Source organism: Ictalurus punctatus, chromosome 19, assembly GCF_001660625.3.
Source record: "Ictalurus punctatus breed USDA103 chromosome 19, Coco_2.0, whole genome shotgun sequence".
NCBI lineage: Eukaryota > Metazoa > Chordata > Actinopteri > Siluriformes > Ictaluridae > Ictalurus > Ictalurus punctatus.
In genome coordinates, this window is record NC_030434.2 from 1,762,461 (window position 1) to 1,906,639 (window position 144,179).

At 40.8% G+C, this 144,179-nt stretch overlaps 5 protein-coding genes across 6 annotated transcripts; 1 reads left to right on the plus strand and 4 right to left on the minus strand.

Moving 5' to 3' along the window:
• Window positions 1–297: 297 nt before the first annotated feature.
• Window positions 298–31,861, minus strand: irf5 (interferon regulatory factor 5). Of its 2 annotated transcripts, XM_017493868.3 has the most exons (11): window positions 31,552–31,861; window positions 22,150–22,219; window positions 20,377–20,558; window positions 19,455–19,577; window positions 13,108–13,294; window positions 12,937–12,962; window positions 12,794–12,821; window positions 11,987–12,310; window positions 7,038–7,427; window positions 4,787–4,905; window positions 298–1,089 (listed from the first exon to the last, which is right to left on the minus strand). In XM_017493868.3, exons 3-11 carry the CDS (start codon window positions 20,425–20,427, stop codon window positions 901–903), a joined length of 1,437 nt encoding a protein of 478 aa, XP_017349357.1. In that variant the 5' UTR covers window positions 20,428–20,558; window positions 22,150–22,219; window positions 31,552–31,861; the 3' UTR covers window positions 298–900. The 2 variants fall into 2 exon arrangements, with proteins under 2 accessions (XP_017349357.1, XP_017349356.1); XM_017493867.3 differs by lacking the exon at window positions 22,150–22,219.
• A 5,532-nt stretch (window positions 31,862–37,393) lies between these two features.
• Window positions 37,394–97,085, minus strand: snd1 (staphylococcal nuclease and tudor domain containing 1). Its single transcript, XM_017493842.3, has 24 exons — window positions 96,830–97,085; window positions 94,545–94,694; window positions 94,221–94,341; window positions 88,489–88,570; window positions 87,498–87,658; window positions 85,005–85,096; window positions 84,058–84,216; window positions 81,579–81,685; window positions 80,310–80,400; window positions 76,601–76,705; window positions 75,198–75,299; window positions 67,405–67,511; window positions 66,945–67,055; window positions 66,633–66,705; window positions 64,739–64,880; window positions 62,421–62,524; window positions 47,539–47,727; window positions 46,099–46,240; window positions 43,311–43,434; window positions 42,602–42,671; window positions 42,177–42,290; window positions 41,675–41,878; window positions 38,522–38,566; window positions 37,394–38,169 (listed from the first exon to the last, which is right to left on the minus strand). Exons 1-24 carry the CDS (start codon window positions 96,905–96,907, stop codon window positions 38,104–38,106), a joined length of 2,739 nt encoding a protein of 912 aa, XP_017349331.1. The 5' UTR covers window positions 96,908–97,085; the 3' UTR covers window positions 37,394–38,103.
• On the plus strand, window positions 52,496–55,399 carry lrrc4.1 (leucine rich repeat containing 4.1). Its single transcript, XM_017493843.3, has one exon. The coding sequence runs from the start codon at window positions 52,508–52,510 to the stop codon at window positions 55,103–55,105; it is 2,598 nt and encodes an 865-aa protein (XP_017349332.1). The 5' UTR covers window positions 52,496–52,507; the 3' UTR covers window positions 55,106–55,399.
• Window positions 97,086–99,852: 2,767 nt separating the features above from the next.
• lamtor4 (late endosomal/lysosomal adaptor, MAPK and MTOR activator 4) lies at window positions 99,853–103,261 on the minus strand. Its single transcript, XM_017493888.3, has 4 exons — window positions 103,152–103,261; window positions 102,855–102,935; window positions 100,706–100,823; window positions 99,853–100,596 (listed from the first exon to the last, which is right to left on the minus strand). The coding sequence occupies exons 1-4, from the start codon at window positions 103,152–103,154 to the stop codon at window positions 100,499–100,501; spliced, it is 300 nt and encodes a 99-aa protein (XP_017349377.1). The 5' UTR covers window positions 103,155–103,261; the 3' UTR covers window positions 99,853–100,498.
• Window positions 103,262–113,637: 10,376 nt separating this feature from the next.
• On the minus strand, window positions 113,638–116,004 carry atp6v1f (ATPase H+ transporting V1 subunit F). The gene is made up of 2 exons (XM_017493887.3): window positions 115,748–116,004; window positions 113,638–114,117 (listed from the first exon to the last, which is right to left on the minus strand). Exons 1-2 carry the CDS (start codon window positions 115,903–115,905, stop codon window positions 113,916–113,918), a joined length of 360 nt encoding a protein of 119 aa, XP_017349376.1. The 5' UTR covers window positions 115,906–116,004; the 3' UTR covers window positions 113,638–113,915.
• Between the last annotated feature and the right edge of the window lie 28,175 nt (window positions 116,005–144,179).

Sequence of the window (144,179 nt, forward strand, 5' to 3'; positions counted from 1 at the left end):
TGAACATTAACTGAAGCTCTTGACCTGCATGATTTTATGCATTGTGCTGCTGCCACCTGATTGGCTGATTGGAGAGCTACATGAATGTAAAGTAAAAAGTTATCCTGCAAAGGCTACCTACAGCAAAAAAACATGGAAGAATGAAAAGAAAGTATTGTTTTCACTGAAGAGAAAGTGATGTAAGAGAAATGCAGTTGAGGTTTTACTCTTCAGTGGGGCACATTGTTCTGATGTCACAAATGAAAAGCATTAGTGTATGTATATTGCATTTCAAGTTTGGATAAAGATCATAAGAACTCCAGAACTAGTCTGTTATTTATTGAAACCCATGCACAGTTAAAATAAAACATTTTAGCACAAAACAGACAATTTTATGCAAGATTCAAACACTTAAATCAGCCCTGATGGTTCCAATGTAGTTATTTTTGGTAATACAGCACTACAAGTAGATACGGAAATGGAAAGTCCTTAGTTTGAAACAAAGACCATGAGTGGAAACTTGTTTCAACGACCAATTCATTGGACATTATTATTATTATTATTATTATTATTATTATTCCTATTCCTATAACAGTGTTTATTATTAGAAAACAGTAATAATGATGGTGATCATCATCACAACGTCGGTCACTTGGCACATCAGGCAAGCTGCAATGCACTGTAGGTTGTAAACATTTCAGTATTATTCCCTGAATAGTACCTATAGCTCAAATAGGCAAATCGGAGTATGGGACATTCATTCTAAGAACCAGGACAAAATGTTTAATCAAATAATCCCCCACAACAATACTGTGTCATATACAAATGGAGATTATCCCAGAAGCACTCTTTTAAACCAATACAGGGCAGCTGCATTCCTCCTCAGCTGGATCATGTGGTGATGTAACAGAGTATACATTGTTAGTGGATGTTCTGGTGCCATGAGGCCTGGGCCTGTTGATTTTGCAACAGTCTGTGGAGCTCCTTGAACTGCTCAACGGTCTGGTCTTTCAGATCAGGGTTGGAGATCTGGAGGCGGATGCTGTCTGTGGACCACGAGAGCTCACCGGAGAACATCTCTGTCAGGATCCTCGCCACTACAGGCACGACCTGAATGAAAGGAAGGGGGATGGAATAGGAGGATGCAGAATTGCTTTGAATACAGGAGAGGTCAACTTAAAATTGGACTTATTCAACAATCATTCGTTACATTCCATCAATTATCATCTAAGAAACATAATATCCCAAATCAAATATCCCAGTCACTGTAACTTAAGGACTACTAGGCATTTTGAAATGACCTGGCTGACTGAAAAAGTCATAACACAAATATTCAACATAAAGATGTTGCACCATTGGAACAGATTAAAGCTCACTTTACCTCACAAGCTAATGCTGAAATAGTACAGCAATCATACACTACTTTGTATAGTTAAGTGTTGATTGCTTCCTAAAGGGATCTATTTAGAACCTTCTCCTATTCAGGAACTATCTATTGAAAGATTTACATAGTTCTCCTAGAGGATCTACAGCCCTGGAATCAGGTGATCTACCTGATCCCTGTTAGTCAACACTTTTAGGAGAACCTGAATATTAGAGCCTAGTGTGTTGGATGTAAACTTTCCAAAGTGGGCATCCCTGCCATAAGGGTTATATAATTGACTTTTTATTTTATTATTATTTTTATATAAAGAGTGCCTAATGCAGTGTCTAATTACCAAATGTGCACAAATTAAAATAATTTCACTTTTCATTGTTTAAAATTATTTAGCAGTAAACCAAAAGTTCCTGTTCTTTGTCTAGCAAGATTTCTAATAGAGACTGCATGTGTGTGGAGGTTACATTCATGGCTGGACACAAATGTAGTTGAAATAACTGGATTATAGGGTTCCTTCTGTTGCATGTAACCAAACTAGTCAGTGCTGCAGTGGATTAAAAGTTTATCCCAAGAGCTACGAGAAGAAGGCCTGGTTTATACTTGCTTCTAACCATGCATATGAAAGAGGGCTACATATCTTGTGTTCATTTGGGGCATGTCCAAAAATTTTTTACGTGATGCAAGCTAGCAGGTTTAACCCATTTCAATCACAGGAAAGGATAACCATTACCCAGTCTGTGCAGCTTTGTCAGCTCTGCCTGATGTGTACCATTTCATATTCATTTGTTTGGTTATTTCCGAATGGAAACACCCTAGCAACCTCCAGGAAAATCATTGCAAACACCTAGCAAGTGCATCCACCTAACACCACACTAGCAATTACCTGGAATCCCACAGCAACCACCTAGCAACTTTCTAGAATACCAGAGCACCTACCTACTGTAGCAACACCGTAACAGCAACCGCTTGGAATACCACCGCAACCATCTAACAACACTCTAGCAACCAGATGAAATAGCATGGCACCACTTTGCAACTACCTGGAATACCACAGCAACCACCTGGGATAACATAGCACCCACCTAGTACCACGCTAGCAACCAGCCAGCTGGAATAGCACAACTAGCAACCCCTCAGCAATCACATGGAATAACAGAGCAACCACATAGCAACACCTTCATTATCAACGGTACCTAGAAAAACAAGTACAGTCACATTTTAAGAATGTTGGTACCGACGTGGTACCAAAGTATCGGTACTCGTGACGTCCCTACCCTCCACACAGGAAATTTTTTATTTTTAACCATTCTGTGTAAACTCTAGAGATTGTCGTGTGTGAAAATCCCAGTAGATCAGCAGTTTCTGAAATACTCCATCCATCCATCTTCTATACCGCTTATCCTTTTCAGGATCACGGGGAACCTGGAGCCTATCCCAGGGAGCATGGTGCACAAGGCGGGGTACACCCTGGACAGGGTGCCAGTCCATCGCAGGGCACAATCACATACACACTCTCACACCCATTCATACACTACGGACACGTTAGACATGCCAATTAACCTACCATGCATGTCTTTGGACTGGGGGAGGAAACCCCCACAGCACGGGGAGAACATGCAAACTCCGCACACACAGAGCCACGGGAATCGAACCCCCGACCCTGGCAGTGTGAGGCGAACGTGCTTCTGAAATACTCAAACCAGTCAATCTGGTAAGAACATCCATGCCACGGTTTACGTCACAGAGATCACAGTTTCCTCATTCTGATGTTTGATGTGAACATTAACTGCAGCTCTTGACCTGTATCTGTACGATTTTATGCATCGTGCTGCTGCCACATGATTCTCTGATTGGATAACTGCATGAATGATCGGGTGTAAAGGTGTTCCTAATAAAGTGCCAGGTTAGTGTACAGTAGTTAGCCTTACACATACACACATGGTAAGGTGGCTGGAACCCAACTTTTTGCAGGGCAAAAAGCAGGCACTACGCCATGGCCATTCAATTCCTACAATAAAGCAGCGTGGTGACATGTGTGGGGATGTTTCACAGCACTGGGAGATGTGTCAGGATTGAGAGAAACATGAATGGATCAAAGAAGATCTTCAAATTATAGGGACGCCAACCTTGCAGCATTTTATTCAAGACGACTTAAAGGAAGCATCCACCCTGAATAACCTGCATATCGATATTTATAATCAAATAGTGATTTTCAAGTTTGCAAAATATTTAGTTGATGATTCAATTGAGAGTTTACTTTTATGGTTTAAACTTTGTCAGAGTTAGTCCGTTCTCTCTTTGATTAACAGTATCCTATATTACCCACAATGCTGGTTGACTGCCACCTGATTGTGATTCCAGGACGAATTCATCTCTACCTAAAGGGACTGGTGCAGCCCTGGTTCTGGAGTATTCCCTGTTCTCTACATTTGAGAGTTTTCTCTGCTCTTTAACTAATCAGCATATTAACAGCCGTTCCAGAGTTGAAGTGTGTGAAGCAGGGAAAGCGTTAAAATGTGCAGAACAGGGGGTACTCCAGGACCAGGGCTGGGAACCTGTGCTGTAAAACAAAACAAATGAAAGTGCAAATGTGCAAAAAAAAATAAAATAATAATATCAAGGCCCTCCAAAAACAAAACACTGCTTTTCTAAACTTGACCACAGATCTTTTTCCATTACAATCAGCAACAACAAAACAGCACCACACAATCAATAGTTGTCCGTTGAGTTCATGTATTCTGTACATGCTTGTCAAGTTGTAACATGCAGCACTGAACTACCTACGAAGGATTTATTCTTTTGTTTGCTAGTGCCACACAAAACGTATGCCTCTAATCTATTCTCAAAACAACAACAAAAAAAAAGTTGGTACTTTACTTGGTTTATATTAAATTGTTTAATTTTTTTTTTATGATGACTCTACCAGTCACAGGTCAAAAACTCAATTACCCAAAGATCTTACAAAATAATCAAACATTAACAAAAGGCTCTGGGATCTCTGTGACCCAGATTTTCTAAAATACTACAACCACTGTTCTAATATAACAGATAGACCAGGTAATAAATGAATACCAATATTACCAGGAACTGGCAAAATACCACTCATCATGAAATTTCATTTATACTGTATATGAATGTCAAGTATTATCTACAAGACTGACATCACTGATTATGATCACAGAGACATGAACCAGCACATATTACATAGTTTGTGCTATGAAAAGAGCCTCAGCTGCTGCTTGTTTTCAGTTTGAAATTATTTTTAGCCTTGGAAACTTGGATACAGATAATTAGAAACAATATATGCCATCAACACAAGCATGAAATTAGTTAATAATGTCTAGAAATAGGTTTCACAATCATAGAAATTGGCTATATGTATAATATACTGCATATTGGGAATTCCTGAGCTCAAGTGAATTTACACACCTGGACAATTATGAGCTTCTTCTCTTTGGGTTTTCTGTCAGGCCAATCCTCCCCAAAGCAGAAGTAAATTTCAAAGGGTGGTGGAGTCGGCACCTCACCCTTCTGGTACATGATGAGTCCTGTCAGAGGAGGAAAAGACACATCAGCTTATTCATAAGGAACTAGAATTAATTATGCAAACCAAGGTGCAGATCTCGGGGTTCATGGCCATAGGGAGTTATGGTTAACTGGGATATTGCTGACAGTGGAGTGGAGGAAAGTTGCTGTCCCCTCCACTTCCATGGTACCTTTATGCCTGTGCTACCTTCTACTCTCTCTTTCAGTATGGCTGTTATTGCTTGCTCTGTGATACAAAAATAAAGATTACATGAATACATGATTCATGAAATTGAAACCCCTAATAGACATTTTTTGTGTACACAAAGATGGTGTTGAAATGAAAAAATGAAAATGCTATTTGCATTTTAATTGTCCACGTAATTATGCATTATCACAAATAAATAAATAAATAAATAAAAGCATAATTTTATCATTTAATTTTCTTCAGCATATCAGAACACCAAACATAGTGTAACATGGTGTAGGTGATAGCTGAGTATAATTAAGCATTATAATATGTGACCCAGCAGACCAAAAATATGGCTACAAGTACGTGTGTGCACATTATTAAACTTTACCACACAACTGTCAAAATAATATTAAACTTCAGACAATATCAGACACCAGTTGTATTAAATTAAAGAATGTACTCTGTTAATGTAAAATAATATTTCACATATAATGCATCCAGTATGCATTAATGCAACCTAGAACTATAAATGATGCTATAATTAGTAGAGATACATTAATAAAGTCATCAGTTAGGATGCATATACAAATCTCTCATTTCCATGAGACCCTTTTGAATTCGCATTTCAGCCTGCCATACAATGCCATCCACCTCAGGGTCAGCGATTGATTGGATCTCTCCAAGCCCATCAACGACCACATTTTAATAAAACTAAAGCCCTAATCTTCAATTTGCTAAATCAGACATGGGCAAACTAGAGCCTGGACACATTTTAAACCTGCCCACAGGCTCATCAAGAAAATTATGATGATGATGATGATTTTTTTTACAATATATTGAGTTAATTCTACTGTTATACATATTTCTGACAGATGGCACTGCGATGCGAGGTCTACTCTGTTCACTGTTCTATCTATTGATGGAAATTAACACTAACTGAGCTGTTGCTATTCAGACACTGTCATGTCTTATGAAGAATGGATTCCAAAATACCTTTTCACTAGTATTAGATGATATGGAGTATGTTTAACATGCCAGGAGTGTTTCTTCTTTAAAAGAACATAATATTAGTCATCATTTTGCAACTAATCACGACAAAAGATTTTGCCTAATTTGAGAGCTAGCTGGAGCTGGTTTCATCCCCACTGTCTTTCCACAGTGAGAAAGAAAGCACCACCTGAAATGACACTCATGATCATTTTCTCTGATTTACTACACTAAATCCTGTTTATGGATCATCTTTTAAAAGTCTATTTCAGTGTATGTAATTGTGTTTCTGTGTATATAATTTATCCATATTACGTTTTCATTCGCTTTTTATTTTCATTTTGACGCAAAGTCAAAATTTTATTTTTGGCACAACATACCTCCTGCAGTCACCCAACTGGCTTTCACGTTCCAAAAATAGCTCTCATGACCATTAGCACTTGCAATCCACCCGAACTTGTTTAGGGCTCATTTCTGAACTCATTTTTACAATTAACAAACATCCTATCTATCTTCCACCACATTCACTATTTTTTTTTTAAAACCTTAAAACAGTTAATACTATAATGATCAAAATTCCACTATCCAGTGTAGTCGAAGAGAAAGTGCTCCTTTTTGAGCCTGGTTCCGCTTTTTTTTTTTTGGTCTCAGGAAGTTTTTTTTTCCTTGCCACTACACTAAAGTCTCTAACTACAAATAAGGAATCTGTAATTTTGTGATAGCATCTGGTGTTAAAAGTACCACACAAATACAACCGATTTAAACTGAACAGCCTCTAAAGTTAAGTTATTTTAGACATGTTACAGAGTGCATTGCTACCATTTCATTTTGTACACTGCACCATATTTCAGGCTACTGCATTTTCTTAACAGTTTATTATTAATGCTGGTATAGCATAATGTTCATGGTAGAACTTTATTTCCTTATTCCAATATACAGTCACACTAATCTGCACAAATTAAAAGCTCTGCTTACCCTGCAGAAAGTTATTGAGACTGAACACATTGATCTTGCGCTCCCTTTCCATCGGGTTGGGCTGACCCTCCTCGGGCACTCCCGGCCCAGACCAGAACACTTTGCACTGGCACAAACGCACAGCATAGATGTCCTGGCCTTGGATCTCCAGGATGAGGCCACGGTCCATCACATCTAGCAGATGCTCAGTGTAGAAGCGCTGCTTCTCATTTTGGATCTCGGCAGTTCCAGGGAACAGCACCTGGTGCAGGGTGATGGGCCCAAATAGCTCCACTTGCTCCGGTGTTGGTGCCAAATTACCAGAATAAAGCCGACAGCCCTGAGGATTACTCACAGTCATAGAGCCCACGGTCAGTCCGCGATACTGGAACTTAATGTCGAGGTCTGTTACTGAGAACAAGAGGGAAGACAAATAAAAATGTAGAGTTTGTGTATAATGAAAAGCATTAATAAGTAGTAATCAATAAGTCTAATCAAATATACATCAGCAAAGTTCCATTGTCAAGGTAAGTAATACTTAAAGTAGTTATGAAAAACATGAATAACTAGCGAATATTTAATTTCTAGGTACTGTTTGTGAATACAACCCCATTCAGGGGTTAATACTGGTGGTAGTAAGATGTAGTAAGCTAATTAACATAATAAAACTAACATCAAACTACTGTATCTGTGTGGGGCTTTCTCTGAAATGCCAACGCTGTTTCTAAGGGACAACCAATGGCATCAATTGTTATGTTCTAGGTAATACATACCATCAGCTGGTTATGCACATGCATTTAGGCTAATGGGGTTACAGGTGTTAGTTGTTTATGTTTTATCTATATCTATATATCTGTGTCTGTTTAGTGTTAAGAACATTCATTTTCACATTCAGCAGGTTAAAGGCTCTGGGTTAGTGACCAGATGGTTATAGGTTCAAGCCCCATAATCTGTAAGAATCCTATAACCCTCTCTTTAGTAACATGGCTGACCTGGTGTTCTGACCCCAACCTCCTATTAAGCTGGGATATGCGAAGAAAATAATTTCACCAGTACTGTAAAGTGTATGTGACAAATAAAGGCTGTCTTCCTTTTCTAACATAACTGTTCAACCAGACACCATGTGGAGCTTCTATCTAATGTGACGGAGCATGTAAGCATATGGTTTCAAACCCCTGATTTCTTTCCCAAACAGAGATTACCAACTAATAATATTTTAGCTGATTTGTTAAGACATTTGCCATTTATTGAGACGATACCGAAACGCGGTTTTCTGATTTTTACCAACCCTGTTAAGCATCCTACCTAGAAACTGTTTTGCTGTCACAGCACTCTCAATTCCAATATAACAAAACTTGATACATTCTCCCAAAGTTCCCTCAGTTTTCTCTCGCTATTTGAAGACAGGCAGTGTGCAAGACCGTAACAAGGGTCAAAATGTTAGTCCAAATTAGGAGGTCCACACTGCAGAAATATGTCACAGATCACATACACCGATCAGCCATAACATTATAACCATCTGCTGAATATTAGTAGGTCTCCCTTGTGCCTTGAAAACAGCTCTGACCCATTGAGGCATGGACTCCACAAGACCTCTGAAGGTGTGCTCGGTTTATCTGGCACCAAGACGTAGCAGATCCTTCAAGTCCTCTAAGTTGTGAGGTGGGGCCTCCATGTATCGGACTTGTTTGTCCAGCATATTCCACAGACGCTCGATCAGAGGCCGAGTCAACACCATGAAATCGGTCATGTTCCTCAAATCATTCCTGAACAATTTTTTGCAGTGTGGCAGGTTGCATTATCCTACTGAAAGAGGGCACCGCCATTAGGTAAAACTGTTACCATGAAGGGGTGTACTCCAAGATTTGTGTCACATACACAATTATATGCAGTAAATAACTTACAGTGAAATGAAAACCTGGCCTACTCCTCTTTCAACTGTGCATTAAATACTACATTTTTATTTTATTATCAGAAATCAATAAGAAATAAAACAAGAAATATGAAAAATTGACGTACAAAATATGTTGCATGTTATGTGTAGTAAGTGCAAAGTGTAGTGTTCAGAGTGTCAGTGGAGTGCAGAGTGAACTGTAGAGTCTTTATGGAGTCCTAAGGGAAGAAGCTCCCCTGAGCTTCTCAGTTTTAGTAATCAGACTACAGAAGCGCTTGCCTGATTGCAGCAGGCTGAACAGACAGTTACCAGCGTGGGTGGAGTCTCTGATGATTTTAGCAGCTTTTGTACTGCATCGCTGGGTGTAGATGTCATGTAGAAAGGGGAGAGCAGACCCGGAGATGCGCTCAGCTAAGCATCACTCTGTGCAGAGCGATTGAGCATTTTCCGTACCACGCTGAGATGCACCGAGTCAGTAAAATATCTATAGCCCCAGTACAGTACGTTTTCAGAATCGCTGGGGAGACCCTGAATTTCCTCAGCAGTCTCAGATATGACCACCGTTGTCTGGCTTTTTTCACATGAGATTGGATATGAGTCCAGGTCAGGTCTTCAGAAATGTGTACTCCAAGGTATCTGAAGCTGCTCACTCTCTCCACAGGGGTCCCGCTGATCTTGAGTGGGGTGTAGTTCTGCTGCTGCCACCAATTCCCAAAATCCACAACCAGCTCCTTGGTTTTACTGACATTCAGAGAGAGACTGTAACCACTGACGGTCATCAGCAAACTTGATGATAGAGGTGGAGCTGTGAGAGGATACACAGCCATGTATGTAGAGAGAGTAGAGCAGGGGCTCTACCTTGTGGGACTCTGGTGTTCAGGGTGATGGTGTTGGAAATAAACTGGCATACTCCTGTGAGGAAGTCCAGCACCCGGTCACAGATGGGAACATAAAGGCCGAGGTCCCAGAACTTGGAGGCCAGACTGTGTGGAACTATGGTATTGAATGTTGAGCTATAGTCTATTAACAGCAGCCTCACATAGTTCCCTTTGTTGTGGTCATTGTGGGTGATGGTGTGTAGGACACGAGAGATCACGTCTTCGGTAGAACTACTGAGGGGGTGGGTGAACAGAAGTGAGTTGATTATGGTCAGGGATGAAGGAGCAGATAGAATTTTAGATAAGCCTCTTAAAAACCTTCATGACAAGCGATTTTACAGGATGATGGTAATTTTGGCAAGAGGGCTTATTGTTCTTTGGCAAAGGAGTGACAACAGTATTTTTAAAGCTGGTGAGAACCACACACACTCAGCTAGGGACTCATTGTAGCTGGAAGTAAACAACTCAGCTAACTGATCAGCGCAGGATCTCAGTACATGGTCATAGCCGGCCGCTTTCCTGATGTTGATTCAGAGCCCTCTCAAACATCGCTAACAGAGCTGCTTCCTGCTAGGCTAAAGCTAGCGAGGTTATCCTCGAAGCATGCACAGAAAGTATTCTGCTCATTGGCCAGAGAAGAGTTAGCGCTCACTGTGGAGGTGGATCTGCCTCCGAAGGCATTGATTGTCCTCAGTTCCTGCCAAATGCATAAGGAGTCATTGAGCTGGAAATGAGACTCCACCTGCTCCCTGTACTGGAGTTCAGCGGCTTTCACTGCACGTCGGACAGCGTAGCACGCCGCTTTGTACACGCTCAGACTGGGGTCTGCAACAATATTTAGGTAGGCAGTATGTTTCAAAGTACACATGAATACTAGGACCCACTACCTCTGCCGGCTTGCTTTCTTCCCACAGTGCAACCTGGTGACATCTCTTCCCCAGGTAAGCGACGCACATGCACCCGGCCATCCACATGATGTAAAAGAAATTGGATTAATCAGACCAGGCCACCTTCTTCCACTGCTCTATGGTCCAGTTCTGATGCTCACATGCCCATTGAGGTGCTGTGGACAGGGGGTCAGCATGGGCACTGTGAGTGGTCTGCAGCTACGAAGCCCCATACACAGCAAGCTGTGATTCACTGTGTGTTCTGACTCCTATCCTTTTCAGCAGTTTGTGCTACAGTAGCTCTTCTGTGTGATCGGATCAGACGGGCTAGCCTTCACTCCCCAGGCACAATCAACGAGCCTTGACAGCCTACAACTCTGTCGCTAGGTCACCGGTTGTCATTCCTTGGACAACTTTTGGTAGGTACTAACCACCGCATACCGGGAACACCCCACAAGACCTGTCGTTTTGGAGATGCTCTGACCCAGTCGTCTAGCCATCACAATTTGGCCATTTTCAAAGTCACTCAGATCTTTACGCTTGTCCATTTTCCTGTTTCCAACACATCAACTGTTCACTTGCTGCCTAATATATCCCACCCCTTGACAGGTGTCACTGTAATGACATAATCAACATTATTCTCTTCACCTGTCAGTGGTTTTAATGTTATGGCTGATCGGTGTATATTACAACACAGAATATGAACATCAATTGCTTATTAATCTTGGTTATGTTATGGGAGTGATGGCCAGAGGTCCACAAACTATTGGACATACTGTATACTGTATGCTCTCACGTTTACTCACATATTTATATAATAGATATGTCAGACCTTAGCCTTTAATATGTGCGTTGCATACCTAAGTCCGGTAGCAGAGCTTCTTGTGAAAGCTAAACGTAATGGCCAATTAAGTCTATGGGCAAAGCTAAACTGTTGATAGGGTCTTTGGATGCAAGTTTTTCCACCCAGTAGGTACTAAATTCTGCCACCACAATGGGACATTGCCGTTTCCATATCGAATTTATTACCCAGGTACAGGCCTTGATGTCCTCATAGCAAGGTCAGTGTGTGTATAGGTAAAACAAGTTATTTAAAAAAAAAAAAAACAACCAACAACCTTCAAGAGCTTTAAACTAAAGAGGTGAAAAATAATAATCTGGCTGAATTTGTCTAATAAATAATTAGACATACCTACAGCCTCAAATTAGAGTTAGAAATTACAGCATAGTAATCTGAGTATATCACTGCTTGCCTTCAAGTCTTTTTGCAATAAGTAAAAGTAAGAATATAAAGAAAAATTCCATGCTTACGGGGCAGCATATGAGGACTGCTCAGCAGGTCAGAGAGGCATGTGTGCACTTGGCTCTCTACTTCAGGCCTCACCTCTGGCATAGGACTGTCCGCCATGGTGTCTGGCATGACAATAGTTTGGGGAACAGCAGATGGTGCTATGACCCTGGTTCCCAGACCACATCCATTTGGAACAGCTTCCCTGAGTAGGTGCTCCTCCTGTTTCACAGTAGGAGCTATATGGCTGTGATCAGGAAAAGCAGGTGGCATGAATGGCAGAGGGAATGTATCAACTGGGTTGGCTGGGAATGCTGGGTAGCTTGGAGGCTCAACCGTACAAGGGTCTGTCACAGAACATATTAATTGATAAGTAAATCACTCACAATGAACAAATCTCAAACAAAAAAAATATAATTTTGATTCCATTTGTCAGTTTGTGCTTGTCTTTATATATTTCAGTACATTTCTGTATATAATATATTTTATTTACCATTTTCTGTATTTTATATGTTCCTTTATCTATGCTTTTTATGTTTTACCACTTATATTGTAGGCTGTTTTTCCTTTTTCTTTTTGTATTAAATATATTATGTCGTCAACAATTTAGTTGTCCTACAAGAGGATCAACCTCTACATCAAATGCAGCAAACTGATGCCACCACATCAAATAAACAAGTTTAGCTAGCAATTTTTTCCACCCATTTCAGCTGAACTTCATATTTCTTGCTCTCTGCAGCCAGTGCAGGTGTCAGGCACTTACAGTTTTTGTCAATATAAAACCAAATAATAAATAAATCTGAATGTTAAATTTAGAAAAAGGGACTTACTGATGGAGAGGTGTGCAACATTTGGTAGCTGAAACAAACAAACAAACAAACAAACAAACAAACAAAAAAAAAGACACTTTGAAACGGTAAGAGCAAAACAATTTCAATATGTGCATTCTTTACAATCTATCTGCAAGGCTCACCTCTTCCTCATCATCCTCACACTCATCTAAAAGAGCATAAAACACAGAATTATTCAAGCAAACAAACAAACAAAAACATAAAATGATAAAAACACAACATTGAGGGTAACGCAACAATTTTATTTAAAATAAAAAAAGTACACCGGTGAGCTTTTCACAACCTGTTCTTACCTCCATTTACTGACAGTTCGCACACCTCATAAATCTTGTATGGTTGCATTGGTGTCTCCTTAGTACCATCATACTTCAGCATAAACTCACGGCTCTTGTTGAGGGCGCATCGCAGGTTGGCCTTCCACTTGGCCGGATCAGGCTCATCTACACCCTCCTGGTACTTCCCTGTCTCCAGTGCCCAGGCCTTTTATATTTTTATATATATAAAAAATAAAATAAAAAAAATAAATAAAAAAATAATTCTTGTCAGGGGGCCTTGGGTGGATTGTTAACTAAATAATAAACCTGCAAAACCCATAATGGTGTTTCATAAAATCAATTCATTCAGGCCACATTCAGGATTCGAGCACAAAAACAGCTAAACAATGAACACTCAAAACAGAAGATTTGTTAAACAACTTAGAACATGGCACCTTTTGTGGCAGACCACCCAATTTTTAGGTGAGCAAAAGTAAAAGAAAAGACTTAAAGTAAAATAATAAGTCTTAAAGTAAAGAACACTTAATATTTGCTTGCAATAACTGCATCAAGCCTGTGACTCACTGACATTACCAAACTGTTGCATTTTTCTTTCGTGATGCTTTTCCAGGTTTTTACTGCAGCTTCTTTCAGTTGTTTATTTTTGGGGGTTTCTCCCTTCAGTCTCCTCTTCAGGAGGTGAAATGCTGCTCAGTTGGGTTAAGGTCTGGTGATTGACTTGGCCAGTCTAAATCCTTCCACTTTCCCCACCGATTAAGTCCTTTGCTGAGACTTCAGTGTGTTTTGAATAATTGTCTTGCTGCATAATGAAGTTCCTAATGATTAATTTGGATGCATTTTCTCTGTACATTGGCAGACAGAATGTTCCTGTAAACTTCTGAATTTATTCTGCTGCGACCATCACGAGTTCCACCATCAATAAAGATCAGTGAGCCTGTTCCAGAAGCAGCCATGCAAGTCCAAGCCATGACACTACCTCCACCATGTTTCACAGATGAGCTCGGATGTTCTGGATCATGAGCAGATCCTTTCTTTCCCCACACCTCAGCCTTTCCATCAATTTGGTAGAGGTTCATCTTGATTCCAGAACATTTGTGGCACATTTCTGTATTTCTTTGTAAAGCCAATCTGGCCACTCACACCGTCACCCCTGCCCTGTGGAGGTTGTGGGTGATGTCACTGATTAAAGTTTTTGGATTTTTCTTCATAGCTCCCACAATGTTTCCATCATCAACTGCTGCTGTTTTTTCTATGATCTTAATTAGATCTTGCTTAAAAATGCACCAGAGACTGGATTTGTGCAGAGACTTGCTGTTGTTCTCCTTGGCTGACCTGTACCATGTCTAGTTGTTAGTACACCAGTGGTTTCTTTTTTGTTCCCCAGGACATTCCAAATTGTGGTACTGGCTATGCCCAATGCTTGTGCAATGGCTTGATTTTCCCACTTTTCTCAGTTTCAAAATGGCTTGCTTTTCTCCCATACACAGCTCTCTGGTCTTTGTTGGCTTATCCTTTTTAACAAGAAATGCAGTCTTCACAGGTGAAACTGAAAGTTAAAACCAAGAGTAGGTATACAGAGTTATTAATTCTTTAAACGATCAATTTAACAGGACACACCTGGGTAACAAGAAACACCTGCCAATCACATGTTCCAATATTTTTGAATGTGTGGGTTCAAATAAAAGAATGCGTGGGTTCAAATAAAAAGGTGTCATGTTCCAAGTTGTTTAACACATCTAGATGTAAATGAGGAAATGAAAGCTAAAATTCTCATCTATCATTTCATATTCATCTTTTGATCTCAAACACAAATGTGTTCAGTGTATAGTAATAGAATTGGCCTATCCAATACTTTCAGGGGGGACTGTAGTATGCAAAGGTTTTAAAGAGTTTGTGGTTTTGGGGTGGTCTTCTTGACCAATTTCTTCATGCATCACTGAGGGAACTGAAACTTGAACCACTTTCACTTCTGCAAAGCTGTTCATGAGAATTTGGAAAACCCCCTGTAAGTAAACTAGAATGTATAGGTACTAGGGGTGTAACTGAAAATAAAAATATTATTCAGATTGAGCAGATGAGTCCTAAATGAATATGAATACAGATACAAACTGTAGACTGCCAGCTTCAGACTAGGTGGGCACATTGGGATCCTGCATTATGAAACAAACAAAAAAAAAAAAACAGTTGCATGAGGTTTTTTTTTTTTTTTAAACTCAGTTTTAACCTTCACTTTTAATGTAGATGTCGTGGAGCTTGTGGTGATTGTTGCCAGGTCATAGCACAATTCCCACGTTTATTACATCACAAAAACCACAGAAAAAGGTTGTTTTTTCACCCTTTTCACGACAGTGATAGGAATCACATAAAAAAATAAAATAAATAAAAACTAGTAAAGGCTATACTCACTTCAGGTTGAAATAAATGAACACGTAAACAAAAGTTTTGAGCATGAACCTGATATAAAATACAATTCAATACAAACACAGATGATGGCATAGTGCTATACTCCTAAAAAGGTACACACATTCAGTGCATTCTTTTATCTGATGCACAGTCACGTTTCTGAACTTTTAATCAACATTTATAAAACCACAGCATGAGAATTCAAACTGATGTCAGGGACACCACTGAACACTTCTGCTCACCTCTGCCCCTCCCTCAGTGACCAACAACCCTGCCACAGTCAAAGTCACTGAGCTCACATTTGTTTCTCACTTCTGATGTGACCAGAGCATTAGTGAGATCAGGCAGTGAGGAGGAGGAGGAAGGCCCACACATGGGTGTGATGGTTAGGTGTCCACAAACTTCTGGTCATATAGTTTATACAGTCCCCTCGGGAAGTATTGGCACAGCAAGGCAAGATTTTGTTTTTGCTATACACCAAAGACATTTGACTTTGAGATTAAAAGACTGATATGAGACGATATATCAGAATTTCAGCGTTCATTTCCTCATACAGTGAGGGAAAGAAGTATTTGATCCCCTGCTGATTTTGTACGTTTGCCCACTGACAAAGAAATGATCAGTCTATAATTTTAATGGTAGGTTTATTTGAACAGTGAGAAACAGAATAACAAAAAAAAAAAATCCAGAAAAACGCATGTCAAAAATGTTATAAATTGATTTGCATTTTAATGAGAAATAAGTAAGAATATAAGTATTTGACCCCCTCTCAATCAGAAAGATTTCTGGCTCCCAGGTGTCTTTTATACAGGTAACGAGCTGAGATTAGGAGCACACTCTTAAAGGGACTGCTCCTAATCTCAGCTTGTTACCTGTATAAAAAACACCTGTCCACAGAAGCAATCAATCAATCAGATTCCAAACTCTCCACTATGGCCAAGACCAAAGAGCTCTCCAAGGATGTCAGGGACAAGATTGTAGACCTACACAAGTCTGGAATGGGCTACAAGACCATTGCCAAGCAGCTTGGTGAGAAGGTGACAACAGTTGGTGCGATTATTCGCAAATGGAAGAAACACAAAAGAACTGTCAATCTCCCTCGGCCTGGGGCTCCATGCAAGATCTCACCTCGTGGAGTTGCAATGATCATGAGAACAGTGAGGAATCAGCCCAGAACTACAGGGAGGATCTTGTCAATGATCTCAAGGCAGCTGGGACCATAGTCACCAAGAAAACAATTGGTAACACACTACGCCGTGAAGGACTGAAATCCTGCAGCGCCTGCAAGGTCCGCTGCTCAAGAAAGCACATATACATGCCCGTCTGAAGTTTGCCAATGAACATCTGAATGATTCAGAGGACAACTGGGTGAAAGTGTTGTGGTCAGATGAGACCAAAATGGAGCTCTTTGGCATCAACTCAACTCGCCGTGTTTGGAGGAGGAGGAATGCTGCCTATGACCCCTGGAACACCATCCCCACCATCAAACATGGAGGTGGAAACGTTATGCTTTGGGGGTTTTTTCTGCTAAGGGGACAGGACAACTTCACCGCATCAAAGGGACGATGGACGGGGCCATGTACCGTCAAATCTTGGGTCAGAACCTCCTTCCTTCAGCCAGGGCATTGAAAATGGGTCGTGGATGGGTATTCCCGCATGAAAATGACCCAAAACACACGGCCAAGGCAACAAAGGAGTGGCTCACGTAGAAGCACATTAAGGTACTGAAGTGGCCTAGCCAGTCTCCAGACCTTAATCCCATAGAAGATCTGTGGAGGGAGCTGAAGGTTCGAGTTACCAAACGTCAGCCCCGAAACCTTAATGACATGGAGAAGATCTCCAAAGAGGAGTGGGACAAAATCCCTCCTGAGATGTGTGCAAACCTGGTGGCCAACTACAAGAAACATCTGACCTCTGTGATTGCCAACAAGGGTTTTGCCACCAAGTACTAAGTCATGTTTTGCAGAGGGGTCAAATACATTTTTCCCTCATTAAAATGCAAATCAATTTAGAACATTTTTGACATGCGTTTTTCTGGATTTTCTTGTTGTTATTCTGTCTCTCACTGTTCAAATAAATCTACCATTAAAATTATAGAATGATCATTTCTTTGTCAGTGGGCAAACGTACAAAATCAGCAGGGGATCAAATACTTTTTTCCCCTCTCACTGTATTTACATCTAGAGGTGTTGAACAAATGATGATAAATACTGGAAGATGTGAATGACAGGTGTTTCTTGTTACCCAGGTGTGCCCTTTTAAACTGATTGTTTGCCAGAGCCATATCATCCTGCAGCTCTCGCCTGGCTTCCCCACTGTATAACCCCGGTGTACTGGTGAAATTCCCTCATTGGCCCTTATCTATCAGGGCCCCCTAATAATCTCAATCCCTGAATTGGCTACATCATTCTCCCCTCCTCTCCACCAATAGCTGGTGTGTGGTTGGCGTTCTGGCACACTGTGGCTGGTGGTGGTTGACGAGATTTCCCCAACATACAATGTAAAGTGTTTTGAGCTATATAAATCTAAGGAATTATTATTATTATTATCATCATCATCATCATTATTACTCTTGAGCTCTGGGTTTCACCTGTGAAGACTGCATTTGTTGTTAAAAAGGATAAACCAACATGAAGAACAGACAGCTGTCTATAGGAGAAGAGCAAGTCATTCTGAATCTGAGAAAAGAGGGAAAATCAATCAGAGGCATTGCACAAACAATTTGGAATGTCCTGAAAAAGCAAGAACCCACTGGTGTACTAACAACCAGACATAGAACAGGCCGGCCACGGAAAACAGCAGCAGCTGATGACAGAAACATTATGAGCCATGTGAAGAAAACCCCCCAAAACAAAAGTCTATGACCCTTCACCCCTGAGGTCTGTGGAGGTCAGTTTGGTGATGGCAGCGAGTCGCAGGCTTGATGCAGTTATTGCAAGCAGGGGATATGCAACCAAATATTAAGTGTTATTTACTTCAAGACTTATGTGTTCCTATATTTTTGCTCACCTACAAATTGTTTAACACATCTAGAAGTAAATATGAGGAAATGAAAGCTGAAGCTCTGATCCATCATCTCATTCATTCATATTCATTTTGATCTCAAACCCCAAAACAACCGTATATCATATCATTTCTTACAGACATTTATAATTGTAAATTTTTGGAATTGTATATGTATTGTTTTATTAAGGTGCTTGACATGAGCCAAGCAGAAGTGGCAGAGCAGTTCAGCAGTGAATTTAATGTGCTTGATCATGCCGCCATCTAAGAAAGACAACCATCAGCATGTGCAATATAGAAAAAGCTCATCATTGTTTCCATTTCGTGTTTAGAAAAAGAACCACAGACTACGATTGCATGAACTGCAACACTGGAACAGGCCAGAAACAGGACTCAGTTTGTAGCTAGAACAGAACATATGGCTATGACCAGCTATGAAACACCATCAGCAAAGATGACTGCTGGAATAAAGAAACGCTGCTTATAAAATGGCACTGTCTTGTCAGACACTGATGTGTGTCTGGTTAAAAAAAACTAAAGAAAAAAAAAAAGTGCAGACTGCTGTGTCTGGTTCGCTCAGTGGAATCTGCAATAGTGGAGTTACACAATCTGATTTTACATCAGATTGCAGTCAATTTCTAGTTGCGAATTATTCATGATGAGCAGTCAGGAAACAAACAAAAAAAATCTAGGAAATGAAAATGGTTGGGAGGCCCATAAGATTTTATATTATTACTTTGATTTAGAGTAATCTAGATGAATCATATGTAGAACTTAATGAATATTAATGACACTGAAATTAAAATAACAAAATAAACAATAACAAAATAATCCCATCAAGGATATTTCAGATCGTGGGGGGGGGGGGTACACAGATATTTAATTATCTGTAAATAATAATTTGTGTCAATTAACTCAAAAGTATGTGTCTAAATATGTCTAAATTAGGCAGGACTTGCCTTGAATATAGTGTTTTCCTCCTCTGGGGTTGGCAGATGGCGTGTGGCATGTCTCCAGGGTATCTGAAATAAGCGACACTCCTTATTCAGCCAATTGAGGCCAGGGTATTTCCCACTGTTCACCTGGGGGAAGGAAACAGGTCTATGTTTATAGACTCCCGTTTACAGGGCTAGAACACACAGTTTACAGTTTAGCCTGCTTCAATACACACATCATGCATGAGAGTTATACATGCAGGATGAATTCGGAGTTGAAGCGCGTCTCAACTTTACATGATTCTGACCTTGAACATGTTTTGTCTTGCATTCCATCAGATTGAGAGAAGAGCAGTGTTAAGTCCAGCAGAGACAGCCTTTTAGTTAACATTGCTCATCTCGAGGACCAAATTTTCTTAATACATAAATGAACTACACTTAAAATGCATCAAATGCAGGTGAGTGCATCAGATTAACAAAAACATTAGTTTTTTTTTTATATGACAACCCGAAACAGCGAATTTAAATAAAACAGAATATATCCACACACATTACAATTTCATGAACATGATTTAGTGTTCTCATGGCTTTACTAACTGGTCACATGATTAACTATAAGTAAACAAACAAATCAATAAATAAATAAAATGCAATCTAATAGGATGTGCTGGATGTTGCCAAACAATAAGGGTGGAAGCCATACTATAAAATTAATCCAAATTTGTAGTGATAATGTGATCATTACTATTAGGAATATTCATGCAGCAATATATTGCCAATATACTAAACTCCTTTGCAAGCATTTAAATAAATCTAGCCAAAAACAATCATCTCCTTGTCTTCTGTCTCCTTGAAAAATAGTCAAAACTATACCCATTTTGCTTACAATCCTCTAAACCAGTTTATATGAAAATAACATTCAGTAGAGAATAATATTAATGCTCACCTGAGCCAGCAGCCACGGCTTCAGACGGATTCTCCTTGGCTGGGCACTCATAGCATTTAAGGTTTTAACAGTGCAAATGTTCTTTCTCTGAATGTCTTCTAAAAGGATTGGAGAAGTGCCAGTAAAATGGGCTCACAAATGTTTCTGAAAGTACACCGTGATTTGTGGAAAATCTGAGACAGCTGTGAAACAAAAAGCAAAGTCAGCACGATTTGAGAAACCATAGACAAACTGGATCTTGAAGTGTTATTTTTCATGCATCAAGAAATGCACCAATAAGAATAATAAGCACTATTTGTCCCCACCCTTTAGCATTAGAGAAAGACCAAAAGCCACTAGGACCAGCAACATTTGTTCCCAATGAGATGTACTAAATCTTAAGATAAAAATGTTAAGCCATTGCTGAGAAATTGCCCCACTTCCTGTTTTCAGCAGCCCTCAAAATCTGCAAATGAACTCCAAGCTTGTCCAAGTTTGCTCTGTTAGTTGTGCTAGAGTGCTTGAGAGGTGTATACCAAAGGTGAGGTAACAAGCACCAAAGGTGAGCAAGTAGCTGAGACTGGCACAAAGTTCAGAAAGTGTATGAAGCCCATATCAAGTATAACAATAAGAACAAGAAGAGGGACTTCCAGTCTGCCACTACAATCGTAAGACTGAAGTCCTGAGCTCCGCCGGCAAGTTTAACATTTTTGCCATAAAAAGTTACTGCATAATAAGTTGCTTCCTGGTACCTATACCTCTATCTCAACCTGGAGATCAGTCTAGGCCAAATCTGATCCCAATTGCTACTCATGAGATTAAATGAGAAATGTAAGTCGTTCTGGAAAAGGGCATCTGCCAAATGCCATAAATGTAAATGCAAGATGGAACATTTACTTTCATGGAAAACTTCCCTGACTTTGCACCAGATGTGACAAAAAAAAAGGATGCTGCCTTCTCCGAAGTGAAAAGACCACCAGTATTAAATATGGTGTAGAACACTCTACAGCCTTGAAGCAGCCATGACCTTCATCCAAAACAGCATTCGGACACAGTCCAACAATGACAAAACAGGGCCAGGTGCCCTAAAATGGATTGTCAGCTGTTTTACTTTAAACAGTGAAGGTCTTTTCATCATGAGATGGGCATTTGTCTAGATTATAAGCAAGACTGAATCAGCTTAACTGAAACAGCTGCCCTAGCTGCTCTGGTTTAGATCAAGTGTGATGTGAGCCTGTGTTTACTGCTCTGTTTAAAAGGAGAAAGGCTAATGGGGTTATGATTAGGTTTGGTCTACTTTTTGTGACTTTTCTTGTGTCTGGAATAGTGGATGTTTGTTTACTTGTGTCAAGGGAACAGTGACAGTGGAACTTTCCTATCATATCACCTATGGAGACAAGGTTGTGCATTTTACGAGATATAATAATCAGAGCGTCTCAGGAACACAAGATTGCTTTGTACACAGATGACATTCCAATATATTTCTAGCATCCTTCAATCTATCCCCACAATAAATGTTGAAAACTCTCAGGCTATACACTTAATTTTGACAAAAGTAAACTCGTTTTTTAAAAAATATATATTTTTAAAAAGTTGGACAGTATAATTCTCTCATTAATTTGGAACAATAAAACCTTGTAATCAAAGATTTTCAAAAGATTTTGTGGATTATAATTAACTTTTAAATGTATTATTGGGCAGCTAAAAAATTTAAAGGTTGCTATACTGGTGTTGCAACACCTGTTAACAGGACATGCCTTCTTGGCATTATAGTCATCTTGCCTTGTTGTGTACCTCTTAACCAGAGAGGAATCCTCTTGCATTGGAAAAATTATTTACCCCTCCAAAGTTTTGGTCAGCAGATCTGCGATAAAGTAAAATTGGAGAAAATTCAATAACACAAGTTACATATAAAACCACTGAAAACAAGCTGCTAGACTGTATGCTTGTGACTCCCAACTGTTATTAGAGGTTTAAGGCTCGTTCACACTGGGACGTTTTTCTCAGCACGAAAAATGGTCTGTTTAACGCCCCAATGGCAGTCAATGGGAGTGTTCACACGCGTGGCATCAAAGCATCAAACTTTAACATCAAGTGACGTGCCGGGTCAAAAACTGGCCAACCAATGAGATTCATGCTTTTGTTCTCGTGCCCGGAGCCACTGAAGTTACATAAAAGTAAATGGTAAATGGCACACTTATATAGCGCTTTTATCCAAAGCGCTTTACACTGTGTCTCATTCACCCATTCACACACACACACACACTCACACACCAATGGTAGCAGGAGCTGCCATGCAAGGCGCTAGCTTACCATCGGGAGCAACTTGGAGTACAGTGTCTTGGCCAAGGACACTTTGACATGTGGAGTCACCTGGGCTGGGAATCGAACCGCCAACCCTACGATTAGTGGACAACCCGCTCTACCAACTGAGCCACAGCCACCCAAAAGTACCACTTGATAGCGAAGTACAAAACGCTCTTGCCAATGAAGAACAAAAAGAAACAGAAGAAGAAGAAGAAACAGCTAAAGAAGAAGATGCAAGCAAGCTGAAGGAGCTGCTGGTGTCTTAACATCGAGAGCGTTATGAAAAACACCATAGCAACTACAAAAATATACTGATAAGAGGGAGATGTTGTGGATCAAATAGGATTCCATGGGGAGTTTCATTTTACTTATTTTTTGCATGTACATTGGCTTGTACCTTTTTTTTTTTGAAAACTCTTAACCATCCCCATCGTTTGGGTGCTGTGTAGTGGAAAAGCTTACGCGATACATACACGAGGAAAAAGCATGAGGCTGACTGCTGGAGTGGACAGCGCCACCTTGTGTTCCGGGGTATTTCTGCTTTTCAATAAGCACCATCTGCGGTCAGGGAGTGAATATGCACTTTCCCGCAGAGCATCACTCACGTTTACCGCATGGGCTTGAACACAAAAAAACGTGGCTAAAAACGTCCCGGTGTGAACAGGCCTTTACTTGAAAAATTCACTAGATAGTAGCCTGTAGCATAAGATAATTGTGATATACTATCAAATTAATTTCATTGAGGCCCTTGCTGCTTATTTCTTATTTATTTCATAAACGTGTCACACAATTCTTCTTTTACTCTACTTTGTGCAGCAGTAGCTCTACTCTATTGACTTGCTCCATGTTCTCCGTGACAAGCAGTACCGCAAACAGGCTACCCCTTTGGTTGACACATTTTTTGTTATAGATTTAATTTAAAGTGGATAAAATTGACTCATATGGACATTAATCTACACACAATAACCCATAATGACAAAGCGAAAACAAGGTTTTATACATTTTTGCTAATTTTATTCAGATTTTTTGTCTCCTCAGAAATCATTTAAGTGCCTGCCATATGCCTTTTACTCAGGATGAGCTTCCCTCTAGCTTCTGTACTATAAAAACCTGGTTGATGGAGTATTTCTGAGATGGCTGTCTTTCCAGAAGACTTCTGAAGCTCTGTTAGACACCTCCATGACCAAAGATTTTCTAGTCTGGTTATGGAGTCCAGGTGGTTTCTACCATTTCACAATGATAGAGCCCAGTGGGCTTGAGAACGTTCTTTAGAAAGCTTTAGAAATTGTTTCATACTCATGCCTGGATGAATGTCTTTACACAATTCTACACACCCCTCTTCATCTCCCTCCACTGGCTTCCTGTAGCCACCCACATCAAATTCAAGGTCTTGATGCTCACCTACAAGGCCTTGTCAGGAACAGCACCCTCCTACCTCAACTCTCTCCTGAAGGCTTACGTTCCCTCACGCAATCTGCGATCAATTAGCGACCGACGTTTAGTAGTTCCCACTCAGCGTGGACGCAAGGTCCCTTTCCAGAACCTTCACACTAACTGTTCCTCAGTGGTGGAATGAACTTCCAACCTCAATCCGTAGCGCAGAATCTCTCACAATCTTCAAAAAACAGCTAAAGACCCAGTTCTTCCATGAACACCTAACCAACTCATAAAACAAAACAACAACAACAAAAAATATTGCACTTACACCTCTACTCTGTGCACTTTGCTTCTTCTGGAACTCAATTAATGGATCGTGTATGGTAGCACTACTTGTAGTGTTCTCTGCTTGATACATCACTTTGCAATGTAAATTTGATCAAGATCCTTAAAAAGAGTTCCTTGAACTTCATGGATTGGTTTTTGGTTTGGCATGCACTGTGAATTGTGAAATCTTACACACACACACACACACACACACACACACACACACACACACACACACACACACGTGTGCCTGATTAATAATGCCCAAATATGGTGAACCGGCCACTGGTGGACTCCAATCAATTCAAGAGACATCAAGATAATCAAGGAAAACAGGATGCACCAGAGTTCAATTCAGAGTGCATTCGCCTAGTCTGAATACTATACTAGATTTTTTAATATACTTTAATATTATGGATTATCATTTGTAGATAAATATGCAGAAAAAAAAGAAAAACGTATATTTAATACACTGTAAATAAAATCTATAACACAAAGTCTTCGAAAGCTGAAGAGGGATGAATATGTTCCAAACCCACTGTATAGGCTTTATATTTTTGGTGTTTCACCTGTGAAGAGGTGCTTAACTTGAATTTCTAAAGTGGCCCATTAGTAGTAGTTCTCATGTTTGCCAAATTTTTATTGTCATAAAAACAATTGAACATTTGGGACAGAAATTTTTTAGTTGCGTCTAGACTTCATAAACAAGTTCCTTTGCTTTGCTTACTTACAAATATATTAAGACTAATTGTCATGATCAGGACACTGAGAGGATCCTAATTATTAATCATATTAATTTTTTCTGTTCAGGCAAATCATGCACAAACTTCTAACTGGATCAGATTTGGTTTTCAGGCCACAGGGCGGCACTCGATACAGAACTTTCTATTTTCCTCATAATAAAATAGAAATATTCTAAATATTTTGTGTTGACATCATCAGAAAGCGAAAATAGCTTAGGTAGGTGTGAAAAAGGACAATAATAACTGGCACAGTCAATTATTTCATTTTGATTTTTTTGTGTGTCTGCTGACAGTAAGTAAATTGGACACACAAATTAAATTGACAAGTGAGGTCAGGAAATCATAGTGTGTGTGAACGTGTGTGTCCGTGTGCGTACTTTTTTCTTGATTTAATTACGCAATATGAATTAATTGTTTCATAGAATTATTTCATTTAAAATGGCATATTTATACACTATATTTTGTGTATTTACAGTCTGCACGCATCACTGGACTTGCTCTAGCTGATATTACGCAATACACATGGGCTTAAGTTCATCTCACAAAACCACTGTCTGAGTAGCATGCAAGCCTGCAGTCTAAGCTTGGAATTCTGGTGTGTACAAATTTCAGCATTCGGTATTAAATCCTCACCATGTTTGCGTAGCTTAGCCGTTTTTCTTGGACAAAAATACAGGAGGGAAAGAATAAGCAAGAACAATCTATTCTGATTCTGTATCTGAAGAGCTTGTGAACCTGGATAATTAAGCAACGTCCGAAAAGCAAGAGCACAGCAGTGATTCGGCCGCAGGTCATCACAGCTAATTGCAGCCATGCTGATATTCAGCACGATTGAGAGTGTGATAATGTAATAATGGCTTTTCGTCAGATCAAACACAACGGTGCTCACACATCTGTACTTATAAGCAATGTCACCTACACTATTCGGTAAAATAATAATAATAATAATAATAATAATAATAATAATAATAATAATAACAACAACAACAGGTGGAGATACAGGTTACTCTCAATGATGGTACATGATTAAAATGTTACAGACCCTTCGACATTATTAAGGCTTAATGTTAAATAATATGTTTAATCTCACAGTAATTTATTAAATCTAAAAATAGTGCGAAATCCAAAATTCATACTCTTGTAGGGCTGCAACAAATAGTCAACATAGATTCATACAGATTATATTTAAAGCTGTCCATCCATCCGTCCAGCTCAAAGTACTGGCACCCTATCTATCCAACTCAAGATGTATTGGCTGCACATCAGCCTCAGATTTCAAACCGAACTATTTTAAAGTTTCAGACCGGCTTTGTCAAGCCAACATCAAAGTTTGTTGTGCCAAACTTTACCCATCTAATTCATATAAAAGATTACATAACCAGATTTTATACTGTCTGTATTGCCATGGAAACTTAGCAGGAGCAGGGCCTACGATTAAGCTTTGTTTGTGGAACCAGAAATGGGTGGAAATGAGGCAGGCTTATTTCAGCAACCTGGCTGGCTTTTAAAAAAAAAAAAAAAAAAAAAAAAAAAAAAGGGGTTAGCTTGCTCATGGAATACTCCCTAGGTGTGGGCATCAGGATCCCAGGACAAATAATTAAAAAAAAAAAAAAAAAAAGGCAGTTATTCACATTACAAAGAAACTAACAACACTTTAGGTATAGACCACACCCACTTCCAGTTTAAATACAAATAGGAAAAAACAGAAATGAATAGCTACTCACTAAAAAGATATAGAATACAGATAATGGTATTGTATGTCATCTAGGGGTATAAATGAACAAAGTTATAAAATGTTTAAATTACATAAAGGTATTAATAATAAGAAATTTAGTCAACAGAACAGGAAGGAGTGAATGAATCAGCCGAGGTCAGTCAAGTGAAAAGACGATGACGTGTTTTAATGCTGCCTTTCCTCTGATGATGAGGATGATGCCGATAAGGAAAGTGAGAACTCATTGTAAACTAACCATTCTTTATAATTTAGCAGCAATTATGTTTTTCATAAGTAGATTAGGTTATAAATTTAGATTTAGGTTGGGTGTCTCTCAGTAGAATTGTGATTTCCTCCCTTTAATTTTTTGGTGTAAGCCTTTAAAATGCTAGAACTGTATGCAAAATAGAAACATTCACATATATAATTCAAACTGTAATTCACATAACCTCCATTTCTTACCATGGTGAGCAGAAAAGCATCACTAAAAGCACCGTGTGCCAAACCTTGTGACAGTTGGGCTACAACAGCAGAATACCACATTTGAAGAAGAAGAAGAAGAAGAAGAAGAAGAAGAAGAAGACTTTGTCACATATACATTAAAAAGCACAGTGAAATTCATTCCGGGAAAATTCTATGGAAAAAGTATTAAGGTTTTGGTTATGAAAAAATATCCTGTACTTTGAACACAGACGACAGATGATAAACAGGATTAAACCCCATGCCTAATGTTTCTCACGTTGCCATGAACAAATGATTACAAATCAAAATATTACTCAATTGTGCAACTTGTGAAAGCACAAGTTATGTCATGAGGGCAACAGCTTAGTGTAAAGATTTCCCATATTAACAGCAGGTCTCCTACAGCCATACCACAACAGCAAAGCCGTACCACACAGCTCTAGACTCAGCACAATATGCATATACAATACACAGAACTACGTTAAACACACAGACGTGCACTTCACTGAATGGGCAAAAGTGTGTGGACACCTGACCATCACACCCATATGTGCTTGTTGAACGTCCAATTCTAGATTTAGATCCGAAATCCAAGTATCCAGATATAAAGGGCTATCCAAACACGAGTCCTCAAAACACACTCCTTTGAGTGCAATGAGTACCAAAACAATTCCCATATAATAATTTTAAATATTACAACTGACTGTTGGTACTCTTCCTACATTTAGACATCAAGTGCAGTTTGACGCAAAAGATGTATCCACAATTTGCTAGTTGCATCCACAGGCATGTTAGCATGTAAAGAGGCAATGTAGTTCACCTGCAGCTGTGCTTGACCATGCTTTAGTTTAATTGTAGCAGGAATGACGTGATGCCAAATGAGTCAGCTTCTGCCTTCAAAAATAGATTTTCGGGATCAGCATCATTACAGAGAGTGAGGTGGCGTATTGAACGAATTGGTCAAGGCATTGTTGTGAACTGGTTTCCAGAGGATTCACCTCCAATATATGAAATGCCCCCCCCAATCTTGATGACAGTTCTTAACAGAGATGGAATTCATGTTGAGAGCCTGAAGAAAAAGCATTTTTACTATCATTACAAGTAGGTTTTGTTTTTTTTAAAGTTCTGGCCAATTCTACCCCTATATTCCTGTACAAAAAACTCCTGTCTTCTGTACTCCAGTACTCAGAGAACAGAGAACTTTTGTACTGTTTGTACAGCTAGCTGGCATGGTTTGTGGTTGGTACTCAATTTGGGCGGCAGTGGAAGCATCTCAAATCCACGCAGAACGGAGCTTTGAGGGAAACATAGTGCCTCCACTGAAATACTATTAAAGCTTTGTGACAGTAGTTCAGTGTTAACTATGGCATAGGCCTGCTGTTTGTTTTTAAACCAAAAATGACATGAGTATGTTAAACGCATATTATAACATCTATATGGTGTAGCATAAGCCTGATGAATAACCTTATAATGAATTAAAGGATGTGCCAAGTTTTTTTTTTTTTGGATGTTTGTGAGCGATTAATCCACACATTCTTTCACTAGGGTTGAAAACCAGAAGCCTCCAGGTCACACTCCCAAGTTTGCATTATTGATAATGCATGAGTGTTTTTCTGAAATAATCTTTGAGAGACAAATTTGTGTGAGCTTAAACACAGAACACTGAAATATTGAGAGGATGGTCATGGGAAATAAAAAGAACAAGATGATTCAGGAACATTGCATTTAATAATGACTTCCGCAGGCAACTTATAGCAATTGTATGTTTTCTTCTGCATCATCATCATCATGATTGATGATGATTATTACTATTATTATTATAATTCCAAATAGAAGTCTATGCTTTGTACACTTTTTATGAAATTTAGCACAATGATGGAGTGAGCTTCTGGCACAGCAATTTTGGTGTAAGCCCCTCAATCACTTTGCCACCAACAGGAAACATGTTTGTAGTAAAAACTTTTTAAGTTTTTACTACAAAAAAAAATAAAATAAATAAAATAATAATAATTTAAAAAAAAAAGTAAAAATGCAATTCCTCTTTCCTCCATTTTTTTTTTTGGATCATGTTGGGTTTAGTAGTTACCATGATGTTAATTTCTGCCATATTAAATGTTTCGCCTTTTATGTTCTCAAAACGTTTCCCTATAAATTTTGTCCAATTAACACCAAATTTGGAACACAGCATTGTGAGACCTGAACAAACTTTTTTCTTGGATTTTATTAGATTTTTTTATTTTTATTTTTTATGTGGGATAGTTCATCCATAACATACATGAGTGAAGGACCAGGAAAAAAAAAAAAAAGGACAAATTTTGTCCAATCATCACAAAATCTGAATCACAGCATCACAAGACCAACTGAAAAAAAAACCTTGTGTCTTGGACTTTTGATAAGTCGAACAGTTTGTCCAGAACATGCAAATAAATTTGACTGCAAAGTCACCAAACAGGGAGGTAGGGCACATCTCCAATACGCTTTTAATTATTCACACCAAACTTGGCATACATGTTTAGCAACATGACCTGATGTTAAACAAGCTTTGATTTCATTTGAAACTTTGGAGGGCTTCTGAAAACAGGAAGTGAGGTAACATCTCAACTATAGTTTGACATATTGCCAGCAAATTTGGTATGTATATTCTTGGGAACACGTGCTGATTGGACAGTTGTCTTCTGCTCTACCTCTGTCGTTAAGGGGTGGGGCCAGAAAATGCTTGACCCCTTAATCTCTGCTTGCAGCTGTCGTGGCTTAGCGGTTAAGGCTCTGGGTTACTGATCGGAAGTTCAAGCCCCTGCCCTGCCACTGTTGGGCAAGGCCCTTAACCCTCTCTGCTCCAGGGGCGCCGTATCATGGCTGACCCTGCGCTCTGACCCCAGCTTCCTGACAGGCTGGGGTATGCGAAGAAAACAATTTCACTGTGCTCTACTGTATATGTGACCAATAAAGTCTCATTATCATTATACATACATGTCTTGTGTTCGGTCTGTATATGACTAGTATATCCTTTTATCAGTATAATAAATTGGAGCCGCCACTAATTTGGGCTTGTCTGCAACAGTGTCCATTTCCTCTCATCACATTGGCAAAGTGATGGGAATCAGGAATGTTCTGGTAAACATTCAAAGGGGCGAGCGTCAAAATGATCGATGCCAACATATTTCATGGTTAAAATATTCTATTATAAGTGATCCATTTACACAAGAGTCCCTGTCACTCTTGATCATTGTTTGTCCTCTTCCTTTGGAAATGGCCATAAGGGGTCAGCAAAAACGTGTCAAACAAAACAAGGACACAATTTCCCCCCATCTTCCAACACACACTTCCAAGTTCACCTTTTTAGCAGACGCAGAGCTAGCACATTAACATCTCTTCTGATCTCCTGTGACATTATTTTCCCCCTGTAAGTAATAAAGTCTCGAAAAGAGGCCAACACTGAGTTATCAACTGAAATTTACAAGTGTAAAAACACTGATGAATGAACACTAAAGCAGAAACAGCACACGTCCACACATAGGAAAGAAATACCTATAAAACACAGGAAAATAAGACGTGATTACGTTTTTAAAAATAAATAAATAAATAAAATCAAAGCAGGGTTAGTTTTCACAAAGCGTGGGGTGGAATGACATGTTTATAACTCAATGTATTACTGATATAACAAAACAAAAAATGTTAGCATGTCCTTATATCACCCCATGAGCAAAGAAAGTGGTATTAAATGCTCAGAGTATGGGCATGAGATTATTTGTATTACGGACTGCTGGGGCTGCTGTTAGAAATCTAGCTGATATCCTGGGATGCACTGCGCCTCGACTGAGTGCTCCCTTGTAATATTATCTACACTTTCTCTGTCATGTTGTACTGGATCATCACTTTATAGTCTTTAAAAAGGTAAAGAAATAACAAACCTTCGACACAAACCCTCTTCCTCGCGCACACTTCATGTGTAACAACAAGCTACTTCTCGTTTTTGCTTTTTTTTTTGAGCCACTATTTACAAAAAACCCACACAACAGCCGTGGAAGTATATATACACTGTATGGTACTGGAAGTTAAAAAAATAAATAAACATTTTAATTGTTCTAAAAAGGTAAAAACAAATAAATGATAATAATAACGAAAGTACATTTTCGCTTCGGTGTTGCACTAAATCTTCCGACAGAAACCCCAAAACAAACAAAACTATCTTCAACCACCTGCCCGACTCTGCAGTCCACAACTCATTTCAACTCAAATTAAATCGTCAAAATGATCAAAAATCACCTTCAGTGAGAGGGAAATAATCCGGATTTCAGTGGTCTCGGAGGAGCATTGTGCAGTCCTAATCCAAGCAGGAGAAAAGCAGCAGGCGCCTGAGCTCCTAATCCAGGTGAGCGGTGTTACACCACAACACAACACCAATCAACACAACACACGCCATGTTCTTCTCCTTAACACCGTTTATTCCCCAGGACCACGCAGGGAACCCTGTTTAACGCGTTCAAAGAGAAAATCACGCCAAATGACACAAACTGATGTGATTTGCAGAACTTTAAGACAGGTCCCACCCTTCCGGATGTTTGACACGGCAAACGGAAGCGGTTCGTTTACCAAAAAAAAAAAAAAAAATCAAATCAGTCAATAACAAAACGAATAGTGCTACTAAACATTTTCTCTTCATAATAATGTGACACGTACAGTACAGTCGTGTAACAGGGGGTGGGGCTGGGGAGGGTTGCCTGTTCAAAAATGAACAAAAGTTGTTTTAATTGTCGTTAAATCTAACCTTATATGTAATATTATCAATGAGGGTGAAGACTTGTAAAAATAAATAAATAAATAGTTTCAAAAAAGTTTACTTCGAAATGCCTGAATATGTGACTACTATTTTCACTTGATTAAAACACTCAACATTACAAGAGTGCAATAACTGACAAAACAAACAAAAAACAATAGAAACCCTCACAGAATTTGTAATGGTTTTAATGGTTATAAAGGGAATTGTGTTGGTTTCAGCGGAAACTGGAATTGTTGCTTTCTGTTGGTGGCATGTTATGTTACCAATAATGATAATGGTTTTAATGGTGAACAGCTGATGGTTTGTAATAGTATTTGTAGTTGAAACCATTAGAATTTCTGTAATGGTTTCTATTGTTTATTTATTTGTTTTTTTTTCCAGCAAGGGTGTTTGTGTGATCCATTCAGACTTTTAGCAGTGTATAACCCAGCACACATGCCCACATTGGCCCGTTATGGGCAAGTTGCAGGCAGTACAGTCACATTAACCCATACAAATCCCAAAATGGCGTAACCTGTTTTTCTGTTTGCAGCCCACACTCTGGCATGTCCATGCGAATCCCATGTGGGGGCGGCTGTGGCTCGGGTGGTAGAGTGGGTTGTCCACTTTCAGCTTCTGCTCGGCCACCTGACGCTTCCTGATAGGGAAATGGTGTCCCAGCCAAATCAGGGATGCAGTGCCAGTGTTGATGTGATGCTGTACTAACTCATTTTGCATGCAGTCTTCCTCACTCGCTGCAAACACACCGACATAGGACATCAGCAACATCCACAGTCACTGTTTCTCACCCTCGCTGAGATCTTCTCTGCTCCGCTGCCACAGCTTCCGCACTGCCTCCATCGTCGTGTCCGTTGCATACTGTTGCTGCCACCATCTCTGCCGCTGCTGCTTGGGTACGTGGACTCTGCCCACACTCTGCCCAGGGTACATGGACTCTGGATTTTCCCCCTTTCCCACTGCTTGTTTAGCTCCTCCAAAAGGGGGAAGGCCCCTTGAGGAGATCCATAGTGGGCATCTTCCGGCATAGCCCCTCTCCCCAAAGTTCCCTCAACCAACTCTGGCATTGCGTGTTCACCTCCTCCAGGGCCACTGGGTTCTCATACAGGAGATGGAGGTAGCTCAGCCAGACTGCCGTTTGCCACCGCAGCCCATTCCCCAACATTCTGAGCTGTAACGGGGATTGTTTCTTTGTCCCAGTGCAGTGTGTTGCCCCAGATGTCAAAAACATTCCCTACATATCCACAGGGTGTCTAATTACCGCTGTTCCTAAAATGCTGCTGATGTCTCTAAACATTGGTCAAAGTTTTTGTAAATATATGCCCAATTACCTGCTAAGAATTTCTTTAGAAATCCTGCTTTTTACTTGGGTGGTTTGTGAGTACATTCAGAATTTATAAATGAGGTCCCTGGATGTCAATACATCATGTTCTATTTTAAGTGTCTTTTTTGCTTTTATGAACCTTTCAGAGTTTTGCCTGCATCACATTTATTCTGGACAGTCAAATTCAAAAACCTGCCTGAGTGCTCTACTGCACCAGCAGACTGTAACTTACCCCAGACTGAATTTTACCCCAGGCTTAGTGATTAGCACGTTCGCCTCACACCTCCAGGGTCGAGGGTTCGATTGTCGCCGCTGTCCTGTGTGTGCAAAGTTTGCATGTTCTCCCCGTGATTTGGGGTTTCCTCCGGGTTCTCCGGTTTCCACCCCCTGTCCAAAGACATGCATGGTAGGCTGATTGGCATGTCCAACGTGTCCGTAGTGTATGAATGGGTGTGAGAATGTGTGTGTGATTGTATCCTGCAATGGATGTGTACTGTACCCCACCTTGTGCCCCATGCCCTCTGGGATAGGCACAAATCCAAGTCAAAAAAGGAACGGCTTCAGAAGAAGATCAGTGTTTTTGGAATATCCCAGCCCAGATCTAAATCCTATTGAAAAGAGATCTGCTCACAATCTAATAGATCTGGAGCATTTTTCCCAAAGAAGAGTGAAATAAAATTACCAAAAAAAGATGGGCTAAGTTGGTAGTCAACATTACTGTCAACTTAAAATTTTTTTTTTTTTTTTTTTTTTTTTTAAATGTTTAAAACCTTTCTGCCCTCAGTTTTGTCTTCAGTAAGTGAAAAACAGCTCAGTTGGGTTGAAGTCAGGTGACCGACTGACAGTTAAGAACATTCCATTCCAAACTATCAGTTTTGCGGCATTTGACTGAATCTGAGTAGAACGTATAGCTCTATACACTTCAGTATTCATCCTGCTACTTCTGTCAGCAGTCACAATCAGCGAGCACCAGTGACCCAGTTCCATTGGCAGCCATACCTGCCCATGCCATAACAATTCCTCCACCATGTTTGACAGATGATGTGGTATGCTTTGGATCATGAGCCCTTCCTTTCCTTCTCCATACTTTTTTCTTCCCATCGTTTTGGTACAAGTTCATCTTGAATCAGAACTGGTCAGGCTTTTTTAGCATTTTTTTTTTTTTTTTTTTTTTTTAGCTAATCTGGCCTTTCTGTTCTTGAGTGTTAACAGTGGTTTGCATCTTGAGATAAACCGTCTATATTTACATTCACTAAGGCGTCTTTTGATTGTAGACTTTGACAATGATACGCCTACCTCCTCCAGAGTGTTCTTGACTTGGGTAGATGCTGTGACGGGGTTTTTCTTCACCAAGGAAAGAATTCTGCAACCATCCACTTTAGTTGTTTTCAGTGGCCTTCCTGTTGGTCTTTTGGTGTTGCTGAGCTCACCAGTGCATTCCTTCTTTTTAAGAATGAACCAAATGTTTGATTTGTTTCTGCTATCTCTCGGATAGGTAGGTTTTGTTTTTTTAGCCTAATGATGGCCTCCTTCACTTACATCGACACCTCTTTGGACCGCATATAGAGAGTTCCCATGAACAGCAACCGAATGCAAATTCAACACTTGGAATCAACTCCAGACCTTTCATCTCCTTAATTTGTCTTGAAATAACGAGGAAACAGGCCACATCTGGCCATGAAACTGTTTATCAGTCAATTGTCCAATTACTTTTGAGCCTGTGAAAATGGAGGGACTCTGGAAAAAAAATGGCTGCAATGGTAGTGATGCTATGGCCAAGTGATGCTGTGCTCAGAAATGCTGGTTTCACCATGCTAACTCAATCAAAATACAATCCTTATAAATATACCATTCAGCAATAATGTTAAACGTATAAAGAACTAGACAATGTATCCCAATACATATTGTTTCTAATATACTGTACAATCATTAAAAAAAAAGTTTTTTTTTTTTAAATGTTAATTTTATGCATCCCCTGCTTGTTTAATCTCTAATGCCAACAAAGTTCACCCAGCATTCCCATAGCAAAAACAGAGAAAGATCCAAATACACACAATTTATAGAGCCTAGCTGGAGACATCCCTACTTAATTGTTTTAAATAAATAATTTTTTTTTTTATTATTACAATTACAAGCATACAGCTCAGCACAGAATTAACCTCACCTACAAGTAAGCACTTTATACTGGTGAGGCTGGCAGTGGAGCTGGAGAATATCCTGGAAACCATACACACACACACACACACACACACACACTGCATGACCACAACTTAAAGCCGTATTATATTAAATAACAGCATAATAACTGATACCAAATTGAGTATGCATCCTCAGGACAACCTTATGTACAAATGCTCCAAATCTGATTAATTGTATTTCTTATTCTTCACTACACTCACAGTGGTGGTATATTACAGTCTGTGTCTACAAGAGCTCATATTCAGATATGTAAGAATACTAAACCCCTTCTACCAAGGTGGAGAAATGCTTCAATCTGTGTGCTTCATGAATACACAACTACATAGACAAGGAAAATACCATGTTTATCTATAATTCATATAAATATAGGAATAATAGTTCAGCCAGAAATGCCATAGTACAAAATGCAAGAAATCCAGAGAGCCTGCAACTGGCTGACTTCTGTGAAATTGTATAGGGTACTAGACAATTCATAACTCATATCATTCATATCATTAAATTTTTGTGATGACTGGAACATGCCTGGGACTGTCAAATGCCTGTTGAATTTGGACTCGGCTGATATTATAGCCATATTGTTTTCAGTGAACAAGTCATTGTTAGAAACCCATTTACAGCCTCTCTCAAAGAAGCAGCATGCAAAAACGTCAACTTCACAGGACAAGCAGTTGCATGTTATAGCTCCCCCTATTGAAATATTGAGGCCAAAATTGGCAGCTCACTTGAGGACAGAGTACAAGAGCTTCAACATCAGTAACTGAGAAACATGCTGATCTTATATTTATTTATATATATATATATATATATATATATATATATATATATATATATATATATATATATATATATATATATATATATATATATATATATATATATATATATATATATATATATATATATTTATTTATATATATATATATATATATATATATATATATATATATATATATATATATATATATATATATATATATATATATATATATATATATATATATATATATATATATAGGGCTAAAAAAAAAAAAATCATTGCTCAGTCTGATCCTCATGAAACCTGTGCCATAAGGTTTCATGAGGATCAGACTGAGCAATGATTTATTTTTTTTTTTAGCCCTATATATATATATATATATATATATATATATATATATATATATATATATATATATATATATATATATATATATATATATATATAAATAAATATAAGATCAGCATGTTTCTCAGTTACTGATGTTGAAGCTCTTGTAAATATTTTGACACAAAGTTTGTGATGAAGTTTGAACAGACCCATGACCATGCTCTAGCTTACGTTAGATAAACTGGATTCAAATTGTTGTAGCATTTGTGCAGATTTGTTTATTTATACTTGTTTAAAAATAGGTTAAGTTTAGAAGGTGCAAAACTTTAAAGTGTGCTAAAATATGTAGATAGATAAATGGATGTACTCTGGGAATTACATTACAAATACAAATACATTACCAGTTATTAAACAGAACAGGCTTTACAGTGGTTGTTAATGTCATGGGTGCTGATGTGTATTATTTGTCTCTGTATTATAGCAACTGTATTAATATCCTGTATCCACTGGGCATGATTAGTTGTTCATGTCTCATTTAAGCTTTTAACATGCAAAGGAACATACGCACAATTACTTTTCTGTGCTGATTGTGGTCAAGTTGCACCATTTTGGATCAAATTATTTGGTGGAAAATTCCCATAATCATCTACTATAATTGGGAAAGCAGACCAGACAGAAATGCAATCCATTCATTCATTCGTTCTCAGCAAGGCAGACGAAATGACGTTGCTCATTTTTATTTAGCAGATTTAAATACAATGACCAAGTCTATCTTGGAAGGAAATCATTTCAAACACTAGTTTATCTGCTATGGTAGGAGAGAGTGAGATACATGGAGGACACAAAGAAATTACTGTTATATGTAAACATCCCAGAGGAACTGAACAAATGCTTGTCTAGGCATTGGCAGCTTTTCTTTTGCCACACAGAGAAAAACATTTCCTTACACAATACACTCGTACATTAAAAAAATACACTCGTTCGTTTCTTTTTGAGTGTGCTTACCTAACGTCAAAATAACATCCATATAAATTCAGAAATTGAAAATTATTTCATAATTAAGGAAGCATTTTCTCAGGAAGATGTGCAAAAAACCTCTACTGAAGCTGTACAATAAAGTGTGTGGGTGTCTTGTCTGGAAATACTACAGGAATCATGGAAATTGAAATAAAAGATTGGCTAAAATATTTCATGGTAAATTGGTCCTTTTATACGCATCTTCATGTAAATTCTGTACTCACTTAAAAATAAAAGAGAGCAGAAAAGAATAAATGCGCCAAGCATGGGGGGAAAAGATTTAAAAAAAAAAAAAAAAAAAAAAAAAAAAGGTGAATGTTTCAATTATACCAATAAGAAGATTGTTGAAATATTTTCCTGTTTTTTCTCTCTGTTTAATGCATCCTCCATAACATATCTTTGGACTGGCAGGACTTAGCGTCGGTATCCAAACTCATCTGCGTCATCCGCACGGAAATCTCCATAGCGCCAGATGTTGAGCTAAAAGGAAAGAGGTGCAAACGGTTCAAAGAAGGAACAAGACTTTCTTTTTGGGGAACATGTACAATGTGCAGTCAAAAAACAACAACCCAAAAACGAGTACAGGATGCACCAATGAAAGACAGGGGAGGGAGTTAGAAAGGGGCGAGAGGAAAGAGGGGGGGGAACGAAAGAGAGGCGGAGGACAGAAAATAGTAAAGCAAACAGAGAGAAGATAAACCCAACAAATATTTTCCTTCATTGCTAATAGTTTGCTGTTAGCTTTTCTTAGTTGTGGAATAGAGGTGTGCATTTTGATGGTGACTTGTGTATATTGAGAGGGAAAATGGGACAAGGGTGAGGGAGGACTTACCCTGGCACTCTTCGCAGACTCCTGGCCGTTTAGATACTCAGTCACCTAGAAAAAAGAAACAGTGCTTAGTCCAAATTTAGAGCAGGTGATACTTCCCTTTAGGTGCCTGAGACATACCACAGTACAGTCCTGACAACATGTTCCAGAATCCTTATCCTTAATACTGGTTTTAAAAGTTACAGTTTTGGTTAAACATGGCTACGTAGCACTTGGGACCCAACATTGATGATTTTTTACATTCTCCTTCTCCAGTCAGCCATACTGACCGTTCCAAAAATCCCCACTTCCCACAACCATGTGATCTCATGGCTTTTTTTTTTTTTGTTATACAATCAGACCATAATAAAACCCGACACCTCCCTTGGGCCTCTTCATCCGGACTGTACACAAGCGCATCATAGGAGAGGGGGTAAGTGAATGAGTAAGTATATCAACGGCACTTAAGCTCTTCTGGGAAAGAGTGCAGACAAACTGAATTTGAGTTTATGTAATCACTGCCAAAACTCTTCCCCTTCAGGCATCATATCATTGCATCATCAAGTCAGTGGTTTTAAAATCAACCATGTAAATGAACATGGCTGAGAAAGCTCTATGCCGGTGGTCTGGATGAATCATGAATGAATATGAGGTTACAGTGTGGATTTTCCACATTGGTGGCTGGTAGGAAGGTGGGGACCATGCATGCTTGATGTTTCAGCAGTTAAATGCCTGCTCACACTGCAGAATTTCATTTATTTTATTCACTTTTTGTTGACTCACTACATTCATTGGTGAATCGATGCATAAATCATGCAGATATACAGTAGGGGTATACAGTCGAGAGCTTCAGTTAGTATTCACATCAAACATCTGAATGGGGAGCATGTGATCTCAGTGGTTCGGACCATGGCATAGTGGCTGTTGTGAGATGGACTGGCGTGAGTAACCTCATGGTCTGATGAATCTCGATTTCTGCTGTGACATGCAGACAGTAGGGTCAGAATTTGCTGACAACAGTATGATATCCATGGATCCAACTCGCAAAAAAAGCAGTTTGCTAATGGGCTAGCTACATTTTATAATTTGCTTGTTACAGTGGCATGCAAAAGTTTGGGCACCCCTGGTCAAAATTTCTGTTACTGTGAATATTTAAGTGAGTAGAAGATTAATTGATCTCCAAAAGGCATAAAGTTAAAGATGGAACATTCTTTTCAACATTTGAATCAAGATTAGTGTATTTGTTTTGTTTTTGTACAATTTTAGAGAAAAGCAAAGGAGCATCATGTAAAAGTTTGGGCAGCCCAAGAGATTTGAGCTCTCAAATAACTTTTACTAAGGTTTCAGACCTTAATTAGCTCGTAAGAGCTATGGCTTGTACACAGTCATCATTAGGAAAGGCCAGGTGATGCAATTTTCAAAGCTTTATAACAACACTGACTCCTCAAACCTTGTAGCAACAATCAGCAGTCATGGGCTCCTCTAAGCAGTTGCCTAGCACTCAGAAAAATAAAATAATTGATGTCCACAAAGCATGAGAAGGCTATAAGAATACAGCAAAGCGTTTTCAGGTAGACTTTTCCTCAGTTCGTAATGTAATTAAGAAATGGCAGTTGAAAGGAATTGTGGAGGTCAAGTTAAGTTCTGGAAGACCAAGAGAACTTTCAGAGAGTCCCCCCTGCACAAGTATGACCTTCATGGATGAGAACATGGATGGAACAGAACAAATCCTTTCCTGCATACTCATCACAAAATTCAGTGTCAGAAGTTTGCAAATGAACATCTAAACAAGCCTGATGCATTTTGAAATAGAAAGTTAAAATAGAACTTTTTGGCAACAGTGAGCAAATGTATGTTTGGAGAAAAAAGGGTGCAAAATTTCATGAAAAGAACACCTCTCCAACAGTTAAGCACGGGGCTGGATCGATCATGCTTTGGGCTTGTCATGCAGCCAATGGCACGGGGAACATTTCACAGTTAGAAGGAAGAATGGATTCAATTAAATATTAGCAAATTCTGCAAGCAAACATCACACAGTCTGTAAAAAAGCTGAAGGTGAGAAGAGGATGGTTTCTACAACAGGATAATGATCCTAGACACACCTCAAAATCCACAATGGACTACCTCAAGAAGCACAAAACATCATCAAAAATCTGTGGATACACCTCAAAAGAGCAGTACATGCAAGACAATCTCACAGAACTAGAAGCCTTTTGCAAGGCAGAATGGGTGAAAATCCCACAAACAAGAATCGAAAGACTCTTAGCTGGCTACAAAAAGCATTTACAAGCTGTGATACTTGCCAAAGGGGGTGTTACCATGTATTGCCCATGCAGGGTGCCCAAACTTTTGCTTTGGCTTCTTTTCCTTTTTTGTTATTTTGAAACGGTAGAAGATGGAAATAAAAAAAGAAATCTTGTCATTTTTTAACTGCATGCCATTTGGAAATCTGGTCATCTTTTACTTACTTAGCTATTCTCAATTACAGAAATTTTGACCAGGGGTGCCCAAACTTTTGCAAGCCACTGCATAAAAAAAATTATATTGTTAAGGTATATTTAGTCAAAATATTACAATGCAAATTAAGGCTTGGATGCTGAAATCAGTACAGTAGCTGAGATAATGGGAAGACATGGTGCCATTATTTCTGAATTGAATATTCAATAAAAGGTTTAGGTATTTAATAACTGTAGAATATTATGGCCTTTAATGCATTACATGACGTGCATTAGATACATCCTTTAATTCATTACATGACACAAAGATGTGCATGCATAACCGTGACTGTAATGGCTGTATGTGTTATTGAATACCATGTATGCATATCTATGTACCTCCATAGACTACACATATACTCTGCATTTTGTGCTGTGAAGGTTAGATATATTTTGCATGTTTTATAATAGTGTTGCACTGTATTTGAATGTAAATTATTTTAAGGCACCTATTAACATCTGGCCAGTGACTACAGATGGAAATTAGACTTTTTTTTGGGCTAAGTCTGGCTCATTTACAATACAGTTGATACTGTTTATTAATGAGCGCTGCCCATGACGAATCAATTAGCAAATAAATAAATACATACAATTAGGAGAAAACCAGCCCTGATCTGATTTTGTCTACATGTTTCATGGCCTTTTCTCTGCAGTTGAGACAGGTATAATGTAAATCCCTCACCATTTTCTGCAGATGCTTCTCTTTGCGCACGTCCACCATGACCAGGCCCTCTTTGACCAAGCCGAGGCCCACATCGTCTTTGGAGTCTGTGAACTGCAGAGTGACGTGAGGGCAAGAGGTGCCACCATACTCCACATTTAGCAGACACTGTGTGTTCTGGATGTCCCTCACCACGCAGTCCACCACGTCAGCCCGTGCATCCTCCTGGAGGAGGCGAATCGGAATTTCAGCATTTATCATTCATTAATTAATAATACATCACAATGATAATAGTCTTAAATCATAAATGGTCTTAAATAATGGTAACAAATTAGCAAAGGCTTTCTGTGATAATGTTGTGATATGATGATAATTCTGAAAATTATTTCAACAATGTGCAAAAAAAAAGGAGGTGTGTGACAGAGTGAAAGTGAAAGTTATAGCGCTTTTAGACCCTATTAGAATAGAAATGTTTTCCTTGGGAACAAAGCAGCATTCAGTCGGTGTTTGTGCATGTACTTACATCTTGAGGGACCAAGATAAAGGCAAAGCAGTATTCTGTGGCCTGTGCAGGCAGGGTACGGATACCGAAGGCAGAAGGAAGAGCTGCTAGACGTACAGAAGACAAGATCTCTCTCTGTAGAATGACACACACACACATACACACACACAAAGAGGCTCTATTTATTAACCAAAGCCTTCGACAGGCAGAAAGAGTCATTAATCTGAAGACGGGAGGAGAGAGCTTTACTACTTCCACCCCCATTAGGGACAACCCATTATTCAAACCCTTCTAACAGCCATGTTAATAATATACAGGCACGGTTACAACTATAAAACCGGATATACTACTTAATTCCCTCATTTAAAGGTAATTAAAATTACAGTTACTTTAACTGTGTATTCACCACCCACTGACACACATACGTGCAATTCATTATTACTCACGTTGCCATAGTCTATGTAGAACACGTGAACCTTTGCTGCAGATTCAACCTTCTCCACTCGAGCTCTGTACCTAGAGAGAGAGAGAGAGAGAGAGAGAGAGAGAGAGAGAGAGAGAGAGAGAGAGAGAGAGAGAGACACACACACATAGGGAAAATAGCAGTAATGAGAGGGACCAGGACAAGAGGGGAGAGAAAGATTCAAAACTAGTAAAGGATAAATGTACTTGTGCAGCCATCTCTGAGCACTCTGATGACTGGAGGGCAATAACTGCATCAAACCTCCCTGTCATGTAGCCTCAGATACGGATAATTAAAGTCGCTTTCTAGCAAAATACAAAGGAATATTACATGCACTGTTGAAGTGATGTCACCAGACCTAATATTTCTCTTGCAGACTCGCCCAACTATAGCAACTACAGCTGACATACTCACTCGCAAGCCTGCCGAGCAACCCCTGTCCTTCAGGGATCTTTCACATATTACTTTTTCAAATTTAAACCTCCATAAGGCAGAGCTGAATAGAAATAGTTTGACACAGTACCCAAAACAAGCCCTTGATAGCGTTCCCCGTTCAGTTCTCTCAGCATTTAGAGAGCAGTTAGGAGACAATTCGAAGCTCCAAATTCTGGCATGGTGCTCCTGTTGCTCTCTGTATTTCTGTGTGCTCATTTTACTAGGATATACATCTTGTGATTTTTTTAAGTGCTTACCATTCCCCATCAGTGAACTTGGCAATGCAGTAGTCCCCTCTTTGTGGGGTGAAGGCACCCTCCACAGGTGGCTGTTCTGCAATCTCCGCCCGCATGGTCTCCATCAGGCTTTCTAGCTGTGCACCTGCACAGATTCAAACAAACAGAAAAAACATTATTTGCTAAACATTAGCAAAGATCTAGAGGAGAAACAGACAATACTGAGCTGACGAAAACAATTATTCCACCAATCAAAGATGGCTGCCATTGGAACAATACAATGTTCAGCTACATTTGTGAAATTATGTTCGTTAGAGTTTGTAAGTCGAATGACCCTAAACCACATCAGCCGTGCGAGATCATTTAGTCAGGCGATGCAGGGTGTGTCGCCAGGTACAACACAAACTCCACAGTTAAATATGCAGATGACACTTCTGTGGTAGGCCTGATTCACAACAGTGATGAGATAGCCTGCAGGAAGGAGGTGGAGCTGCTGGTGGATTGGTGCACCGAGAACATCAAGCGCATCAAGAAGGTTCATCAACGCCTACACCCCCGGATTCTCACCCATTTTTTTTTTTTTTTTTTTTTTTTACAGCATCAGAGTCTGGTACAGCAACTCCACTGTGGCTGACCTCAAAGATCTGTAACAGGTGATCAGAACAGCTTAAAGAACATGAAAAGATGTCTGGGGAGAGCCCTCAGTATCACGAGTGGACTGAGTGAGAACCCACTCACCCCAACCAACACCTGCTCACTCCCCTACGGGAATGTCAACACATGTGTCGCAATCACAAAAACAAAGTAAGTACGAGCCAGTTTTTCCTCATTTCCGAGCCAGGGATTGGTCAATTCAACATAATTACAGGGTTTCAGTTGATGTAAAATGATTGTGCTACAGCTTATAGCACACTGTAATGTTATGGGGTGATCAATATATTTTCAACATTTAGAAATAGATATTCATGTTCATTTTATCTAATGGCTACATTACAGCTATCCAGAGTGTCCATTAGACACTGCTTACACTCTGAACAGAAGGTGAGCACAGATTCTTTTGCGATTACAGAGTCAAAGCATTTGCTGTAAATGAATTGTAAATGATTTTGCTTTATATAGTACCCCAACTGTTCAATCTAAATGAAACCGATTTCCTCTTTTAGTGCTTTATGTCATTATCTGCACATTCGCCTCAGAATGCAATGGCACCATGGTAGCCCGTGTAACGGAGTCCCTGAATGTGTGTATGACTTACTTGTACATAAAGACGTGCCAGGAACAAACCAGAATAACCAGCACAATAGTGTACAGACAAATTAGTCACAGGCATACAGAAGGAAAGCAAGCAATTATACAGCAATTGAAAAGGTACTTTGGCCCAAGTGTGACATTTCCTAGTAGAGCTATAGTATTTTCTTCAGTAGGGAAACTAGCTTGGCAGCTCTGTTCAAGTACAGTAAATTGCAAACTAGTCTTAAAAATCAACATGAAAATGAATCATGATAAGATCGTGGATCATGATTCAGACTTAAAACATTTTTTTAAAAATTGTGATACGATATTTTTGTCACATCACCCACCCCAAGGCGTCGATAAAAGATATGTGGAAGAACCACTAAGAGATGCTCAACTCCCAGTAAGCAGGATTCAAACTAGTCATTTGGTTACTGAACGGCATATTGTGTCTGTGTGTGTGTGTATTCTGTCAGTGATAGGTCAGAAGGTTATAAAAACAACACGAGCCTTTCCAGAAAATAAGGTTTTCCTATTTGGAATCTATTCTTGTCATTTCTGGCTTTGCGTAAGAGCGTGCTACAGAGAGGAAATTAGAGCACTCGTGCAAGACTTATTTAGCTTCTATTCACAGTAGGACTAAGACTAGGGAGGAAAGCATGGAAAGAGACAAATCACAGCCTGTGTGCTAAATTACTGCTTTGTAAGATGGAAGCAATTAATGACATTGTGCCGCTGGGAGAATTTTGAGCGTTTTTGTTTACATCGGATTTCCAGAATTACTCATGAACTCCTGCAGTGTAAGGAACTCGGGCACATGACATGCTTTCAGTTTCCGCTGCTTCAAAAAAAAAAAAAGGCACACTTCCTCAGCAAGCTTAATCGAACGGTCTCTTGCAAAAGGAACGATCCTAAAGGTTTAAAGAAAACTGTCTCACATTGATACTGATAAGTGCTTAATACAAGTTAAAATGGCATTATTAATTCAGGGGAGACAAAAAAACAAAACAAAACAATCCTAGTCTAACCAACAGTATTGCTGAGGCTCCGTATGTCAACATGGAAAGCCTGTAGAGATACCTAGGTCCTAGTTGGCAAAGTTTATAACAGCATTTGTTATACAGCATGGGTAAAAAGAGGGCCAACTACAAGCTAAAAGACAGACCTGAGAATATAAATCGGATTGGATGAGAAAAACTGCAGTCACAGCATACTCAATATACTAAAATGTGACGTTCCTACACAAAAGGTGTAAAGGTTGGCGGGTCTGGTACACTTAGTTTGTGCCTAGCAGTTTCTGTGCCTCATTTATCAAACTGGGTATGAAGAGATTTAAAACACAACTCTGAGCAGATGGTGAAAACATGCTGGAAATGTAAAGTAGTTCAAGTAACTAGCATGTTAGTACTGTAATGCACATACGGTACTACTGTTTTTTCGTTACTGTTTTAATACCGCCTCAAAATCTTTTCGGGAATATTCCTTAACGAGTCCAAAATAACAAACTGTTTTTTTTTTTTGGAAGTACTGTTATACTTCCATGCTGATCGCTGATGACCAGTGACTTATTACTCACCAGTTTCCACGTCCTGTGCGTAGAAGTGCAGGCCGTCTGTGATTTCGGTGACGCAGACCGGCCTGTACTTGGCCACACGTTCCTTCACTTCGGACAGCTGGGCTACCTCTTCTGTTGGCTTTTCCTCATAATTGGCCCAAATCTATCAAATTACCAAAAAACAGGTTTCAATGTACTGCTTTGTGGCACTTTTAAATAGTCGATAACTTTAGTTGCTATGAGAGCCTTAAAGTTACAACTCTAATGATGCTCATACTCAAGTTTGTTTTAAAGCACTTAGCACTGGTTAACTCTCTAGCACACAGTTATAGAAGAGTAATTATTTATAAATCGCGCTATCTGGTGTCACCCAGATGAGGACGGGTTCCCTTTTGAGTCTGGTTACTCTCAAGGTTTCTTCCTTATATTCCCGTATGCCGTGTGTGTGTTGCTTCGTGGATTCATCCAGCTCCACTGACCATCCCAAAAGGGTGAAATCAGCACAGATGCATGAACATGTTTGTGGTATTAGCACTGATGTATGTTGAAAAAGATAACAAGGTGTTAGCATCTTATTTTACTAACAAACAAAGTCCACAAACAAAAAACATGTTAAATATATGAGAGTGAACAGAGAAATCTTAGCAAAGTGTGTAAGAGAAAGTGATGGAGAGATGGAAAGAGAGAATGCATTTAGAAGTGCGATTGGTTAAGGATCTATGAATAGCCTCGCTCTGCACTGAAGACTTTTTTCTAAGCAGGTAATGAAGAAAATTAATGAGCTGTTAAGTGAATCATCAGCCTCGGATCTGCCAGCTTGAACCCGTCTTCTGCACACAGCTTATCTTGGGAGTGTGTATGTGCACGTGTGTGGGAATATGTGCGGACGCCAAAACCGATCTTACCACTATAAGAAAATTGCAGAGTAACAGAATAATCCTGAAGGTCGACCTGATATTATCATCAAAATTGAGAACCGATTTGCAATGATGCCACAGCCCTTCATGAACGACAGCATAATTTCACCCTTTTCACACCTTTCTCTTTGGTGTGGGTAAGGACACCTCATTCTCTCCTTTCACTAAGCAATCACAGGCATCTGTCAGTATCTGCAATAATGAGTCTTCCATGCTGGCAGTTTTCTATTTTAAAACATTTGTGCGATACCACCCCGTAGAGGAGGTGGATCTACAAAGTATGAAGACAATAATATTTAATGCAGAATGCCTTTTCAGAACTAAGCTTACCAGAATAGCTACTTGAATAAGATCATTATTTTAACCCTTTTGATCTTAAGCTAGTACTGCTAAATATTATCTAAAATGCTTATTGTAAATGAGACTATTACTAATCAGGGATTTAATCTACCGTGCATGTGTGTGTGTGTGTGTGTGTGTGTGTGTGTGTGTGTGTGTGTGTGTGTGTGTGTGTGTGTGTGTGTGCACGCGCACGCACACTAACCTTGTCTTTCCTCTGCCTGGCCACATCTTCAGCAGACAGCAAGGTTTTGCAATAGGAACTGCGCTCAGCTGTGAAGTGAACCTTCGAGAGAGAGTTCTCCACCAATGCCACAGATAGGTTCACCCCCTCGATGTGAAGCCAACCAATGAAGTTGCCTGCTTTATCCATGCTCTCCACCTCGACCTCTACCTGAAACAAGAAACAAAGGAGAAATTAGTACATTTGTGAAAGGGAATGGGAAAGGTGCTGGACTTCAGCCCGTGCTTAATTCGAAAGATGCAGAAACACTGTTTTCATACACTTGCACTTTCCCTATTCTATGGCATGTCTGGTAAAAAAAAAAAAAAAAACCCTAAATAAACCCAGACACATTCAAAACTCAGCTGTTGGGAGTCCTTTTCACACAATGCTCAGCACATGTTACACCTGTGCAAACCAGAAACACCTCTGCAGACTAACCGTAACCCTGATATTAAAGCTCGCACTCGAACAACACACATCCCTAATACAGGACTGTGGTTCAACTGGAGTGATGATTGGACAGCCATCACACCACAGAAGAAAGGGAAGTACCACATTGTTTTCCGTCTGACAGCTGATATGTGTGAGTGAAACCCATATTGTTTAATTAAGACAAAGCCCTTGTTGTGACAACCAGATGTACTCACCCACGGCATGCTGAATCGAGAAAGTTCTAGGAAAATGAATCTATTTGATATACTGAAACTCTTTCACACATTCACATGTTGAGAAAGACGGGCAATAAGGGCACTTCACATTTTGATCTGATAACCATGGTTACTCGAGATGGAGTTAAGCATTCCATCTGCAAGGTAAATAACTATCATGCATGAGAGGCAGTGGGTGTTGGGCTCTGCTATGACAGATGGGCTCTGTGACGAGCCTTGAGATTCTCAGTTAACTAATGCTGGGGGAGTGTTCTCTCGCACACAAGCACACTCTCGCCCACATGCACACGCTGCTGCTCCAATCCATAAGAAGTCCCCTAGAGCCTCAGTCAGGACCCAGGGTGAGAACATCAAGGTAGGCAGGACTACAAATTCCTGGGTGTTCATCTGAGCGACAGGTTGGGGGTGAGAAGTACATGCTGGCAAGAAGGGCCAAAGACAACTCCATTTCTGAGGAGGCTGATGTCCTTTGGTTTAAACAGGAACCCGGTGAACACGTTCTGTGGCGTTCTTAGACACGTTCAAGTCTGCAGTATCAAGTACCATCTTTTGGGCTGCTCTTTTAAGCTCTCATCCCTATGAGCAACCTCTCTGGTGTTACATGGAGCAGATACTCCTGATCATCTTTGTTCATGATATAATTCTATACAAAACAATGGCTGAACTCATAGTGGTACCTATATCAGTAAAGGTAACCTATTATCACACGATTTGCAAGAAGATGTGCATTACAACAAAATAAAATCAGGAAGTGCTGCTAACTGCCTCCTCACCCCAGCTATACAGCACTTCACCACCACTGTTAAATCCTGCACTGCAGCAGAAAACACTTTCCTTTAAAATGTCACAGTACTTAGTTTAAGGAGATTTATAACAGTTTTCAATATATCTAGGTCATGCCTGTACAGCAGCTTTCATGGATTAGGACTATATGCAAGCTACTGTACATTCATCTACTGGTGCAAATTATATTTCACTTTGCTCAGTTCCTGGATCTCTAGACAAGGTTGAGAAAAACAGCAAGATAAGACTATTTAAGAAGAAAAAAAAAAAGATTTTCCATATTCAAAAATTATACACACAGTCACAGGTCTAACTCGGAAACTAGGAAAGAAACACATTGGAACTGAACCCATTACTGAAGCGCACACTGCATTACTGAGGACACACTGCGTTAGATGACAGACCCCATCTCCTATGCCCGTGGCACTTTCTGCACCCGTGTTCCCTCATAATATCAAGAAAATAATATAAGCATGTTGTTCATTCAAATAAGCTCAAACCTCCAGTAAATCATAATTCATAATGGTGCTACTGATCTATAAACACATCTATTAGTGGCAAGGAGGAGCTGCACTGCAAGTTCCATCCACTTCCCATTTTCTGATTTCCAGTTCTTGACGCACGGGTGGCTTTGTGATGGGAATGACGTTAGCACTACAAAAGGGAGATGACCCCAAAATGAACTTGGCCCAAGGCTTACAACACTGAGCAAAGTGGATTTAAAAAAGGCATGTACTGTGGCTCGTTGATTTGGTAGGCACCTGGTGTAATCTCATCATGTGATAACTAGGTATTTACTTAAATGTTGGCCACATGAAGTGGCCAAAAAAAACCCCCCCAAATAATTACATTCCAGTGGAAAAGTGCTGATAAATTCATCCACGAGATGTCCACTCTACTAACAATAATCTTGGATGGACGCATGAACAAACAATCAGAAAACATAATGCCTCCAGCACCTGGTAGTGGAGACTTAAAAAGGAAGGGGGGGGGACCCCAAAAGAACTCAAAATCGCTTGATAAAAAGAATAATACTGAAAGACTGTTATTTTAGATATTGGTTACAAGTTGCACTTTCAGTCTGATTTAGATGCAACTCGGTAGGAGACACGGTGCAGCCTTTCATTATACGAATACTAGAGGTTCTAGAAATGCTTTCAGTGGGAAAAACCAACTCGTGCCACCACCATCATTGAGCAAAGGGGAACACCAGTAAGGTTGATTTTAAGGGACATGGCTGCAGTTTCATAATCTAGCTTGTGCCTCAAAGACAAATAGAGCTGGGCATAATGAAGGTCATTGGTAGATGGCTTGGCTAGAATGTAAACCCATAGACAGACTGTCCCTTTAAAGAGAAACTTAGGTCCTGGCATTTAAAAATAAATAAATTCACATATGCAAAATGTAAAGCTATAGACAGCAATTACTTACTCCCCTCCCTGCCCCCCAAAGCCATGCTATTCACAAATGTGCACTGCATCATTACATTACATTAGCGCTCTGAGCAAATGTTTCAAAGCTATTGAAATAGACAAAGAGGGGAAAGAGAGAGGAGAGAGGGGGGAGAGAGCGACAGAGACAGATAGGAGAGATATGATAGAGACAGGTAAATGCTCCATCCTTGCACAGCCCTCTCCCAGTCCCAGCTAAACCAGTGTTACACACCCTGTCTAAGGAAATGGTATCACCCTGTGCCTGTTCCATAAGTACTTTTGGGTGCTACAGAGTGTGACCCAAGTCATCCATCAGTTGGACTGTGGGTATCTGTAAAATCAGGGCGAGCTGTTTTATCTCACTGCAGTCCACCCCCAGCCAGTCTGCAGCTGCAAAATAGCATTATGCAGTCCTGAATCCACCAGGACAAGATTTTTATAGGGCAAATCTGTATTACTTAAAGAATTCCAAGAGCCCAGAAGTGCAAGAGGGTGAGAAAGGGTGAGATAGCAACAGAGGGTGAGAGAGAATGTTAATGCACAAATAAAACGGCATCAAACCAATGCACTGCTTGAAGCAAAATGTGCCAGCAGTACATTTGCACTTCCACTGAAGGACAAAAGGGGGAGTGAGAGCATAAGCCTGTGTCTCATCTGCTTGCTACAATGCAGCGGAACAAAGATTGAGCCAGAAACAGCAGCAAGAGAGAGAGAGAGAGAGAGAGAGAGAGAGAGAGAGAGAGAGAGAGAGAGAGAGAGAGAGAGACGAGTAGGGAGGGAGAGACTTTCAGAGAGAATGAGAATGCTGTTGCCGTGGGGATGCACTTTTTCCTTGCCAGAACAGTCCTCCAGCAGCTAGAGCCAGGCGCCCGGGCAGCCAACAAGGGGATGAGCTCTCCAAAACTGCTCTCAGCTAAGGACACTCATCTCAGCTCCATACAATACAGATCAATGCAGCGTCATAGCAGGGGAGGAGAAGGTCTCTCTCTCTCTCTCTCTCTCGCTCGCTCTCTCTTTCTCTCTCATTCAAGGGAACAAGAGAGCATGCTTGAGCGCAAGTGACAGCTTTCTGCAGTGAACAAGCCTTAGCGGATTCTTTTACAGTTACTGCTACGTTGTGTCCAACCTTTTCTGAAGAATTCGACGGATTGCAGGGAGAGCATGTGAAGAAGGGTGCAGCTGCCGCCATATGCGAGTGTAGAGCTACATCGGGGGAAAAAAAATAACCTAATGACTGCAGTGCGTGTGTCAGCCTTTTTAACCGGGCTCCACACAGTCAAACGACAAACAAGCAGTGACAGGAGAACATCAGCAACAGGAAAAAAATAAGTGGAAAAAACTGGAGGGCAAACGAAAGAAGAGGAGAGCATTTGCAAAGACAGTGGAATTTTCATGCTTCTTTCTATTACCACCCCCTCCCTTTCCCCCCAGCACTCTCTCTCCCTCGGTTTAGTGCATGTAGGCATTCACCATGGAGATTTAGAATAGGTATTTAGTGGTGGCATCAAACGGCAATTTCCAAGGACAACCATCTGCGGACAGAGCGTCAACAAGCAAAGGCGCATGCGTCTGTGCAAAACTGGAATGTTTTCCTAGCCTAAAGCTCTACTGCTTCATATACTCATTTGTGGATTTATTAGTGATCATTTCATGTTCTGTTTTCTACCAAAAAAAAACCCTGAAAGGATTTGCCTTTGGAGACAGGAGTACAAATATGCACCTATGTGATCAAAAAAAAAATGGACCTGTAAATTAAACGAGGTAGGTTACTGGTCTTTCCAACCCTTTTTATACATATAGTCGGTCATTTCCTTCTAATTTATTAATGCTTGGCTTTTGCCCACCGAACCCATCCCTTTTGCTCTCATACACCTGTCATTGAAAATGACCCAACCCCCAGTACAGTAAATGGAAAACCGAGTCAGAGTTTTGCTTAACCCTGGGTAGGGCTAGCCCTCTTAACTGGAGACAAATTCCTCCCGTTGTTCCCTTTTTACCACCATCCTCCCCAATCTTGCTCCCTCCCCTCCCCAAGACCATGTTGAAATATGAGTGTGCCACAACATGAGTGTCCTGGAGCGTGTAGCTGCACATCGAGTCAGGAAAGCTACCCTGCTCTTTGTCATCTTTCTCATGGTGCAAGTGTATGTGGAGGAGGTGGTGGGTGCACTGGGGACTCAGGGTTGCCCCCCTATCTGCTCCTGCAGTAACCAGCTCAGCAAGGTGGTGTGTACCCGTCGTGGCCTCACTCATGTGCCCCCTGGCATTCCTGCCAACACAAGACACCTCAATCTAATGGAGAATGTCATTGAGGCAGTGCAAGCTGACTCCTTTCGCCATCTCAATCACCTGGAGGTACTCCAGTTAGGACGCAATGCCATTAGAGAGATCGAAGTGGGAGCTTTCAATGGGCTGACCAATCTGAACACCCTGGAGCTCTTTGATAACCGGCTGACTGTGGTACCTAGTGGGGCCTTTGAATATCTGTCTAAGTTGAGGGAACTGTGGCTCAGAAATAACCCCATTGAAAGCATCCCATCTTATGCCTTCAATCGTGTGCCCTCTCTAATGCGACTTGACCTGGGCGAGCTGCGAAAGCTTCAATATATTTCTGATGGGGCCTTTGAAGGTCTGGTCAACCTTAAGTACCTCAATTTGGGTATGTGCAACATCAAAGGGGAGATTCCCTACTTGAACTCACTGCTCGTGCTGGAGGAGTTGGAGATCTCCGAGAACATTTTCCCTGTGATCAAACCCAGCTACTTCAGAGGACTGACTTCACTTAAAAAGCTATGGATCATGAACTCTAACATAGGACTAATTGAACGTAATGCATTTGATGACCTGTCATCACTGGTAGACCTAAACCTAGCCCACAACAACCTGAGCTCTCTACCCTTCGACCTCTTTTCCCCACTGAGGTACCTGATGGAACTGCACCTCCATCATAATCCCTGGAACTGCGACTGTGACTCACTGTGGTTAGCACGGTGGCTGCATCAGTACATCCGTACAAACTCAACCTGCTGTGGCAGATGCCATTCACCGGCACACATGAGAGGTCGTCAGCTGGTGGATGTAGCCCAAGGAGACACAGATGCAATGCAGTGTTCTGCGCCCTTCATTTCTGATGCTCCAAGAGACCTCAATATTTCAGCTGATCGAGTAGCAGAGTTTCGATGTAGAACAGCATCTATGTCATCAGTGCAGTGGTTTTTACCAAATGGTACTATACTGACACATGCAACCAACCACCCACGCATAACCGTGGTTAAGGATGGGACTCTAAACTTCTCAAATGTGCTGGTGGGTGACACAGGCATGTACACCTGCATGGTGTCCAATGCAGCTGGAAAATCCAATGCTTCAGCGTATTTAAATGTGAGTGCAGCAGAGCTCAACACATCCAACCTCAGCTACTTCAACACAGTTACAGTAAAAGTTCTCGACCCAATGTCCAACATACCCAAACCCCGGACCACTACAGAAGCAAATCAACGCACCACAACTACTACTTCGCCTTCAGCCTTTCAACCAGTTTTCATCTCGACACCAACAGTCATTCTCCAAAGCACTGACATACCACCAAGCCGCCTGCCAGCCATGCCCACGTCAAAATTGACAACGGGGAAGCCATCCAGACCCGCCAGTACCAGCCTGGATGAGGTGATGAAGACTACGAAGATCATTATTGGGTGCTTTCTGGCAGTAACATTACTAGCAGCAGTCATGCTAATTGTGTTCTATAAACTGCGGAAGCGACATCAACAAAGGAGCACAGTTTCAGCAGCAAGGACTGTAGAGATTATTCATGTCGATAAGGAGGACCTACCACCACCTGCATCTGCTGCCTGTATGTCAGGGGATGGGGCAGTGAAACTACCAGTGATAAGAGACCATAACAGCATTCAGAAATTAGACTACATCACCCACAAACTAGACTACAGCTACCATACACCTCAACTCAAATCAGATTACAGCATCCACAAACCCAAACCTCATTTTAGCACCTCCAAAACCAAATCGGACGACACTACGGACATTCTGAAGACAGACTACACTAAACACATGTCCAAATTTGATTACAACACACTTGCAATAGTGGACTATAGTTCTCACAAACCTCCTACAAACTACATGCACAAGTCACTGCCTGATTATCACCTACACAAAAAAAATGACCAGAGTCCTTACAAACCTGGATATAGCACTTATAAGCCCGACTACACATCTCAAGCAGTCAAACTGGACTTCAGCCCTTTCAAATCAGATTACACCATTCACAAACCCAAAATGGACTACAGTACGCACAAGCCCAAATCTGATTACATTCCTAACAAATCTGGTATCAACTACAGCCCCCTGAAGATGGATTGTAGTCATTTTAAACCTGACTACGGTGTGTTTAAGCCACTCAAAGCAGAATACTTTAGTCACAAACAAGACTTGAGTCCCCAAAAACCTGAAATGGATTTCAACCAGCATGAGATAAAATATAGCACTCAGAACTCGTACAAGCCTTGGGGACATACAAACAAATGGACAGAAAACTGCAGCACTGGAAACTCTCTTCCACGAACTTTATCCAGTATCAGCACTATGCCTGAGCCCTTCATCATAAAAACACATAACAAGGAGAAAGTACAAGAGACTCAAATCTAGTACTCATCTAAAAGAACACTTCCCCTCAAAACACACACACAAACACACACACGGGGTGAGTTCTTTTAGAGAAAGAGGGCGAGAGAGAGAGTGTGGGAAAACCCGTGAAGTGTTGGCAAACAGACAAAAAAAAGAAAAAGAAAAAAAAAAAGAGGACATTTACCAAAACTGAGCTTTTCTGCCCATTACATTATGTGTATAAAAAATGTGGATATATTTTTATGTACTCTCGAACATTGCCTTGGCTCTGAGCCTGCAGAGATCAGTCTAATAAACACACTTCCGTCAGTCCTACCCAAGTGTGATTTCCTCACAAAGTGAACGTCATATTTTGATTAAACTGTTGGACAGTTACGTTCCATAATGAAACGGACTCACGCCTATTCAGTTCATAAACAGTGCTGTCAAAGTGTGTGCAATACACCTGGGCCATGACACCAGAAAAAAAGCGCTTATTCACTTTACATAATGAAAATATGGGAAATTTAGACAATCAGCGATTATGTTCCTACCGATATAAAAGCAGGCAGTTGACGGTGAGGTGCTGATTAGGCTTGTGTTTAAATGCTATGAGTGATGTTTGCCCCAAGTGATGACAGAGACACTGATGTGGATGATGATGACTAAACTCATTACTCAATTCTCATCTCAAAATTTGATATTTGGATAGTGTCACTACTCTTGTATCGTCCCCCCCCCCCAAAATGCAGAGGTAGGTAAGGTGCTTGCTAATGCTTGTCTGCTCAGGATGATAATATTAAATCAGGTTAAGATAATTTCAAATGAGATTATATAGAGAGGAGTTCCCGAGGACTCTTAAAATAGTTTCAAATGTTATTTTCCATTCTTAGGTAAAATACAGATTATTATTATTATTATTATTATTATTATTAAACATTAAACAGCTACTGTATGGGCTGGACTTCTATGAATAAAACTGCTATGTAGATAGACCTAGTATTCATTGTCATATTTACAATTTGTACATCTCATTTACTACATTTAATTTAAACAAAAGCGTGTTTATGGATTTCAGTGGAAACAAACATCAGTTCAGGAAAAGCTGTACATTTCAGAATTTCACCATGTGAAGAAGGATTCCCCCCCCCCCCCCCCCCCCCCCCCACACACACACACAAACACGTACACGTCTTTGTACGACAATAAAAAGTTGTTCAGAACTATTTTCTACCTTGTAATGTCTATTTAAAGAGTTGTTGTTTAAAATGCCGCCCTGAATTTAAGAAATGAGGGTAGTGTTTTCACAGGACATTCTGTGCAATTTCTAATCCACACTATAGAGAATGCAGTAAAACAAAATAAATAAAAAGTATTGAAATTATTTATATTGATAAGTTTTTCTTGAAGAGAAAAAAGACTTAAGTTGATCTTTAAAGATTTATCTTGTAAGCACCATGAATTTGTACTGTGCCAAATGTCGTAAATGCAATAAAAAAAATTATTTTTCCCCTTTACTATGCACCTTTTTCATGATGTCTAAATTATCCCATGATCTGTGATGGAAGTCAGTTAGTCTTTTTAAATATCACTTGACCAAGGTAGAAACTTGAGTGTGCGTGTATATGGGTTTTTAAGGTAACCACCTAGACAAACAGTTGCTGCTCGTTCGGTTTTAGTTAAGATGCAGACACCAGAAATGTTTATTCCATTCACCTCCGTACTGAATACCCTTCTCCCGATGTTAGTCTCACCAATTAGAAGGGTGTAGACCGTATGTATTGGGAACTCTGTTTTAAAAGCTGTTCCACGTTGCACAACAGTTTCATGATATTCACATCAAGGTCTACATTACGAAAACGCTTTTTCATGTGAACATTGTGTTCACACAAGGCAAGCGAAATAAATTTAGCCTCAGAGTGTTTCAGTTAGTGAGACATGCAGTAGTAATGGTATATAAAAGTGTTCGTTGTATACACTCACACAATACTTTATTAGGAACACTCTATTAATACTGGGTAGGGCCTTACTTTGCTCTTAAAACTTGGATTCCACAAGATGCTCATGAACAGTCCTTTGAGATTCTGGTCCATGTTGAGATTATTCAATCACAGTTCCTGCAGATTTTCATGTGCACTTTCATGCTGCAAATCTCCCGTTCTCCCACATCCCAAAGGTGTTCTACTGGATTCAGATGCAGTGACTGGGAAGGTCTCTGAAGAACACTGAACTCATTGTCATGTTCATGAAATCAGTTTGAGATGACTTTTGCTTCGTGACATGGTGCATTATCATGTTGGAAGTAGCCATTAGAAGATGGTTCTGATCCTACCATCTGTGTGCCTCAGCAGAAATCAAGATCCATCAGACCAGGCTACGTTTCTCCAGTCTTCAGCTCTCCAGGTTTGGTAAGCCTGTACCCACTAAAGCCTTAGCTTTCTGTTCCTGACTGACAGAAGTGAAACCCGACGTGGTCTTCTGCTGATGTAACCCATCCGCCTCAAGTTTTGACATGTGCATTCTGAGATGCTTTTCTGCTCACCACAATTATACGGAATGATTATGAGTTACTGTAGTCTTTCTGTCACCAAACAGTCTGTCCGTTCTCCTTTCATCTCTCTCAACAAGATGTTTCCGTCCGCAGAACTGCCGCTCACTAGATGATTTTTCTTTATTGCACCATTCTGGAGTAAATTCTACAGACTGCTGTGTGTGAAAAGTCTGCTCAGTTTGCACCACAGTGATGGCGATCACTTTATTTATCACAAATAAGCTCCTGTGCTTTGCCCTTCAAAGCAAGTAGTAACTGTCCGGCATTAAAACCAGTGTGCTTTTAAGTGAAAGCTGCACAGATTATGGCAGTGTAACGTTATAGAAAGGGACAGAGCTCCTTGCTCATATGATGGCAGACATTCATGCCAAATTCATCTTCTGTGTGTGTGCGCGTGTGTGTGTCACATTCATGATTAGGAAGTGATTAGGTAAGGGGGTATTAAAACTAAAGATACAGAATGTCAACTTATTAAATAGCACTATTCTGCCATTTATAATGCTTTATTTCGTAATTATAAATCTCAAAAGTTTTTAAACCAAACAGATTTTGTGAACGTTTTCTAGTGTTAAAAGAAGGATGACTGCAACATTAGTGCTGGTATCGCATCAAATGTCTAGCCTCCAAGTACATGTGGCCAACGGCAACGAACAATCGACCATGGTTTGCCATTTTCATTATTCTGCTCCAGTTACACAACCCTGCAAAAACACACGAGTGCCAAAGAACAGATCAGGCAATGTATAGAAAATTAATCAACTTCTGATGAAGAACGCACTAGCCTCATGAGAAACTTGTCTCTCATTTGCATCTCTTGTCTTATACATATGGCCTGTGTTAACTGTGGCCTCCACAAACCCTCTGCTACCTTCAGCAGCAAGCAGCTAATTAAACAAGGGAAACATCAGACACCCAAATGGCAAAGCATGCTAATAGATGCATCCTTAAACGATCTGTTCGGGCCAGTGGTAGCATAGTGGTTAAGGCATTAGGTATGGACAAAAGCATCAAACATAAGTGAATGTAAATGGAAATTACAGGTTTCCCCAGTAATTAAATACTCCACGAATAAAGTACAGGCCTCGTACTTGTAACCTCAAAGCAATAATAAATGCATTTCCTTATTTCTCACACACACACGTTTAGCAGTTTTACACAACTAGCTGCATCCACCTCAATTCTATTATTTCTTGTTGAACTGTATGCTTCCATGTTTCTACGTTATCTCACTACCCCACTGCTGATTCCATTTCAATAACCCCTTGATCTGGACCAGCCCACGCCACCATTTCACAGAATTCCATCCACAACATCCAACCCCCCCAAGCTAGTGGGTTCATTAATAGCTATTTAGTTGGTCTGACAGGTTTGTCAGTCTGCTGTGCACTCCCCCCCTCCCCCCCAACTGGTGGTGACACAAAAGTGCAAACTAGACCATCTTCTGTCATGCATAAGGAATGGATTTATTTTGTTAGGGTTGAAAGAGCTGCAGATTTAACCATCTAAGCAGTGCTCTTCATACCTCTTGGTACGTCCTTTAATAATGCTGCGTTACAGTACATATTTGCCTAATTTGTGTTCTAGCCTGCGACACTGCAGAAATGTACTACTAAGGACTGGAATAGTGCTTCTATGTGTGTGTGTGTGTGTGTGTGTGTGTGTGTGTGTGTGTGTGTGTGTGTGTGTGAGTGAGAGAGAGAGAGAGAGAGAGAGAGAGAGAGAGAGAGAGAGAGAGAGAGAGAGTGTATGTGAGAGAGAGAGCGAGAGAGAGAGAGAAAGAGTGAGAGAGACACTGTGAAAGGTAGGCATAAATCTAACTGGCATAGCCTGGGTTCACGTGTTTTCTGTATTCACAGAGCTACAGCAATACTATTTAAAAAAACAAAAACACACACACACGCAAACACATCTGACTGTAAAATCACAATCAGCTGGCTAAAGATTGGGCAAGATGGTATTAATAGAGTATTGTTCCACTCGTTCTCTCTTTCTCTCTCATAGCCACCCTTGACAGCTGAGCAGTATGGGAATACTGAGTTCTTTCAGCCCTGCTTGTCCTTTCTTTAGTGTCACAGTGGGAGGCTTTGGACGAGAGAGCGCACACAGAGATTAGGATGCTTCTCTCTGGGAGCGTGATTGTCCTCACTGCCAGCAGAGGTCAGCCACTGTTTTAGCCTAAACCAGCATGGGATTACTCACTCCCAGAAACGATTGCTCTAGATTACAGAAAAGCCCTTTTTCCCTAAACCTGCGCTACAGCAGCACATAGATGAAGATGCGTCCTACAGAGAGAAAAAGACAGAATAAAAAGTGTCTTTATTATAAACACGCAGAGACTTACTAAAATAAATAAATAAAAATCCTGCTAGGAAAGCCACACTAACCCCAGAATGGTTGCCAGTGATAATCCATTAAGCTAACCTAGTCATTGTAGAAGCATTAAAGTTATTCAGAGTTCACTTCGGCATTCAACGTATAAAATGACAAGGACAAGGAGTGTGATACTTTTAGTTTAGCTGAGGAGAAGCTTATGACCGCATAATTTTGGTATTAAAAAGTGCAATACTACAACTGGTCTCGGTACTGAAAACGCTGGTACTGTCAAAACCCTCCTGACTGCAGCAGTTCAGCAGAGACATCATAACTTTAAGCTCAATACATTAGAGCCCTCAGCTTTAACACAGCACCCACACAAAGGGTCAGCAAAAAATGAATCTAAAGAGAGAAAAGAAAACGGATGAGTGGAGGGGAAGAACGAATATTTCAAACAGTGACAGCCAAAAGCCACTCTCTCTCCCTTCCTCCCTCCCCTAGTCGAATCCATCCCTCCCTACCTTTCTCGCTATTTCTTGCTGTCCAGTCACTTAGCAACACGCAGGCAAAGTCTGCTCTTCATCATTACCCAAGAACTGCAGAGGAACACACTGACAAATGGCGAGGAAATAAAGCAATTGTCTAAGAATCTGTATATGGGGACAGACTGACCAAACAGTCCTGATTTGATCAGTAATCATTTCACAGCCAAAAAGCTTCAGTCCGCCAAAGACCTTTTTTTCCACTAGGGGCACAAGGGTACGATACAGACAGACAGACCGACCCGTAATGATGTGGTGTTTTGTATCAATTTATTTGATACAAGGCTCTCGATTCAATGCGTCAGTTTATTGAAGAGTTCATTCAACAGAGTACATAATAATTTTATACATAATTTTACATAATGGGCTACTGCTCATAAAATACCTATAAATAACTTCCTCTTTATCTCTATATCTCAAATCAAGAGAGGCTATGGGGTGTTTTAAAAACACGGTTCTCCTAATCATGCTGCTTTTCATCAGCTTACAGCATACTAACTGGAGTTAATAACTCTCATTCTTCATGTGACTACTTTTTTCAATTCCTGATTTGTTTGGAATAGTTTCAGGTATCAGTTTTGGGCAGGTTTTTTTTTTGAGATGGCACATATTCTGAGGCGTCATTTTAACTGCAAAATAGAGCTCCAAAGTTAGCTAAAAAGGCCACGTCCCACGATTAACTTCATTCGACTTCCATCTCATGTGAGAGCTACTGAAAAGCCCTTTTAAAGATTAGAACGTGGTTGCGTAACCATATAACATAATATGTTCTGGCTGCTGTATTAGCATAAGGCGCACACACACCTGTGTGTATAAGGTCTCACAATTCACAGTGCAAGTCCAAGAACCACAATCAAATTGTGTTGAGACACAGATCTGGGTAAAGGTAGAAAACGATTACTAAAGCACTGAATGTTCCTCTGAGCACTGTGAAATGGAAGAACCACCAGGACTCTTCTTAGAGCTGGGCATCCAACCAAACTCAGTAGCCGGGCTGACCTCCAAGCACTACATCTGGCAAAACCAGGTATTGCTTATCAACTGACTATTAACATCCTTACAGTGAAGCACCGTGGTGGCAGCATCTAGCTATGAGGGTACTTCTCAGTGCCAGGGACCGGGAGACTGGTCGGAACTGATCAAGGATAAATGAGGCCAAATAAAAGGAAATGCTTGAATAATAATAAATAAATAAATAACCCTGCTCTAGTGTACACAACCTCAGCTTGTGGCAAAGGATCACTTTTAAGCACAACAACAATCCGAAGCATTCAGCCAAGACAACACTGGATCCGAGTTTAACACCCCTGCCATAAAGCATCTCGAACACAGACGCTCCCTGTTCAATTTGATTGAGCTGGAGAGGATCTGTCAGGGAGAATGGGAGAAACTACTCAAATCCAGGTGTGTAAAGCTTGTAGAGACTTAGCCAATGAAGATTAAAGCTGTAAGTGCTGCCAAAGGTGCTGCCACAGAGAACTCAGGAAAGGCTCTGAATACTAATGACAGCGCTACATTTTTTAAAAAATAAATGAGCAAAACCATCCTAAAAATTTGTTTTTGCTCAGCATTATGGTTTATAATGGTGTGTGGATTAATGGACAAAATTAATGTAATTCATTTTAGATTAAATCTATAACACAATAACCTGAGGGGAGTTGAATACTTAAATAAATAAATAAATAAATAAATAAATAAATAAATAAATAAATAAATAAAAAATAATTTATTTATAACTGTTTTTTTGTTTCTTTACACACACACACACACACACACACACACACACACACACACACACACACAATAATTACAGAGAGAGAATCCAAAAATTTAAACAGCAAATTCAAGTGTGACCATATTAAGACTTGTATACTGTTCAGGCACCATATTGGTACCAATAGCCAGGAGCAAACATGTTGTGGAGTAGAAAAATACAACTAAGGGATCTTACCTCTCTCTGTAGCACAAGCTCCTTGGTGAAGAGTGTGGCCTCCTCACTGAATGGCTCAGGCGTACCACCTGGTATGTTTCGGGACCCTCGTGGGCACTCAATACCTGCACCCAGCACAGATCAGGACCAAAGCTCAAATGACAGAAACAGCCACAGAAAGAAAAGGCATGGCAGCTTAAGCCAGACACCTGAAGATTCAAGCAATTCTATAAAGACCTGCACGCCTTTAAAAATCAAAATGCCCTAGTTTTTGGAGAAAAAGGTCAATTACCCGCTATTCATTTTGATCCGATTTTCATTCATTTTAACTGTGTATAAACTACTTACAAGCATTTATTTTTTACAGTGGCCCAAAGATCACGACAACTAGTGTCTTTGTGGTAACAAAAACAATGCACCCATGTAAAGCACTGATGATTGCTAGTTCTGTTCAAGGAAAATCTTTTCCTCATAGCACCCATAAGAGAAGAGCCACAAACAACATGGAGCACCACCTTGTAAATTTAGGTCTGAAGAGACATGTCATGTAGCTGTAGACATCTGGAGCCACTTCGTACACAGAGTGCTCACATCTGTTACGCGTCAGTCTGCTCTGCTATTTTTTCCTCTATTGTTTGCTTGCTCTTCTGTCTCTGGCTCTAGTCCTGTACTTGGATCCCCGTGGCAAATCACCATTAACTGGTTGACAGGACTTGACCAATGGGAAGGCAAAAACCAGACCTCGGCTCAATTCTTGCTTGTTTTGCTAGCTTTGCTGCGTGATTGTTGCTGTACCGACAGTCACCGTTGTCAACCTGCTTGAATGTTAATATTAATTTTGTATTGGCAGTATGATTCTCTTCCCTTAGGGTTAGAAGGCTCTGAAGTTCCTTGCATTTACCACCCTCATGCGAACGCCTCTTGGAAACACCTTTCGAGTCACGTAAACTCACAATCACCATTTACACTCAAGATGCCGTTCCCATCACACGGAGGGCTTGGCTAGAATTCACAGTCCAAAAACCAACACAGAAAAGCTGCTTATTGGTCAAAACAGCACAGATAAATATGGGCTCAAGTCACAAGTCCCAAACCGATTAGCGGTCAGGCTAGCGGCTACAATACTTGTAACCTTACGACTATTAATTCATTTCCCCTCAAGTCTCACTACTGTAGGTTTGTACTTGGCAGACTCTGGTCTTTTATTGGCAGCCTCAAACAATTCAGACACTGTCGACATGCCCTCTCCAATGTGTCACAACATGTGATTCATTGACCTTGGCAAACCTCAGCAAAGACTCTTTTCAAGTCTTCTTCCAGACTGCTCCACACTTTCTTGAGCTGAATCTAACTATATGTGGCACATACCTAATAAAACTGACAAGACGTTCAGCTTGTTGGCCCAGAATTTGTTCAGATGTGCCAATCAACTCAGACTGTTGTTGCTGCATGTCTCAGATTTTGTTCCTGTATGTCTCAGATATTGTTCATTCATTTTTATTTATTATTGAATTTTATTTTTTACATTTGTTGCTTGAGACATTCGCTGCTTGTTAAATATTTACTTTGGTGGAATGCGAAAATATTTTATAATTAAAAACCCTCTATCTGTGAAGCCATGTTTAGGATTTAATATCTTCAGAAATGTTATTCCCAGGCACATGGAATTTGGCTTACAAAAAGACAAACATGTTTTCTATCTATCTTCATTTCTATCTAAATGCACAGGAGTCACCACAGAAGGCCAGTTTGTTTTTTCTTTGGGGTTGTTTTGTGGTTCATTGTTTTGCAAATCTTTCACCAGGGAAAAGAAACTATGAATAAGGTTCTGTGATAATCTTGGGATCCCGCTCACAAGAGATTATCCTCTGGCATCAACCCATCTTCCAGCACATTCTGCAGTTACATTATACTATGTAGAATCCATAAAATAAAGGTAAAATATTACATAAATGTCCTACCATCAAGTCTCACTAAAATATAGAACTACATACAAGTATGGATTTTCCCTCTTTTCTCAGCTCCAAAATGGCTTGCTTTTCTCCCATACACAGCTCCTCTCTAATCTTCATGTTGGTTTATCCTTTTTAACAACAAATGCAGTTTTCACAGGTCAAACTGAAGACTAAAACCAAGAGCTATTTATTGTTTAAACAAATCAATCTAACAGGACACACCTGGATAACAAGAAACACCTGACATTCACATGTTCCAATATTTTTGCTCACCTACATATTGGGTGGTCTGATTCAGTCTACAGCAAACAACAACAACAACAAAAAAAAACCTAACTCCAACAGTTTTGGCGGGGACTGTATTATACACATATATAATCTTACCGGCAAGCAGGAAGGTTATGAGGCATGTCTCTTTGGGCATGTAAAGTTTCAGCCTGGAGCCACTGAAAACATACTCGACCACAGCCTCAGAGCGGCCAGCTCTCTGCAAGAATGGAAGGAACTGCTTGGCTTTCTGGGTCTCCTATGGAGAGAAACATAAAAAGGTTTGTTTACTTCTACCTTGTAGGCCTTCATTACTGCCTAGGGATACTAGGGGTAATGTGTATACCATGGCAAGGCGTACACTAACACCTTGTGGACAGCATTTCAATGACTTTCCAAGATCTGCTTCACAGTAGGCCTGATTTTTTCCATATGCTACATATGCATAAAAATTTCCTTATTACAAAAGGATCCCTAATTGCCATTTAAGGCTTGTTCAAGGTGACAAATCTGGCTGTTAAGGAGTTCAGAGGCCAAGACTAAAATGGCAATTTAGATGCAAATACAAATGTAGTGCGGGATGTCTTAGACCTCGGTCACATTATCAGGTAATTATTTGTGTACCTGCTTAGTGAACATTACTTTATCTGAGTGTGGCCAGAGAGGTGAGCATGGGTGGGAGGCGGAGGGGAGAATTTCAGCAACACTAACAGCTGATGTATATACTTCTATATCACATCGTACATCTTGATAACTTCATGGTGTTGTGCACAGACACAATTATCATGTACACTAGTTTTGAATTAATTTAAATAGAATTTTCAAAAAGGGAACGTGAAAAAGAACAAAGGGGAGTTCTACGTTTCACGACACATATGAGACATCAGACAAGTCAGGCTGGTATGTTGTTGCACTATTTGAACATTATTAATTACCCAGTAAGTCAATTAATTAATTAATGGTTACCCAGTAAGTTTAATTGTTAGCTTATAACTTGCGGTTGTAAAGAATCTGATAAACTGTGCTGCATTCGTAGTTTTATGCATGAATATTCACTATGCTGCTTCAGTCAGTGATATGCAACTTTCCTACTCAACGAAGCCAGCCCGCTGGAATACAGTAATGTTAAGAACATTAACATGGACTTCTCACAAACTGATTTCTGACCGTTTTTCCTTACTAGTCTGCATTTGAGGGTATAACACAACCTGCTTAGTCCATTCTCTTAGAATAAACCATTGTAATTTAAAGTAAATTCAGAAATACAAACCATAGTAATCTGATGTAAAATTTGAATTGCAGTCAACAATGACGAGGATTCAATAAAGATAAATGTTATAAGTGGTATTGTTAATACCCAGAGTCCAACTAACTGGTGAATAAAACACACTTACAAATAAATCAGTCTTTGCGGTTAGTCTTTGAATGGAAAAGTGAAAAGGGTACAGTGCCAATAACAGTTGCACACATATATTTAACAAAGATATATTTTTTGGATAAACTTGTGTTGTGTTTGCAGTTGTGTTGATATCCATGAGAGCAGAGTATTTTTGTGAAAAGATCAAAAGGTTAAAACAATAGGCAATTTTTCACAGCCTTCTTTACTCGTATTTACCATGGGTGCCAATATTGGTAGAGGGCACTATATATACAATTTCAGTTATTACTTGTGCATCATCCCAAGTCTGACAGCTAGTGGTTTTATAGAGAAGTACGCAGCTGCTGAAAGACTGGGTATGCCAGCTTAATTTAAGTGAAACTGCTTCCTGTGAGACAGCCTGGGCCAAAGAGAGCCACCCACTCCAGCTGGAAATATCCCACAGCTGTGACACTCATTGCAGTGAGAAAATGAAGAGGTGGAAGGACAATTTTTTTTATTTATTTTTTTTAAATCTATATGCAATGTATATATGAGAAGCAAGCAGAACCATAGCAGAAAACAGCTAATATTGAGCTCTCTGTGTATGTCTATGGGAATCCAAAATTTTAGTCATCTAAAAAGCACACTTACCCCAGAAATGTCGGCCACTCGGTGGATGGGGACCTCCTTCTTGCTGTGGAGCCCTTTCCCATTCTTGATGGCCCTGCAATGATTCAAGCAAGCGGCATAATGCCAGTCATCACAAGTGTTAATATGGGTCTATATGAGCAAAGATTGGAGAATTCCTTTAGAGCTTAAGCACTTAAAAACACTGTAGGCCTGGGGAAAAGCTCAAGGGAAAAAGAAGAAAAAAAATCTAAAGTAGACTAACAACATAATGCTGAAAAGACTTTTAAAGTGCTTGAGGCTAGTCCTAGGGTTGAGGTACAGGTCTGCTCTTACCGTGCTTCTGCAGCCAGTAACTCGTCGTAGTGCGAGGACCTCTGATCATCATCCTGACGATATCTGATTACTGTAGCAAGACCTTTACTGACCAGAGCCTCAGCTATATTTCTACAGAGAGTGTGAACGAAAAATAATAAATGCTCCTGTGAGAGTGGGCAGATTTACATGTTTAAAAGCTAATAAAATACAATAATACAATTGTAATTTGTACAAGAACGTGTCAACTTGCTATACATACACTGGGACAGCAAGAGAGTTATTGGCTGGTACTGTGTGATGTTTTTAAATTTACACATTATTGGAACACTTATGAGGAGAGTTTATACATGCACACGCTCCAGAGAACTACGTGAAAGTATGAGCAATAGAAAAACTGAGCTTTAGGTATGATCTTCTATTCAAAAACACAGATCATCATCGTTCCATCAAAAATCGCTGACTCTGCAGCTGTACTTACATTCCTCCAATGGTCACAGTTGCACAGGTGCGTTCTGGAAAGGCAGGAATAGGCCCCGTCTCTGTGCTTGTGGTGGCGGCTCTGATGTAATCGACAGTGACGTTGACCTGAGAGCACACGGAAAATCACTCAGTCACATAATCTGCAAATATAAAACAACATACCAAGCAACCACACACCTATTATCAGTTCTGAATACAGAGATAGGAACATACAAATGTTCAACTGCTTCATGACCCATGAACTAAATCTGACAGCACTACATCCAATAAAAAAGGAAACAAACAAATAAATAAATAAACAAAACATTTCAATATTTTTGCAAATTTCCCCATGAAGGACTACACATTAACTGAAGGGATCAATACACACCCTGATAATGGATAGTGCTCCTGCTGGCTACTTTTCCCAGGTCAATCTCAGTCAGAGTTCATTATGTCTAGCTAAGCTGTAGATCTCTGCAGAGCAACACTAATCATACATCGAAAGGGGCGTGGGGGGTGGGGGGGTTTGACTAAGACCATCTACATGGAGCACTTCACAAAGACTCACTCTTAACCAAAACCACTGTATCACGCAGTGCTTGCAAATACCAAACAACCAAAAAGTCCCAGCCATAAATGAATGACATGGTTACTGTCACAACAATAAAGTCCTTTTAGAAGGAAAAAATCCCAAAACAAAACAGTGGTCTAAATAGTTCCTGTGTCAGAATCCATCTCCCTCCCTCTCTCACAGAGGCCATCATAGGCTCAGACAGGGGTTAAGCAGCCTCCTGGTTTTCCTCATTAACACTGTGCAAACACAGGTATTCAAAGCGAGGACACGATCGCTTCAATTATTCTGATGCCTGCTCGTCTCACTCCCCTGCAGTGCTGTGGGTGTGCGGAGACGGATCCTCTACTGTCACAACAGATTTATTACATGCATTGATTTATTTATTACTTACAGTGATTACAATTGCACAGAGAATGCGCCGTAGAGACACTTGTTCTCGAACAGAAACAGCTTTGTGGATCACTGAGTCTCAACAACGTATGATACATTTTCTCAAAAAGAAAAGATTTTTTTTGTCTCTCTCAATCTCCATCGGTAAAAACGATGAGTGCTCTGCGCTCCAGGGTGGAGACAACAAGATTAGGGGAAGCGACCCTCAATGAGAAAAAAAAAGGGGGCAAGAGGAACAAAAGCCAACAGATTACCCTCAAGAGAAGAAAGGTATAAGATAAAGGAAGCGATGAGACAAAGAGAGAGCAAAATCAGTCAACAGATTAAATAAATAAACTTTCACTAAATGTCCACCTAAAAGTTCATTTTCCAACACAGCAAGTCTTGGAGAGCCATTTATTCCCATGATACTAATTAATCTGAAACTTGTTTCAGAAATACCCAGAGGCACCTAGCAGACAGGAACCAGCACTGTTCTACTGAAGCTACTCAGATTGGACTGTTCTAATAGCACTGCAACTTTGTTCAACACTCTGTAAGTACTACTGCTTTTCGCTCGGTCTGTTAGAGCAGTTTTACAGAAGAACAAGACATGGCTTTGCTACAGAACTGTCAAATCAACACCGAAGTAAATCTTCGGTAAAAAGACAGAAAGTTACATAACGCACGTACAGTGCAGAAAACGTACTCTGGGAGTAACCGGAGTAAGCGCTTCAGGCACGTTAGAACCTGTGTGCACATTCATGAGGCTGGAGATTCATTTCAGCCCACCCCCAAACTGTCAATCATCTCATCAACCATGCCCTTCTATTTATCATAAGGAAAAAATATTGGGGGAGATATCAGTCAACTGAAATTACAGAATGATAAAATGACAACACTATTCAAATTAAATTGTAGAGATGGCTTGTGTTCCATTCACCAACATGTGAATGGGTGAGGTTTTAAAAAAAGCTTCACTTTTGAACCCCGGTTACAAACTGTTACATCAAACTTGCATTTGAATGCTGAACCATGGCATTAAAGTTTAGAAGACAACTCAAACATTAAGATTTTTTTTTTCTTCAATGTTCTCTATAGATAATCCCATGAAAAATGTTGCTCGATTTGAGAATGCATTTTCTGTTTGTTTAATATAAATCAAATGCAAAAATCCCTTGAACAGCCTTTTTATATAAGGGATGTTGGGATTATGGCCCAATTCAGTGAGCATAGGCTTTTGAGCTGCTTGTCTACGTCACCAAGACAGCACAGGTTAAATCAATATTCGAGTGCAGGTGCGGCTGATTCATGCATTTCGTCCCGGAGAGAATTATCTAATGCACTTTGGTTGGACACACTGAGGAGAGGCTGCAATATTTCATGGACTAAAAGTGAGCTGCTGGAGTTGCACAAGGTTGTAATTCTCTGAAGCTCAGCCAGAATGACCCACTTCATATTAGTGGAGTGCTATTCAACAAACACTTGCAGTATACTCATATACACATACAAGAGCCACTATGTGAGGACAGATGTACTTTTCAACAGACGTTTACTTATGTCTTTGATGAAGATCTGGATTTGCAAACTTGCTAGCTACAATATATACATGATTGACTTGGCCAGTCTAAAACCTTCCACTTTCTTCCACCGTGCTTGACCGATGAGCTTGTATGTTCTGGATCATGAGCAGAGCCCGTCTTTCTCCATAATTTGGTAGAGGTTAATCGTGGTGGTGGTGTCACAGACTGTTGTTTTTGGAGTTTAAATAAACAAACAAATAAATAAATAAATAAATAGCTCTCACAATGTTTGTTATCAACTGCTGTTTTCCTTGGAACTTAGTAGTTCCCACTCAGTGTGGCACAAGGTCCCTTTTCAGAACCTTCACACTAACTGTGCCTCAGTGGTGGAATGAACTTCCAACCTCAATCCAGACCACAGAATCTGTCACCATCTTCAAAAAACAGCTAAATACCCACCTTTTCCGTGAACACCTAACCAACCCATAAAATAAATAAATAAACAAATAAACCTTGCTCTGGCACTTACACCTCTACATTGCTTCTTCTGGAACTCAATTATAGATCTTGTACAGTAGCACTACTCATATTGTTCTCTGCTTGATATCGCTTCGCTTGTATTTTCTCATTTGTAAGTCGCTTTGGATAAACGGGTCTGCTAAATGAATAAATGTAAATGTAGATCTAACAGGGCACAACTGGTAATAAGAAACATCAGAATCATGTTCCAATATTTGACTTTTCAATATATCACATGAACAATGGGTGGGTTCAAACATGTTCTGAGTTGTTTAACATATCTAGATGTAAATTTGTAGATGGAAATGAAAGCAGAAATTCTGCTTGATCTATCGTCTTGAATTCTTTTGTTTTTGCTATACACTGATGACATTTGGGTTTGAGATCAAAAGATAATTCGCCCTGCTGTTCAATACTTTTGGAGAGGACTGTATAAAAGTTTTGGGTTATGCCTTGAGTGAGGGTAGTTTTGAATGAAAAGTGTTTCCCCAATTTCCCCTTTCAGCACTTATTTCAAAAGGACAGAGCATGGCTTGAAACATTCCCTTTCTGTATAATCTCTTCCTGGGTAACTAAAGCATGAATGCATAGTTTGCTTTCAGTAAAGGACCGCCTCAAGCTTCTTCAACAGCCCTTAAAAGTCTCTACAGCCAGGCAAGGAAGACATGAGAATTATAGAATAAATTTTCAGAATAAATGAAAATTTTTCAGCCTACTGGAACCATGGCATAAGCACAGTTACTGAATAAAATCAAGGAACACTATAATTAAGAACCTCTTCCATTTCACAACAAAGCTCACAATGTGAAATAGTTAGTTTTGCATACAACCCCAATTTCGAAAAAGTTGGGACAGTATAGAAAATGCTAATAAAAAGACGAGTGATTTGTAAACGTACTTTGACTTGTATTTAAACAAAAAAAAAAAAAACTTAAAAAGACAAGGTATTTATCTTACCTAATTATGTTTTAACTAAATCAACTGTACAGTTGTTTTTGTTTTTTTTTGGAAGATAAACCTTCCCCAAAGACAAATCGATAGGATTTTGGGCATTCCACCTTCTACAGTGCACAATATAAGAGAAAAGGACCATCCGAGCTGTTATCAGCGTCAGGTCCAAAATCCAGCGTCTGTCATGGCATGGGAGCGTGTCAGCGCCCATGGTATGGGTAACTTGCATATCTGTGAGGGCAGCATTAATGCAAAAAGATATGTACACATTTTAGAGCAACATATGCTGCCTTCCAGAGCAGGACAACGCCGCACCACATTCTGCCCGGATTACAAGCGCATGGTTGCGTAAACAGAGAGTGCGGGTGCGAGCGTGGCCTGCTGCAGTCCTGACCTGTCTCACATTGTGAATGTGTGGTGCATTATGAAGCACAAAATAAGGCAACGAAGGCCCTGTACAGTTCTGCAGCTGAAGAAATGTATAATGGATGAACGGGGGGAAAATTCCTCGCTAAACGTTTAATAAGTGTTATTAAAAGAAAAGGTGATGTTACACGGGGGTAAACCGTCGACTGTCCCCACTTTTTTGGAGTGTGTTGCAATCATCAGATTTGAAATGAGTTTATATTTTCAAAAATAAATTAAGTTCACAAAGTAAAATACCAAATAATTTGTTTTCAATACAGTAAAGGGTGAAGTGAATTTTCAAATGACATTTTTTGTTTGTTTATTTGCATTTTCCATACTGTCTCAACTTATTCAAAATTGGGGTTTTATTTCAATCGTTATGTAAGCAACAAACAGAAACTTCTCAAAACAGATAAAAACTGTTGTGCTGGAGGAAGAACGTTACGGGACTGTACTGGAGGGCACTGGAGTTTATCAGATTTTGTCACTGCCGTTACCAAGGCAGCCAGAGAGGCGCAAGTGTCTCTCGCATTGCAGTTAAATGCCCTTGGCATACACATACTCCAGTGTCCTAGCAACAACAAAATGAATCAAACAGAAACATAAAAAACTGTCTGGGTTTACTGCATAATGTCACAAGTAAACTCCCATGTGCACAAAATAAATCTTTCTACAATAAGGTGTTTTGGTAACAGATCATAGCAGATGGGGTCATGGTTTAGAGGAAGTCTGCAGCAGGAGTGTTTGGGGATGAGCTAATTAACGTGGTACAGCTATCTGCACTGTGTGTATTACCAAGCTGTTTCTTTCTTTCTCTCTCTCTCTCTCAGTCTCAGCTTACTGCTTCAGAGAGAGTGAATGTGAACTGAAAAAGCCGAGAGGACTGCAACAGCTGAAATGCAAGCTTTAGTTGCTTAAAAGTGTTCCCTCCTCCCTTCTCCTTTTTTGATTGCTGTGCTGCAGTATGAGCGTAATGACAAATAAATCAGACCATGAGCAGGATCGACCTGGCCCTGCTGGCTTAGTGAGTAGAGTACCCTTGAAATAAGCATTGACAAAAAATAAATAAATAAAAATGGCAAATACAGTTCTTTTATAATTCCCACTTTCTGATTTAAGACTGCAGTAGGTGCATGGGAATTAATGCTCTTTACATCACTCAGAAACTCAGTCAGCACTGCCACATTATGTACCTATTCCTGTAAAACGTCAACATTTAAATGTTCCTGCCATACATGTTCCTGCCATACTTGTATTATATTATATCTGTGCCTTACAGCCATCTCCTATATTAATATGGCCCTACAGTCAGAATTTATTAGCTTGTACATTTTAAATCTCTAGCCATAAACCTGATTTGAAGCCCACCATTACAATTTAATGAGGCCCTACATTACAAACACACGATTTCCCTTAAACTTGCCTCCTGCCGACCACTGCACAGTTACAATGGGAACGCATACCCAAGCTACTTGAAAATTAATTAACGTTTCTTCATCCTGGACTTTTGCATGGTAACAGAAATGGCATGAATGTACAACCAAAAGAAGCTGATCAATTCTCACTTAACTCACAATTAAAACGGTCTCACTATTTCTTTCTCTCCCATCTGTCTGTGTAAAGGTGGATTTTGGGGTTGCTTTTACTGATTCATTGGGTTAATACTGATTAATGGCCATTGGTTTGTTTTTGCAACACAGACCTGGCCACTCTGTAGTCGGTAAAAATAACCAAGTAATAACTAAGCAACAGCAATTATTGGTCTTTGTTTGAAGTATTGCTATGTATGTGCAACTCAAACCTGAAAGCACACCGATGAATGATGACACATAAAACTTCACTCAGGTGGGGAAAACGGTGACTCCCCAAACCCATGACTAAATAAAAATATGTTAAAATATTTCCATGACTCTGGTATTTCACAAACTATGCTTCCGTAAAAACAAAATATATATACCACAGATGTACCAAAAAAAATCCACTGTAAACACCACCTAACTAACTGTTTAGAAATAAAATAACTTATCACAGTGGTTCTCTTTGGGGCACAGAGAGATCGGAAGGGTTGCGCAAGGTGTTTAAGAAAGAAAGAAAAAAACCCACACAGGCTTAATTTGGGTACTCTGTGTATTTTATTACTTTTCAAATAGAATGTGCATAAATGAAAAACTCCACGTTCCCTCTCCTTCTGTATTTTCTTTTTGCTGGGGGTAGGCGGAGCTTATCCTGCCTTTTATCTAGCTGTCACTGCAGACCAGTGTTGCCAACGTATGGCCTTTTCAGACCCCTTTAACGACTTTAAAAAAAAAAACAACAAACAACAAAAAAACCCCACACAAACAAAAAACAAATCTAGCGACTTTTCGGACAAACCTTGGTGACTTTCCAAATAACACCAGTACTGTCCTGCAAGCACAAGGTCTTGCTTTCCTGCTGCACTCTCACCTCTCTCTGCATCTGCTCTGTTCTTATGCGAATGTTTTTAGAAGATGAATATAATGCAACATGTTTTACATGTAAAATAGTCCATGTTATTACAGCCTAGTTCTCTCGTTCAAAGTAGTTATAGTGTTCAGAAACATTTTAGATTATTCATGTCCCACACCTGTCCATTATATAGTTTTATAAAAGTTATTTTAAAAAATCATAAAAGTTATGAAAAATAATTAAAAGTACATAAACACACAAAAAAAATCTATCAATCAAAAAGAGATTATAGATTAGGTTTTTTTTTAATATATATATATATATATATATATATATATATATATATATATATATATATATATATATATATATATATATACTCATTATACCTGGTCTCCTCCAATGTGGGTGGGTGGGGGGTGGGTTGGAGGCGGGCCACATGATAGGGGAGGCTTTAGTTAAAAAGGTTGAGAACCTCTGCCTTATCACATTGAATTAAGAGACACAGCCCTTTCACACGCTGCTGTTTCTCATCTTAAACAGATGTCACAATCTTCTATAATTAAACACTCTTGATTTCTCATCAGTTCAGTCTTCTGCAGCACAACTCCTGTTTCTAAGGTAAAGTGTTTGTGTAACTGAAAACATATTCTGAATAAACGGTTACCCGTCACAAGTTTATAAGTTTTTGAATCAGCAGAATGTGTATTACACCTCGAACAATAGAGATTAGGTAAAATTACTGATGAGGTTTGATATACTCAATGTGGAAAAAAAAAATCTTTACCCCTCCACCCCCACAAACATTATGTGATGAGAGATATTGGTTTTCATTACAATTTTCAATTATTTAACTGAGGCTGGTCTTTAAATGTGTGCCTACCAAAGCATGGGCTTATCGCTAGCTTTATCTAGATGGACATCTGAAGGTTACAGAGCAGGTTTATAGATATCTGAAGATTAAGAGCTGTAAATCTAGACAGCCACATGAACTGAATGAATTAACGCGGGGTTCCGGTTCCATTTTAAAGACATTACCTTCTTTCCGATCAGCTTCTTTCTCAGGAATTCTCTGGCCTCAAACATGTAGGGAATGTCATAAAGAGGACGGAAGCGCTTGTCTTTGTCCTTATTCTTCTCCTGTGGAAACGAAAGGGAGGGAGGTGGTTAAGATGGAGAGAAAAGAAGAAAGAAAAACAAGCAATCTTTTTCCAAGCCATGGAAAAAAAAAAGAAAAAAACCCCACTCAAATTCAAGTTATGCACAAATTCAAAATTCCAGACACAAACCTGGTCCAAAAGCAGAATGTAGTGTGCACTCAACAGGAAGTTCTCAGCCTTGCTACACAGATGCTTAAGCTGAACTTCTGGTTGGCCCATTCAGACTTTTTTATGTAGTACTAGGAATAAGCACTAGTCTTTTCCCCCTGAGACTGGGTGTTTGAAAAGTTATGAACATAAACTGAAGCGCTTGACCTGCATCTGCATGACTTTATGCATTGTGCTGCTGGCAAATGATTGGCTGATTAGATAACTGCATGAACATACATGTGTTCCTAATAAAGTGGACAGTGAGTGTATACTAGTATTATAAAATACAAGAAAAAAATACAATATAACCACCTTACAGTTATAACTTGTATATTTTATGAGAAATGCAATATAACTGATAAATATATTACACTGAAAAAAAGACGGACAGTTAACATCTTCCTGCGTCTCGATCATGGCTGTACTATTTCTTGATTATGTCAGATCACGTTTCCGACTGGCGGATGGTGAACTCAATGTGACAAAACTGTTAACAACTGCTTTTGAGTGACATAGCTTTTTAAATTGCTACGTAATAGGGTTAATGTTAACGTACTTGCATTTAACCAATCAGCAACATTCAGTCTGTAAGCTCCACTGCTGCTGGTCCTGAAAGAGGTTTCCGCTCTGCAGGACCAAACTGTACTACTACTTTTTTTTTTTTTTTTTTTTTTTTCGGGAACTAAAGTTCAGGAACTAAAACCATTCTCCGATTCAGACAAAATGGTTCATGTGGTGGGAACATACCAAGTCCTGGTCTTGATTGAAAGGAGTGGAACCCGATATGGTCTTCATCTGATTCAAGGTTTGACGTGTTGTGCTTTCTGAGATGCTTTTTTTCTTGCCCACCACGGTTAAAAATTATTTAACGTAACCTTCCTGTCACTGTTTTTCCATTAAAGTGGCCGGTGAGGGTATGGGTAAGTATCATCCACCAATTTATACCATTTAAATAATAATAATAATAATAATAATAATAATAACAACAAAGATAATAAGCAAAGTCACAAAGTGATGTTTAGATCTGATGTCTCAGATCTCACCAGATTGACTTTTGCAGAGAAGAGTGCACTGAGACTGAAGAACACCAAACTCTGCAGTCTCTTGGAAATCATGAAGTTATCATCATACCTCGCCCTCAATCCTGGGGGGTCGAATGCTGGACAGGTGAATTGTTTTGTATTCTCCAGAGTTCAACTTCACAATAATGGCATCTGCATTCATAACCTGCATCACCTGCACAGCAGAGGAAACACAAATATACAGGAAGAGTGAGAGACGGGTTAACTGGTCACTTTAACAACATGGAGCACAGCTTGTTGCCAGAGAAACAGCTTGGATATCCAACACGAGCCGAGCCTGATGAAGCGCAAGGAAAAAAATAAAAAATACAATTCCTTCGCCCACTCACTACTAGATAATCTCCCGATCCCTCACCCAATTCTCAAATCCCCAATTCTCAATTATCCAACTATTACCCTGCATGATGACAAAAGCCAAGCGACAGAAAAACGTATGCATTGAGTGACACGGAGGCAGGGACAGGAGAACAATTTTTTTTTTTTTTTTTAAATCCATAAATAAAACACGGTCCAGGTTAACAGAAGGTGTATGAGCAAACGGTAAGAGATTGGGAATTTATGAGAGAGACGGCATCCTTGAAAAAGGAAGAGCTTAATAAGACACATTTAAATAAATAAAAAATTTAAATCCTCAAAAGATAAAAAACTAACATACTTCCTCTGCCAGTTGTGAATGAGACTTTCGGACAGGTGCAGAAAACAGATTAGACGTAAAATGATTAACAAGAGCGCATGATTTGAGTGCTTGGTCCTACACCCAAACTAAACACAGATAAACAGAACTGGTTTACACTGACTTTGGCAGGAGACAAGGCTGAACGCAGAAGGGTCATCAAGAGAGGATATTTTAGCTATTAACTGAGCCGTTTAGTGCAGAAAATAGACCACAAGCACTTCTCTCTCTCTAACAGCAAGCCACAGTCTGCAGACAAGGACAAACACATGCACAGCCCAAACCAACAAAGGCCTTTATTCTCCTCAGTCACTCTTTATCTCCCATGAACATGAAGGATGCGGATGTTGATATGAAATGTCTGGCTGGCACAAATGCTAGTTAATTAGTAGCTGCATATGTAAAGCACCTCACTGAAAGCCACCAGCAGAAACATGCCGCAAACCTCCATGACTCATTCTGCCTCTGCACACTACGGCCTGAGCAGGAGAATACCACCATCTGCAGGCCAAGGGCTGAACTGCAACTTCATTTCATTGTGTCCATGCGTATTTTCTATTCGGCTCAAAGCCAGCCCCCCCCCCCCCCCCCTTTGTATTTCTGCTTGAAATCTTCCCGCCATTCTGATGGCTTCAAGTGATCAGCCATGTTCATTTATTTTCAGTAACCACTTCATGCTGGTCAGGGACATATCCCGGGCACATTAGGACTCATTTATCAGCCAGATAATAAAGTTGTGTGTTCATAGAACAAACCAACCTGGAAAAAGAAAGAAAAAAAAAACCCCAAAAACATTTTCACCAGGTTTACAAAATGGTTCAGTCATTCTTGTCTATGTACTTCTATGCCTATGGTGTTGAATCCCAATCAGCTGTAAAGTGTACAGCATGTGCATGCCACAACTCTATAAAAACTCTATAAAAGGCAAGTGCTGAGAGTGAAAACAGAATAATTTTGGTGGAAGTTAACTTCAATCATGTCTACACTGTATATATACAAAAATTATATATATTTAGCAGCATGACTGCAGCTGAAAGAGAAAATCTGGATTAAAAAAAATAAAGAAAAGGATGAATTAGACGTTAATTAAAGAGACAGAAAAAGAAAACAGGCAAAATGAACGAGATAAATATTAAGAGATCTACGAGATCCACCTAAGTGATCCTGGACTCCAAGCACATCACACAGGGAAGCTGGTATGTTTAATGGTTTAATTGTAAGTGTCTCACACCAGCATGCTCTCCACAGTGTTGTAACCTGATGTATTCTGTAAAAAGCCACTGATGGCACACGGTACACTAGGGAGTGTACAGCAGATTGCAGAGTGAAACACAGCAGATCGGTCATTTAGTGCTGCGTCGTCTAACGTGTCGCACAGGATTAAAAGAAGCTGTGGCAAATGGAAGTGATTTATACCCCAGCTGAGCCGTTATTGCACTTCCACCTGTTATACAGCAGCAAATCTTTTATCCTTACAGAACGACTGGACATTATTTGTCTTAATGTATGGATTTGTGTTAGCATGTTTCCTTTAATATTCCATTAGTTAACATTTCTTTAATTAATGGCACTAACACGAAACGACTGGGTTTCACCAAAAATTGCATTCAATTTGGGCAATTTAAATAAATAGGCTGCTGAATATTGACAGAGTGACGGAGAAAAGTGACATCTAGAGGTATGCATTTGTTGGTGATGCTCCATTGGTTCTCAATTAGATTATTTGCAGGTGAAAATGCTGGCCAATCCCAACCATTTATCACACCACCACCTCCTTACTGGCGTCTCATTTCTGACCCGACTCTTGATACGTCTATTAGATCCATCAACAGTGGGTCAGGAGTCGTGAGTTTGGATCCACATTCCCGTAGTTCTGGATCCGTTTCAACATGCATCACTTTGGGGCCACCAGAGGAGGTCGAATATCTGACTTCATGCATTTTGCAAAGAGCTGGAGTATGCTGAACCTTGCTCATCTTAAAACATTTCTGGCACTAGCCTTGTCAAATATCTGCTGCTCTTGGTTAAAGGCTTTTTCCATAAGTCCATCCATCCATCCATCCATCTTCTATACCGCTTATCCTTTCTTCAGGGTCACGGGGAAACCTGGAGCCTATCCCAGGGAGCATTGGGGCACACCCTGGACAGGGTGCCAGTCCATCGCAGGGCACACACCCATTCATACACTACAATACACACATCACTACTTTGGACATGCCAATCAGCCTACCATGCATGTCTTTGGACTGGGGAGGAAACTGGAGTACCTGGAGGAAACCCCGCAGCACGGGGAGAACATGCAAACTCCGCACACACAGGGCCACGGTGGGAATCGAACCCCCGACACTGGAGGTGTGAGGCGAACATGCTAACCACTATTTGACCTTTTCTGATCATATTTGAATCTGCCACATACTTCTTTCATGGGACGATAAATTCTCTCAGTCATCTCAGCAATCACATGCGTTGATTTGCTATGAGCCAAGTTTTTAATGATGGTCGTCTTCTTTTCTGCAGCTAAAAATCTTTCTTTTGTCGCATAATAGCAGCTTTGTCAGAACTTTAAATAACTTGCTTAATACCACAGCACAGCACAGTTGTTGAAAAAGAGCTTTTACACTTACATACAGTAATCGGTCACATTTTCACAACTGATGTAGATAACTGGTGATAAAAAGTAAGAGTTCCTCTTAGCTCTTCAACGTTCTTTTCCAAGACCCATCACTGCTTTCAGGCTAGTGCTGAGCTCAGGGCAGAGTGAGAGGACAACATTCAAAAGGAATGGTGACAGATGGAGCAAGCATACTGAGAAACATGTTTGAGAAAATGCTTCGTAGTCACCAGTTTTGGAAAATAAAAACAACAACAACAACAACAACAACAACAACAACAAAATAATAATTGTAATGTACTAATGTTCACAAGATTGTGAAGTTGTGTAGATTCACTGCTTCTTTATAAAAGTAATGTCGCAGACCCGGTAAAGAGCAGTGTTAGTGAATAAGCCTTAAAAAGACTGAACTTACTAAACGTAGTTCAAGAAAGTCATCGTGGTGTACATAACATAAATCTCCTATGAACTCACCTTTGCCACAAACTGTCTGTCCTTCTGGTCCAGATTTGCAGTGGGAGCAACATAGTCTTTCCAGATCCTCACTTTGCGCTCCTTAGCCGAGCTGCAGAACAAAGAGATGCCAACTTCAAAATGTCTTCTGAGAAAATTAACCCATATTCCATACAGACCAGACAACAGACTTAACAAGGTCATAGCCCGTGCATCTCAAGCAAAATCTGCCTCTCTGGATCAGATTCTTTTATCAGGGGAACATCTCATCAGTGAATAAAATCATCTCGCAATAAAAATTCCCCATAGGAGCAGCAAGTTTATAGCAGGGTGTATGTTCTACGGACTCGTGTTTGCCTCACTCAGTCATGTGATCACACTGAGAGCCATCATTTGCATAAAAAAAATCAGACATTTGTATCTGAACTAAAATGTTCAGACGAGTGCTGAGCTTGGAGAAAAACAGAAGGTAATTCAGCCTGTAAGTTTCCTCAGAGGACGCTGGAGAAAAACACCGACATGGTCGGTAATAAAATCACAGGGTAGCGCTTGTAAAACAGGAAATTACTCCAGGAACCCATGAATATTTAATCCAGTCTGAACAGGGCCAAAAACACATGGAGAGCGACAGCAGTGCTACGTGACTCGGAGTTTCAATTATTGCACTTTTACAATGTTGATTGATTGCATCAGTTGAAAACAGAAACCTAAAGGCACATATTCAGATTGATAAAAAGAGTGATCACCTATCAAAATAATCAGTAGATGCAGCACCAGTCTTAATTATCCCGGTGGAAGAACCAATTCATGGAAAAGGAAAAGATGTGGATCACAAAAGACATGCATTCACTTCCGTTAGCGTGTAGTTAAGCTCTGTGCCAAATTTATCACGTGACCTGTGAATTTGTGCAAAACTGTGGCTTTTCTGTGATTCTGTGTGTCCAAGCAACAGGAGGGTCGAGTTCTAGGCTTCTATATATTTCTTCACGAAAGACAATTTAACGGGATTAAAATATTACAAAGGGGTATCAATAATTTTGGTACAAACACTGATTGCCCACTTTAATAGAAACACCTTTACACCTTCACATTCATGCAGATGTGAGTAGTAACTGAAGCCCTTGACCTGTACCCGCATATTGCTGTTGTGTTGTATTGTGCTGCCACGACATGATTGGCTGATTAGATAACTGCATGGATATATGATTCCCCCGACTGGGTATCAACTGGATCGATCGATGTAGAAGTTGAGTTGGTGAGCTGCTAGAGCAGAGTCGAACACAGACTGACCGTTCTGCCGCCCGTAGTTTCTCCGCTCCCTGGGTGTACACGGCCATGGACCAATCCACACAGCGAGCGAAGCCCTCCTTCAGCAACAGCTCTGTGATGTTCCCGTTCTGCAGAACACACAGAGTCACATTGAACACGTCAGTTGGTTGGATATCTGAACGTAAATTATTCAACAGTGAGGAAATATCGTGAACTTGAGTATTTGAACAGTTTGAATGAATGCACAAATGAGAAAAATTAACTGCAACTTGGGTAGGTTATTGGGTAACTACAAACAAATATGGATATTCAATTGACTTTTTAAATTCAGTTTTATTAGCACTTTAAAAAATAGACAGTTACAAAGCAGCTTTTACAAGCGTATCAAGCGTTTACACCTTGATAAATTCTTCATTTAAAATGTCCTTTTGTGGGAATCTGATTTATATACAATGTATGTATTCCTACTTAATCAATCACAGCACTTTATGCCATTATGGCTCCTTTACGTCCTTATGTCTCATGATTATGATCAAACTTGAATAATCATGTGTGTGGGTATATGTGGTCTGCCATGAGTGCCAGAATGTGTGCAAGGGGACTGATGGAACAGGCCATTCAGGGCACAAAGGACCCAGTAAGCCAAATACGTTCACCCAAAGAGAGGCCGAAGGGTAAAACTTTACCCTGCATGTCCTTGGAAGTCGAGCCTTATGAAGCGTCTGTGTTCTGGGGAAATGGAACATGTGGTTACACAGCATGAATCGTGTCACTGAAAAGGGAGGGTCGTCGCAACAAGTTCAGCTTCCTCAAATTTAGCTTTGCAAGCGTCGGAATATGGAACTGGGCTGTTGTGACCGAAATGTGCCATGAGAACAGGACATTTGGCCATGCTGGTTTCACAATTCTATACAAATGCACCCTTCCTTGGAGAGGTAAGTGAAAGGGAATAAGGGACGCCAAACTCTGCAGATTTACTTAAAAAAATAATAATAATTTTTAAAAATTACTGTCGCAGAATGCAGTTGAAATCAAACTTATTCAACTCTCATTGCAAATCAGGTTTATTGTCAAAATTTACAGACTTTCAGCTGTTTGCAATGAACAAATCAAACAGAATCAATTGAAATAGATCAACACAACAAATGCTTCAACTGGTTTACACAAATTCAACTGAAAATGAAACTTATGATGATTTCTCCAGTTTCAAAATTATTCAACCCCTTCATGGCAAGCATCTTGAGTACTCAGTAGTAGTAGTAGTTCTGTAGTAGTAGTAGTAGTAGTAGTAGTTCTGACCTGCTTCAAACGAGATGCAGAGCTTCTGGCAGTGTTCCTGAGAAATCTTCTCCCGTTCCTCATGAGCAATGGCCTCCAGTTCAGTAATATTCTTGGGTTTGCATGCTGCAACCGCCTTCTTCAAATCCCACCAGAGATTTTCTATGGGGTTCAAGTCAGGTGACTGTGATGGCACTGTAGAATCTTCCAGGACTTCTTCTGCAAGAAAGCCTTGGTGGAATTTGAGGTATGCTTGGGATCATTGTCCTGTTGGAAGGTCCAATGACATCCAAGCTTCAGCTTCCTCACAGATGGCATGACGTTTTCTCCTAGGATTTCCTGATACTTCAATGAATCCATCTTGCCTTATACACGCTGTAGGTTTCCAGTGCCAGAGGATGCAAAGCAGTCCCGGAACATCACCGAACCACCACCATGCTCGACTGTGGACCAGAGAAATCTGGTTGCAGCCATTGATCGCTGCCTTTTTCTTCCCCGTCCAGGTATTTAAATGTATTTTCTGCCCCTATCCAGTTCAGGTATTTCATGTGTTCTAGCTCGAGCACACCTGGTGCAACTAATGAAGCCCTTGATTATGAACACGTGTTTTGCATATTTGTGCTGTTGTGAGGGGTTGAATAATTTTGAAACTGGAGAAGTCATTATAAGTTGCATTTTCAGTTGAATTTGGGAAAACCACTGTTGTGTTGAACTATTTCAAATTGCTTTTGTTTGATTTGTTCATTGCAAACAGCTGAAAGTCTGTAAATTTTGATGATAAACCTGATTTGCAATGGGGGTTGAATAATTTTGATTGCAACTGTAGATAAGTAGGCAACTACCAGCTGCAATGCAGAAAGCTCCATGTAGTGTACAAGTAGCATGTACACGTATACTGTACAGGGCAAGAAGAAAGAGAGAGAAAAAAAGGGAAAATGGCTGTATGACTGTGGTATTTATGGTTTTTGTGCATAATGGTTGGACCACTGGGGTCTCTTTGTTTTTCAAAGGACATGAATCAAATGGACATCAAGATGAACCGCAAACAAACCGACCTCAGCCTACCGGAGGAGACCTCATTTTTGACAAATCCGAGTTCATTACTTGTGTTCACATATTAAGAAGTTGTTGATCCAAGACTTATAAGAACTACAGCACCGTTAAACAGAACGAAGAAGGCCGAGAAGAACGTCAATTTTTAAGAGTAGTAAGGTTGCTATACCGGGTGGAGGATGGTACCCAGGATGACCTGGTTGGGACAGGACTCTAGAATGATCTGCACGTCTCTCTGCAGCAGACGGGACTCTGTGAAGAACTTTGCCTCAGCTGCAAACGGCTCTGGTGTCTCTGTTCCATCGGCTTCCCGTTTGAATGATGGACACTAAGAAGAAAGAAAGATGAAACAAAGATGAATGCTATGATGAAATCTCTCTCTATCCTGATGGGAGCGGTCTTTCCCATAACCAGTGACAAATTAAAGGAAAAATCAACTGGCTCAAGCTGACAGGAAGGCAACAGTGATGCAAATGAAGACTCCTTTAGAAGAAAAGTATCTCAGAATGCACAACACATCAAACCCTGAGGCAGATGAACTACAACAGCAAAAGTCAGCAAAGAACAGGAATCAGAGACCGCTGATGTGCGCCGAGTATATGTGTATAAACTGTAATCTTGCTCACTTATGCAATTATCCAATCAGATTTGGAAAAATGTATGAAACTGAAATTTAGCGCATATTCATAGGTACAAAAGCAAAAAACATTATGTGCATAAAGTGTCTATATCTATATATATACACACACACACATATACATATATATACACACACACACACACACACACATACATATACATATATACACATACATACACTATATATATATATATATATATATATATATATATATATATATATATATATATATATATATATATATATATATATCTATATATATATATATATATATATCTATATATATACACACATATACACACACACACACACACACACACACACACACACACACACATACACATATATATATCTATACACACACACTTTAAGTATATTAAATAACCATATATCAGTGTATAAAAGAATACTTATTTCCCATCACTGTATATAAAATTGGTATTGTACATCATGCTTAAGTACAGGTAATTCCTCACCTTGACTCCGGACAGCATCACCGTGACCAGGTAATAATCAGGCAACAGGAGAGCTCGCACAACACTACCGTCCCGGACATGTTCAATAATGGCTAAGTGTGTGAAAGGGAGAGAAAAAAAAGAAGAAAAAGGTCAGCTGCATACTAACAGCATAAATAATAATAATAATAATAATAATAATAAAATAAGTGTGGTCTGGTTTGCAGTGGGGCCCATGTCACATACGATAAGCAGTCTACAATAATATGATAACAGTGTGGTGAAAGATATGGTCTTGGTTTATTTAAAAGTAACCATAGACATGTTCTGTAAAATGGCTTCTTCCCCCTTTTAACGTATTTATTTATTCACATTTGTTCTGAATCCCGAAAAGTGTAGTTTTCAGGTGTCTTTTGCATCGCCACAGCAAGGGGGTCAAAAACCTCAAATGCAAATGCTAGGGTTGTGCAATATAAACATATCATTATACCTACAGTGAGGGAAAAAAAGTATTTGATCCCCTGCTGATTTTGTACGTTTGCCCACTGGCAAAGAAATGATCAGTCTATAATTTTAATGGTAGTTGTATTTGAACAGTGAGAGACAGAATAACAACAAAAAAATCCAGAAAAACACGTCAAAAATGTTATAAATTAATTTGCATTTTTATGAGGGAAATAAGTATTTGACCCCCTCTCAATCAGAAAGATTTCTGGCTCCCAGGTGTCTTTTATACAGGTAACGAGCTGAGATTAGGAGCACACTCTTAAAGGGACGTGCTCCTAATATCAGTTTGTTACCTGTATAAAAGACACCTGTCCACAGAAGCAATCAATCAATCAGATTCCAAACTCTCCACCATGGCCAAGACCAAAGAGCTCTCTAAGGATGTCAGGGACAAGATTGTAGACCTACACAAGTCTAGAATGGGCTACAAGACCATTGCCAAGCAGCTTGGTGAGAAGGGGACAACATTTGGTGCGATTATTCGCAAATGGAAGAAGCACAAAAGAACTGTCAATCTCCCTCGGCCTGGGGCTCCATGCGAGATCTCACCTCGTGGAGTTGCATTGATCATGAGAACAGTGAGGAATCAGCCCAGAACTACACGGGAGGATCTTGTCAATGATCTCAAGGCAGCTGGGACCATAGTCACCAAGAAAACAACTGGTAACACACTACGCCGTGAAGGACTGAAATCCTGCAGCGCGCACAAGGTCCGCTGCTCAAGAAAGCACATATACATGCCTGTCTGAAGTTTGCCAATGAACATCTGAATGATTCAGAGGACAACTGGGTGAAAGTGTTGAGGTCAGATGAGACCAAAATGGAGCTCTTTGGCATCAACTCAACTCGCCGTGTTTGGAGGAGGAGGAATGCTGCCTATGACCCCTGGAACACCATCCCCACCATCAAACATGGAGGTGGAAACGTTATGCTTTGGGGGTTTTTTCTGCTAAGGGGACAGGACAACTTCACCGCATCAAAGGGACGATGGACGGGGCCATGTACCGTCAAATCTTGGGTGAAAACCTCCTTCCCTCAGCCAGGGCATTGAAAATGGGTCGTGGATGGGTATTCCAGCATGACAATGACCCAAAACACACGGCCAAGGCAACAAAGGAGTGGCTCAAGAAGAAGCACATTAAGGTCCTGGAGTGACCTAGGCAGTCTCCAGACCTAAATCCCATAGAAAATCTGTGGAGAGAGCTGAAGGTTCGAGTTGCCAAACGTCAGCCTCGAAACCTCGAAATCTGCAAAGAGGAGCGGGACAAAATCCCTCCTGAGATGTGTGCAAACCTGGTGGCCAACTACAAGAAACGTCTGACCTCTGTGATTGCCAACAAGGGTTTTTAAACCAAGTACTAAGTCATGTTTTGCAGAGGGGGTCAAATACTTTTTTCCCTCATTAAAATGCAAATCAATTTATAACATTTTTGACATGCATTTTTCTGGATTTTTTTGTTGTTATTCTGTCTCTCACTGTTCAAATAAATCTACCATTAAAATTATAGAATGATCATTTCTTTGTCAGTGGGCAAACGTACAAAATCAGCAGGGGATCAAATACTTTTTTCCCTCACTGTACATGGTATGACACTGCCACGACATCCACTGTTTTATATTGGTTATATTATATCATCAAACGTTACCCATTTCATGTAGGAGCTCTACAAACACCACGCTACACTAGTGAATGAATTCAGCATGACAGGATATTTATTTTGGCCAAGCAGTGGTTTCATTTAAAAAATGCTGCCTGGCAGCTTAATATGTGCTGCACTTTTTAAAAAAAATTTGGTACAGGCTAATGGTTTTTTTTGGCTGGTTTTGAAGTGCAATCACAGGTTGCTTCTGCTTCGTGCCTCACAATGAAGACACATGAAAATAGCAGCTGTGAACAGGAACCGTCCTGAGTGTCCAGTGGTGATCAGCTCATGTTCATAGGGAGATGTTCATACCAAGTCTGGAAAAAAAAAACCTACATTTAAAAAAAAGGAACCCATGGCTCACCATTAACTGGTTTCTGGTGCAAGGAATCCACAAAATTGCGGGGGTTCTCAATGCTGTATTTGAGGTCTCGAATCGTGTGCGCACCTCCACCCTCAGACCACAGGCCTTTCTTAGAAGCCTTCGCCTGGTCCTCCAAATCACACAGTCTGGCCTGCTCAGGGCTAACACACACACACACACACACACACACACACACACACTTTGTTTTAACAAAGCCATAAGTAACAAAGTTCATCTAAGTACACTTAAAGCATACACTATAAGCTTACCATGATAAAATTTGCACTATAGAAAATTGGAAGAAAAAAAATCCACTCATTTCACATCAAACTTTAAGTTAGAATGCTTTTTGTGTTCCAATACCACCACCACTGCAGGGTTTACACTTTCAGGGCTTTGGACAATTAAAGCTTCTTAAAAATTTCTCTTTATGCTTTATGACATCACTCTCTGTGCTGCATGGGGAATATGACAGATGATCAATAAGCAAAGCAGGATTGATCATGTACAGGACTAGACCAAAACAACTACTATTGCAGAACCAGCATGTACTTACTCTTAGGTCTAACAGCCTTAAATACATTTTTTTAAAAAGTTTAATGTCGTCAACATATAACGACAACCAAATGTTCAGTTGTTTTTTGTTCTTTAAGTACATTACCAGAAATACACCCTGCACACACTTGATCACTCACACATACACAGGCCCTCAGTGCAGTCACACGACCAAAGGACTCTGTGTGCCATTTAGCACAGACCCGTATATATCAAGTGTGAAGGGGCCATTAAGTGACAGGAAAGCAATAACTGAATACAGGCTTGTGTTCACATCACCAGGGGAAGAAGAGCCACAGCAATAGGAGCAGTCTTCCAAATACAAATATTTGCTTATGAAGAATCAAATATGTGAGACTGACTTCTTCCTTGATGCATGGTTGTATGGACCCATGCATATGTAAGTGAACATGCACAAAACACAAACACGTCTTACTTTGTGCCTCTGATACCCTCTCTGCGGACTGTGGCAAGGCCCTCGGCAACCAGCGATTCGGCAATGTTCTCTCCTGACGTGTCTGAAGGGTCAAATCATAAACAGCACAATTTGAACAATGAAAAATGGAGTTGTGCTACATGAGGAACAGGGATCACATACCAGGTAGGGTAACACAGGTCATGTGGCTGGGCTACCAAAAACAATCCTGGAACAAGTACTCTTTACCTACACACTGTACACTTCCAAAGCTACACATACCTTGAATTACCCTTCTCCTTACCTCTACCTCACTCCTGACCTCTACCACTGTCCCTCCCTCTACCTCTCTCCTGACCTCTACCTCCGTCCCTACCTCTACCTTTCTGTTTACCTCTACCTCTGTCCCTCCCTCTACCTCTCTCCTGACCTCTACCTCCGTCCCTCCCTCTACCCTTCTCCTTACCTCTACCTCCATCCCTACCTCTACCTCACTCCTTACCTCTACCTCCGTCCCTCTCTCCTTACCTTTACCTCCATCCCTCCCTCTACCTCTCTCCTGACCGCTACCTCTGTCCCTCCCTCTACTTCTCTCTTTACCTCTACCTCCGTCCCTCCCTCTACCCTTCTCCTTATCTCCTCTACCTCCGTCCCTCCCTCTACCTCTCTCCTGACCTCTACCTCCGTCGCTACCTCTACCTCTCTGTTTACCTCTACCTCTGTCCCTCCCTCTACCTCTCTCCTGACCTCTACCTCTGTCCCTCCCTCTACCCTTCTCCTTACCTCTACCTCACTCCTTACCTCTACCTCCGTCCCTCTCTCCTTACCTTTACCTTCATCCCTCCCTCCGCGTCTCTCCTTACCTCTACCTCCGTCCCCCACCCCTCTCCTTACCTCTACCTACGTCCCTCCCTCTACCTCTCTCCTGACCGCTACCTCTCTCCTGACCGCTACCTCTGTCCCTCCCTCTACTTCTCTCTTTACCTCTACCTCCGTCCCTCCCTCTACCCTTCCCCTTATCTCCTCTACCTCCATCCCTCCCTCCACGTCTCTCCTTACCTCTACCTCCGTCCTCCACACCTCTCCTTACCTCTACCTCCGTCCCCACCCCTCTCCTTACCTCTACCTCCGTCGCCCCATCCCTCTCCTGACCTCTACCTCCGTCTCTCCCTCTACCTCTCTCCTGACCTCTACCTCCGTCCCTCCCTCTACTTCTCTCTTTACCTCTACCTCCGTCCCTCCCTCTACTTCTCTCTTTACCTCTACCTCCGTCCCTCCCTCTACTTCTCTCTTTACCGCTACCTCCGTCCCTCCCTCTACTTCTCTCTTTACCTCTACCTCCGTCCCTCCCGTCTCTCCTTACCTCTACCTCCACCTCCATCCCTCCCGTCTCTCCTTACCTCTACCTCCGTCCCCCACCCCTCCCCATACCTCTACCTCCGTCCCCCACCCCTCCTTTCTCCTTACCTCTACCTCCGTCCCCCACCCCTCTCCTTACCTCTACCTCCGTCCCCCCATCCCTCTCTTTACCTCTACCTCCGCCCCCCCCCACCCCTCCTACCGTCCCGCCACCTCCGTCTCTCCCTCCATGTCTCTCCTTACCGCTACCTCTCTCCTTACCTCTACCCCTCTCCTTACCTCTACCTCCGCCCCCCCACCCCTCCTACTGTCCCGCCACCTCCGTCTCTCCCTCCATGTTTCTCCTTACTGCTACCTGTCTCCTTACCTCTACCTCCGTCCCCCCTACCCCTCCCTCTACTTCTCTCTTTACCTCTACCTCCGTCCCTCCCTCTACCCTTCTCCTTACCTCTACCTCCGTCCCTACCTCTACCTCACTCCTTACCTCTACCTCCATCCCTACCTCTACCTCACTCCTTACCTCTACCTCCGTCCCTCCCGTCTCTCCTTACCTCTACCTCCGTCCCCCACCCCTCTCCTTACCTCTACCTCCGTCCCCCACCCCTCTCCTTACCTCTACCTCCGTCCCCCACCCCTCTCCTTACCTCTACCTCCGTCCCCCACCCCTCTCCTTACCTCTACCTCCGTCCCCCACATCTCTCCTTACCTCTACCTCCGTCCCCCACCCCTCTCCTTACCTCTACCTCCGTCCCCCACCCCTCTCCTTACCTCTACCTCCGTCCCCCACCCCTCTCCTTACCTCTACCTCCGTCCCCCACCCCTCTCCTTACCTCTACCTCCGTCCCCCACCCCTCTCCTTACCTCTACCTCCGTCCCCCACCCCTCTCCTTACCTCTACCTCCGCCCCCCCCACCCCTCCTACCGTCCCGCCACCTCCGTCTCTCCCTCCATGTTTCTCCTTACCGCTACCTCTCTCCTTACCTCTACCTCCATCTCTCCCTCCATGTCTCTCCTTACCGCTACCTCTCTCCTTACCTCTACCCCTCTCCTTACCTCTACCTCCATCTCTCCCTCCATGTCTCTCCTTACTGCTACCTCTCTCCTTACCACTACCCCTCTCCTTACCTCTACCTCCGTCCCCCCTACCCCTCCCTCCACTTCTCTCTTTATCTCTACCGCCATCCCTACCTCACTCCCTCTCTCCTTACCTCTACCTCCGTCTCTCCCTCCCCTTCCTCCGTCCCCCACCCCTCTCCTTACCTCTACCTCCATCCCTACCTCACTCCCTCTCTCCTTACCTCTACCTCCATCCCTACCTCACTCCCTCTCTCCTTACCTCTACCTCCATCCCTACCTCACTCCCTCTCTCCTTACCTCTACCTCCATCCCTACCTCACTCCCTCTCTCCTTACCTCTACCTCCATCTCTCTCCTTACCGCTACCTCTCTGCTAACCTCTACCTCCGCCTCTCCCCCCTTCCTCCGTCCCCCACCCCTCTCCTTACCTCTACCTCCATCCCTACCTCACTCCCTCTCTCCTTACCTCTACCTCCATCCCTACCTCACTCCCTCTCTCCTTACCTCTACCTCCATCTCTCCCTCCATGTCTCTCCTTACCGCTACCTCCTTACCTCTATCCCTCTCCTTACCTCTACCTCCATCCCTACCTCACACCCTCTCTCCTTACCTCTACCTCCATCTCTCCCTCCATGTCTCTCCTTACCTCTACCCCTCTCCTTACCTCTACCTACGCCCCCCCACCCCTCCCTCCTTCCCCCCCACCCCTCTCCTTACCTCTACCTCCGTCCCTCCATCCCTCTCCTTACCTCTACCTACATCCCTACCTCACTCCTAACCTCTACCTCTGTCTCTCCCTCCATGTCTCTCCTTACCGCTACCTCTCTCCTTACCTCTACCTCCATCTCTCCCTCCATGTCTCTCCTTACCGCTACCTCCTTACCTCTATCCCTCTCCTTACCTCTACCTCCATCCCTACCTCACACCCTCTCTCCTTACCTCTACCTCCATCTCTCCCTCCATGTCTCTCCTTACCTCTACCCCTCCCCTTACCTCTACCCCTCTCCTTACCTCTACCTACGCCCCCCCACCCCTCCCTCCTTCCCCCCACCCCTCTCCTTACCTCTACCTCCGTCCCCCCATCCCTCTCCTTACCTCTACCTACATCCCTACCTTGGTCCTAACCTCTACCTCTGTCTCTCCCTCCATGTCTCTCCTTATGGGAAAGTTAAAAATGTTTAAATAATATATTAACAGTAATATTTATTTTGTTAAATGTATCAAAAATATATACAATTACGATGTTTTAAAATGAACAAATTTGGTTATTCACATGCATTCACAAATATCACGTTAGCCAAGATGACGATCGTTCACTGATGGATATATTTAAAATTTATTTACAAATGAAATAGATAGATAAAATAAACAAAAGATAATTCAGAGAGTCAAACTAAATGTCACACCAACAATAAGATGTCAAAAATTTTAATTAAATTTGATTAAATTTTAAATGACCAATGTTAATATTATTAATGTTAAATATTAATGAAATAAAGTAACATATATTGAAATGACTTAAATATATAGCCTATAATTGTTGAGGAGTGAGAGGGTCCTTGTGGATTGTTCGAAATATGCTAGGGGTCCAGAGTTCACAAAAGTTTGAGAACCACTGGTCCAATGTATGAATTTTAGAAAGGTAATATCAAACTTCTTTTAGAAAGGTAAAATCATCTCAAATGGAACACAAGTTTTTTTACTAACCGAAAGTATAAGCCACTTCCTAGTCAGTGGCACATGACGTCATACGAACGTAACGTGATGCCGCTAGCTTTAGCAGACACCCGGAGTCACCAACAATGACTTTCTTCAGTTTACTGTTTGTCAGCGTTACCTTTTATTCCCAACATGATCTCAGTTACCATCAGACGGAGGCAAAATAGTTAAGTGACTGAGGAAGAAAGTGTGCAACCTCCAAGTCCTCTAAGGCAGGGCCATTTTATATTAAACACCACGGAGACGATAAAACTTTACAAAGCAGAATTTGTGTAGCACTGAAGCACGACAGTGGTGCACAAGCACAAACGTATGTTGATATCCAAAATGCTCCACTGTGTGCAAGGGGCAGGGGAAACTGGTCCGAGCTGTTTAAAAGGTTTAGTTTAGTGCTTGTTTATTGTCATTATATGATGTATGTGCGTGTTTGTAGTGTAACCTTTGTCGTTTATTATAACGGAAGTGATCTGTTAGTAACGAGGCCTCGTTGCTCCTCACTCGCGGTATATACATGGTGATACACAGTATCACATGGAGTGCAAGTAAGATCTGTAATGTCTAATTAAAACACTATGATCAAAAGTAAAACAATATGATTAAAGGCAGTGAGTAACAGAAAACATAACGTGCAGTAAAATGGAGTTTTTATTATTAATTTAGGACTTACTATTAATAATATATATTCTGATGTGTGTCTGTGTGTATTGGGTTCTTTTTAAGTCTTATATAATTGGACAAACAGTTGTATAAAATTTTAGTCTGAAGTTTATATTTGAAACTCTCAGTTTTTGGATTTCATTTTAAATAAAAAAAAAATGCTACTGAAAGTTTGCCCCACCCCATCCGATTAATCTAAAAATAATCACCCAACTAATCAATTATGAAAATAATTGTTAGTTACAGCCATAATTTACATTATCAGTACATTTAAAAATTCCTGTTAAAATCATGGTTTTCCAGCTTTACTAATGACAAAGCGACAAAATGACAAATAGCAAAGTGACTGCAGATCAGAGTCGATTTCACACACCTCCGAAAAATAAAAAATAATAATCAATCATTCACCCTCTGCTAAGAAAGCCTTTATTGTGAATTTGTCTGGTCCAAATGAACAAATTGGGGCATGAAATGCAGACATACAGCTGCAAAAACAATGTACAGACCATGGTCACCTTGCATTAATTCAAGGGTCTCATTTGGTTTACATAAACACTTGATAAGATTCTCATGCAGTAACAGATTATCTCATAAAATGTCAGTGACCTGTTATTTAATTAAACCTTGTGAAGAATTCTCTGGTAGTGTTAGCTGATGCTGCAAAGAAATCCAGATTGATAAATCCAGATTGATAAATCCAGATTGATGAATCCATCCCCCCCCAAATTAATCAATTATCAGGATAACCATTAGTTGCAGGCCCACTGCTAATATGGCCCTGTGTGGGTAATACCTGGGCAAAAGGACGACCGAGTGTAGTTATAACACAGATGTACACAATAAACGGTGTACAGGTACAGAGCCAGAGATCAATACTGAAACGGTTTAAACCTACTCATTTGAAATAATATAAAAGTAATGAGACACAGCAATGCGTCTTACCCTTTCCCAGGTACAACACTCCGTACTCCCTGCCCTGTTGGGTTTTGAACTCCACAGTGAAGCACACCTCTTTGCCAATCATCTTTTTGCGAAGGAACTCGCGAGCCTGGAAAGCCCAGGGCTACAGAATACACACAAACACAGGACACCCAGTAATCAAGCACTAATGTCTACCCAGCACAAGAGAGAGAACAATCCATGAATTCATTAACTTCTGACTCAGTGGTTTCAAAAGTTATTTCTCAGTTTACCCAAAAACACAAACCTAGATTAATAAAATTTTTGAGCTTTATTAAGGCTAGAGCATGAGAATTTGATGCACACCTCATCTGGGGTGTCCTTAGTTTCAGGCTGGCTCTGGGTGGCACGACGGGCAAGGGCACCGGCACGCACATTGCTCAGGTTGATCTGCCGCTCGGGAGGAGGGCCGCCCCGTGGTTGGCCTCTTACAATGATGGCGCATCCAGACAGGACCTAAACAGACCATGACCTCTCATTAAAGTAACATCATCATCATGCAGAGCAATGTCAAGAGTGGTTACAAAGACGTCACAAATCCGAAGCCAGTGTAAATTATTTGACTCCTGCAACAGCAGCAGATATTAAGCTACATCCTGAGAGCAAGAAGCACTAGACTTAATAAAACAAACTTCTCATTGATTTAGCGGACTCTTGGAACTCTTCTGGAAATTTAGACTAGAGATATATCCGAGACTCAGCTACTTATTTCAGTAGATTTGCCGTGTCAAGTTGGTAGTTGGTTTTTTAAGCTAGAACCAATGAAGGCGTAATGACTCCACATATAACTCACAACTGATGCCAAATGTATGACATCCTCCAATGAAGCAAGGTTCAAATCAACTGAAAAAATCAGACAATTCAAATCTTTAGCAGTCCTGATAGCTTATTTTAAACAAACAAGCAGTCCTGAGCCAACACATTTCACTTGTGTCTTTATTTTCCACCAGGACACTTTGTATACACATGGTCTCAACAAATTACACAAATCATATCACATTCAAATTCCTACATTCTGTGTTGAAACTTTTTTCGTTTATGCACATACCTGCATGTACACATCAGTAATAAATGAGGTACAGCTTCCTGTGCACTTATGGTATTTTTTTTTTTTAATGAAATCTGCCATCCCATAAGTTGAGAAACTTCAGGAATCTAACATTGGAGATAACAAATCTGACTGACTTTCATGGCAAAATTGTCTCAAATGACTGTCCTTTGCCCACTTGACAAGTCCTTTGCCCACTTGACGTTGGATTAAGAGTACCGTGGCCTGTTATTAAAACCAGGTCTGACGCTCCTGACCTGCAGTAGCTTCAGAAAGCATTCAGAAGCCTTCAGTGTTTGCACATTTTATTGTTATAGTTTTTATTAAAAATACTACTTCTTACATATATTTTTTTTGTCATTAATCTACATACAATAATCTGTGAGGACAAAGCAAAAGACGTATTTTTATACTTTTTTTTTTTGCAAAAATATTAATATTAAAGATTTTTTTGTTAAACTATTAACATCAAAAACTAAACTCTCTCATTTTGTTAAGTATTTGCTTGGACTACATCTCAAGAGATGTAACCTGAATTTGACTGTGGCCAATTCGATTGACTGGACATGATTTATAAAAGACACACATGTGTGCACAAGTCTCAAAGTTCACAGTGCATGTCAGATCAAAAAACATATCCATGAAGATCAAGGAGCTCTCTACGGATCTCAGTGATCGAATTGTGTCTGGACATAGATCTGAGTAAAAGGTATAAAACTTCTGGGCTCCATCATTGTGAAAATGGAAGAAGCACCAGTACTCCTTCTCAGACCCGGTCATCCAGCTGAACTCAGTAGCCAGGCTGGAAGGGCCTTAGTCAGGGAGTGTTCTTGACCACGCTGTGCTTGACCAACGACCCACACAAAGCTCCAAGAACCTGCCAGAAGGACAACCATCTCGGATATACTTCATAAATCAGATCTTTATCGTAGACAGGCTAGAGGGAAGGCGCTCCTGAATAAAAGGAATATGAAAGGCACTTAATGAGGAAAAAGATTCTGTTTTGATGAGACAATAATTTAACTCTCTGGGCTGCCTAAACGTTGAAACCCAAACTGAATGCTTGGTCAGTGCCTGAGTTTTATTACACTTCTACTGTACACACCGACATGAAAGTGGTGCAGATGCACAACTCATGATCCATGTAAGACATCCTCTCGACTCTTCTGTAGTTAAGTTAAACACCAGCAGGACAGTAACCCACGTGACATGAGAAAACCGTTAACCTTAGTTTGCTTATCTCGACTGATATAAAAACCAACAAGGACATTTTAAGTCACTTTAAATAGGTCATTTTAAAACTACTGATCGAGCTAGCTATACTCCATAAATAACCATGTGGCTAATAGTGTGACTGTACACTAGATAAAAAGACTTAACAGCTGCAGTGTCTGGCTAAAACTTTCCTCCATTAACATTAACATTAACACACACACACACACACACACACACACACACACACACACACACACACACAGTAATAGCAGGAAATGATTAGGCGACTGCAGAGCGGAATAACTTCACATGATCCATATGTTCATACCATTTTCACAATCCCTCTCTGCAGCGCCGGAGTCTGAGACGTGCTGCTCTGGACCTGTGCAGATACTGAAGTGGCCATGACCGCGTTCTCTGGAAACAAACCCGTACAGGAATAAATTAAAAAACGGCTTTAGAACCAATAGTCTTATAGGACTGTTCTAGATTTCTTGTTTAAGCCAACGAGGCAATGCTGAGCACAGTGGATCAAGACTTGCTTCCCCGGAAGAGCACGGAAACATGCATGGGATGTACACGTCGAAGAATTACACTTCCGGGGTCAAATTCCCAGGCGCGCGCTCATAGGGAGACTTCACCCCTACGTAGTCAAGTCGAACAACATCCGGGTCACTGAACAGGGCGACACGTCAGCATAGATTTTTGGAAAAGTGTGAAGATAACAAAACGCACGACCGCATTAAATTAGCTAACTGAGCATAGAATTAGCCCTGCTATTAAAAAGAAAAAACATCAAGTTTAAGTCGTCTTGTTTATTAAATTGTTCAATAAATTAAGCCAAAAGTGAAACTGTCCAATGCAAGAACAGTGAGGAGTCAAAGGAAAAATACAACGGACAATGCAAATATTATTACTAGAAAATAATTACGACAAGCCTAATCAATAATAATAATAATAATAATAATAATAATAATAATAATAATAATAATAACTAAAAGGTTGCTAGGGCATTGACAGCCGTTTGCTCTGGTATCACACGTGGTTGGTTGCTATGATGTTGCTAAGTGGTTGCTAAGGTGTATAAGTTCGTGAGAAATATGTATTTGAACGTAACCCCATTTGTAGGAATCCATCGAACATATGGTGTTATATAGCTTTATGAATAAATGAAGCACAACTGAGCAATGAGGCGTCACTGTATTAAAATCACACAGAATTTGAATTTTGTGTATCATTACATCAGTAATATTTTATGTTTAGACAAACGGTTTACAATTGCTTTACTACATATCGACTATAAACTAATCACCACATTATACATAACCAGTTAAAGCCATGGTTAAATGCAGATGGTTATATACCTCTATGTCTCAGTCACGATTTATGAAAGTACAAAACAATGTTCAATTTTATTCTAGATCTTTTAGACTAACTTGAATTAGATAATGAGTAGGCACTTTAATTTATAAATTGTTATAAAGCCTTTGACATAGTCAAGCTTGAGCTCATGTAAGCTGTTCACCAATTTGTCTTTGGTCAAATGTTTTAATATAGTACCGACCTTATACAGTATTAGTATCAACAGCAATGTATTCAAAAAGCAGTGTGTATTTTAATAATAAATCAGCTGCCAGATAATTCATGCCACAACAGTCCTCCCTGCCAGCAGAAATCCATGTCTACACTACTTACATCCTGGTTTAACACTATTTCAGCACAAGGTTTTCAAACCTTCATTCAAACCAGTCTCCCGTGGTGTATAATTTCGGAGCTGTGATTTTCATGTTTGCCTTACCTGTTTTTTGACCATTCTGGTAACATTCTGTTTTTGATTTTCTTGTTTCATGATTATTGCCATTACCATGCTTATCAATTTGGATTTTAGATTGTGTTTTAATAAACTTTGCCTGTGAATAGCCACTATGATTAACTGCTAACCAGGAAGGCACGTGCACTAAAGTCCAGAGTAGCACAAACTGATAAATAAGATTTTCAGGGACATCTAATGGTTTCTTCATGCAATATTCTCTCCTTTTTACCAGCTCATGAGGTGTTTGATCATCTTGTTTCAGGAAGCGAGCTATAGATATCAAACAAGGGAAAGGCTACTGGCTATGACCTCCAACAAAGTCACATTGTTAATCCTGGTGTGTAAATCTCCACTATCTCCTCAACTCAGGGGCTGCAGAAGGTATGGATAGGTTGAGCATTGATGATAGCACCAACAAGCTCGCACTCACATTGTGCTGGCAGATCAAGAGGGTGTGTTCTTTACCCACCCGAAAAGAAATTATAATGCATGATATTGTCTCAGAGGACACGGATCCACCCCTAGTGCTAATACGCTCACCACCACTCTAGAGGAACCTTAACCAGGCTTTGAGTCTGAGATAAAGCAACAGCTTGACTAACTACAGATGTGCCACAGGAGCAACTCAATCACTTGTTCCACTATTTTGAGCACATCATCTCTATGGACTCCTATAATTGTGGTGTCACAGACCGCTACACAGTCAGTAGAAATCCAGTAATTACTTTGCTGCCACATGTGAAGCTATGATACTGCTGTTTATCATCAGTCAGTCTACACAAGACTTCAGAAATGAGGTCCCACTTTAAAGAATCTAGTGTTTGGACTGATAGTACTACACTGCTAAGGAACTGCATGTCTTAAATGAAAGTACATGCTGTAAGACCTTTTGCCAATAAAGGTACAATAATAATAATGAGAATCATATGGTGGTACATCAGACCTGCATTAAATACAGCTGACCAGGCATCAGGAGGAGTAAACACTGGAGGATTTCATCCAGAGTAGACATGCATACAAGGCCCAAGTGTGGCATAATTACATGTTAAAATTATGTCAAAAATCTTCATGCTAATTCATCTATCCAGTGAGTCATCTCAAAATGTACACTGTGCAGAAAGCACAATAAACCAAACCAGAAGAGCAAAAAATGTCTCTTTCCAGAAGCCTACATGCATCCTTCTCCAACATGGGGGTTAATTGTTTTGGGCCCTTGGAGGTCAAACTAGGGCAGAGGTTGGTTAAACGATAGTGGGCCCCCCCCCCCACTAGTTTAACAACTGCTGTTCATATTGAGCTTGCATGCAAGCTGGACACTGATTCTTGTGTTAATAATCTTTGACTCATACATAAAATAGTATCAAGTAATTGATTATGCTCACTGTGTACACAGTTATGGTTTGGTTCCAAATAACCTAAGAGCATGGTTGAGACATCTGTTCACATGCACATTGATTAAAATGACAATATGGTGAATGCAGTACCACTGAGGTCTGGACTTCAGAGTTGCTCCAAACTGAATGCAGGCAAATACTGTATGCAGGCTAATGAAACTTTAATAATAACAATAATAATCTGACAGATGCAAAAATTATTAAATGTCAAATAAATACCAGTACAAAGGTTAAATTGTGGTTGGTAAATATTGACCCCATTCGCATCTCAGACATTCCCATGTGAAGTTGCAGCCCCAAGGTTGAGAGCCTATCAAGTAAAGGTACAACATGAATGAAGAAATAGAAGAAAATTAACAACAAATTTATGAAAAGGCAATTATTTTTTGGATAAATACTGACGTTTTGTTGCTAGTGGAACAGATGCATGCACATGCACACACAAAAAAATAAATAAAAACAAACCACATTACAATGCATTGCCCAGTTTAAACATCATCCACATACAAGACAGTATTAGTACAGTCATTAAGTCTGATACCACCCCTCCCTCCAGCCCCCAAAAAATACATATTGAGGAACAAAATTAGATATTTTCAGAGGAGTTATGACATACCGCAGGTGTGTTTTAAGCATTTTAAGCATGATTTCTTGCATCAGACTACAGAAAAAATGTTCATCAGTTTTTTTTCCATCCTCAAATTGGCATGAGCCTAATGTGGTGCATTTTATTCCAAGGATTTATTTTGTAGAAATTACTTGTCCTTTAATTTGTATTTCCTTTTCAACACTAGGCAGTCACAGGTTCCCGTTGGTTGTTCTGACGTTTCACTACAAACACTTTTTGTCCAGAGATAGTCACAGCATAAACATAGTCCTCAAATATCACTGTGGACAAAATTAGAGGAGAATTAGATTAGAATTACTCATTTGTATTTGTGCACATTTTTGGCAACATCTCTCTGCTGCATAGAGTACATCAACCTGTATATCTCACCTGACATGCGTTTAAGAGGAGGCTCAGCTGCACCATGAAGCCTGAATCGACATGCTGTGCGGACCATCTGCATGATCACACCTGCTGCACGTTCATCATTCTCTAGCTCTCCTGAAGACTAACAGAAAGAAAACAGCATGAAACAGTTTAAGAATTCATCTTAATTCTCGCTTTACACTATTGTTTGTTTACACAATATAGTAAATATATGTTAGTTTGTGGTTTTAAGCATTTTAAACCACTGGGTCTAATTTATCAACTGATGGGTTTTTTGACCACAGTTTCCCACTGGTCACAACTTTTAGCAAAAATTCAAATGTATTCTGGGTCATTCATTCATTCATTTATTTATTTATTTATTTTTACACAAACACATTTCCTGATGTACATCCTGTCTGGCTGTTCAAGGAGTCAAATTTGTGTACACATACCTGTTGAAAAATCTGACATTACACAAGTTAATCACAATCACACTATCAAATCAGAATTAATACGGTGTCAACACTAGAACAAATTTTAAGTGCAAATACACTCGTGAAAAAATAAGTATGCCCCATGGAAATTGTTGGCTTTGATATATTTGGACAAGCAAACTTTTGATCATCTTTGAAACAGTGCCTATGATTAAAGTTGATATAGATGAACAAAACAAGGATAATTTGCATTTTCAATCATTTATTCAACACAAATATTAATAGGTTATTGTGGAAAAAGCTACATAATCCATCAGCTTCTGATCACAGACTGATGACTGGACAGTCTCCCTTCCCTGGGAGGCACATTGTGGCACATTTTACCAAAGGCTTGGGAATCAGCAGAGTGTTTGTTTGTTTTGCAAACATGAGGTGAATGTTTATGGTCCTCCTGGTTAGCAGTGGGCAAATCCTTAGATGTTCACCTGGGTTCTTTTGTGACAACCTAGATGAGTCATCTATGCGCTCTTAGAGGAATTTTATTAGGCCAGTCACTTCAGGACAGCTTCACCACTGAACCAGGTTTTTCAATTTGGAGACAATGGCTCTTACTGTGGTTCACTGGCACCCCAGAGCCTTACAAATGGCTTTGTAACATTTTCCAGACTGATATATTTCAATAAATTTCTTTCTGCCTTCTTCCAAAATTTATTTTGATCGTGGCACAGTGTGTCACTTGTTGAGACCTTTTAACCTACTTCACATTGCTGGAAAGATTTTATTTAAGCTATGTATAGATCCAGCAGGATTGACAGTAGTCAAGCCTGGTTGTCTAGTCTAAATGAACCGAATTATCAATTAAATTTAGGTAATTAGTTGAATGAGCAACTACCTTTTCCCACCCACACATGGCCAGTTGGTTTTGGATTCAAAATATGTTTTGAATTTTGTTTTAAAATAAGATCTGGAAGAAGAACAATTACATAAAAACAGGAGGAATCAGAAAGGGGGCAAAAGTGAGACAAAAGGAACTGTACAGACTGTGCATTGAATTTGATGTTTAAAAATAAGAAGTGCACAAATCTTGACTGCAAACATGTAGTTTGACCGTGTTAACAGAAATATTTTAGACATGGAGACATGGATCTAAAAAGAATGTATTTCTGCTCCTGGGAACAATGAAAATTACTCTTTTAAAAAAAAAAAAAAAAAAAAAAAAAAAAAAAAAAAAAAAAAAAAAAAAAACACTTTTTACTTAAACTGCTGGTTCAAATTGTGGGCAATATGTGTTTCTTTTGACCAGAGCACAAATTAACCAAAATGTGTCAAACTTAGCATCGAGATAAAACATGTCATGCAAAGTCTTCCTAAGTCTTTCCTAGAATAATACACAGGTTTAAAGATGCATTCAACTAAAGGTCGTAAATCAGTTTCCAAACACCGATAAATCTTCAGGGAGCTCAGGAAGTGACGTCAAACCTACATGGCCGCTCACAGTGTCCGCAGTAAACAACGCAGCAGCTCTTACCTTTAGAGGAGTTATACTGTGTATATACACACGTATTGATCAATCAGCATACAGACATATTCACTTGTTAAACCTGTGTGTTTTATCTAATTATCAGCACATGCCTAGTCGGCATAGTTTAGAAATGACAAAACAAAACAAAACAAAAAACAAAACAAAACAACACAACACAACACAACACAACACAACACAACACAACACAACTCACGGCAAGCACGCCGTCCTCGCTGATCACCAGATATCCAAGCTGGCCCGGAATTCTCTCCAAACCCTGAGTCAGTGCAGTAGTCTACCACAGAGGAAAATAAACACATGGACACCGCTCATAACGAAAACTTCCAATTATACACAATTTGGTCTAGATAGCATTACACTTCCAAAGGACAGCTAAAATTAGCTACAATTATTTAAAATCTTGGCTGTTTTCCATTACGTGTTTAAAGCAACAACAAAAAAGCTACTTTCGATACAGGACACACAAAAACAAAGGAATAAACAAACATACCATTTTTATTTCAGGAGAAACAGGAAGCGCCGAAAACTCCTGCGTGCCTCACGTGACAAGCTCGCTATATCATGTGATGTGCTTCATGTGATTGTTTTTAACGGCGGTCGGCAAACAATTTGTTGTGTATTACCGCCACCTACTGGACTGGAGTGTGGGCAGTAGATTGGCAGAAAAAAATAAAATGGAATTGGAAAATAATAATAATAATAATAATAATAATAATAATAATAATAATAATACCAAAACAATACTACATAAATAAAAGAAAATAAAGAGATAAATAACTATATACTAGCTATTCCTACTAGATTACTAAAGTCTCTCACTTATCCCAGTATTTTTTAGATAGTTTATTAGGGGAAGGTGCATTTACCCAGATGTTTTCCCCAGCAAGTTCTCTATGTTTTGTTTTCCAATCTGCATCTTTAGCTCAGTTCTTTCCTCCTCATACCTTTTGCAGTCTAACAGAATGTGTTTTACCGTCTCTTGTGTACTGCATGGTGTGCAGAGTCCAGTGGGGTGTTTTCCTTATCTGTTTAATGCTAGATTTAAGCCAGCATGACCTATTCTAAGACGCGTAATTATCATCTCTTCCTTTGGGTTCCTGCCATGCCTCACACTCATGCCTACTTGTTTTTGTATGGCATATAGGAGTCGTCTGGTGTCAGCTGTGTCCCAGTATGCCTGCCATATTTTATGCACGTGTCCCTTTATAATGGTTTTGATCTCTGCTCTACTTAATGGTACTTGTATATCAACTGTTTCATGTTTTATCAATCTTTTTGCCAGTATATCCTCAGTTTCATTTCCTTCTACCCCTACATGTGCAGGAACCCAGAAGCAGGAAACATTCAGCCCCTTAGCATGAAGTATGAGAAGCAGATAAAGTATTTGGTAGACAATGTCTTGTCTGCATGATGTTTTCCCAGACTGTATGCTTGATAGTGCTGATAGACTGTCAGAAGCTATAGCGATATCTTGGTTCTGATGATTTTTTACCAACCACTGCAGTGCCAATAGGACTCCTAATAATTCTACAGTGTACACTGATAAATAATCGGTCGCCCTTTTTTTGACTGCTACTTCATACCGAAGAAGGCTGTTTTGACCCATCTGTATATAAGAGTAATTTATCCTGATACTGGTCCACATAGTTTTGAATTATTATCCCTTGTCGTGCTATTTTCTAATTCTCTTTTAATATTTGTTGTAATATTTTATCTACAGATGGTTTTATGAATCTCCAGGGTGGTGTAGTTGGTATCGCCACAATGGGGCTTGTAGCTGACTGAGACCTGCATTTTGTGCCTTTGCATTTCCTAACCATCCAAAGCTATTAAAGTTAGTCCTATAAAACTCTGAGCATTCTTGTAAGATGGCTTTCGTGGGGTGCACCCTGCTATGCCCTTGTAGATTTACCCAATAAGCCAGCATGATCTTAACCCTCCTGATACACAATGGCATCTCTCCTGTCTCCGCCTGTAATGCAGTCACTCATGATGATTTAAATGCTCTAGTACATATCCGAAGTGCTTGTGCCTGTTCCACATCAAGCTTTTTAAGATTTGATTGTGATGCCGACATATATGCTAGGCAGCCATAATCAAAGGCTGCCCTCATAAGAGCCTGATATATATTTATGAGCGATGCCAGACTTGCTCCCCAGTCTCGCCCTGACAGACATCTCAGAACATTATTAATCTTTTTACATTTGTTCTTAATTTTATCAATATGCGGACCCCAGGTCAGCTTCTCATCAAAAAGCATTCCTAAAAATCTCACAGCCTTGACCTGTTCAAGATCTAGCCCATATAATTTAAATGGTACTGTTTTATGACGTTTAGAGAAACATATACCTTGTGATTGTGAAACTGATAGTTTAAATCCCCATTCATTTGCCCACTGTTCTAATTTCCCTATTGCATGTTGCATTTTCTTTCTTAAATATTCTATATTTCAGCCCTGAACCCAGAGTGCCCCATCATCGGCATAAAGAGACTTACCTATATTTTCTCCGACCTGATCAAATATGTCATTAATCATAATATTAAACAGTATTGGGCTACATACCCTGCCTTGTGGGGTACCATTTTCCACTGCATACCTATTTGAGTGCTCTGCTCCTAATCTAACTTCTATTGCTCTTCTGTTCAGGAAGTCTAACATCCAATTATACATCTTACCATTTATTCCTAATTTGTGGAGTTTAATTAGAAGTCCATCTTTCCAAAGCATATCACATGCTTTTTCAACATCAAAAAATACAGCAATTACACTTTCTTTGTTAGTCTGAGCTTTCTTAACTTCTGACTCTAGGCATAATATAGAATCCATTGTCCCCCTCCCTTTACGAAATCCTGACTGATAAGGTTAAAGAAGACCTTTACTTTCTATATAGTGATCTAATCTATCTGTTACCATCCTCTCCATAGTTTTGCCTAGCTGTAACGGTAATGCTATAGGTCTATAGCTTGCTGGATCTGACGGGTCTTTGCCAGGTGTGAGTATTGGCACTATAACTGCCTGTTTCCATGTTAGTGGGATTTTTCCTGTATTCCATACCATATTGAACATTCTTAATACTACATCAAGTGTGATGTCTCTCATGTGACCTAACATGTTATAGCATATACCGTCTTTCCTTGGTGTCGTTTGCCGTGCATTTGATATGGCCATTTTTAATTCAAATAGAGTAAATGGCAAGTCCAACTCTCCCCCTGATGTAGTTCTTCTTTCCACTATACCTGGGTTTTGGGCAAGTGTCTGATCTCTACACTGCTTAGCTGTTGAGGATAGGTTTTCAGTACTGTGGATCTTCACAAAAGTTTTTACCAAAAGTTCTGCCTTTTCTGCATTGCTGATCGCATTTATATTATTGCTACTTAACACTAGTATTTCTACACTGTTTCTTATTCCGCTCATTTTCCTAATTGTTCTCCATATGTCTGATAGTTGGGTTTCTCTTCCAATTTTATTGCAGAATTGTCTCCAATATAAACGCTTGGCTGATCTAATTGTTTTCCTAACTACTGCTTGTGCCCTTTTATAGTTAATCAATGTTACCAGTGTATGGTGAGCTTTGAGTTGCCTAAAAGCTTTATTTCTCTTTTTAATTACTATACTATAGCTCTCATTCCACCATGGCATGCTCTTTCTTCGTTTACTTCTTGTCTTTTTAGGAATTGTTTCTTCATCTGTTTGTATAATTGCCGTAGTCACTTTTCTGTTAATTTCTTCTTGAAATTTTCATCTGTAATATCCTTATTCACTAATTCCATGCATTTTATTTCACTCAGCATTTGGAACATCTGCCAATCAGCTTTATCTAACCTCCACCTTGATATTCTCACTTTGCTATCCTGGTGTATATCTACTCCTATCCTGGTTATTATTGGATAGTGATCACTACCTACTGTCGACTAGTCTAAAACCTGTGCTGATTACTGCTATTTCAGTTGTCATTATTGTCATTATTAACACATACCAAGTTTTTATTGTCTATAAATTCCTCTATTACTGATCCATTTATATCTGTGTTCTTACTCCCCCATATTCTGCTGTGTGTATTAAAATCCCCACACCTTACTATTTTCCCTTGTGTCAACTCACATACTGCATTCAGTGTATCAGTGCTCAGTCTATTACAGGGATTATAAAAGTTGACTATCGTTATACTGTCTTTTCCTGTCCATATTCTGACTACCACAGATTCATGTTCTTTACCTTTATTGATTAGGTTATATTTCACATAATTTCTAACAAAAGTTGCTACCCCTCCACCTTTACCCGTTTCCCTATCGTTTCTGATTGTAGTATATCCATAAATTACATAAATTACGTGGTTTTAACCACGTCTCTTGCACAGATATTACATGAGGTTTATCCGACAGATCAGTCACAAACTTTCTGAGTTCTTGTCCATTAGCTATAAGACTCCTGGCATTCCACTGCAGTATAACTAGGATCATGAAGAGCCACCAGCCCATGACTGAGCGTTAGAGATTCCTGCAGTTAACATTTCTTCCACTCCTTCACAGCTGAGTCCTTTAATACCAAGGTATTTTTCAGCTGATTTAACTATTATTTTTATCTTTTCAGTCTTTCTCTCGGTTTTGCTGAGCAATTTATAACCTCAACCATAAACAACACAAATACACACTTACTCATAATTTGCATATCTTTCTTTACTGCAATATTTTCACACACCCCACAAGGTCTATCTTTATTTTCTGTTTTATAGTCCTTCCTTTCACCAGACACTTTCTTTACTGCTTCCGCATACGTAATTCCTTGCAATGTCTTCACTCATTGCACCTCCACTGCCTTCTTGCTGGCTTAACAGCCACGGTAAGCTGAACTGTGCTCTCCTTCACAAGTGCAGCATTTGAGCTTTACTCCTTCTCCACACTTCCTGTACTCATGTTCACCTGCACACCTACCACATCTCTGTTTGCCTTTACATATTGCTGCTATATGGCCATGTGGTGTAAGGTGTGCTCATGGAGGGGTAGTACCTCTGGTGGGGGTAGCAGTCGTATTCCTGCGGGGGTAGCTAGTCCACCTTTGGTCCCCACATGACGCTCAGCTCTCACCTGTGGCTCCAAGAAGCTGTAGTATGTGCAGCGGCCACACCACGGGCAACGGCTTCGACTGGCCGGCTAAACCAGGTTGAGGGTAGCTGACGGGTCTCAAACCGTCGGTGAGTTTAGGGCTTGTCACCCATAGCATGTAAAGACTGGATCCGGCGGACTGCGTGGAGGAACCATCAGCTGGTCAATGGGCAGGAAGACGGACCCAGCAAAGCGACGTGGAGCGCTAAGAGCACAGCATGACACGTAGGACACCTTGGTCATCCACTGCATCCAGTCTCCATTCCAGCCTTCTAGACTACGTCTTGACACTGGACTAAGTGGGGCCTGGATGAGAGAGTGAGGCTGACGTAGCGCAACTCTCCCTCACTTTAATCCAACTCACGCGCAAGTCATTTATGTCATCATCCGTACTCAAGTCCTGCAGCGATGGGTGAGCTGCGTCGCGGCAGGTGTGGATGCACTGGCAGCCATAGTAGCGGACCTGTACGCAGGCGGCTCAGGCCATAGGGTCGTCTTCCATCGACCTGAAACAGAAATGGATTTTGGCAGCCGTCTGCGCGACTAAACAGCCCTCTTTAGGATAGCGCTGCTTACCTCCGTAGCCTGAGGAAGGGGCTAGAAAAGGTGCCCTAAAAATAGCCTGCTTCAACTACCCCGACCAGCTTACCGCAGCTGGAGGGAATCCCATTCTCGCGGTCGAAACATAAAGAAAACCCAAAAAGTTTCCCTCACTCTTGGTGCGTGGAACATACGCACCTTATTGGATCGTGCAGAGACTGACAAACCAGAGAGAAGAACCGCCCTGATTGCAAGAGAGCTTGCTTGATACAATATAGAGATAGCAGCCCTGAGTAAAACACGCTTGGCCGACGAGGGCCAATTGACTGAAGTTGGAGCTGGCTACTCCTTTTTCTGGAGTGGATGGGGCAGCGATGAACGTCGGGAATCTGGAGTTGAATTTGCGATCAAGACGAGTCTGGAGAATAAACTCTCCAGCTTACAAAAGGGAAGTAACGAAAGGCTAATAATGCTGAAGCTACCTTTACCTGGAAGAAAGCAAGCCACACTTGTTAGTGTCTATGCACCAACCATGACCAACTCGGAGGAAGTCAAAGACAAGTTCTACCAGGATCTGGAAGCTCTGATTGCTTCAGTACCAAAGTCAGATAAACTGATCATTCTTGGTGATTTTAATTCCCGAGTGGGCACGGACCATATCGCGTGGGAGGGAGTTATTGGTAGACATGGCATTGGCAACTGTAACAGCAATGGACATCAGCTCTTGAGGATGTGTGCAACATATGATCTCCTGATCACCAATACAGTCTTCCGTTTGCCCAACCGGAACAAAACAACCTGGATGCACCCACGGTCTAAGCATCGGCATCTGATCGACTACATCTTAGTCCATAGGAGTGACAGGCAGGATGTCCGTGTGACCAGAGCAGTGTGTGGTGCTGACTGCTTGACAGACCACAGGCTACTGATATCCAAGATGAATCTTAGAATTCAACCTCCCAGACGCCCACAGGGAATTAGACTCCCAAAACGCCTCAACGTCTCCAGGCTGAAAGACTGCAACGTTGAGCAAGCTCTGTCTGACGCTCTGACAAGCAAGTTAGAAACTACATATTCTTATACCAATGACATAGAGCAATGTTGGGCGGCCTTTAAACAGCTGGTGTATTCTACTGCATCTGAAACTATCGGCATCACTGCGCGAAAGCACCAAGACTGGTTTGATGAGAACTGTGAAGAAATACAGTCTATGCTAGAGGACAAGCACCGTCTCCAGCATGTGGTCAGCATCGACCCCAAGTCCGCAGCAAAGAAAGATGCTTTCAGCAGAGTCCGCCAAGCGGTGCAGAAAAAACTGTGCGAGATGCAGGACACATGGCTGAGCCGAAAGGCTGATGATATTCAGTCTGCTGCCGACAGACACGACATGAAACATTTCTATAGTGCTCTTCGTGATGTCTATGGCCCAGTAACATCAGGCATTGCCACACTCTTGAACTCTGATGGCAGCACTCTCATAACCGAGAAGGAGAAGATACTGGAGCGCTGGGCTGAACACTTTGTCGGTGCCCTAAACAGACCCTCTTCCATCAATGATGAAGCTATCAACAGCCTACCCCAGGTGGAGATAAACGAGAGATTGGCTGACCTTCCATCAGTGCTGGAAACTCACAAGGCCATTTTGCTCCTGTCTAGTGGGAAAGCTCCGGGAGCAGACTCCATTCCAACGGAAATCTACAAGTGTGTTGGGCCTAAGCTAGTGGAAAGACTAACAGAGATGTTTTGTGGGATGTGGAAGCAGAAACGTATACCCCAGGAATTCAAAGATGCATGTATCATCCACATTTACAAACGCAAAGGAAATCGCCAATCCTGTGACAACCATAGAGGAATCTCTCTACTATGTATCACAGGAAAGGTCCTTGCCAGGATTCTGCTGAATAGACTCACAGAGCACCTTGATCATGGCCTACTGCCAGAAAGTCAGTGTGGTTTCAGAAAGAAGAGAAGCACCATTGACATGATCTTTGCTGCCAGGCAGATGCAAGAAACTGTCAGGAACAAAATGTCCAGCTATACATCACCTTCGTAGACCTAACAAAGGTGTTCGACACCGTCAGCCGGGAAGGCCTTTGGAAAATCATGGCCAAATTTGGATGTCCGGAAGTCTTCATTGAAATGGTGAAACAATTTCATGATGGCATGCTTGCTAGAGTCCAGGACCAGGGTAACTATTCCGTACCCTTTGAGGTTACGAATGGTGTGAAACAAGGATGCGTCTTAGCCCCCACCCTCTTCAGCCTCATGTTCTCTGCCTTGCTTATGGATGCTTTCAAGGACAGTGATGTGGGAGCAGCACCCTATCACAAGCCGTCCACATAGACGATGAGGTCAACTCCAGGATTGCTAAAGCCAGTGTAGCTTTTGGCAGACTCCGCTCAAATGTTTGGGATAGGAGAGGCATTAAGCTTGCTACCAAACTCAAAGTCTACTCAGCGGTGGTTCTACCCACTCTCCTCTATGCTTGTGAGACATGGACTGTGTATAGCCGACATGTTAAAAAACTCAACCACTTCCACATGAGCTCCCTGAGAAAACTGCTGAAGATCAGTTGGCAGGACAAGGTACCGAACACAGTGGTGCTCAGTCAGGCTGGCATGACAAGCATCCACATCATGCTGCGCAAGGCACAGCTCCGATGGGCTTGCCATGTTGTCCGCATACTGGAAGAATGCCTACCCAAGAAGATGTTCTATGGAGAGCTACAGCAAGGCAAGAGATCTCACGGTGGTCAATATAAGAGGTTCAAGGACACCCTTAAGGCCTCGCAGAAGAAATTTGGCATTGACCCTGGCAGTTGGGAGAGTGTTGCTGCTGATAAATCTGCTTGGCGCAGTCAAATCAATGCCGGTGCGGCAGCCTTCAAGCAGAAAAGGCTGGCAGACGCAGCTGAAAAATGTGCTCTGTGCAAATTCAGGAATAGCAGTTACAGATCTCCCAGTCAGCAACCTGCTTATCCTTGTCCTCACTGCAACAGACTCTTCCAGGCCCGGATTGGACTGATCAGCCATCTCCGGACCCACCTCCCAAGTGAATAGATGACATAAATGGTCCTCATCGACACCGATGGACGGACATCACATGGCCATATTTTTGGCATTTAAAGCATCTCAGTGGTGGAGGAATATATGGCCTGAACTCATAGCTCATATATCCTATGTACACCTTACTTGGCAGTCTAGAGTCATCAAACTTAATCATCATAGCCAAGCTGTTGCATTTCTCCCCATTTCTAGTTGTTTTAAGACATTTTGCTTCTAGTACTTTTGCTCCTGAGATATTGTCTTTTATTTGTTCCTCTGTAACACCTGTAGGTATCCCTGAGATGACTCCTCGAACCCATTTTTTATATCCAATCACCAAACAGTGAAGTCTCTTACCATCTATTTTATTCAGTTGCATGGCTTTCCCTTGCTGGGCTTTATTTCTACAACTAATCAGCAGAGATCCACTTCTCAATATTTTAGCACTTTCGACCTCACCCAGTACTTTGTCTATTGATTGTGTTAGCTGAACCGGACTCCACTCACCAAACGTTGTCCCTTCTTGAGATAATTTTATGATTATTTTGTGTTCCTATTCCTGTTTTGTTGCTAAGCTAACACTTTGCTCGCTATCTGTTTCCTCTGTGTTAGACATTCTCTTTTCCTTTTTTTTCAGTTTTCTCAATCGTACCATGTTCCATATCTCCTATCTCTCCCGCCATAGTCTTCAAACCCCATCTCACTTCCTGATACGTCACTTCCTTCTGCCATCTCCTGCCCAGTCCGCTCTGGTCTCCGCTAGCTCGGTTTATGATCTACTATGAAACTATTCAAAGAAGGGTTGAGGAAGAAAATAAACACTCAGATGCTTTTATCCAGTCCAGAGCCATAATGATTGTTATCATTGTAGCTTAATATACTGCACACTGATCATCTGTTAGCCGTCTTGCCTGCTTTGTTCCTATATCTGGAGCCACACATGCAGCTGATCCTTTTTCTTTAGTCTTTTTATTTAATTTTATTTCTCCCCTTAAACCTTTCTATTAGTCTTTTCACAGGTGGTGAAAATATAAACCTGTGTAAACTTTTTTTTAATTGACTGTATTCAACCAGTGGGTACTTGCAGCTGTTCGTATTATGCAAGCTCATGTAGCTAGTATGCAGGAACGATGTTGTCCTAAAGCAGGAATTCTACTGACAAACACTGGGCTTCATTTATTGTTTACCAACAATTTCATTCTTAAACCATTTGCTTGAGAATTTACACAAGAAATTTGGTATTTGTGGGAATTCCTTAAATATGGAAGGACGAAGAACGTTTATCCTACTCGTGCTCCTGAGTGTGTGTAAATTTCCGCACAATAAGTTCAACTAAAGTAAACCTTTACCTAATCAACTTCACATCATGTAATTTGCTTGGATTACTGTACTTTTACACCTGGAATATACTGTCAGGTGTAAATGTCTATTTTCATTACAGAGTTTATCAGACTTCCTTATTCAGAACAACATAAGAGCTTTGGAGTCTCAATCAAAAACACATCCTAATGTTAGTTCACTAGGTCAGGGACTAAGAGTACCACTGAGAACATTTAGTGAAAACCAGTCCTTTTATATTACTGCCATTAATTAAAGAATATATATAAAAAATAAAGAAAGTGAGACAACACAAACCCATGAATTAAGGCAAATAAAACAAATCAGTCAATTATGATAAAGGAAATGGCAGTGTTTAAACAGAGGACGGGCCGGTCTGTCTGTGCAGAGCCTTAAGCAAAAGACTCAACTGGTGGAGGATTTAGCATTCAATTTTTATTTTTGTTCAATATCTTTATTGGCATAGTAGAGTTAAAAATAACTCCAACTTCTGTTTTTCAGCCTTTACCCTGATCATTCAATTTGTGCTCCCAGCTGTCTGTGCACTTTACCTTTTATGGTGTTTTGTGTGTGTGTGTGTGTGTGTGTGTGTGGTGGTGGTGGGGGGGTTTCATTGTTTTTGGAAGGTGTCAGTCAGGTGGAAAATTTTAATCTGGTTTGGTTTATGTAAACGTTTACACAAAACTTCACTGAAAGAATAATAAATGGGGCCAATTGATCATATTCTTCTCTTGTTAATCAACAATTGATGATTAAGGGTTTAGCAGCCAGTGCAGTAGTAATGTTGAAATATTAAGGCAAATATGGAATACCTGTATGCCTCCTGGAAAATTGTTTCTAAGCACTTTTCCCCCCTTCTCCAATTAAAACCCACAACTGCGGGTATTGGATAGTGCAGTGATTGCACAGTAATTGCATTTGAGTTATTAAATAATTAACCAAAGGACAGACTTTATATTTTCTATACATTTTTAATTAACATGAAAAAGTCCCTTCAAGTTCACAAGACTCATACACAGAATTATTATAATGCAATACATAGAGTACCTATTTTTTTTGTTCTTGGAAAATCACATCTCCACATTTACACGTCACACTTTTTTTTATTGGTAAACCTATTTCAAGTTCTTTAAATGTATAATGGAAAGGGAAACACTGACAACATCCACATTAACATTTATATTTTTAAAAGCATTCGATGCTTGACCAGGTTGACGATGCCATGACACTTATCGGAAATCATCGGCAGAGAACATGCCCTTAGCCCTACGCAGGATCGAGTCTTTGGATGAGTCATAAGGATGCTCTTTAGAGGGGATCTCCAATACAGCAGGGATGGACTGCATGTGAGCATCTATTGCGTGCCGGATCATCTCAGCAATGAACTGGTTAATAAGGATGATACCAATGTCGTTGCGAGTCAGGAAACTCCTGTTTGGGAAATAAACATAAATCACATTCAAGCTGTAAACACTAAAACTGTTAAATTTTATATTGTCTAACACCTCATAGTAGTCTATTATAGAGCTAATTAAACTGCATGTTATAGCTTCCCTGGACCCCAAACTGTTAGCAAATACGGGAAGCATTTATTTATATATTTATTTTAACATTTCATTTAGCATTTGGCATTCAGCCAGAAACCCAGGCTGAAACTACACTGGGCATCTCTTAAATGGCATCCCAAGTCCTGCAGTCCTCCTGCTGCATATTGAAACCTTCCAGGGAATCATGGGACAGACGAATGATAAGTAGTTCAAAAGTTATGAGGATTTTTACTAATTTGTTAATTGCAACACCCCCGAGATGGGATTTAGACAGAATGTTTTTTAGGATGTGGTTTTTACATCACACTGTTGCTGAGATATACCCTCACATCCCATTTATATAAAAAATCTGAACAATTTTTGCTCAGATTGGTCCCACAATTCTGTGCTCAATAAATTTTTTTTTTTTTTGCTAACCTAGAACTGTTAAGTCAGTAAAATATTAATAAGCCAACTGATTTTTTTTTTTAATGCATATAAAAAAAAAAGACGAGGTAGCTCTAACTATATTATAGCACTGTTGTGTGTGTGTGTGTATATATATATATATATATATATATATATATATATATATATATATATATATATATATATATATATATATATATATAAAATGACCCTGGGACATGTTCAGAGAGGCTGCTACATATGACCACCCCACATATTTTGGAGAAATACACAGCATCAGTGACTGGCTACCATCACTACACATGCAAACCAGAAACTGAGAATGACTGTAGAAACGTGCTCACAACTGAAAACCAGAGACACTACATCTGGATCTGACAACAAGGCAGCACTCCACACAGCAAGGGTGTCCTGATACGGGAGCATCCGTGCCGCCACCAGCAGACTCCGTAACAGTTTCTTTCCTGAGGAAGTCAGATTACTCAATGCCCTGCTGCCTCCCAACACTCACTGGGACTTTTCAAACACAATACCAGTATGACTCAATACCACTACACACTGCATTTCACAATGTTGCAATGGACTCTCTACTATTCATGAGACTCTTTTACTCCTTCTGTAATATTGCTGCTACGCTAACCAATAGTTTACAGAAAATTCATGCACTAGTTTTCCCCACACACAACACTGTTCTTCTGTCCTGTCTATTTAACACGTGCCGTCCGGTGTGTTTATTGTCCAGCACTCGTCACACTTTGTTGTGTATATGCACTTGATATAGTCTTGTGTTGCACCATGGACCTGTGTACAAGCCACATAGAAGAATAACAAAAACAGAGAAATATCCATATCTATATGTTAGTGCAATTATACTTCAGACAATAGAAATATTTAGGGATGCCAGGGCAGGAGAATAATTAAATTACATATAATGGTGACGTAAACCAGACGTCTCTTGAAAACATCAGATTCACATCATTCCTAATTCATGGGCATTGTGAAGTGTGTTGGAGACGCACTGGGAAGACCACAAGCCCTAAATAATACGTCTCGAAGATGTACGTGCTTAAGAAGAGGACACAAACACAAACATACTTAATACTTACTTAAACGTCTCCTCTATCTCAGTGACACTGGTGTCCTTTTCGACCACCAAGAAATTGGGTTTGCGATTTTTATTCAGCTCTCCGATTCCTCCAAGCAGGAAGCCAGTACATGTATCTTCATCCCCTATGACTGCGATTAATTTACCCCGTCCAGCCATAGCGTTCTTAATATTGATCACAAATGTTAAAAGACTGAATCGTTCTCCTGCTTCTGCTGTGTCTGTGGATCATATGCTAAAGTCAGGTGACAGACTCACTTCCGCTTATTGACCGACTGACGCAGAAGCTTTCGGATCTCGCGAGAGTTCTGTACGTTACTGGAACTACGTCCAAGTATTTATTTATATATTTATCTATCTATCTGTCTATCTATCTATCGAAACACCAGGCATGTTAGACAAGTTGAAAAATTAATGCCAATATATAACATTCCAAGAAAGGTACAACGAGGTAAAAGAGAAAGAAAGAAAAAGACAGACAACACAGAATTATTATTAATCAGGGGTTTCCATATACATAAGCATTGCTGTGTTAAATAATATAAAGATGCTAACAAATATTTGTTGCTTTACTATTTTTTTTTTCATAGTTTTTACCATCTCATAATAACATTGTAGTTCAAAATAATTTCTTTTCCGAGCTTGTGAAGAAAGAAGCTCCCAAAACTAATTAAGAAATGTATAACAAAAGTAAGATTGACATCTTTCTCATTGTGTTGAAAAGTTCTTCAAGGGAGATATTTTTCTACAGACAATTTGAGAGACATCAATGCAGAATGTTTTTTCAACATGATGGCAGTTCCAAAATAGGTGCCATAATGTTTCTGGTTCATTTGTACAGAACAAACATTCGTTATTAATTTCAATTTGAAATCTTTTGATGATATATTCCTTATGTGTTCCCAATACACATGTATACATCCCATATTAATATTCCAATATATGACACTATATGACAATATATGGAGGAGAAGTGCTCCAATATCTAATATCTCCAGTGTTCTAATATCTACACCTTCTAAAGGAATAAAAACTATAAAATCTTCGATTTTTTGTGGAATGGAGTGTGCTCTGTATGTGGTGAAAACGATCCATCCTCCTTAATTGTATAACCCATAGTATGTCCTTTTCAATCCATCCGTCTTCTACCACTTACTCCTTCTTCAGGGTCATGGGGGAACCTGGAGCCTATCCCAGGGAGCATCGGGATACGCCATACAGACTTCATATAAATCCATAATGAACTTTTTCACAATATCTGTTGTTACCCAGATGAGGATGGGTTCCCTTCTGAGTCGGGTTCCTCTCAAGGTTTCTTCCTCTTAAAACATCTTAGGGAGTTTTTCCTTGCCACCGTCGCCACTCAGTGGCTTGCTCAGTTGGGATAAATTCACACCTTTAATATCTGTATACCGTGTTGATATTTCTGTAAAGCTGCTTTGAGACAATGTCTATTGTAAAAAGCGCTATACAAATAAAATTGAATTGAATTGAATTGAATCGGGCACAAGGCGGGGTACACCCTGGCCAGGGTGCCAGTCCATCGCAGGGCACAATCACATACACATCTCATACACCACAGACACTTTAGACACACCAATCAGCCTACCATGCATGTCTTTGGACTGGGGGAGGAAACCGGAGCACCTGGAGGAAACCCCCACAGCAGGGGGAGAATATGCCAACTCCGCACACACATGGCCCCAGCGGGAATCGAACCCCTGGAGGTGTGAGGCGAACGTGCTAACCACTAAGCCACTGTGCACCCTTCCCTTTTCAAACCAATCTTTTAGGAAAATTGTTTTTTAATTGTATTTTTGTATGTTAAGGTCCAAATAAGAAGTTCTTTTCTATGAAAGTTTCACAGTTTTATTGGTAGTTTCCCCACAACAAAAAGTTATAGTAAAAATTCGAGTCCACCAGCCTGCTGAAAAGTTAAATTTGAGGAAATATTCCACATAGGGTCTTGTTTTTAGTTTATTTTGTATCCATTTTATCTTAAAGTTTTTTTTTTAATTAGATGTCTGGTGGTCTAACATTCCAAGTCTTCCTTTTTCTTGGTTATTACAAATTATATCTTTTTTCAAACAATGAGGTTTATTCCTCCATATAAAGTTAAAGAGCTTGGAGTCCACACTTGTAATAATTGAGGAAGGAACATACAGAGCTAGGGAAGCATGCACTAATCTTCACTGACAATTATTCAGCTTCAGAGATAAGTACACAATGATACAATTAAAGGTCCCTCATCAACCAAGAATTGTAATTTTTTTTGCAATACTTTCTAAAATTGGACAAAACTTTTGATTCACATGTTCCTTCTGGTCTTTGCAGATTTTAAAACCAGGATATGTGACTTAATACTTCACAGGAATATCACATATTGATCTTACTGTGCATTTTTAGGCTGTAACAATTCAGATTTTTATTGACATAAACCAGACACTTTGAAAAAGTTATTAAGCACTCAATTATACTCAATTATACTCGAGGCCGAGTGTGTCCGCTTAAACATATGACTGCATATGACCCTGCACGTGTGAGCTGTAGGATACACTGTGATATTCCTGCCGTTTTCAATATGTTTAAAGGGTGTTTTATATTAAACTGCATAATTTTGATGCATTGCATTAGTTGTCATAATTTTGATGCATTGCATTAGTGCAACGACGTACAGAGATATTTCACAGAGCTAAAAACTTGTGATATTTTATGAAGAAAGTAAGCTATCAAGAAATTTTAACAGCATGGAACATTGTTATAGGTTATTGGAGCAGCATTGTCATATTCTATAAAGGATATTGGACCATTTGAGACACACTCGGGTAATTATTATTTGTAGTCTAATCCTAGACTAATGTCATGACTATGTATGATTATGAAAAAGAATAGTTTAATATTCTATTTCCTTAGGATAATCAAATCACTCCCATGCTATTGGAGTTACACGACAGTCTCTCAGAGATGTTATTGCAACTGGAATCAGTCCTCCACCCCCAACTCACACTAACAATTTGAATATCTGTCTCTAGGACTGGTGGGCGACCAAGGTGATGATAATCATTTATATGTCTTGAAAAATCAACACATTTCTAATGACAGACTACCCATACAAGCAACATTTATACAGTTCCCCCCCAGGACAGACATATTTATCTCCAGCACAGAACATCACTTTTTTAATTATGAAACAACCAATTATTTATATCCAATTTTCTATTTCTGGTTCTGGGGTGCGAGTGCTTGTTACCTTCTCCATAGTGTGTGCTGTATATTTTACAACAGACAACTGCGAAACAAATGAAATAGTTTGAACATTGGTGACGTGTTTGATGTTATTAGTGTGCATTGTGCAATACAGAACTACTTAGATTTCATAAGGAGAGTTAGATAAAATGGAATTATGATGTAATGACAGTTAATTTCTCAGTGTATCTGAATAAAAAAATCAGAATAGTTCCACACACAAGTGCTTTAAATATGAAGAGTCTACATTTCAATGTGTTTTCTTACACAGGTATGGTCTCACCAGAGCGTATCTGACCTAACTTAGAAAGACAGGAATGTCATGGACATTCTACCTGTTTGGGTGTGAGCTGTTGAACAGTACGACGACGACGACGAAGTCTTCAGTATGGCACTGAGACTAATTTCAGCTCTATTTCAGATCTGGACATTGATGCGCTGATTAGTTCAATTATCAGTCAAACACCTGATGCTGGAGTTACACTTGTCCTAGGCAGCATACTATATTTAAAATATTAAAATGATATCTTGAAGAGTTTTTAGTTTTAATTGCATTTTAGGAGGCCTCAGGAGGACTCTTTATCCAGAGAACGCATGTTCGGGATCGACCGGCAGCAGTTGGCCCTGTTGGCACCATGATCCGTACATGCGATTAGGAGGAGAGCATATAATGTCAGAGGACCAAACCATCTTTGGTATGCATCACAATCACATTAGTATTCATCATATTTCCTATTATGCTGCAATCAAAAATCCATGTCAGTTGGTTCTAATCCTTCTCTTTTCTCTAGGCACATCAATTCAATCACAAATTAATTGCATGGAGATTTGTGTACCATTGTCACGAGTTCCCCGTTAAGCAGCGCGCTGTGGAGCATGTGAGCGCGCGTGCTTTTCCCTTGTGGACAATCGTGACATTTCGACACGTGCATTTGTTTATGTTTCTGTTATGTCTCCTCCCCATTCTGTCATTGGTTGTTGTTTCATGTGTGTCTGAATCGCCCTCAGCCGTCAGCCATTACGAGGCTGATTATGTTTGTACATATACCGCGCGCCTCCCAGCACAGGGCGTGGAATATTGAGTTATAGTATCTTAGTTTAGAGGCCTTACGATAGATAATCATGGTTTATGCTGGTTTCTCCGCTCCCAGTCCCGCGCTATAGTTCATGTTTCTTGTTTTGTTTCTCGACTCTGTATTTCCATGACCGCGACCTTGATTCCTGCCTCGCCCCTTTATGCCTGTTTGCCGATCGCCTGAACTTTGCATGTTACTGGATTACGTTTGTGGATCACGTTTTGGATTTGTCTGCCTGTCTCTCTCTTAAATAAAACTGTTCATACTGCGATTGCATCCTACCTTATCTCCGTTATGTCACGATACGTGACAACCATGGGTGCATTGATGGCTATAGGTGGACTATTTATATTGAATGCTGTACCAACAACAGAGCATATAAATTACTTACCTTTTTTTGGCAGGGTGCAAAATTTGGTCTCCTTACAGAGTCAGAGGAGATAGAGGTGGTGAGAACATTGAAGCGGCCAGCTACATGATAAACAATAAGGGAAGTGAAATTGGGACTTTTATAGTCAGGCAAAGTGTTCATAAACAAAGAATTGAACGCCTTTGTGCTGATGTCAATAGGGTAGTGTCAGATTTCTAGAAGCGACTTTTCCAGTATATGGAATGCTCTGAAATCTTGGACTCCACAAGTGAAGTCCACCTATAGGCTTACAGTTTGTGTACCTTGGGCAGATACAGTGACCTGCAAGAGAATATTTCCAACAGTTCAGTCCATGACACCCTTGGCAATGTGGTATATGGGTATGTTCTTGCAGCCAAGTCTGGAGCTTCTCACACAGGAAGAAGCTGAGGACTATGGTATTGACTATGGTGGCCCTATAGTTCGAGAAGATAACAATGAGCAAATAATAGTTCCAGAAAGTACCCTCACATTAAATCCTGACAATGTTACCAGTTTACAAGCTACATGTAACCCACTAACTGATGATGGCAACCATGGAATTTATCATTATCTTTTTGTAAGAGGTTTTATTTCAGATTGTACTTACTACATGTCTTAAATATATGGCATGTACACATGTATAATTTAAAGACATTTATAACTGGAATGCATTTTTAATTCATAACATAAGTTCATAACATAACTGTTTGTAGAAAACTGAATAATTAAACATGTTTATGTTTAAAAATTATATTTCTTTTTATTTGAGATTTTATCTGTGTGCTCAAGAGTGTATGGCACAAACACATAAACCTGTATATTTTAAAAGAGATGTATGACTGTAAGAAAATGTTAACTCTTTATGCAAAACCAGAACATTATACCATTCAACAAAACCCTATTTATACTACTTGAAAAGCGGTTTACTGTACTTCATTACAGTTCTACTGTCCTGCATATCCTACTATTCTGTTTTTTTTATAGAGTTTCTCTATTACTATAAGATATTATTAAAGTTATTTATGTGTGTGTATGAGAAAGAGAGAGAGAGTGTGTGTGTGTGTGTGTGTGTGTGTGTGTGTGTATTAGCCCTCCTCAGCTCAGCTCGTATACCTCTTTTTGACTTTTTTGACTATTACTGCTCTTAAAGATCTTTAAAGTGTAATTCCAATCTGTCAATGTCCGCCTAATCCCGCTTCTATGTGTCTAGGTGCCCGTTTTTTCTTCTTCTCCCTTTTGCTGGATGCTAGGTCTCCCTTATGTTTATTTTATGACATTTTTTATCCACAACAGTACACCCTGGAGAGGGATATATATATATATATATATATATATATATATATATATATATATATATATATATATATATATATATATATATATATATATATATAAATAAATAAATAAATAAATAAATAAATAAATATAAATAAATAAATAAATATATTTTATACACACACACACACACACACACATATACAGTATCTCACAAAAGTGAGTACACCCCTCAAATTTTTGTAAATATTTGATTATATCTTTTAATGTGACAAAACTGAAGAACTGACACTTTGCTACAATATAAATTAGTGAGTGTACAGCTTGTCTAACAGTGTAAATTTGCTGTCCCCTCAAAATAACTCAACACACAGCCATTAATGTCTAAACCGCTGGCAACAAAAGTGAGAACACCCCTAAGTGAAAATGTCCAAATTGGGCCCAATTAGCCATTTTCCCTCCCCTACCATATGCCGCACACTGCATCAAATTGGTCTGCATGGCTGTGGTCTGAGAAGGAAGCCTCTTCTAAAGATGCCCGCAAACAGTTTGCTGAAGACAAGCAGACTAAGGACATGGTTTACTGGAACCATGTCCTGTGGTCTGATGAGACCAAGATAAACGTATTTGGTTCAGATGGTGTCAAGCGTGTGTGGCGGCAGCCAGGTGAGGAGTACAAAGACAAGTGTGTCTCGCCTACAGTCAAGCATGCTGGTGGGAGTGTCATGATCTGGGGCTACATGAGTGCTGCTGGCACTCCGGATTTCATTGAGGGAACCATGAATGCCAACATGTACTGTGACATACTGAAGCAGAGCATGATCCCCTCCTTTTATTTATGCTGCCATAGTTAGTCTTACAGGAATCCCTGTTTGCTCTCACGCAAAGAACATTGTCCTTAATCATTATGGGACAATAAGCATACCTAATAATCTCTCCCTCTCTCCCTCTTTCTGTTTCTCTTTCTGTTGAGCTTCACATATTATTACTGAGACACCAGTGATCCTGACCCCTTCTGCTCTCCGGACCCTTCTGATCCATCCTAATGCCCTACTTCTTGTTGGAGTTCTCATCAATTGGAAGTCACTTGCTGCTGCTGAGGATGGCACCACTTAAAAACCATAAAGATGGCTTTGGACCTCAATTCATATAAACAGTTATTCTATGATGGTTTAGGACTACAATTGACATGATAGCTTTCGGACTGCAACTGCCACAAACAGTTTTGCACTCAGTTCTCAATCAGTGAACAGTTGATAAGTTCAACAAAACGGACTTCATATAAAAACTGTAATGAATTTCCACACAATTTGACCATGTAGTATTATCACATTTATAGAAGGGATTTATTTATAATTGCATTCTCCAGTGTCACCCAGATGAAGATGGGTTCCCTTTTGAGTCTGGTTCCTCTCAGGGTTTCTTCCTCACAGAATCTTATAAAATATATTGATAAAGTGCAATCAACATGTTTAACTAACATTTGGATATGTTAATAAAGTACAATCAATACGTATAACTGTCTATCTCAGCCCAGCCATGACTCGGTTTCCCACGGCTTTTAAGAGATTTTGGATACAGACACTCTTGGCGAAGTAAACGTTCAGCAGACTAGTTTCTCTGTCGTTCTCCAAGCGTTATCTACAGTGTTTAATCGAAAAGTGACTTTGACCTTTGCTTATGTCCCCAACCACGATTTCTGCCTTTCCCCGTTTGTTTTGTTTACATGATCGCCTGACCCTTGCTTGCTTCTTGATTACGAACTTTGTTTACCCCTCTGGATTATCCTGCCTGAACCTGCCGCCCGCTTCTGCTTCCGTATTCCCCACAGTACGTGACATTAAGAATGATTACTTAGAAGCATAATCTAATAATCAATATTAGTTAACAAATATAATCTGTATTTATAATCAATATTTATAAGCACAATCTAAAACCATAAAACACTTTCTAATCAAGTTATATTCTAAGTGTGTACTGAGCTAGAAGTCGTCTATGTTTTACTGCACAGCAGGTGTTTTTCTGTATCTCTGTATTTCCTGTGTAAACTGAATTAGAAGAACCTTATATTTTGTCTACAGCAGTTTCACTCTTTGGCAATAGAGTATAATAATTAGCAATTAGACATTCACCAAAACTGTGTTTCCAATCAAAGCCCTTTAAGCTTGCAAACCAGTGTCAAAAAAATTATGTTAAAATGAAGTATACCAGGCTGGGACTAACGGCAGAAAATCTTTAAGGTATAAGGGTGAATTTTGGGACAAAGTAAAAACCCTGTCCTGATGAAACCTTTCAGAAAATTCAACGCAAGGCACATGCGCTGCAAAAAATGAGCTTGTCCCAATAAAACCTTTAAGAAAATCCAACTGGCAATGCATGCACCACAAATGTAAGATATCATATAGACATGAATAAATAATTAAGGTAATGGAGATTGGTTTGTTTTTAGAAAGAAGAGATTAATACCCCACCTACAGATAAGTTTATTGTTTCAGAAAAGTATATAAAGGCATGTTTGTTTGTGTAATTCAGACTTTCTGCAGACTGTCTCACTTTATTGTTTCAATAAACTTTGATCATGTTTTGGCATCTACAAACTCAGAGTTTTTCCTTGCCACAGTCACCTCTGGCTTGCTCATTAAGAATAAATTCATACATTTAATGTCTATATCCTGAATTTATATATTTCTGTAAAGCTGCATTAGGACAATGTCCATTGTTAAAAGCTCTATACAAATAAAACTAAATTAAAATTGAATTGAATTGCTGGGAGCACTGATCAAAAAAGGCAGAGAAGTCCATGAAGGAGGCAAAGGTGACATCCAGAAAGCCAGATGAAGCAAACCTTACTGAGAGTCTAAGCTGCAACACAGAGGCTGGCTGGGTGTCATCTTCTCTTGGCTTGACTAAAGAGCAAGAACAGCTTCTACACTTGATCTTTTTTCCTCTCTTAATTTCATACAAACTTATATAATTTTTAACTACAACGTTTCAAAATATATCCTTTCCATTAAAATATAAACACAAATGTTTCTCAATTCTTAAACTCAACATTTCAAGAAAAAAGAACCCAAAACACCACTGTAACCCAACACAAAATAATTCCTAACTTACTATCAGGTTTACCCCTTTATTTCACACAAACCATATAGCAATTTTTAAACACAACATTTCCCTTCACAATACCATCTCAACCTTTGATCCCAAGCCCAACATATAAGCCAAATAAAAACTAAATAATCAAAAGAAAAAAAGAACACAAAACACTCTATCACCCACGATGACCCAACACAAAATAATTCCTGGCTTACTATCACATACAGTATTTAGCTTTAATCTAACTCCTTGGAACCTGCACACTACCTCACCCGAAACCCCATAAAGACTTAGGGGAAAAGTTGTACTGACAAAAGTGGCTATTACATTCTATAACGTTTAAGAAAATCAAGAAAACCAAAAAAATAATCATGATCCCTCTCCCTTACATGACAGAGCCTTCCTATCACACACTGATCCCATCTACCATTATCCTGGCTGTTCTACCCTGGCCATCCTTCTCAAGAAGGCTTGGAACAGTTTTGGGGTTCCAGCTTTGGCTTACACTTCTTCAAGCTCAGTGGTCTTACGGGCCCCCTGTCATACAACACCAAATCCCACTCCATTGGGGCCACATCTCTCCTAGTCCACCATCCCAAGATTTCCTGCCAGAACCCAGCTGTGACGGGGCATGCCCACAAGGCATGTCCTATGTCTTCTTGTCTTCTGGCTACTTTCGCAAAAACACCCCTTCCCCTCCAAAGACCACACAATTTTCCAGTGTCCTGGGTCTAGCGCATTTAGGCCCTCTCCGAATCTTATCAGGTTGACATTTAAGAAGCTTTTGGGGATCATCTTTCACTATTGCCCAAAGGTACTGTGTACAAGGACAGGTCCAAAATACATATACCACTGTCTCTTCCTATCCACACCCCACTGGGCACAGGGGTGTTCTCATGCTCCCAAAATTATACTAATGGAGGTTCAAAACTCCCTTTCCCACTTTTCTGATCGGCTGGTATGAGAGCTCTCTGCACCAGCTCTGTATTCACTAACCAGATGAAGTTGAAAATCAGCCTTTCTATTCTGGGCCCTCCAGCAAGGGGGATCAGAAAGACATGAGCCATGTGGATCAACCTGGACAAAATGTCTGTCTTAACAACAAGGACCCGGCTGATAATTTACATTTAGGCCAGACATTGCTGCAATTTATTCAGCAAGCTGGCCCAATTCCTGACACTGCTAGCCATACAGAAGAAATTGATGTCTATGTAAAAGGGTTGTTTCTGTGTTGTTTTGAATAAAGTTCACAGTTGACACAATCTCCATGTGCTTTCAAGTGGATTTATATTCTGTTTAAAATACATTGAATAGTGGTGGTCAGTCCCATTAATCATGCTCACACATGGACCAGATGGTCCTGTAGGTCCAAATTTTGTCTATTACCTGAAGACACTTAACATAGAAACAGATACTCACATATTCACTTGGAGAAAGAAAAATAAGACACCAGCCGTGAGTGAGAAGAAGCAAGGGTCCAGGTTTATTTGTTCCGTTCCACCACACAAGATCCACATAGTTTGAGACGTCCCAAAATGCGATCTAAAAAACCAAAGCTGAATCTCTTCTATTTATACAGTTTTCTTAGGGTCAGGATGACCCAGACACCAATGTGTTTTAGAAAGAGCCCTCCCACAATACCATCATGTTTTAGAAAGAGCCCTCCCTGAACACCATTAGGTTTTCAAAAGAGCCTTCCCATAATACCAATAGGTACGAGACTCAACATTTCGGCGAGACCTTGGTCTCACGGGGTCTGCTGTTCCCATCGACAGTTATCTTGCAGGTGCAACTTGGCTCAACTACCCTTATAAACGCCCCGTCTTTGTTCTCTGTTAAAAATTAAGGCCTTCATCTGTGTTACTCCTGACTTTTCCTCGTGAGACAAGAATCCTCCACACCTTCAAGTGCATTATGAGTAAGTTTCTTTCACATTTTTCTGTATTTCTGTTTTATAATGCTTTTTTCTTTTCATATTTGCTCTACATTTCTGTTTTATATGTGGTTATACTGCTTGCAAGTATTTTACCTCCTTTTCTGTACTCCATACTTCACAATATCATTATAACATCCTTATAATCCTTATATTATCCTGATAATATCCTAATACTCCTTTTATTATTCTTATAATGTGCTGTTTTCCTACTGTATGTGTGTGCGTTGCGGCATAGGCCTCTGTGTGTGTCTCTTAGTTGACCGTCCACCTACGCTCTGAGGCCTGCCGCACTTAATCAAATACATGTATTATTATCCCCCTGCGTCTTGCTTATCTGTGTGTTGTGTCTTAGGTGAACATCTGTTCATACAGTCCACCAGCCCAGTGAATTCTCAGTAAGATTACATATTACTCATACTAGGTCTCCCTCGTGTTTATTTCATGTATATTTTATATACAACAGTCCCCACGAGCATCAGTGAGAATTGGGCACCCATGACAACAGGGTCAGTTCACTAGCTGTCCCTGTAACGGTTGCAGCCTGCAACTTAATTAATTACATTTTAATAAACTTTGACTAAATTATTAATATTCAGGTGCCAGATAAGCCTGTCAAAAATTAACATTTTCGCCCAGACTAGCTCAGAAGCTCCTGGTTAAAGCAAAAATTAGAAAAATAATAAACTGCATTAATACTAAATAGATGTTTTCTAAACAGAAAAATACTAAACTGAAGAATATTTACTAAACAGGTGTGAACCCAATGAACTCATTTTAGATTGAAGTATATTTTTCAAAATATCATAAAAGAAGCAGAACATAAAACTTAAACAGAGTTCTTTACAAACATAAACACACAAATACTTTCAGTGGCTGCTGCTGAAGTTGATGCCTGTGCCTTTTTTAACATTGCAGATTAAAGAGTTCATTTGTCAACTGGCGTAATACAACAAAAAAAGAATCAACAAAGATTGATTACTACAACTTGGCATGAACTGTATTCACAAAAATAAAAAACTAATCAAAGCACAGCAGCATGCTCACTCAGAGCTATATACTGTATGTCAGAGACTGTGAGAGCATAAATAACTGCATGTGCCAATGGAATGTGTGTGACTGTGTGGCGTGCGTGTGGTGTGTGTGTGCAATGAACCACTGACCTGGTTTAAGGCAAGGAACACAGCTTTCGGAGCGCTTGAGGTTTGGTGGGGGGTAACAGCAGTGGAAACCTGGACTGGAATGCTTCTGTAGCTGGTGGCTTAAAGTACAGCGCATAAGATCTTTACTCACTCCGACATCTGCACCTACCTGAACACAGCGTGGGTCTGCTGATGAAGCCGCATCTGTTCCTTCTTCCGAGCTACCTGCTTCCTCTCTCTCCCGTGACCTCTCTCTTCCTGTTTCCTTTTTCCCAGCTCCGCCTTCTGCTTTGCTTCACCACCTTGCACTTTGCTTAGCCTTCTAGCTTTTATTTTTCACTCAGCTTCTCACTTTTATTTCCTCTTCTACCTTTTCTTTTTTCTCTGCTTGGCCTCACACACCTTTCACCACTTCTGTTTTTTTTCACTCACTCCTTTTCCTTCTCACTCCGCTTACACACCACCTCTCGTTATACAACGCCCACTACCTTTAGCAGATCGCTTCTTATATCCGGTACCGGTTTGTTGTTAATTGCATTCCTTTTCTCATTGGCCATGGCAGCCTCACAGGGCACGTTCCTTTTAAAAAAATAAAATAAAATAAAAATTATTTTACACAATGGTATACACTGGTACCATCCAGCTAATCCGAAGAAACGCTGGGCCTCTTTGATGTTATGTGGTACCGTGTGCGAAATTATGGCTTCAAGCTTGCTTTGGTCTGCTGAAATGTCCAAGGAAGGTTAATTCCTGAAGGCAAATCTTGCTCTTTTTTGGACTGATAGTCAGGCCAGATGTTTGGAAACATTGAAGAATAGTTTGAAGGTCTAGGAAGTGTTGAGTCATGGAAGTTGAATAGATAATGTCGTCATCGATATAGCCAAAACATATTCTCCCATTTTCCCATATTCACTATTATCATCAGCTTTTGAAATGTAGCAGGAGCATTTGTAATCCAAAAGGCATTACATTGAACTGGTATAACCCAGATGGACTGATGAAGGCAATCTTTGGTTTGTTGTCTGGGTCCATAGTCACCTGTCAATATGCACTATTCAGGTCAATGGTGGAGAAGATGGCTGCTTCTGAGAGAGAGTCAAGGATCGCCATGAAGTTTGGGAGGGGGTAAGCATCGCTCTTATAGCATTAACCTTACAGTGCCCACCCAGAAGCATCAGTCTGTTTCTGAAGCAGACATGATCCAAATCCCCAAAGAACTACCCACGCCCACAACCAGTGCAGGGTGCATAAACATTAATTAGTCTAAGGGCAACCACCCGTTATCTGCAGTCAGCACACAGGACTCTCCCTGGTATTATGCTCACCGATGGTTCTACTGTAATGTCCAAAAGATTAAGCAAAATACCCACCCCATCTTCTTTCACATTTCCCACCTCCCACTCAGAAACCCCCATGCTTGAACGTTTGTGAACCCGTTAGAATTTTTTTAATATATCTTCATAAATATGACCTAACATTCAGATTTTCAATCAGATTTTCACACAACTCCTACAGCAGTGGCTTTCTCCTTGCAATCCCATCATGCACACCATTGTTTTTCAGTGTTCTCCTGATAGTGGACTCATGCACATTAACATTAGCCTCAACAAAGTGAGGGAAGCCTTTAGTTGCTTAGTAGTTTTACTGAGTTCCTTTGTGACCTTGCAGACTATTACAATTCTTGCTCTTGGAGTGGTCTTTGTTGGTCCCCACTCAAAGAGAGGGTAACAATGGTCTTGACTTTCCTCTATTTGTACATAATTTGTCTGACTGTGGATTGGTGCAGTCCAAACTCTTTAGAGATGGTTTTGTAACTTTTCTAGCCTGATGACCATCAACAACCTTTTTCTGAGGTCCTCAGAAATATCCTTTGTTCATGCCATGATCCTTTGTTCATGCACTTCCACAAACATCGCTCCCACATATTAGATTCTGATAGATCCCTTTTCTTTACATAAAACAAGGTGCTCAATCACACCTAATTTGTCATTCCATTGATTGAAAACACCTGACTCTAATTTCACCTTCAAATTAACTGCTAACCCAAGAGGTTCGCATACTTTTGCCACTCACAGATATGTAATAATGGATCATTTCCCTTAATAAATAAATGACCAATTATAATATTTTGTCTCATTTGTTTTCTTTGTCTACTTTTAGGACTTGTGTGCAAATCTGATGATGCTTTATGAATGAATGAATGCCTTTTATTGTCACTATACACATGTACAATGAAATTAAGAGCCACTCCTTTTTGTTCCGTGCAAACATATACATTCAATACACAAGAAGAATAAACAGATAATACACAGATAAATAAATAAGATAAATAAACAAAATAAATAAACAAGATATACAGTATATGCAAGATATATGCACGATAGATAGATATTAGGGTGGATGGCGGAGGTACTATGAGATGCACAGTTTTGAGACACTATATACATATGCTGTGGACTCAGTACATGTGTTTGTTTATCATGGTAATAGCTTTTGGGAAGAAACTATTCTTAAATCTGCTAGTCCTTTAGTTCATATTTATGCAGATATATAAAAAATTCTTTCAAGCACCACTGTAGTTATGGATGTTTATGCACACATATGTACATAAATATTCATACACATATACACTGATAGATGTGTAACAAATAAATATATATTCAACACAAGTCAACTGTCTTTGACTCCATTTCTGACTCATTTTGCTCTACTGTTCCCAATGTTGCTTTCCTAAATTCCTCATCCCAGCCTACCAACAGGTATGGAGAGATGCCAGTCTTTTCCCCCAGAACGTTCTCCAGACCATCAGCATTTACAATCATGTGAAAAAATAAGTACACCTCATGGAAATTGCTGGCAGTGATTTGACATATTTGGACAAGCAAACATTTGATCATCTTTGAAACAGTGCCTATTAATGAAGTTACGATATACGTGAACAAAACCACAATGAAACATAGCCTTTTCAATCATTTATTCAACAGAAATATCAATAGATATGATATTCTTCTATGGAAAAAGTAAGTACACCCTTGGCCTCAGAAATTAGTATTGTCCCCTTTAGCAGAAATATCTTCTTGCAGGCATTTTGCATAATTATCCACCAGTCTCTGAGATCAGCCTGATGGATTTTTTTTTTTTTACCACTCTTCTAATACCATATTCTTTCAGTTGAAAGATGTTTGAAGGTTTTCTTGCATTCAGCAAAGCAACCCCAAACCATAACATTTCTACCATTGTGCTTCACAGTTGGTATGAGGTGCTTCTCCTGAAAAGCTGTCTTTGGTCACCACCAAACACACCAAACATCTTGGATTCATCTGTCCAGAGCACCTTATTCCAAAAGGCCTGGTCTTTGCCTATATGCTCATTGGCAAACTGTAGTCTTTCTCTAATTTAGTTTTTTAGACAGCAAAGGCTTTTTCCTGGTGTGCCTCCCATGCAGGTCAAAGTTGTGCAATCTCTTTCTGATTGTAGAAGTATGCACTGTCACGAACCTTGAGATGGTACGGAAGCAGGCGCGGGAGGCGAGTGAACCGAGTAGTGTCGGGAAGTTCCGGAAGCGTAGTCGTAGAGTCAGCAAGGGTCAAGCGATCGGGCGAACAATACAAATGGGGATATCCAGATAGCGTAGTCGAGACGAGGTCGAAGATCATAAGAAACAATGAACTAGAAGAGCTTGGTAACGCAGCAAACTAAGTTACTGAGCGTATACTTCGCGCAGATCCCGGGTGGATGTCCTTCCTAAGTACTAGTGTGTGTGTGTGTGTGATTGGTGCCAGGTGTGTCTGATCAGAACTCCGGGGATGGTGAGCGCATGCGTGCCTGAGAAGTGAGCATTGCATCTTGGGAATTTGAGTTCTGATCGGACCGCGCTGTGACAGAAGCCCCCCCAAAGGGCTCACTCCGGGAGCCGAGTTCTTTCTTGGCCTCCCCCGGGATCGTGGACCTGGGAGATGAGGATAAGTGATGTGAAAGTCCTTGGTGAGCTGTGGATCCAGTATATCCTGTTTGGGCACCCAGCACTGTTCCTCCGGTCCGTAACCCTCCCACTCGACCAAATACTCCAGCTTGCCCCTCCTGCGTCTAGATTTGAGGATGTTTTTGACGCGGTAAGCCGGTTGTCCATCAATCTCCAGAGGATTCGGAGGAGCCTCAGCTGGTACTTCGGTGGCTAGAGGACCGTTAACAACAGGTTTGAGACGTGATATGTGGAATGAAGGGGAGATGCGGCTGTGCCGTGGCAGTTCCAGATGGTAGGTGACCTCATTGACCCGCTTGAGGATCTTGAATGGTCCAGTATATCTTGGCGCTAGTTTTTTACAACCGTGGGCTTGTCTCAAGTCTCTTGTGGACAACCATACCCGGTCGCCTGGTTGGTAGTTAGGGTGTTCTTTGGGGCGGCGATCTGCCTTGTGTTTATACGTCTCTGTCGTCTCCTTCAGGCGTCGATGGGTGTCAGCCCAGACACGCTCACTACATTTGAACCAGTGGTCAACGGCCGGAGCTGCGGTGGGGGTTGCGTTCCACGGGAACAGAGGGGGTTGGTAACCGAGCACGCACTGGAAGGGGGTGAGATTGGTGGCCGAATGACGTAGTGAGTTCTGGGCGTACTCAGCCCATGGCAAGAACTTGCTCCAGTCCTCTGGGTTGTTGGCACAAAAGGTGCGGAGGAATCGTCCCAGTTCCTGATTTACTCGTTCGGCTTGCCCATTGGCTTGTGGGTGATACCCGGAGGTGAGATTCACTGTTACTCCCAGCTTGGTCATGAAACTGGACCACACTCTGGAGGTGAACTGCGGGCCCCTGTCACTGACAATCTCCTCCGGAATGCCGTAATGCCTGAACACATGCTGGAATAGCACTTCAGCTGTCCTGAATGCAGTGGGGAGAGCGGATAAGGGAATGAAGCGTACGGACTTGGAGAACCGGTCTACTGCGACTAGAATAGTGGTATCTCCCTGGGATCTAGGCAGGTCTGTTACGAAATCTACAGATATGTGTGACCATGGGCGTTTCGGGGATAGGTAAAGGCTTGAGCCTCCCGGCGGGGAGGGTCCGAGGTACTTTACTCTGTGCGCACGATGAACAGGACTTCACCACCTTGTGTATGTCTCCTATCATGTTGGGCCACCAGTATTTCTCTTCCAGGAGATGGTGTGTGCGTTGTGTCCCAGGATGCCCCGTACCGAGTACCGTGTGTGCCCAGATGATGAGTTCTTGGCGGTACTCTTCAGGTACAAAGAGTCTGTCGGGAGGACACTTTACAGGAACTTGGGACTGGGGAATCTGCTGTAGTTCCACGTCCAGCTCCCACTCTAGTGCACTGATAACACATGAGGGATGAATGATGTATTCCTCCTGCTCGTCGATCCGTTCTGTCTGATCAAGACGAGACAGGGCATCCGCCTTTGTGTTCTTGGACCCGAGTCTGTAGGATAACGTGAATTGAAATCTAGTGAAAAATAGGGCCCATCGGGCCTGGCGTGGTGTGAGTCGCTTTGCCGTGCGAAGGTACTCCAGGTTCTTATGGTCCGTGAAGATGACAAATGGATGAGTAGCCCCCTCTAACCAGTGTCTCCACTCCTACAGCGCTAACTTAACTGCCAAGAGCTCCTGATTCCCCAGATCGTAGTTTCTCTCGGCTGGGGAAAGTTTTCGCGAGAAGAAGGCCACCGGGTGAAGTTTTGGTTTTTCTCCAAATTGTTGGGACAGAATGGCTCCTACCCCGGTTTCTGATGCGTCCACCTCCACTATAAACGGTCTGGATGGGTCTGGATGTTTGATGAGGGGTGCAGTGGTGAAGGCCTTCTTGAGCTTGTCGAAGGCAGATTGGGCAGTTGGATTCCATGCCAGACGCTTGGGTCTCCCCTTTAGCAGGGATGTGAGGGGGTTGGCGACGACACTGAAATTCCTGATAAATCTCCTGTAGAAGTTTGCAAATCCCAGAAACCTCTGTAGTTCCTTGATGGTCGTGGGTGTGGGCCAGCTTACGACCGCCTGGACCTTTTCTTGGTCCATGGAGATTCCCTTGGAGCTGATGACGTAGCCCAGAAACGTGATGGTGGTTTTGTGGAATTCACACTTCTCGGCTTTCACATATAGCTGGTGACGGAGCAGTCGCTGTAGCACTTGGCGAACGTGGTGAACATGGTCTTCCTGGGAGTCAGAGTATATCAGTATGTCGTCGATGTAGGCGATCACATGGCGTCCCAGCATGTCACGTAACACATCGTTAATTAAACATTGGAAGACCGAGGGGGCGTTCGAGAGCCCTTACGGCATGACCTGGTACTCGTAGTGGCCTGAGGTTGTGCTGAATCCAGTCTTCCATTCATCTCCCTCGTGGATCTGGACCAGGTTGTATGCACTGCGCAAGTCCAGTTTCATGAAAATGGTGGCCGTGCGTAATTGTTCCAGAGCTGTAGGGGTAGGGTGCAGTTTATTTTTGGGCTCTACCTGTTGTTCGCTGTTTTTGCCTCAGTTAGGGAGTCAGGTTAGACTCTGTATTTTGGTTTGACATACCTTTTCCTTCTTTTTGGTTAGTTAAATTGATACGGGGAAGATAGCGACTGTTTTGTTTAATATTTTGGCCTTACCAACCCTGAAGAGTGGTGCTTTCGGAGTGATTCTGTTTATTTTGGATTATTTTTCTTGTAATCATTAAATTTGTAAGATTCTGAGATTTGAAAGATGTGCGTCAACCTCATTATTTCGGATTCTAATTTGTTTTTGTTTATACTTATGTTACACCTCGACCCTAGACCGGGGTCGTAACATGCAGTATCTTGCAACATCAGTTTTCATACCGGGCCAATAAAAATGACGAGGATAAGCAGATAGGAAAGCGAGTCGTGAACCGTGGAGCACAAAGTCCGAGGCAAACACAATAATCCAAAACGTAAATCCAGAATCGTAGTTGAGAACGAGGTGGAAGTTCCAAAACCAACAAAGATACAATGTTTCGTAGAGAGCGTGGTAACAAGCCAACGTAGAGAAAGCTTTAGCGTTACTTCGCACCGCGTTGTTGTTAATAGGGTCTTAAATACCCTTGGGCGGCGCGCAGGTGTTTGCACTCAGTATTCCGGCGAACTTGAGCGCGGGTGTGGCTGGGATGTGTAGTCCACACCGGCACAGCGGCCGCGAGTTCGCCGTGGCGTAATAGAGCCCCCCCAAAGGGCTCACTCCGGGAGCCGACTTCTTCCGAGGCCGTCTTCTCCTCCGGGGTGCCGGTCTGTATGGATGAGCCGCGTGGAAGTTGTCGCGCAAGCTTGCATCAGGAATATCCTGGGATGGGATCCGGCGTTGATCCTCTGGGCCGTAACCTTCACAATCTACCAGATACTCAAGTCCCCCTCTCCTGCGTCTGGAGTCCGCGATCTCCTGCACATGGTAGGCTGGGCGACCTTCAATCTCTAACGGGCGGGGTATTCTCCGGAACCGCCGTGGCTAGAGGGCCCGGTGTTACTGGCTTGAGGAGGGAGACATGGAATGAGGGGGCCATGCGGCTGTGTTTGGGGAGGTCTAGGCGGTACGTAACCTCGTTTACCCGTTTCAGGGTCCGGAAAGGGTCGGCATACTTGGGTCCCAATTTGCTGCCTGAGAGAGGTGTTTTGAGGTTCCTCGTAGAAAGCCATACCCTGTCCCCTGGCTGATAATCAGGGTACGCTCCGTGATGCCTGTCTGCTTGGCGGTGCGAGAGGTTCGTACCAGCTGTCGATGTGCGCGCTCCCAGACCTGCTCGCTGCGGCAAAACCACTCGTCCATGGCCGGGGAGTCAGTGGTGGCGGCATTCCAGGGGAAGAGTGGCGGTTGGTAACCCAAGACGTACTGGAACGGGGTTAGTTGGGTGGCTGAGTGTCACACCGAGTTCTGGGCGTATTCGGCCCACGGGAGGAAGTGACTCAAGTCCTCTGGGCTGGTGGCGCAGAAAGTTCGGAGGATCTCCTGATTGGCCCTCTCTGCCTGGCTGTTGGCCTGCGGGTGGTAACCGGAGGTGAGGTTAACAGCGACCCCAAGTTTCTCCATGAAGCTGGCCCAGTATATGGTATACATGATACGCTGTATCTCCCTGGGCATGTGAGGCCACCAATCTTTTTCGGCGAGCAGATTGTAAGTAGCGGTGGGCGCCCGGGTGTCCAGTCGCTCGCATCGTATGAGCCCAGGTGACAAACTCCAGACGGTGGTGTTCCGGTACGAACTGCTTCCCTGGGGGACAGCCTTCGGGGATGCATGACCTCGGGAGGCGAGCGAGGGTTCTGTCCAGGGCCCACTTGATGGCGCCCAACATGCAGGAGGAGTTTACTATGTACTTCTCCCAATCCGCCAGGCCTTCGGGAGAGTGGATACGAGACAATGCATCCGCCTTCATATTCTTGGTCCCTGGCCTGTATGACAAGGTGAACTGGAACCGGGAGAAGAACAGAGACCAGCGTGCTTGGTGGGGTGTGAGCCGCTTAGCCGTCCTCAGGTACTCGAGATTTTTGTGATCGGTGTAGATGAGGAATGGATGGTCGGCTCCTTCCAGCCAGTGTCTCCACTCTTCGAGGGTCAATTTGATGGCCAGGAGCTCCCGGTTCCCCACATCATAGTTGCGTTCTGCCGGAGACAGTTTTCTCGAGAAGAAGGCCACAGGGTGCAACTTGGGTCTGTCCCCGAACCTCTGAGACAGGACGGCCCCCACTCCCGTCTCAGATGCGTTGACCTCCATGACGAACGGTCTGGAGGGGTCCGGGTGACGGAGGATGGGGGCGTTGGTGAACCTTCGTTTCAGCCCATTCAGGGCCTCCTGGGCCTGAGCGGACCAGACGAGGCACCGAGGTTTCCCCTTAAGGAGGGAGGTCAGGGGTTGTGCAATCTTGCAAAAGTCGCGGATGAACCGCCGGTAGAAGTTTGCAAAGCCCAGGAATCATTGTAGCTCCTTGACTGTTCAGGGCTTGGGCCACTCCACTACCGCCCTTACCTTACTTTGGTCCATGGCAACCCCCTCTGGATTGATGATATACCCCAGAAACTTGATGGTGCATAGATGAAATTCGACCTTTTTGGCCTTCACATACAGCTGGTGTTCCATCAGACGTGCCAGCACTTGGAGGACCTGCTTAATGTGCTCCTTCAGGGACGTCGAGTAGATCAATATCTCATTGATATATGCGATGACGCAGTGCCCCAGTAGATCCCTCAGGATGTCGTTGATTAGGTTTTGGAACACTGAGGGAGCGTTAGCAAGCCCATATGGCATGACCAAATATTCGTAGTGAACGGAAGTGGTGCTAAAGGCCGTCTTCCACTCGTCGCCCTTCCTGTTGCGGATTAGGTTGTACGCACTGCGTAAGTCCAGCTTCATGAAGAAGGACGCAGATCTCAGCTGTTCAAGGGTGGTGGGCACTAGTGGCAGGGGGTAACGGTACTTGAAGGTCACCTGGTTGAGCCCCTATAAATCAATACACGGTCGCAGGCCCCCCCCCTTCTTCTCCATGAAGAAGAATCCAAGCGGGTGACGTGGACGGCCGAATGTACCCCTGCTGCAGTGCCTCTTGAATATAGGCGTCCATGGCCCACTGTTCTGCCTGGGAGAGCGGGTACACTCGACACCACGGTGGGCTAGCGCCGGGGAGAAGGTCTATGGCACAATCATATGCCCGATGGGGAGGTAGACGGCTTGCACGCTCCTTGCTGAATACTGTGCGGAGGTCATGATAAGCAAGTGGCACGGTGACCGGGACTGAAGACAGGGGGCTTTCCACTGTAGTGGCAGCCACCGCAGCTGTGGGGCCCGTCAGACAATGATGTAGGCACAATGGAGACCACCTGGTTATCTGTTTGGTGGTCCAAGATGTCTGGGGGTCATGCCGTTCGAGCCACGGTAAACCAAGAATGATGGGGTGACTGGTAGATACCGTGATATATAGGACAATGGTTTCCTGATGGAGGGCACTGGCTTGCATAGTGATTGGGGCCGTGCGACGGGAGATGACCCTGCCTCCTATGGGGGACCCGTCGATAGAATGCACCTCTCGTGGCTGGAGCAGGGCTTGACTGGGGAGGCCGAGGGTGCGTGCTGTCTGCTCATCTACAAAGTTTTCCGCTGCCCCCGAGTCGATGAGCGCTGAAAGCACAAAAGATTTGTCTGACCATTTGAGCAACACAGGTAACACTAGAGAATCAGCTTTAGATAATTGGAACACACTCACACAACCAATCAAGGTTGGTTGATGGGGCTCTCCTCCATTGATCACGCCCTCCGCTGTGGGCACTGGCGTACAAAGTGAGAGCTCTCCCCGCAGTAGAAGCACCACTCCTCTTGGTGTCGCTTCTCTCTCTCCTCCTCATGGATCCGGGCCTGGCCGAGCTGCATGGGCTCCGTGGGCGGAAGCGGCTCAGTGGGTGTGAGATTCCACATCGCGGGGCAATTAGTGCGGTGAAGGCGGTCCAGCCTTACCGCTAGGTCAATGAGCTTGTCGAAGGTCAGTTGTTCACCCCGGCACACTAGTTCCCGGACCAGCTCGGGGTTGAGACCTCGCCAAAAAGCGGTCTCAAGTGCCGGCTCATTCCTTCCACTCCGTGCAGCTACGGTGCAGAATTCCAGGGCATAATCCACCACATCCCGAGGACCCTGTGCAATCGCGAGGAGCTCCTGCCCAGTCTCCCAGCCGTCTGGGGAATGATCAAATGCGCATTGGAAGCGCGCAAGAAACTCTGTGAGCGCTGGTCTGACCATTCCTCCTCACGCCCATTCTGCTGTGACCCACTCCAGCGCGCGACCGTAGAGTAGTTCAGTGAAGTGCGCTAACCGGCGCTCCTCCGGCATCTCCGGGTTATTTTTTATATATATATATATATATATATATATATATATATATATATATATATATATATATATATATATATATATATATATATATATATAAAAAATATAATATATGGTGAGGAAAAGACTTTATTACCAGATATATCAATCCCTAGAATGACTGAAACACCACTGACTGGCAAAGCTGGATGAACAGCCACCTCAACAGGCTTGAGAAACCCTTGGTTTCCAAATATACCGTGTGGAGAGTCACACGAATCACAGCCAGTTCAATGCCTTGGATTAAAATATCACTGCCTGCGTAAGAAATTTCAGAGAAGGGTAACACCTTTTCCAGCACAAAAGACTGAGTAACAATTTATAACATTTTTGACATGCGTTTTTCTGGATTTTCTTGTTGTTATTCTGTCTCTCACTGCTCAAATAAACCTACCATTAAAATTATAGACTGATCATTTCTTTGTCAGTGGGCAAACGTACAAAATCAGCAGGGGATCAAATACTTCTTTCCCTCACTGTATAGTACTCCAAACTCTGTTCTAAGGTGAGGGCGGAACACACTACTTGTGCTTTACCAGATAGCTTACACTGCAGTAACAATGTCCACAAACTTCTTGGCCAACATAATGTCGTGGCTATTCTCTCGAACACAGCAAAATTAGCATCTACTTCGTCTTCTTGAAATACAAGCACTAGCCCAATGTGTCGGCTAACATCAAAGTTAGGTGGACTCACCCATGAGCACGGCACTGGAGTAGGCTGCAGGCTGGAGTGCTCTGTGTTAACGGGATATGGGGAGGTTGCTCTCAGGGAGTTAAGCTTCTGTGGCAGCAGCACCAGCTTCCGCTGCTAGGTTGAGCCTCCTCCCTTCAGCATCCAGCTCCTGAACTTGCAGTAGCTGTGTCTGGTACCCTTGCTGCTTAATCTCCAACTCGAGCTCTTTTAGCGCTAGTTGCCAACTGAGGTCCAGTGTGCCAAACTCAGGCTGTTCATGACCTGCACCTTATCCTAAGGCTGAGTCACGGCCTCCGCCCTGCCGTTAACTGGAAGGGGCTGGGCAGACTGTGCGGCAATGCCCAGAAGTGCTTTGCGCTCAGGTAGGACCTGTTGAGCCACGAGTGCCTCATACAAGGCCACTTTAACTACCTTTTTGCTAGCCATACAGGGAAGTGACACATGGAAAAAGTCTCCAATAAGGAGCAGATCATCCTTCCTATACCTATCAAGTCCTCTAGCATAGGACACAACGTAAACATAATCAAATGAAATGCGCTAGTTACAAAAGGCACAATATACCAACACAACCTGACTCACCACACACAAAAAAAATACTTATAGCCACATGGGCAAGCAACACGAACCAAACACAATCTCCTAACACCAAATCACACATAACCACCTCCAACATTCTCCTCCCTCTCTCTTCCCGCTCCCTCTTTAAATATGGCCGCCATTCAGTGATGTCATCTGGGGAGGTGGGAGCAAGGCAGGCTAGGGCAGGCTGGAAACTCTGGGAAGGAGTTTGGACCTGCACACAAAATATGGCACAGCACCCTGGGAAAAAAAGCTTCCCATCCCAAAGATTAGTGGGTTGTAACAGTGTGCACTGTGTTGTATATAAAAATTGCATGAAATAAACACGAGGGAGACCAAGTATGATTAACATGTAAGTTTATTGAGGTTCACAGAATAAGAACGAACAGCATATAATTTTATTGAAAATTCACAGGACTGGTGGGAGTGTAAGCCTGAGGTAGGGAGAAAATGGGTGACAAAATTTGGTACATCCTGGGGACGTGGGAGAGCCAGCCGAGGTGTACTGAGGAAAGTACTCGGGACTGGCAGGTGAGAAAGTGTATAGGGATCAAAAGGAAAAATCTCACCCTATCAAACCAGGGTGTGTGTGTGTGTGTGAAGAAAGAGCACATATTGCAATGTATATTGTGAATGTTATTTCCTAAACCTATATGATATTTATATCACCACATCATTCACCATGAAATATGGAAAAAATGATACCAACCATGCCCTGAGTAATATTGTAGTTAAGCACAATCTCTGACTTTAAACAGATTACAACCACAGTTACCAATTTTACTACACCTCCAAATTGTAACTGTTATTTTGCCAAGCCAAAAGACACCTTTAGTAACAAACAGTGCTTTTATACACAATTCTTCTGTTGAACTGTTCATAAAATGTTTCTTGTTCATAGCACTGTTAAATATTAATGACCGAACACTGGTACAGTTATTGTTGTGGGCATACACCCTTAATTAGCTAAACAAAGTTTACAACCTACCTTAAATGTAGGTTAAGGAGTAGTTATTTTTTATTTCTGTTCCTCTCTTACTTTGTCTTAATCTATCTGTTCCGCTAATGTCAGGGGTATTAGAGACTGTGATAAATGTGAAGCTATTTTTTATTTACTTATCTTTTTTAATTGCAAAAATTTTAATGCAGACTTATTTTATGGAAGAAACACACAATCTTAATCTTTGTGGAAAAATCAATTTGGAAACAATATTTGTCTTTCTTGTCATAGCAGTAAATCTGCCGGTGTGGAGATACTTTATATTTAAATATAATTATTTACTAAATTATATTTAGTAGATCTCAAACTTTTGAAGGTAGCTTATTTTAATTATATCCATTAATAACGATATGTATTTACTGGGCAAGATACAGGTGCATCTAAAAAAATTAGAATATCGTGGAAAAGTTCATTTTTGTGCAATGTTCTGCACTTATATTGCACTTTTTTTTCCCAAAGAGCTTTACACTGTGTCTCATTCACACACTCACACACTCACAGAGCTGCCATGCAAGGCGCTAAATTGCCATCGGGAGCAACTTGGGGTTCAGTGTCTTACCCAAGGACACTTCGGCATGTGGAGTCACGTGGGCCGAGAATTGAACCACCGTCCCTACGATTAGTGGACAACCCACTCTACCACATGAGCCACAGCCCCCCATAATTTAATTCAAAAAGTGGAACTTTCATACATTCTTGATTCATTACACATAAAGGGAAATATTTCAAGACTTATTTGTTTTCATCTTGATTAAGGCTTGCAGCTTATGGAAAAATATTAGAATAAACTATTTATAATACAGAAATCTGGGCTAAAATTTCCTTGCATACAAAAATATGTAAACAGAGATTTTAACAGCTCTTCTTTAGTTGATCTAGGTTTTTTCTTTTTATCTGTGCTTACGAGTTATGAAAACAGAAACCCTTATTTTATGGGATATAAAATTCTCCACACTCTGAGCGCCTTACTCATTAATTTCTCAGCAAAAGCTTAATCTCCCTTTCTGGAACACGATGACACAACCAGGAAAACGACTAAACGATCTACAAAACCAATATCTTGGAACATTTCTTGTTCTAGTCTTACTCACTTTTCCAACTTTTGTTGTTCCTACTCCTGGCATTCTTTTTCATCATATCGGGGTCACCAAATATGTTATGGAAAATCTCTCCACTCTAAGTCAAAAACTTTCTTACACAGGGTTGTAGATGTCAAAACAATAATTAAAACAATAATGTGAGATGTCTGCAGACAGTCTATATTCATGCAACCATAACATGGGCCTTTTATACTTTTTCTGAACAGTGTGCTTGTCTTAGTTGGGGTTTTCACCACAATTTATTACCATTGTCTAGATGTTGCCTTAATTATTTCTTCCTCCTTAGTTACCGTGAGGCCCCAAAACCATAGTTCTCTTAGGTCCAAAAACTCCATACCATAGCGATATCTCTAACTTAGACAAGTATGCACACAACGTGTCTAGATGCAGATTTATTGTTTATGTGCTGTGCAGAGGAGCACAAGGGTCACAGAATACCACAGGATTTTTCTAACTCAGTACACACTTATAGTAATATATAGAATATACTCTATAGATTTTAATTATGCATTTTTTAATATATACTCTATACAAGCCACAGAGCTGGCACTGAGTGCCTCTGCAGTCTGCCTTAATGTGCCCAGTTGCACCAACTTCTGCAGGAAGTTTGTTGCCCAGGAAAATACAGAAATCCCCTGTTGGGTCCAATAGCAAAGTTCCCTGGTGTTCCAAAGGCACATGGCTAAGAGCAAACAGAGCAATTAGCTCCCCTCCACTCAAAGTCTGATGGCATTTTTGCTCGTTAAATCTTGGGGAAAAAAAGGTGGAGCAATCCTTGAGCTGGCAAAAGGTCAAATCAAAGAACCCAGCGAAAGAAGTCTTGTAAGCAGTATATAGCATATAGCTGAAACAGGGATTGAGAACATGCCCAGCAGAACATGCTTCACCAAATAGTCCAGTGTAACATGTCACCTGACAGCCTCATCTTTCTCCAGAACATAATGCACTGTATTACATAGCCGTGCCTACATGACCAGCACTGAAGAAATTGTAGTATCCATTGCTCCACGAGAAACTTGACCAAAAGGCAGAGACGCAATAACCTGTTATAATGTCCTCTGGCCTGAAATGCACCCCAGAACAGCTTCAGAGTTGCGACAGTAGACGTTACCTTGAGCTACGAAAGGATTAGCTGCAGGTAGGATTGAGCATCCAGACTTCACCCCCAACAGATCTTGAGTTCCAAAGTGAAACCCCATGTCTGTCTTGCGTTAAACCATAGGACAAATACAGCTCTGCTGAAAGCAGAAGTCTGTCCAACGTCTAAAATTCTTTAAAAAAGTCTGATAAAATTCTAGGGGTACTCCATCCATTCCTGGGGACTCCCCCCTTTAAAACCTTTTGCAATTCTTCACTGTTGACCTTCTTGTCGAATAAGGCTAACACTTCCTCCAGGATGTCATTTTCTCTGTATAAATTACCATAAAATTCTTTAACTCCACCTAAAAGCTCCGTTGTTGTGTTGAGATCCCTCCCTCTATCTTTTATTGTGGTAATTGCCCCTCATTGCTACAATCTTTTATTTTTTTTTAAATACCTCATACACTTTTCCCCTTCCTCAATCTCTCTCTCTGCTTCTTAAAATGACCCCTTTGCCTTGTTTTTCTGCTAAAACCTGCATTTCTGCCTTCACTTCCAAAATCCAGCCCACTGTTAAAAAGATTCAAATAGCTCTGCAGACTTTTTTGCAGTACCATCATGCGTGCCCCCCATTATTCTTTTCTTTCCCTACATTCTTAAAAAACTGTCTCGTCCGTTCATTGACCATTTCGCACCACAGTGTTAGTGACTCATAAAAGTCTTGGTGGGTTTGCCATTGGCTGAGCTGCTCCCTATACTCTCCAACTACTTCCTTGCATTCTAAAATGGAGCAGTTCATCCTACACAGCCCTCCTCCTACGGTCACTCTATTGGACAGTGAAAAGGTGCAAGACATCATGTGGTTGAAAAGAAGAGGGGGGTCACTGTAGCATTGGTCGGCAGGCAGTCCCATGTAAAAACATAGTCGATTTGAGAGGCTCTGGTGCAATCATCACTGAACCAGGTGAAG

Coding starts and splice junctions, on each gene's coding strand:
- irf5 (XM_017493867.3), bottom strand. CDS start 20,427: ATGAGTGCCCAGCCAAGGAGAATCCGTCTGAAGCCGTGGCTGCTGGCT. Junction 13,295..19,454: donor AGGAAAACACTATATTCAAG/GCAAGTCCTGCC, acceptor AAAATATAAAAG/GCCTGGGCACTGGAGACAGG. Junction 12,822..12,936: donor GTGAGGATGATGAGGAAGAG/GTGAGCCTTGCA, acceptor TGTTTGTTTCAG/CTACCAAATGTTGCACACCT.
- snd1 (XM_017493842.3), bottom strand. CDS start 96,907: ATGGCCACTTCAGTATCTGCACAGGTCCAGAGCAGCACGTCTCAGACT. Junction 47,728..62,420: donor AGCTTGTGCTACAGAGAGAG/GTAAGATCCCTT, acceptor TTCTTGTTTCAG/GTAGAGGTCGAGGTGGAGAG. Junction 41,879..42,176: donor TTATCTTGGTCCCTCAAGAT/GTAAGTACATGC, acceptor CGCCTCCTCCAG/GAGGATGCACGGGCTGACGT.
- lrrc4.1 (XM_017493843.3), top strand. CDS start 52,508: ATGAGTGTCCTGGAGCGTGTAGCTGCACATCGAGTCAGGAAAGCTACC.
- lamtor4 (XM_017493888.3), bottom strand. Junction 100,824..102,854: donor GCGAGGACGGCGTGCTTGCC/GTGAGTTGTGTT, acceptor TCTTTCTGTTAG/TCTTCAGGAGAGCTAGAGAA. Junction 100,597..100,705: donor TCCTCTTAAACGCATGTCAG/GTGAGATATACA, acceptor TTTTGTCCACAG/TGATATTTGAGGACTATGTT.
- atp6v1f (XM_017493887.3), bottom strand. CDS start 115,905: ATGGCTGGACGGGGTAAATTAATCGCAGTCATAGGGGATGAAGATACA. Junction 114,118..115,747: donor GAGATAGAGGAGACGTTTAA/GTAAGTATTAAG, acceptor TTTCCCAAACAG/GAGTTTCCTGACTCGCAACG.